Raw genomic sequence first — 144179 nt, 5'->3', positions numbered from 1 at the left:
ATAAGAAAGCCACTGATTTCTGTACATTGACTTTGTATCCTGCCACGTTACTGAATTGCTGTATGAGTTCTAGTAGTTTGGGGGTAGAGTCTTTTGGGTTTTCCATATAAAGAATCATGTCATCTGCGAAGAGAGAGAGTTTGACTTCTTCACTGCCAATTTGGATACCTTTTATTTCTCTTTGTTGTCTGATTGCTGTTGCTAGGACTTCTAATACTATGTTGAACAAGAGTGGTGAGAGTGGGCATCCTTGTCGTGTTCCTGATCTCAACAGGAAGGCTGCAAGCTTTTTCCCATTGAGGATGATATTTGCTGTGGGTCTTTCATAGATGGATTTTATGAAGTTCAGGGATGTTCCCTCTAGCCCTATACTTTGAAGCATTTTAATCAGGAACGGATGCTGGATTTTGTCAAATGCTTTTTCTGCATCAATTGAGAGGACCATGTGGTTCTTCTCTCTTCTCTTATTGATTTGTTCTATCACATTGCTTGATTTGCGAATGTTGAACCATCCTTGTAGCCCAGGGATGAATCCCACCTGGTCATGGTGGATAATCTTTTTAATGTGCTGTTGGATCCTGTTTGCTAGGATCTTGTTGAGAATCTTAGCATCCATATTCATCAGTGATAGTGGTCTGAAATTCTCCTTTCTGGTAGGGTCTTTGCCTGGTTTGGGGATCAGGGTAATGCTGGCTTCACAGAAAGAGTCTGGAAGTTTTCCTTCTGCTTCAATTTTTTGAAACAGCATCAGGAGAATAGGTGTTATTTCTTCTTTGAAAGTTTGGCAGAATTCCCCAGGGAATCCATCAGGTCCTGGGCTCTTGTTTTTTGGAATGTTTTTGATCACTGCTTCAATCTCGTTACTAGACATCGGTCTTTTCAGGTTGTCAATTTCTTCCTGGTTCAATTTTGGGAGTTTATAGTTTTCCAGGAATGCATCCATTTCATCTAGGTTGCTTAGCTTATTGGCATATAACTGTTGATAATAACTTCTGATGATTGTTTCTACTTCCTTGGTGTTAGTTGTGATCTCTCCCTTTTCATTCATAATTTTATTAATTTGGGCTTTCTCTCTTTTCTTTTGGATTAGTGTGGCCAATGGTTTATTGATCTTATTGATTCTTTCAAAAAACCAGCTTCTAGTTTCATTGATACGTTCTACTGTATCTCTGGTTTCTACCTCATTGATCTCTGCTCTAATCTTGATGATTTCCCTTCTTATGTGTGGAGTTGGTTTGATTTGTTGTTGATTCTCCAGTTCTTTAAGGTGTAGAGACAGCTGGTGTTCTGGATTTTTCAATTTTTTTGAGGGAGGCTTGGATGGCTATGTATTTCCCCCTTAGGACCACCTTTGCTGTATCCCATAGGTTTTGGACCAAAGTGTCTTCATTCTCATTAGTTTCCATGAATTGTTTCAGTTCTTCTTTGATCTCCTTGTTGATCCAAGCATTCTTAAGCAAGGTGGACTTTAGCTTCCAGGTGTTTGAGTTCCTTCAGAACTTTTCCTTGTGATTGTGCTCCAGTTTCAAAGCATTGTGATCTGAGAATATGCAGGGAATAATCTCAGTCTTTTGGTATTGGTTGAGTCCTGATTTGAGACCCAGAACGTGGTCTATTCTGGAGAAGGTTCCATGTGCACTTGAGAAGAATGAGTATTCTGTTGTTTTAGGGTGGAATGTTCTGTATATATCTATGAGGTCCATCTGGTCCAATGTGTCTTTCAATACTCTTGTTTCTTTATTGATTTTCTGCTTTGATGACCTGTCTATTTCTGAGAGAGGTGTGTTAAGATCTCCTACTATTAATGTATTCATATCAATATGACTCTTTATCTTGATTAACAGTTTTCTTATGTAATTGGCTGCTCCCATATTGGGGGCATAGATATTTACAATTGTTAGATCATCTTGGTGGATAGTCCCTTTAAGAATTATGTAGAGTCCTTCTGTATCTCTAACTACAGCCTTTAGTTTAAAATCTAATTTGTCTGATATGAGAATTGCTACCTCGGCCTTCTTTTGAGGCCCATTGGCATGAAAGATGCTTCTCCATCCCTTCACTTTAAGTCTGGGTGTATCTTTAGGTTCAAAATGGGTCTCTTGTAGTCAACATATGGATGGGTCCTGTCGTTTTATCCAGTCTGCAAACCTGTGTCATTTTATGGGCGCATTTAGGCCATTCACATTGAGAGTGATTATTGATAGATACGTTTTTATTGACATCGTGTTACCTTTGAAGTCTTTCTTTCTGTAGATTGTCTCTATATTTCTGTTCAATGCTATTCTTAAGATTTTTCCTCTTTTATAGTAACCCCCTTAATATTTCCTGCAGTGTTGGCTTGGTGGTTGCATAGTCTTTTAAGCCTTGCCGGTCTTGGAAACTCTTTTTCTCTCCATCCACAACCATTATAATTTAAAACAAAATTAAGCAGCTGTCATCTGCCTAATCCTTTGCCCCTTTCCTGTTTCCCAGAGGCAGCCACTTTTTGTTTGGTTATTTTAGTATTTACTTCCATATCTTGCAGTAACAAGATTATTTTGCCCCTTTTTGATTTAGGGAGGCTCTGATGTTAATGATTATAGTTATATGGAAACCGGGACCTTCATTGTTTTTCACCACCATCTCCTCTTTATTTGTGCCCCATTTTTTGAAAGTTACTCTAATTATGATTGAACCAGCATTTAGTGCTTACCTTAGTATGACCTTGTAAACACCATGCACAGCTGAGCCCGGTAGTACACTAACATTACTTTTACTTTCTTGCATATTGCATTTGTATTGTTTTCCTGAAGTTAAAAAATCATATTCTGTTTGGTTAGTTTCGTATGCACTTGGGAATTCATCGCCAAACTCCTTATGAGTCACCCAGAATCTTCTCTCAGTGTATGTAGACACCTCAGACATCTTGTCAATTTCATCTCCTTGGAAACCTCTCTCCTAGTTTTCTGCCATATTCATGTATGAAATATGGTCTTTATGTTCCACAGCTGTCACCTTGGGTTGCCCTTCACCACTGACCTGGGGACTCCTTTGACATTATCTTGAGTTTGACCTCATCCTTAAATCACACCTTTTTGTTTTTCTTGGCCTAGACTCTTGTTTTCCTGGGGCACATTCTCTAGCAGCTTCTTCATAAAGGGTACCGAGGGGTGGGGGGTAGACTTGCTGAGATCTTACACATAAGCTGTAGAGTCTGTCCTTCTACAATTACGGAGGCCTGGAGCTATTCTGGTTCTAAGTGTTGCTGTTGAGAAGTCCAAAGCCATTCTGAATCATTGTCCTCCGTGAAGGACGTGTCCTTAATCTCTGATGGTCTTTCATATCTTTTCTTTATCCCTCGTGTTCTTTAAATTTCACAGTATTGCATCTACATGTGCGGCTTCTCTTCCCCTGTTGATGCTCAGTGGGATCCTTTAATCTAAAAATTCATAGACATTAAACATTTGGTGATCATTTATTTACTTATCTCCTCCTTCTACTTTGTTTGTTCTCTCTTTCCATAATTTCTGTGATTTGGAAGTGGGACCTCCTGATTTAATTCTTTAACTTTCTTGTTTTAAAAATCCTTATTTTCCATCTTGCTCTTCTTTTTTTGCTCTACTTTTTGTAAGATTATCTTTTTTTTTTTCAGCTATATTGAGGTATAACTGACAAAATTGTAAGATACTGGAAGTACGCAATGTAATGATTTGATATATGTACACAAGTAATTCATCACCTCACATATTTACCTTTCTATTTATTTTTATTTATTTTTTTTTGTGAGAACATTTAAGTTCTGTTGTTTTAGAAAATGTCAGTTATACCACAAAGTATTCTCAAATACAGTCACTATGCACTACATAATTTTTTTCTATCATCCCTTACACTGAAGTATTCTTTGGTTGGTTGGTTCGGTTTTTTATTGCTATTTGTTTACTTTCCTCTACCATTGTTTCTAACTTATATGAGCTCTTTATTATTCATTAGAATTCTTTTTATTAATCTTGCTCTTGGTTCTCTTTTTCCTTTTTTTCTTTTTTGAAGTGTTCACGGTCATTCTCAGTATTAGTTTCTTCAAGATAGTCTTTCTAATTAAAAAAAAAAATGATTTCCTGAGATGTCTGGCTGTCTCTAGCCATCCATTCATATTTAAAAGTGACATTTTTTGGGGCGCCTGGGTGGCTCAGTGGGTTAAACCGCTGCCTTCGGCTCAGGTCATGATCTCAGAGTCCTGGGATCGAGCCCCGCATCGGGCTCTCTGCTCTCTAGGGGAGCCTGCTTCCTCCTCTCTCTCTGCCTGCTTGTGATCTCTCTGTCAAATAAATAAAATCTTTAAAAAAAAAAATAAAAAAAATAAAAGTGACATTTTTTATAAACCTAATAGGGTTTATTCCAGCAATGTGAAATTCCTGGTTTTGATAATACACTACAGTTATTTAAGTGTTTTAGCATTTGGAGAGGCTGAGTGATAGGTACACAGGACTTCTCTATACTGTATTTTGCAAGTGTTATGAGTTTATAATGATTTTAGAATAAAAAGTAAGAACAAATGCTAGTTGGAAATCCCAAGTGTCCAAAGAAGGGGCTTGTTGCCTTTGGTGTCACCGGGTGGTGCTCTGACTAGACAGTTTCACTAGGAACCTTAGTAGTACTATCTTTAGGGCTTAACACTGGGCTTCACAGAAGCACCAATCTCCTGCCTAGTGACCAAAGCCCTGGCTATTGGGGGAAGCGTGCTAATACATCTGATATAGATATTCACTTAATCTTTCCACTTTTGATATGGTCCCTTTCTCTAACCTATGCCTAAGGTGTCCCAATTGAAGGACTCTTTGTTACATGCTTTCCAAAAGATGAACTTCCTTCTCTTGAAGTAGGAGAGGGGTAGTTGCCTAACTATATGGGATGGGTTACAGGGTGTGACCTGCACAGCTAGTTCTTTCAGTTAGTCTCTTTTATTTTTGGTGTTACCCAAACCATCAATTCTTAAAGAGCCCATTGCCTCCAATTCCTAACACTTTAAGGAATTTTGTTTGTTTCCTGGCATTCTCCACTGCTGTGTCAATTACCATTCATTCTTCTGCTTTTGTATTTTGTTGTTACTGGGTTTTGTTTTGTTGTTTTTCTTCCTTTTTTGTGGGATTTTGCCATTTTTAAGAAATCTCTTTTATTTTGCTGAGGTTTTCCGGAGGAAGCAGAATAAATGCTTTCTGCCAAGCTAATCTTAAAGTAAAAGTCTGCCCATGCCACAATCTTCACCACAGTTCCGTGAGATATATAACAATAAGAGATGGATAGCAGGAGTTATACACTCCAAGAACTATCCTCACTGTGTGAATCCAGACCAGAATTTCAGACAAAGGCAGTTAACCTTCTACAGAGGAGGAATTTCCTTTGTTAAAACAATAAACAAAAATCCTTATACTACCTTTTATAATGAGCAATGGCTTATCTCAGAGAGCTCAATTTTGTCAAATAGCAGTCTATGACAAATACAGATTAAGAGAATTTAGCGCAGAGATGTTAATATCTGGTATGTATAATTACTGTGGTACAGTGGTAGATATTTCTGCATTCATCTACTCGTTCAACAAACATTCATTGAGCCCCTGCTATGTGCTAAGCACCATGTAGTCAATGATGCTGCCTAAAAGAAATGTGAAGGGGAAAATGGCAGAACTAATAATATCAACAATTACAGTCTCCTTTAAAGCACAGACACGAAGGATTTTAAATTAGGAAAAGACCATGCATATTATCCAGTGTTAAGTCCCGCATCAAACGTATGAAGTATTGTTATAAATAATAGTCGTGATCCCCTCTTCTGTCTGTTAAAATAAAGTGTAATTATAGTCCAGTATCCAAATAGTGGCAATTTATGACTTACATAGCCACACTAGAACAATAAAAAGAGTCCATTAAAAATATATATATATAATATGCATGTATGTGTGTATGGTACCAATAAGTATATAAATTATATACCATGTAATTGCCATGCCCTTATTTCTTTCCTCATTCTTGCAAAGCAACCTGGAATCCAAGATGCTGGTTCGATCTAGTGTTCCTGGAAGAAAAAAAAAAAAAGGAATCTGATGTCCTGGTACTAGACAGACTTCTAAAGTATTTGCACAATCCCCAGATTTGCTGGGTGAACTTTGATACTTTACGTGCAGCGGACTTCACAGAGTGCAGTATGGTGCTGCCGTGCTTGTTCGGCACTAGGCAGGGTATTCCTCAGTCACCCTCATAACTGTCACCTGCCTATAGCTTAGAATACTTCACTCAACCACCAGGAACCTCTTTCTGTATTTTCGAGAAAATTTAAGTCTTCCCTGTTTCCATAATTGGAATAACCTACCAGTTAAGAACACGCACTCTGGAGATAGATGATCTGAGATTAAATCTTGGCTCTACCATTTACTGACTCTGTGACAAAGAAGCCCTCTATGCTCCCCATGCCTCAGTTTCCCCATCTATAAAATAGGGACCATGGTAGCAGGATTAACATAAAATAATCCGTGTTAAGCTCTTTGAATAGGACCTGGCCCTTAGCATTATCGGTTTTGTTTCAGATACAAAACTCAGAGAAAAAAAAAAAACTTCTTTACTCTGTGGCATATGTTTGCCTTCCCTTTGGTTGTTAAAATTTATTTCCCAATAAAAATATGAAGCCTCTTACAAACTCTTTCTTTTTGTTATCTTATTTCCTTAATACCTTTACCAATTCCTTGCACTTTTACAGAGCTTCGATGGTTTGCAAGCCAGTTTCCCACTTTTTTCAGCCATCCAGTCAATGCCATGATGATTTTTGTCATCTCATATTCAAGAAAAAAAAACAGATTTAGATGATAGGTGACTTGCCCAAGGTGCACACTTAAATCCAGGTCCTATAATCACAAATCCCGTGTTCTTCCCATTACATCAAATGGCTTCCTTGTAACAAGAGACGGGAAATTATCAATGTCAATTTTTATACATTTCCTTTTACTGAAGTAACTTTGGCTCTTTGGTTTTGAAGGAGATACTCATAGCAATGACTTCATGTATCAGGAGGTAGCGCAAAAGAAGAATTCACCCAAAGCAATTTAAACCATGGAAATTAGAGGCTACAGCTCTTGGCAGTGGTCAGAAGCCTTGCTTAAGAGGAGAACAAGTAAATCCCTAACTGCCAATCCTAACATCATTCAAAGAAAGATATTAAGATGTGTATAGTTTTAAAATGTATGCCCATGCTTATTTTATGAACTTAAAGTACAAGTTTCAGAGAGGGATAAGATATTTTTTTAAGAGTTTGAAAACACTTGAAGGATACGAAAGACTGGTAAGTATTAAAAGGGAAAAAAATCCTTTTTATTAATTTTTTTGGCTTATAGACATAAAGGTGTGGCAACACCTGATTCCAGCATCTTTACCCGTTTTATAATTTTCTATCCTTATCCCTGGTAAGGAGAGCCCCTTGTAGCAGCAAAGGACATCAAACTGAGCCACTGAGCCGTGATCAGTGTTAGTGAAAGATAGGATTTTTGTCCCATAAGTGCTGAGATAAGTCTAGTATTAACCTGCCACACAAGAGGAAGATTCTCACCAGCCCTGACCAAAAGAGAAGGGAGCAAGAGAAGTTGGCAACACAGTATCCAAAGGATGAAGCATGGCAGAAGGAGGAAGGGACCCAAGAACAGACCCAGACACAACATTGGAGGGCAGATCTACTAATGACGTACCGTATGCTGGCTAACTGAACATAATTTTTAAAAAAGAAAGAAAAAAAGAAAAAAAAATTAAAAATCTATTTCTAAGTTGTGTTCCAAAAAACAAACAAACAAACAAACAACAACAACAACCAGTTGATCAATGGCAATTGGAAAACAGTGTTTTAAATGTTTCTGTCCATCTCGGTCATTCCAGTGTGTTCATGAGTGGCTACTACAAAGACTGATTTTTTTTATTCCTTGGAAAAGCTGGTGCCACTCCACCAAGGCTCCAGATACGATGGGACCAAACACAGGACAACAAAGGCATGGTTATTCCCAAGCATGAAATGAGAACTGTAAATATAATGGACTTCTCAAGAAGCTGAAGAACTGTGCAATCAGTTCACTAAATTTTCACATTCTTTTTTCTAAGTATAAATGAGCCAACTGGTCAAATCCCTGAATGTCAGAAAACGCTGCTTGAAGACAGGACATCAGGACATCAAGATAATGCTGCTAAGATCTTTCTGAGCCCTTGGCTTCTTTGTGCGATGAAAACCTTCCACTGTATCTAGAGCAGTCAAACATTGACACTATAGTTGAATAAATTGTTTCATTCTTCCATACCTAACACCTCTGCATAATGAGATCCTCACTCCTATATCTTCTGCTTTAAATACTTTATTTTAAATATAAACGTTCATAAAAAAACAAGAGATCTTAAAAGCAGACAGACATATTTTGTCTTTGTCCCTTTCACATCATCTAAGCTTATAAATCATATGTGAAACAAATCACTTTCTTAACTATTAAAATATGAACACCATGCACAAGTCTGAAGTTCAGGAGAGGACTCCGTCCCGTCATGCAGTGTGGCCAGAAAGACTTCAGTATCTTGTGTGACTGTGGAAGGGCTGGAGCCAGCTGGATGGAGCCAAGTGATGGAGAAGAAGCCCCACCCTTGGTGGTGGGCTGGCATATTCCAGAAGGGCTCATGCTGTGAGCTGGGATGGCATCCAGTGTCAATGCTGGGTGGTTTCCCACAGGCTCACTCTAACATGCAGACCCAATGAGCCAGAGAGAAAGGCCCCCCTCGGGCAGCTGCATCCCACCCCTGCTAGGAATCAGCCGCACTTGCTACCTCCTAGCACCTTCTCTGTGGGCATGGGATCCAAGCTACAGCTCCATGTTGGGCAGCTGCAGATATAAATAACCTCAGAAAGGCCGTGTCAGTCCATGGTGTTAGATGTCAGTGTTGTAGACTCTCATGGGAATCCGTGCAGAATGGACATTGGGCCCAGTTTCTTTGTCTTCAGTGAATCCGATTTTTCTCTCTCTCTTTCAAGAAACAGCAAAGTTAGGTCAGTGAGGAGCCAAAGGGAGTTGCTGCTGTATTAAGTCAGATATCAATGCAATTGATTGGCTTCCCCAGCACCCCAGGGATTCCTGGAACATGGATCAAGCTCTTCGTGTCCCCAAGGAGCAACTGGGACCAGGGGGTGGGTCTCTGTGGCAAATGGCTGACTCAGAAGAGCAGAACCACACACAGATAAAATTCGTAGTCGCCCTCTGAATGAGGTAGCCCTGGAGAAGGAGAGAAGAAACGAAGTCAGAAAAGGGTAGAAACAAGCTGCTCTTGTTGGCAACCCCCTGGGTCTCCAGGGCCAAGTGACACGTGGGCCAGAGGAAGGCGAGGCTGTGGGAGGAGAGTGTGGTCAACGCTCGGGCTTGCTACCTGAAGCTGAAATCACCCCTGTCTGTTTCCAAACGCAAGCCCTGCCATTCCTCAGTCATTCACTACCTTTGTCACCAACAGCAAATTACTTTTTATCAGGAACAAAGCGAAAGTTATAGTGATACCTGACATTAGAGAGCACTTGTGAGCATCAAAGGAAAAATGGTTTTGGGGACGTTGTTGGTTTTGGGGGTTTGTTTTACTTTATTTTAATTTTTTCAAATAGTGAACATAGTTTCATATTCGTTTCAGGTGTATAATTTGATGATTGCTCATCATGATAAATGTACTTTTAATCTCCATTACCTGTTTCCCCCATCCCTCCACCTACCTTCCCTCTGGTAACCATCTGTTCTCTATAGTTAAGAGTCTGTTTTTGGTCTCTTTTTTCCCTTTGTTCATTTGTTTTGTTTCTTAAATTCCACATATGAGTGAAATCATCTGTCTTTCTCTGACTGGCTTAGTTCACTTAACATTATACCCTCTAGCTCCATCCATGTCATTGCAAATGGCAAGATTTCATCCTTTTTATGGCTGAGTAATAGTCCATTGTATATGTATACCACATCTTCTTTATCCATTCACCTACTGAAGGACACTTGGGCTGCTTCCATAATTTGGCTATTATAAATAATGCTGCAGTAAAAGTAGGGCTGCATATATCTTTTCAAATTAGTCTTCTTGTATTCTTGTATACTTTGTATTCTTTTTATGCAGTAGTAAGTTACTGGATCATATGGCAATTCTATTTTCAATTTTTCTGAGGCACCTCCATACTGTTTTCCAAAGTGGCTACACCAGCTTGCTTTCCCACCAACAGCACACATGGGTTAAAGGAAATCATGTTTCGGTTTTTTGTTTTTGTTTTTTTTTTAATTTTTTTTTAAAGATTTTATTTATTTATTTGACAGACAGAGATCACAAGTAGACGGAGAGGCAGGCAGAGAGAGAGAGAGAGAGAGAGGGAAGCAGGCTCCCTGCTGAGCAGAGAGCCCGATGCGGGACTCGATCCCAGGACCCTGAGATCATGACCTGAGCCGAAGGCAGCGGCTTAACCCACTGAGCCACCCAGGCGCCCTCGGTTTTTTTTTTTTTTTTTAAGATTTTTTAATTTATTTGTCAGAGGAGGAGAGAGAGAGCACAAGCAGGCAGAGAGGCAGGCAGAGGCAGAGAGAGAAGCAGGCTCCCTGCCGAGTAGGGAGCCCGATGTGGGGCTCGATCCCAGAACACTAGGATCATGACCTGAGCTGAAGGCAGCCGTTTAACTGACTGAGCCACCCAGGCGTCCCAGGAAATCATGTTTTTTAAGGTATTTGTCACCACACCTAGCACACAGTGAGCACTCAGTAGGTGGCCAGTGGCAGTGGTGGTGTCGCAGCCATTGCCAAGGACAGGTAGAGTGTCCCTCCTCTCAGGGCCGTTGTAACTTTCCTTCTAAGGGCAGAGGAAGATCTCCAGAGGCAGACTTTCTATTACTCCAGGCCGTCAACCTTTCTGGCAGAGCAAGTAGTAATGGCAGAATAAAGCAAAGACAACAACTTAAGCTGGAGAAGCTAGGGGGGGAAGATTTATTTCAATGATCATGGAGTGTCTCAGCGAAATGCATTTGGGCCTCAGGAACCAGACAGTAGAGACCTAACTGCTTTGTGGTTTTGAGCGAGGTTCTCTTTCCTGGTTCCTGAAGCAGCACAGAGCCAGACCTGCAGAAAGTTAAGGGAGCGCCTACTACAGCCCAGGCCCTGCGTCTAGCCTCCTCTTCCTAGTTTGTTTCATTTTCCCTTTTGCTGGGCTCATGTCTCTGCAGGCACGTAACTGTGGAACCCAAGGAGTGGAAGACAATCTTGGATTTACATTTTACAGCCTAGGTACCCGGAGAGACTAACTTAACTTAACTAACTTAACTAACTTAATGGTTACAAACAATAAAGGAAAGGCAGCAGTCGTCCAGTGTAGGCAAGGAAGCCACCTTTAGACTTTGGCACAGCTTGGGTCAGGTGCCCAGGGCTGGATCAACCGCCATTGCCATGGGCCAGAATCATGTCAGATTGATGCAGGAGCGCACGTGTCAACCATGTAAATGGGGATGGAACGGACAGTCCCCAGGAGAAGTAGAGTTCTTGGCAGGCAGAGTTTAGGAGAACGCAGCCCAGAGCCCCTCTTGTGCTGAAAAGGTGATTCCTATTTCCATGACCCTGGATTCCTTGGGACTCTTGTGTTCTAACCTGCTTTTTCCAGAGAGGCAAAGTGAACTCTGTCATTAGGGTGAACTTTGAGTTCCTATAATCTTAGAAAGGAGGCAAAGGGTTGAAGGAACTTTGAAAAAAATAAAAAAGACATTTGCACCATTTGTTTGTTTGTTTGTTTTGAAATGAGTCTTTTAGAGTTGTCTTGCCCAATGCAAACTACTTGGGATTTACCTGAGCTCGACTGATGGATAAAATACAAACACTAAGATACGGGTACGGGTCTTGGCTGTGCCGCATAGTAATTGTATGACCCAGGGTAGATTACTAAGCCTTGATTTCTTCGTGTATACAAAGAGGATAACACAATGATACCATCTATGTATTGTTGGGAGAACAGAAGCACACTTAGTAGAGTGTAGATGACATAACTCCCAGGAAACATGAGCTATCATTGTTTATTCCTCTTAAACAATTTCTCATTTAACTGACTTACAATACACAACTTTAATTGTAGCTACTAGTGTCTTTCTCCTCCTTCGGAGACTACGTACGAACTCCATCAGGGCTGGGATCACTACTTTTTATATATATATTTTTAATTTTTTTATTATGTTATGTTAGTCACCATACAGTACATCATTAGTTTTTGATACAGTGTTCCATGACTCATTGTTTGTGTAATCCGTGCTCTCCTTAATACCCAACACCAGGCTCATCCAACCTCCCACCCCCCTCCCTTCTAAAACCCTCAGTTTGTTTCTCCGAGTCCACATCTCTCATGGTTCATCTCCCCCTCCGATTTCCCCTTCTTCATTTTTCCCTTCCTTCTCCTAATGTCCTCCAGGCTATTTCTTATGTTCCACGAGTAAGTGAAATTATATGATAATTGACTTTCTCTGTTTGACTTACTTCATTTAGCATAATCTCCTCCAGTTCCATCCACGTCAGCGCAAATGGTGGGTATTCATCCTTTCTGATGGCTGAGTAATCCAATGTGTATATGGACTACATCTTATTTATCCATTTGTCTGTTTTTTTTAAAGATTTTATTTATTTATTTGACAGAGATCACAAGTAGGCAGAGAAGCAGGCAGAGAGAGAGGAGGAAGCAGGCTCCCTGCTGAGCAGAGAGCCCGATGTGGGGCTTGATCCCAGGACCCTGGGATCATGACCTGAGCCGAAGGCAGAGGCTTTAACCCACTGAGCTACCCAGGTGCCCTCCATTTGTCTGTTGAAGGGCATCTTGGCTCTTTCCACAGTTTGGCTATTGTGGACATTGCTGCTATGAACATTGGGGTGCATATGGCCCTTCTTTTCACTACATCTTTGTCTGTATCTACCCAGTAATGCAATTGCAGGATCATAAGGTAGCTCTATTTTTAATTTTTTGAGGATCACTTCTTATTTGTCTTTATATCCCAGGCCTCCAATAGCAGAAGCTCACTGAATATTGACCAGGTAAATGTTGCCTGGGCCAGATGGCCCTCTGCACACTTTCCACTGTCTCTTGGGGGCTCTGCAAACGGGCAGTAGATGAAGGGATAGCCCACAGAACTGGGTCCCACATTGTGAGTTCGCATCTTTCCCAATCCCAGATGGATCAGTTCCATTTATTCTTTTGGTTTGTTCATTCACTTAACAAGTATTTATTGAATGTTTACTGATATTCCAGAAGTGAGCCCATTTCTGCTTCTCTGGGGATGAACAAGAAGCTCCTGCTTCCATTGAGTTGACAAGAAATATTCTATGCTCGTGTAGGGTTTGATGCTCCCATGTGCAAGTCCTTCAGCCCTGGATTATAACTTCTGTTTCATTCTCTGGCTGCCTCACTTGTTGGTAACCTCCTTGAGGACAGAAGTTACCTATTTTACTTTGTGCCTAGCTCAGTGATTTTTACATAACAGGATTCAATAAGTGGTGCACCAATGGACAGATGATTTCTTAGAATTATCCTGGAGAACCCTGATAACCTTTCCATATATTCATCTACATTGAATCTTTATGTCCTTTGAGGGTGATGGGAAAAGCAGTGCATTTTACAGGTTGGGTCTTTTGAGCTTTCCAAGTCTTGCATGAATGACTTGAGTGATAGATATGCCCGTGGTCTCTGAAGCAAACAAAACAGAGCAAAGCAAAACTTAACAGAAAATACAATTTGATTTCAAGAAAATGCCCCTTTCTCTAATCTTTCAGGGTTCTCTGTTCTTGGAGAAGAGATACACCTTCTGTCTCCAACCTTAGCTGTTTGCCCTTGAGCTCAAACTTATATTATTAATCATTCGAAGCAATTGTTTCCATGGAGATAGCCTAGCAACTTCTAGGCTCGGATTTAGCATTGAATAAGCCCTACCATTGATGGATATTACATTTTTAACTTTTTGATCCATGAAAGTTGAATATATTTAGTATCTAGTTCATTAGCAAGTTCTTTTCCCTCTGAATTCAGTAAAAACAAAACCAAACAGCTTATTCTTCTAAAGCCAGGAGTGATGCATAAAACTGCCCATGAAGTAAGATTTTCATCATTTGTGATTTATTTGTTTGGTGAACATTCAGAGACCCAGGCACCATTCTAACTGTTTTATAAATATTTAAATTTACTTCATTGTCATTATAAGGCACATACTATTATCTGCATTCTATAGATGAGAAAACCAGAGGCATTAAGAGGCTGCAGAAAAAGGAGAGCTGGCAAGTGGGTACATTTATGATACATTTCTGTTCCCTGGACAGTTGCTGGATCCTCTCGCCTTGGACACCTGCTACAGGTCCGGTTCTCACCCATTCTCTGCCCACCACCACTCTTTCTATTCCTCTACTGGCCCCAAGGATATACGCTGTTGTCTGTGACACTTTTTTTTTTTTAAAGGAAAGTTTGGAAATTATTGCATGGCTGTAGTTTATCTTACAATCCTTTGGCATTCTACAGACAAGCATGTTATCGTGCATGTTGTAGGCAGTGCAAAGTTCAGCTCTAGGGACAATCAGTTCCTTGAACTGAAAATGCATTCTGCGGGAGTGGTCAGCGAGGAAGGTATCAGAAAGGCCACGCTCAGGGGCAACTAGGACAACTGCCCTGTTCTCACTTTGCAGTTTTCCCTAGACACCAAAAACTTGGCTAGTTGACCTGGCTTTATTGTTAGTGAAAACAGTGCCTTGTCAGTTAACTTGAAAAATGTTCTCAAAATGGACCTTCAGTAATGGAATTACAGGGATTCAATGTATGTGGATTAGCTCAGGTATTTTAGAAATATGTCCTGTCTTTGCTTGAAGAGAATGTAAAACTATAACAAGCCTGATAGCTAATGCTCCTTGTCCCACATCCAGTTCCCAGCCAATTCCCAGAACGACTTCCGGGTGACTGACACCAACTATAAAGTGACCGAATCCTGCCTCTAGAATCTGGTCCTAAATATTTCTGGTGTCCCTTCCCGTGAAATGGTGCACAGGGCATGTGCCATGACAGAGAGCTGGGACTCCACTGAGCTTCAGGGACATGCGTAATCAACCTGCTGGACTTGGTTACTAACGCACATTGTTCAAAAATTGTCTGCTTATGGGGCAGAACGTGCTCTTGGACTTGTTCTCATTAGTAAGTTTTGACCTAGTTGTAGTAAGATTGTGGGGGGCAGGGAACTAACCCTCACCTACTTCAAACTTCTTTTGAGCCTACTGTTGTCTGTCAAAAAAGAAGCTAAGAGTTGTGCATGGTGAAATGACCTAAAGTCAGTTTACAGCGGGCATCACAGAAGGTGAGAAAGATTTCCTCCCTCCTGCTTCCTGACCTCTCCCTTCCACATTGGCCTGAAGTCCTTTCCTTAACATATTTTTCCATGGCGGGGTGTGGGGGGGATATCTTTGTTCTTCCTTAGTGATATAGCCACATCTCTAGTTTTCAAAGACTACATTTGTTTTCTTCTTTTGTTCTGCTAGTAGACGATTAACCCACAACCAGCCAAGGCAAATGCTTGAAGCCAGCCAGTTGTACCTTCAGAGCTCCAAGTGCCTTTCAGTGCTCTCATGACGAGATGCTCGTGGGTGTTCACTCCCTCCCTGTCCCAGACAGTTCTCAGGGAAGGGTTCCCACTGAGCTGCTCTTGATTGGCAAGAGAACAAAAGCAGGAAAACACAGCGTGGTGTTGCAGATACCCACATCCAGCGGATGCCTACTGAGCAACCCCTACCTCTTACTAGGTACCTGCTAGCAGGTGGCTGGAGAAAGATTCAAACGCAGAACCTGCCGGAGGCTGACGAGGGGCCACATCCTCACAGCCGTTTCCCCCTCTGCTCATGCCATCGCTATTAGCCCGCCAAAGCCAGCGCCCGAGTCAGGGCTAAAGGAAATTCCTAAAGAAGTGTGCCTTATATAAATTCTGGGAACAGAACACAGTTGGTTCTGTGCATGAAAACCTGCCTCCTAAATTATCTTCCTTCTAAGTCACTGCTGGGGAAAGTGGAGCCAAAAAAAAAAAAAAAAAAGATTTTTTTTTTTTTTATTCTAATTTCGCCCCCTAAAATCACACATGATAGCCCACCTGCAGGGTGCTGCCTCAACAGGCGGAGAGCACAATCTGCCCGGCTGATGAAGCTCTTCTCCCTCAGGCAGGCAGCCGGCCCAGCTGGAGGGTTCTGGCTCCCTACCTGATTGCAGTTAAGTGCTGACTGCAAAGTCTTCTGGGAATTGGCACCTCCTTGAACCTGCCCCATGTTTTGATTACAGAAGCCAAAAATAGGGAAGCAACTGTGGAGCTCCAGGTAGGAGGCCCTGCAGACAGGAGGCGGCTGCTTTTGCCCTGAGTCGAGACAGTCTTGAGAGATGCAAGTTCTGACGGGGACCCCATCCCAGCTTGGGATTTTGTGCTTGGCGGGGAGGTGGGGTGGGAGAGGAGATTTAGGGAGGAGCACCACGTGCCCATACCTTGCAGAGGGGCTTGGAGAGTAACAGCGGAGGGAAAGATCGTGAATTCGCCCTAAATGTGTAAATTATGTCTTGCTATTCAAATGTAAGATATCACTGTAGTGAGAATATGGAGGCACACCTTGAAACGTGCATTTGACACAGAGTTGTGCAGTTACAAACGATCGTTAAGTACCTCAGCCCCTCGCTTCTGTGCCTTCTTTCCTCAGGCAGGCCAGGTTGGATCCCCTGAGTATTTTCACTTGACTCTTCCACTTCTCAGCTCATGTAAGGTCTTCGGTTTATAGGAGCCATTCCTCGTCCTCCCTTTGCCATCACTCCCTGGGACTGGAAATTAAACATGGTCCACGTGACACCCGCAGGAGCCTCTTCATTCATCTTGTCCTCTCGTCTTTTTCTCTGCTGTTTTCCTTCCGCTCCTTTAAATAATGGGACAGTGACGAGACAGCAGAGAATGTGAAGTAGACGGTTTTGAATTCCAGCTAAATCTTTCCTAATCGGGTGATTTAAACACATTATCTAATTTCTCTGAAATTCAGACTTTTATCCAAAAAAAAAAAAAAAGATAATAATATATCTCTTGCTGATTATTGGGAAGCCTACAACATATGAATAGACTTTGGGGCGCTGCTTAGCCCAGAGTTGGTTTGGTGCTACTCCCTGCCCCCTCCATCTTTTTGCCCCCTTCTTTTATTTGGTAAAATTGACAGACAGCGTTGTATTAGTTTCAGGTGTATAACACAGTCATTTGATATTAGTACATATTGCACCAAGATCACCAAAATAAATCTAGTTAACATCTGTCACCATATATAATTAAAAAATTTTTCTTGAGATGAGAATTTTAAGATCTATTCTCTTAGCAACTTTCAAATATACAATACAGAATGGATAACTATAGTGGCCACGCTGTACATTACACTCCCAGAACTTATTTATAACTGGAAGTTTGTACCTTTTGACCCCTTCACCCTTTTGACCCCCTTCACCCATTTTGCCCACCCCCCCCCACGTCTGCCTCTCTAGCAACCACCAATCTGTTCTCTGTATCTATTTACTTGGTTTCTTTCTTTTCCTTTTCCTTTTTTTTTTTTTAAGCTCCACATGTAAGTAAGGTCACATGGTATTTGTTTTCTCTGACTTATTTCATTAGGCGTAAATGCCCTCATGTTCCATTTTTGTCGTCACAAACGGAAAGATTTCATTCTTTTCATGGCTCAGTAATTTCCATTGTGCATCTTCATCTTTATCCATTCATCCACTGATGACGCCTCAGTCGGTTCCATGTCTTGGCTATTGTAAATAATGCTGCAGTGAACATGAGTTAATGTTTTCATTTCCTTTGGTAAATACCCAGAAGTGGAATGCTGGATCATAGGGTAGCTCCATTTTTAATTGTTTGAAGAACTTCCATACTGTTTTCCACAGTGGCTGCACCAATTTACATTCCCCCCAAAAGTGCACAAGGGTTCCCTTTTCTCCACATCCTTGCCAGCACCTGTTATTTCTTGACTTTGATAATAACCATTCTAACAAGTGTGCGGTGATGTCTTGTGGTGGTTTTGATTTACATTTCCTGATGATTAGTGATGATGAGCACCGTTTCATGTCTCCGTTGGCTATCTCAGTCTTTTTTTTTTTTTTTTTAGAAAAAAATGTCCCCATATTCTCTGTCCATTTTTTTAATATGGATTTTTTTTTTTCTTATTTGCGTGATCTTGTTCTGTGAAAAAGATGCCTACCGTTTTAAGGGGCTCTGAGTTCTAGATCTGATCCCTTGATCCCAGATAAAGAATATCTCTTCCAAACCTCCTTTTCACAGGTGAGGGGTATCTATGTATGGTTGCCTTCCTTCAACTATGAGAACAAAAATACATCTCCAAAACCACGCTGGTTCTTTGATACCAGCTAGCTTCATGGTCCATGCCCAAGTTTCAACAACAGGCTCTTGTAATGATGAAATGAATGTTTCCTGTCTCATCATAAACATTCAATAAATGTACATTATTAGCAGTATTTATAGTAGTAGTGATAATTGTATTCACTGACGGCCAAACAACTTCCAATATAGTAAGTGTCCTATCTCTAACTTTCAGTGCTTCTTTAATAAAAACAAAAACTACTTTTCAGGATCCATAGTCTCTACCTACTTCCTATCATCTCCTCTCAAGGACTAAAGTGCTGAGAGATGGCAGGCAAGAGAAACCACAGTGGAAAGTTCATAAGGTTGAAAGTCAGGACAAGCAGTTTTTAATAAGGACTTGTCACAAACTAGCTGTGTGGCTCTGGGCGGCTAACTTGGCCTTTCTGGGTGTCTGAGTGACTTTCTCATTGCCTTATCAACTGTCTCTTGAAGGAAACTTCCAGTTTTAACACCTCAGGAAGCTTTGTTCTGCATCAATGACCACAGAGTGAGGGGAGGCATTTACAGAGCTCAGAGAGCCTTCCTCTTCCCGAGTGCTTCACATTTGGCTGACTTCCTCGAGCCTGACACTGGGAAAAGAAACTCAGAACATTTTAATTTATGGCCCAAACAAAAAGTACTCTTAATTAAAATTTAGAAGCCAATTCCACAGACGATGTCTGGAAGTGAGCCCGGAAGAAAAGAAAGATTATGACATAACCAAATAAACCTGAAAACGTTTAAAAAGTGGTTTGTGTATCTATCGATGTGTATCTATGCAAATCAAGATAAGGTCATCTGGGGATAAAAGAGGGTCCAATAAAATGACTTGGCCATTCGGTCTCGGCTCAGCCAAGTGGGCAAGTAATTATGGTTAATCAACGCGGTCTTTCACTTTACGCTTTGCCGAGTTATCTCTGGACAGGAACATACGTCAAAACATAGAGGAGTGCTTGTTTTTTTTTGAGAGCCTCCTATCAAGAAGAGCCATGAAGAAACTTTGAGGACAATAGATACGTTTGTTATTCTGATAGTGGTTTCATAGGTGTACATGTCAAAACATCAAATCGTAGACTGTAAATCATGCAGTTTGTCATATGTCAGCCAAACCTCAATAAAACTGTTAAAAATAATCTACTACAGACACTATAGTCACCTAATTCTTCTTGATCCTATTGGTATGTCCCATGAGGGGTCCGTGTGAGAGGATTAGCTCGGGAACATACCTGGAATGTCCTCAGGTTTCTGGCCAGACTCCGTCCTGCCAGCTCCCTAACTTCATCCCACATAATGGCAACAATGGTGGCTTTCATCTCTGCACAAGGTGATCCTTCTTTCCTGCTCTGTCCATGCCTCCTCCTGGCCCAGTGCAGCATCTTGGTGATTGCACAGGCCTCTGGTGACCCTGAGAACCATATTAAAAACAAAAGATCGACAGTGGAATCAGCCAGGACATAATGGACAGACCTTTAATAAATAGAAAGGCGTCCGAGGAAGTCATGGTGGGTTGTCTAAGCCTACACAGCCTCTGTTGGGCACAACTGACCATGAGAAACCCTGTCATGTGGAAGGTTGAGAATTCCATTTCCAAAGCTCTGCAGAGAGCGGCAGCAAGATAGGGGAACAAGATCATTTTATTTTCCATTTATATAGAACTGGCTGCAACCCAGGGTTGGTAGGGATCCTTGTTTAACGATTGCTTGAGAAGACTTGTAAATATGTATTAAGCATACGCTTTTTATTATAATGTGAAAGGAACTAATGAAATAATGCCCGTGAATGTGGTTTGTAAAGTATAAAGTGTGAACAGCACAAAGCACGAAGCGTCCTTAGTGCAGCTCAGAGGAACTAATGGTTATGGGCGGAGAGCATCCTCATGATGCAGGAGGTGGAGAAGCAGAATATAGACATCAAAAGAGGTTTGGATGTCTTTATAAGGTATATTTCTGAGATATTTAAAGAGAATCACAGGAACAAAAGAACTTCCAAGGAGTAAGATCTATTCACAGTCTTTGCATGAACTCTAAAACATTACACAAATGTTAATGTTGAATTTATATGTGTGTGTATCCATCTATTTATTTGAATATTTAGATATATATGCTTGTTTTCCTTATAAGCTTTACCATTTTGACTTATATAAGGCAGAAATTTGGTTCCATGGTGCAGCCTGAAGCTTAAAAATCAACCTACAGCAACTCTGAGCACCAAAGATAGTTTCATATTGGTCAAGTCAGAAGGCACGGATTGCATGGGGTGCTGGGTGTGGTGCATAAACAATGAACACTGAAAAAATATATAATTACAAATAATAAAATAAGTAAAAAAGAAGGCACCCTTCTGCAAAAGGGACTGTGTCATCTGCATATCGAAGAATTTAGAAGACCACATTGAAGAATCCCTGTATGAGAGTGGCCCTGGCTCATTGTATGCTCAGTGCATTAAAGATAAATTTAGCTTATACTTCTGTGCTCTCTTTGGGGAAATCTCCTCTCCCACTCTGCTGAGCGTGATGGTCTAGCCCTTGTTGATGAAGATACCATCTTGACCACAGTGGTTAGTTCAGGTATAAGCACACGACCCAGAAAGGGTCAATGAGGATCACACCTGAGAGCTTTTGATATAATTAATGAAAACAAGGTGATGTCTTTTCACTGGGGTTGCTAAGGTCATCAGTCTGAAGCTGCTGTGCCTACCCTAAACCTAAAAAGGAAGAATGTATTTCAGAATGTATCCAATATGTAGAAAGGAAAACCAGCCAAGAGATGAATAGGCAGTATTTTCATATCAATATTTGAGCCTCTGGATCCAATCATTCTTTTTATTTGCTCCAGTTTTATTGAAAAAATAATTGTCATACATCACTGTATAAGTTCAAGATGTACAGCGTGATGGTTTGATTTACCTGTGCTGGGAAATGACTATTTCAGTAAGTTCAGCTAACATCCATCTTCTCATCTAGATCCCATAAAAAGAAAAGAAAGAAAAACTTCTCCCTTTCATGAGAACTCAGGATTTACTCAACAGCTCACCTGTCTGTCACACAGCCGTGTCAGCTACAATCATTGTGTCACGCGTCACTTTTCTGGCACTTATTTATCTGATCACTGGAAATTGATGCCTTTTGAACGTCTTCTTCCAGTTCCCCTTCCCCACCTTCTGCCTCTGGTGACCACCAGTCTGATCTTTGCCTCTGTGGGTGTTAATGGTCTTGTGATAACGTTGTGTCCTGACAGATGTCTAGATCCAATCACTCTTGAAAGCATATGTGTCACTGCATTTTGCAGACATGTAAGTCAATAATCTCTGTATTTATTACAGGAATTTGAGTTGGTTTACTTCTCCTTGCAACCAACAAAGGCTTGCTAATATTCTGAGAAGGACTTAAAATGCAGGCCCCTCATAAGCAGCGCAGTCCTCCTCATCGAGCTCTCTTTCTACCCAACTCGCAAGGGAAAACTAGCTTTCAGCGTAGTACTGTTTACCCTTGGAAATCTTAAAGGTCTTGGCCAAGAATTTAGGTCTCAAGGAGCTTAAAACAGCCTCTCAAAGAGATAAACCTTGTAGAAATTCTGGTACAAGGCATATTCCAATACCTTCTTCTGGGCGGAAGTGAAATACAAGGTATTGTATATAGTTTAGGTGCTTTTCAGCTCTTTTTACTCAGTCTAGAAAATGAAGTTATTCATTTATATTGGCCAGGTCTATCATATCATATTGAAGGGAGAATGTTGCTTCTATTTTCCTCTATATTGTAAATACTCTAAAAATGTATAGATCAACCCGGTCATACTTGTATTCACCATAAAGAAGATTCCTTTATGTATTCACCATAAAGAAGACCAGGCTGGGGATCAGAAGCCCTAACTTCTGTGTGTATTGTCATAATTACAGTGAGAAGCAGATAATTCTTATATTTCTTTATTACACTAAGCAAGCCTTTAAAATAGTCAGTCACATAAGGCACCATATCATGTTACAGTAAAGTTTTTCATTCCTATGGAATAAATATCTAAAATGTAGAGTCCAGTAAACCTCTCATTTCAGAAAGTCTCCAAATAAGAAGAAACTGCTTTAAATCTGTTTGATAAGCCAGCTATGTATTAGCCGACAGGGAGCCCATACCCCTGTCGTACTTGATCAAGAAGAAGCATTCATGCTAATTTATGTTACAGAAATCTCATTGGTATAGATTTTACTGGAATCAATTCCTCAGAGAAGAAATTAAAATAGTTTTTACTAAATCAATATGAATTCTCAAGCCTGGAGCTTCCCTGAATTTAGAAACATAAACTAATCTTTGAATACAAATTGAATTCCTTGATGGTAGGCTGTGGAATGCTAACCTATAGTGCTTATGCGTACCTACAAAACACAAACACAGGCACACACACACACACACACACACACACACACACTTTTAAGAATAATTGACATCTACTTACATTTACTTATTCATAATTACCTCTGGGTCTTCATCAATTTTCTCTAATTGTTGTCTGTCCGTAGCACTAAAAACATAAGTACCTGCCTGCAGACAATTCTTCATATTCCCCTTATTCTGTTTATCTCAATCACTGCTTTTTGCTGCCAATATTAAATACTCAAATACAAAGCAATTTTCTGTATTATAGTATGAGTTACCCAGTTCCAGTGTTTAAATGTCCAAATACACTTGACAGTTATCCTAGTTAATTCAGCTTTAAAGATAACAAAACGCACCATCTCCTGAGTGACCAATAATTGCCATAAGTCTATTTCCAAATGTGTGAAATACACTGAATGCAGATCCAGCCTTGAATTTCTGCCATTAGAAATGCAGTTTAAAAGCTTTAGGGGAAAAAATGATGAGTTAGGAGCTAAGATATTCAAAGAGAAAAGGCGATTGAGTTTAGGTCAAGAGCTGATTACAAGGGGAGTTGGTAGATGGCCCGAGTCTCAGAGATGCTGGAATTTAGGAAGGAAGGAGAACAGGTCTGGGAGTGAAGGTGCGGGATAACAATGTATATTGAAGAAGTATGACTTACTAAGAACAGAGACAGGAGGGACAGCTCACTGTAACGCACAATGCTTGGCTGGATCCTGATTATTACTTAAGTGTACTGAGGTAGAGTTGACACACACTACATTAGTTTCAGACATACAGTACCATGATTTGACACCTCTGTACATTGTGCTGTGTTCACTACAAGTGTAGCTACTCTCTCTCGCCATACACTGCTATTACAAAACCATCAACTGCATTCCCTGTGCTATACCCTCACCCCATGCCTTATCCATTCCATCACTGGAAGCCTAGATCTCCCTCTTCCCTTCACCATTTTTGCCCATTCCCCCACCTTCTCTCCTCTGGCAACCACCAGTTTGTTCTCTGTGTTTATGGGTCTCTCTTTCTGCTTGTTTGTTTGCTCATTTGTTTTGTATCTTAGATTCCACATATAAGTGAAACCATATCGTATTTATCTTTCTCTGACTGGCTTGTTTCACTTACCCTAATGCCCTCTAGGTCCATCCATGTTGTCACAAATAGCAAGATTTCATTCCTTTTTTATGGCTAAGTAATATTCCGTTGTATGGAAAATAAAAAAATATATATGCCACATCTTTATCCATTCATCTATCAATGGACGTTTAAGTTACTTCCATATCTTGGCTATTATAAATAATGCTGCAATGAACATATGAGTGCACGTAACTTTTCAAGTTAGTGTTTTCATTTCTTTGGGTAAATACCAGAATTGCTGGATCATACGGTATTTCTTTTTTAATTTTTTGAGGAATCTCCATGGTGTTCTCCGCAATGGCTACACCAACTGACATTCCCACCAACTGTGCATGAGAACTCCATTTTCTCCATATCCTCTCCAAAACTTGTTTGGTGTTTTTTTGTTTGTTTTGGTACCAGCTATTCTGACAGGCGTGAGGGGATGTTGCGTTGTGGTTTTGACTTGCATTTCCCTGATAATTAATGATTATCATGACACATGAACATTTTTTCATGTGTCTGTTGACCATCTGTGTGTCTTCTTTGGAAAAATGTCTATTCGGGTCCTCTGCCTTCCCCCCCCCCAAAAAAAGGCAGAGGAGTACTATGTTGAATAAAAGTGGTGAGAGTGAGAATTTTTGTCTTGTTCCTTATCTTGGGGAGAAAGCTCTTAGTTTTTCACCAGTGAGTATGATGTTAGCTGTAGAACTGTCATACGTGGCCTTTATTATTTTGACATATATTCCCTCTAAACTCACTTTATTGTGAGTTCTTATCATGAATAAAAATTGCATTTTGTCAAGTGCTTTTTCTGCATTGTTGAGATGATCTGATGATTTTTATCCTTCATTTTGCTAATGTGATGCGGATATTGAAACATTTTTGCATCCCTGGAATAAAATCCACTTGATTGTGGAGAATGACCCTTTTAATGTATTGTCGAATGTAGTTTGCTAATATGTTGTTGAGGACTGTGATATCTCTGTTCATCAGGGATTTTGGGTTGTAGGTGTTTTGTTTTGTTTTGGTAGCTTCTTCGCCTGGTTTTGTTATCAGGGCAATGCTAACCTCATAGAATATATCTGGAAGCTTTTCTTCCTCTTCTGTGTTTTGGAGTCGTTTGAGGAGAGTAAGTACCAACTGTCCTTTAAATGTTTGGTAAAATTCACCTGTGAAGCCATCTGGTCCTTTGTTGGGAATTTTTTGACTACTGGTTCCATTTTATTTCCAAGAATCAGTCTATCCAGGGTCCCAAAATTTTCAAATAAGAAAAAGAAAAACAAAAGAAAGAAAAGGAAGACACAGCTAGAGGGAAAATTTAGGAGAAAACCAAAGATTTTTCCATATGAACTGTTTTTGATGATACTGTTATTTAGGCGGCATGTCCTGGGTGTGATAACAGCAATGATTATTTGGAAAATGTCCCTGCTCTTAAGTGAAATGGGTTGAAGTATTTAGTCATGACATCTGAAATATTCAAGTGATGTAGCAAAGATAAAAATGGAAGGAGGGGGAGATGAGAAAATAAAAGTGGCAAAATATTAAAAATAGAGGAATCCAGCTGAAGTCTATGTGGGCATCCATTGTACTAACTTTAAATTGTCTATAGATTTGACATTTTTCAAAACAAAGAAGTTAGGGAACAAAGCCTCCACTCATCTTATTGTTAAGTCTTATATTTCAGCTCAACTACAAAATGCTATGTGCCAGCACCCTTCACAAATCTCTTAAGTAGGTTTGGTGATTTCTCCTTAATTGGCCACGTTGTTTTAATAAACCCACAAGATTGTTTCTGCTAAATTACAGAGAAGAGTCACATAAAAGAAAAATGGCATTTGTGATCCAAAGGCAGGGGGAATCATCTGTTAAAATGTTAGTTTATTTCATGTCTTTGTTATGCTCAGCAAGTTATGTCATTTAGTTATTTTTAATCCCAGTTAGAGAGGTTTAAATTTATTTTGGAAGGACAAGTGAAACAGACCCCAGCAGGGTTTGTCCTTATCAATTTATATCTCTAGTCAAGCTGCATTTTGTTCTGTTTAAATGTGTTTGGAATTATTTTAGCCTGAGGATAAAAGTCTCTTGAAAAATTAGATGGTAAGTTGAAAGGCTGGGGAAGCTGTTGTTTTTTAAATATCCATGCTCATTTGGAACTTCTTGATTTTGCGATGGGAAAGAGGAAGGGAAGAAAGGGTGAAGTCGGAGTGATTCACATATGGCTTCTAGAAAACTCTCTCATTTCAATAGAAGGTGCCTTGAGTGTGTGTTGTGTCCACACCTTTTCTTCTTCCAGGTTTTAATTTCGCCACAAAGGGGAGAGCAGACTCAGGGGCTGGAATGTGTAGTTTTTAAGGAAAAATGGATCCCTTCATCAGCTAGAACTAAAGGTTTGGCCTTTGGGAGTTTCTTATGAAGACTTTGAATGCCAAGGTGCTCGCGAGTCCAGAAGGAGAGCAGAGGTGCAGCTGCGAGGAAGCCCACGGAGCCTGCAGCCTGGCTCCTTGCTTCTTCGGTGTGGACCGCAGCGTCAACACCACTTGTAACCGCCTCTGAGAAACGCAGGCTGTCAGGCATCATTTCAGAATTTTCCTACCAGAATCTGTGTTTGGGCAAGATTCCCAAATGACTCCTATACCTGGTAGAGTTTGGAAAACACATTTCTGGAAGAGCGGCCTCTCTGCATTTGCTACTATGCCATAGAATCAGCTAGGGGACTGAAACCACTGTTGCCTGGTGTGGTGGGCGATGGGTGGAATGGTGTCCCTCCCCCTGGCCCCACCAAAAAAAGACATGCATTGAGATCCTAGCCTGCACCACCTGTGAATGTGACCCACTCTGAAATAGGGTTTTTGCAAATGTCGTCCAGTTATGACAAGGTCATATTAGACATCCAGCTGGTGTCTTAGAGAGACACAGGGATCCAGAGACACAGAAGAGACACAGGGAAGGAGGCCACGTGACGATAGAGACAGAGACGGCCTGATGCGGCTACAAGTTAAAGAACCCCCCGGGGGTGCCGATAACTGCCAGAAACTAGGAAAAACGCAAGGATCATGCCCTTGAGAGAAAGCATGGCCCTGCCAGCACTTAGATTTCAGACAATACATTTCTGTTAAGTCACCAAGTTTGTGGTAATTTATTATGGCAAGCCCAGGAGATTAGTAAACCTGCGTCTCATGTCCAGAAATTCTGACTTAATTATTTGGGGTACATCCATGGCTTTGGAATTTTAAAAAGCTCTGTGGTTCTAACTTGCAGGCAAGGTTGGAGGTAACTACTGTAATTGTTCAGAGCACATACGAAGGCAGTTTTATACCGAACTCTGAGAAATAGTCGAGGAAGTTAGGAAATGGTTTAAAAAAAAATTGTTAAGTTAGTGAAAACGAAAGCTAACTCTTTCCAGCTATTTGCATATCTTAAAATTATGCTCAAAATAGTATGCATATGCATAATATATAAAACTTATATATGATAAGGTCCTTTATTTGCTTTGCTTTGAAGACTAATAAAGTATTTTAATACAACACATAATCATTCAGTGAAATCAGATTGACTCCTTTTATGATACCTGCAGGAAGATTTTTTATTGTGCTAGAAAGCCAGGCCCCACCGTCCCTCAACCAGCAGGAGAGTGTTTTAGAGGAAAGAAATAGTCTGTTATATTCTGATCTTACAAAGCCAAACCCCCAAAGTGACAGCGAATGTCCTAGCCACAGCTCTGATCTTTTCCACATTTGTGAAATTTAAACTTAATCTGAGAATTTAATTATAAACATTCTCAAGTACGATGTTTATTGTTTACAGGAATTTTATAGGAACATTGAAGAGAAACCATTACATGTGTTATAAACAACATATTATTAGAGGAGAAGGCATTTAAAAGCAGCTAACCTGATTCCTATCATACAGTGGCAAGTTGCTACTTTGCCTATGTGCTGAGAAATGTGTGAAAAATAGAGCTGCACCTCCCTTTTACCAAATCAGAATATTTGGCTGAGAATTTGACAATTCACATGTCATATTTAGTGGTCCGTCCTAATAACAGACATGTGAAGCTTCTACTCCCTGACCTGAATCAAACCGTAAAATTGTAAAAAAATATCTGTAAAGATTGTATGTACACCTAGTAAGATTATGAGTAGAATTTTCAAAATTCATACTTCATTTTGTTTACCCATGTTTCTTAGTTTTTCTACCATAAACAACTACAGCATTTTTAATTTAAAAAAAAGTTGCTGGTTTTCGTTGTTAATAAAAGGGCCAAGGTGACTCTCAGTAGAAAAGGCTAACAGACATCTTCAACCTGGGAAAGCACACCATCCCAGGTCCTGCTTATAGCCAGTAAGCTTTAGTCTTAGGAAAGTCATGTCTTAATCAGAGCTCCCAAGTGAATAAGCATGGGAGATAGAGATTCAATGATGCTGCTGGCCTTGAGTTCAACACAAAGACTAAGCACGACATGAGCAGGGCTTCACAAAAGGAACACATGAAAAGGTAAATATTCATCATGACTTTCTAAGTCATGCCACTAAACCTTAGAGTTGGCCGTATTAAAGACTCGGGAAAAATGCACCAGATGGTGATTTGTCCCCAACCATCAAAGGTTATTGACACTTCTCTGTGAGTTATAACTGTACAGTACCTTCTAAACTTTCCTAGAAAAAAAGCCAAAGAACATTAATGGTAAGTCAATAAAGTAATGCATCTAAATTCTGTCATTATGGTTCAATAGAGAGAGAAGCATGGAGGAGAAACACAACATATGTTGTGTATCAGTAGCTGAGAAAGGGAAGGAGGTTAAGCTTTAATGGACTCCTAGATCATGCCAGGCAACGTAATAGAAACTTTGTATATGAAAGCCCATTCAGGTGTTACAACTAACATACAGCCAGCCACGCTCAGAGAATCTTGATTCACCCCTGGTCACAAATTTAAGTGTCAGAGCTACATGATAATACTAAAACTTACTGACTTCTAATCCAGGAAGGACTTGACTTTTAAACTCACAATGCAATGATGAGCATGAAAGAGGAAGGGTGAAGTTTCCATCGGGCTCTGTTTAACGACACAAGTTTAACGGAAACCACGTTAAAAAGTGGGAGCATAAGAAAGAAAAAGACTAAGATAATGCATAAGCAGTTAAAATAATTAAAAAAAGAATTAAAGGCAAATTAAAAAGAAGTTACTGTAGTCTTTAATATGGCTGAGTCTTGAATATGGTTAACTCTCAGCTCACTGTATCCAGGTTTTGGGGCATGACTTAAAAACTCCTGGTGAATGTTTACCTTTTCATGTGGTCCCTCTGTAAAGCCCATGACTAAGTTAGTTTTGGAAAGCAGGAAGTTGGGTAAAACAGCAATATAGCAAGTCAGTACACTGTAGCAAAGAGGAAGAACAGAAGAGGGCCTACCCTTAGTGTGGGATGTGTGCGTTTACCGAAAGTAGTTCTAATTTTCTTTGATATTCCACAGTTCCACATAAACACTACCTGTTATTAATAGTGACTATGATAGGTGTGGCAGAGAAGTTCACAGCCTAAACTGCCTGAGGAAGAATGGACAGTTGAGCTCCATTCCACAGAACTCCAGAGGTTAATAGGATTTGGAATCACCAGGTATCAGAGAGAGCAGGAATGGGATGTGATGATAAAAACTCTTATCAAACTAGGGGGCACCTGGGTGGCTCAGTGGGTTAAAGCCTCTGCCTTCGGCTCAGGTCGTGATCTCAGGATCCTGGGATCGAGCCCCACATCGGGCTCTCTGCTCAGCAGGGAGCCTGCTTCCTCCCTCTCTCTCTGCCTGCCTCTCTCCATACTTGTGATCTCTCTCTGTGTCAAATAAATAAATAAAATTTAAAAAATAACTCTTATCAAACTAGGAATAGAAGGGAACTTCCTAAACCTGTTGAATGGGATCTATGAAAAATGTACAGCTATCATTATACATAATGATGGACAACTGAAAGCCTTCCTCCCAAGAACAAGAACAAGGCAAGGATGTCCGCTCTTACTGCCTCCATTTGACATGGTACTAGAGGCCCCAGTCAGGGCAATTAGTCAGGAAAGAGAAATAAGGAGCCTCTGAATTGCCAAGGAAGAAGCTAAACTCTCTCTCTCTGAGATGACATGAATCAATTTCTTGTACATAGGCAATCCTAAAGAACCCACCAAAAAACTACCAGAGCTAATAAACGATTTCATCAAGGTTGCAGGATACAAGATTAACATGCACAAATCAGTTGTGTTTCTATGCACGGGTGATAAAGTCCGAAGATGAACTTGGAAAAGCAGTTCCATTAAAATAGACATTGAAAAGTATAAAAAAGTATAAACTTATTTTATAAAAATAAAAGAAAAAAATCATGAAAGAAGAATAAGACTTGTACACTGAAGATTATAAAACACGACTGGAAAAAATTAAGGAAGACATAAATAAACAGAAAGCTATCCCTCTAGTAAATACTTGATCACAGGTCATCATCGTGAGGCTGGAGATAGAGATTTATCTTTGGGATTGAACAGCCTCAGAGCAAAGAAAACTCCTGGCATCTGAGATTGCACAATAGTAATGACCATCGCTTTATCCCAATAAAGTAAACCCTGCCAAGGAACACAACCCACAAGCGTGGACGTTGTCTTTCAAAAACTAAGCGTTGAGAAACACTTGAGGAACATCTCCAACATGAGAGACGTATGTTAAAATGGCATAATGGAGCTAACAGAGGAGAACTGAAATGATACAAAACTAAACAAAATTCTGTAAACTATAAAACAAGGGCAAACTTCTATTTAAAAAAAAATCAGAATAGGAGATCTCAGAGATAAATGAGCCTCTGCAAAGAGAATCAACAAAAGGATTAGAAAACCAACATTGAGGAAATCACCCAAAAACAAGAGTGAAAAGAAAGTGAGTTATGTGAAAAGAGATGTGAGAGTCACAGGAAATCAACCCAAGACACCCAGAACCCAGAAAGAGAAAAGTAACTCTGGGAAAGCCAGTGACAGCGAGTCCTGATGTGGGTTCAGAGCCTTTGGCATCAGCCACCCCAGCAGAAGAAGGTTTCCAGCTTCCAGGCTACCACTCCTTTCGTGTCTAAACACTAAACTCAAGGAGATCTCCCACAACGTAGGACAAAAAGTCAAAGATGGAGTTTGAGAGAAAACCATCACTAGAAAATCAATCCAGGAGACCAAATCCAGGAGCTCCAGTTAGACAACAGAGAAAATGGAGAGGAGGAAAGTATTGAGAAGTAATAGAGATAAATTTCCAGATCTGAGATCTAAAGGTTTCCAAAATGATTTTACCTTGTGTGTAACATATGCAAAATGCAGGCCTCTGTGTATAGATGCGGGTACACTTGTAAGAAACAAACACAGAAAGTCAAACTGAATGAGGAGACAGAGGGAATATGTTCCAAATGAAAAAAACAAGATAAAACCCCAGGAAAAAACCTATAAAAAGGAGAGAGAAATAATTTACCTGATGAAGAGCTGTATATATTTAATATATACACTTGTTTATTGGCATTATATTTATTCTTTTGGAAAGTGGTATGGCACATAATTTCAAGAGCCTTTAAAAAATCATATTTTTGACTCAAACACTAGCTTCTATGGATTTATCTTGAGTGAAGAATTAAAAATAAAAGTTCTGTTTAAGAATGTGTTTACTGGGGCACCTGGGTGGCTCAGTGCGTTGAGCCTCTGCCTTCGGCTCAGGTCGTGATCTCAGGATCCTGGGATCGAGCCCCGCATTGGGCTCTCTGCTCAGCAGGGAGCCTGCTTCCCCCTCTCTCTCTGCCTGCCTCTCTGCCTACTTGTAATCTCTATCAAATAAATAAATAAAATCTTAAAAAAAAAAAAGAATGTGTTTACTGCTGAGGCACCTATGAGGCTCAGCCAACTAAGCATCTGGCTTTGGTTCAGGTCATGATCTAGAGGTCCTGGGATCGAGCCCCGTGTCAGGCTCCCTGCTCAGTGGAGAGTCTGTTTGTCCCTCTGGCCCTCCCTCTTCAACTGCTTTCTCTCTCTTTCCCAAATAAATAAATAAAACCTTAAAAAAAAAAGAATATGTTTACCACCATTTTAGTTATTGTATTGACAAATTAAAACAATCTAAAAATATCCAACAACTATTAATCTATAATCATTAAAAATGAAAATGACTGTGGACACTCTACCGAACAAGGAACACATTTGGTACGATGTTTATTGAACAGAGGACACAAATTGTTCCCATTGTGACCATTAACGTGAAATATGTAATGGAAGTGAGAACTAACAGGGAATATACATGAATGAAAGTAATCTAATCGAATCTTGAGAGTAGGAGTAACAGTTTTTCTTCTATGAAAATGCGTCTCTTCAATTATCCTACGGAAAAAACAAATACTTTTTTTGACTTCTACCTTGGACTGACTCCATGTCAGAGATGGGTCTGTGAGTCACATGGGTTTCCTTGGGTTTCTTGTCCAGCCCCGAGTCTCCTCTTCTCCGGGTGCATCAGATATGCCACGTGTGAACTGGTCTTCGACTTGCCCTCTCTGTGTACCTTTGCTCTAATGATTCCTCTTCAGTCCACCATTCTCCCTGTCACACACACACACACACACACACACACACAACATGGACTGACCCCACCGGAAGGTTACTTCTATATTTCCATCAAGTCCTTGTACGCCGGGGGCTACAGCTTGTGTCCTTCTGACTTTGTATTCAGCAGTGCGCCCTCTCTCACAATGCATACACCCTCGCAATTTTTCCAAGTAGCACAATTCAGACTAATTATCTTTAGCTCTCTAAACCTGTGGTTGGGAGAAAAAATAACCGAGGGGGGGCTTTGACTCTCTTTCACCAGTTCTAGCTCATCCTACCTCATTAATGCTGCTGATGCATCCTCGCTGCCCCCAGACCCGCTGGCCAGGAAGCAGTGGCACGAGATGGTACCACGTGAAGAACCTACTGGCAGGAAAGCGCTTGGAAGAGGAGGGCGTCTTCTGAGACAGTCTGAGGTTACTGCTAAAAGAAAAGAGAAGACGGAGAAAAGATAGGACTTGCCTCAGCTGATATTAGCCGAGGGAAAGAGCCTGTGAAAGCTTCTTGCTGCTGTGGTAAATCATGACTGCTCAGTGTGTCTGTCCGCTTGGATTTAGTTCAAAGATGCTGTTAGAGCACGTGAAATGTAGGTGGACACATGCTAAGAACACTAGGACTCTGTCTGAAACACCCAGGTTAACATCGTCCCGTCGCCTTCGAGTTGCTGGAGCCACGGGAGTGAAATCCGTGGTCAGTGCAGAACCTGCCACAGACTCTAGATCTACCCCCGCAGTGAGGAAAGGACTGTCTCGGTAATCGGGAGATGCCTTCTGACTGCTCTCCGTCGAAAGAAGCCCGCTTTTTCTTGGGGCCTGAAAGCATTTCCATCATCTTATTTCAGGAATTCAGAGCTCATGCCCCTTTCACTGTGTGCTATGGTTAGTCCCAAGTGTAGGTCTGAGCTGGGTACACAGCCATGTTTTACAATGCCTCCAGCCAAGATTAGAGAGAAAAATAACGAGAATAGAGAGGGAAAAATTCATCCTTGTAAGATTTCCGGGCTAATGCATTTTTTATAGAGAAGCTGTGGATATGCCCATATAAATACCTCATACACGCATGAACACACACACACGCACACACCCCAACCAGAAATCCCAAGTAAAGTAACTTCTAGTAGCACTTGGCAGAAAGAAGTTCTATGCAAGCATGAACTAAGAAATGCTGATACATTTGATGCTGTGATTTGCAGTAACAAACACCGTCATGTCTGGAAATGTCTAGTCAGGTCCCTCCACGATTATCTGGACTCAGAATAATGAGTTTTACAAGTCTGTGTCCAATATAATTGTTCCAAAAAGAAATGTTCAAAGTGTGTCCAAAGCAAGAACCAGTCCGTGTTCCAACATAGTTGCATCTAAACCCAGGAGCTCAAATATTCGAGGATTTGTAATAAGGGAGGCTTTATTCATTTAAAAGTAAAATTCAAAACTGGAAAACCACAAAGAGTATTATCACTTTGTGACGCTGCTCCGTTCAGTATTTTAGCAGAGTCTAAGCCCTTAGGGAAGAAATCAGCTCTAACAAAGGTGCAGTCAAATCTCTTTCTGTTCTTGGATTTGTTTCTGTACTCATCAAACCATCAAACTATTTCCGTCCTATAAAAAGGAATAGGACACGGCTTCTGTTCAGCTGCTAATTAGCTCAGATACCAACCCAGTCTTGGACCACGCTGGTTAGTTTCTTTAACTAGTAACCGTACTCATCTCGTTAGAAATACCATGGCGATTAAGTTCACAGGCTTTGGAGTTATGGAGACCGAGAACCAGACTAAATCCACTTACTACGTTACCTCAGGCAAGGTAGTTAACCTCTCAGAAGGTTGCCATGAACACTAAGTAAGATAACGCACGGCAAGTATTCTTTTTTCTAGTTGTAGATTTTAATACACATCTCTCAGTAGCTAACAGAATAAGACACAAAATCAGCGAAAACAAAAAATTGAAGAGCATTATTAAAAACTGACCAACTTGGCATATCATAAGGATAGCTAGGCAATCTTTGGGTATTTAGAAATTAAACACAATTCTTCTACGTAACCCATAAATCAAAAAAGAAATCGCAATTACAATGCTAATTTTAAACAGAGCAGTACTGAAAATATATTTTATCAAAATTTGCAGCATCTGTAACAATTCATGCACCGACTATTCCATGCAGGTCCCAGCACATAGTGGGTGCTTGATTATACCTACTGGTACCATTTGTAATAGGACAGTATAGTGGGATTACAGTGACTTGCTGGATGTCTAATAATTTAGAATGATAAAACACCTTTGGAAATTAGAGAGATCATTCATGTGCTTATTTTATTTTACTTTACTTTTTTATTATAATTTTTTCATTATGTTAGTCACCATACAGTACATCATTAGTTCTTGATGTAGGGTTCCATGGTTTGTTGTTTGTGTATAACTCCCAGTGCTCCATGCAACCTATGCCTTCCTTAATACCCATCACCAGGCTCACCCTTACCCCTACCCAGAACCCTCAGTTTTGATTCCTGGAGTCCATAGTCTGCCATGATTTGTCTCCCCCTCTGTTTTCCCCCTTTCATCTTCCCTTTCCTTCTCCTAATGTCCTCCATGCTATTCCTTATGTTCCAAAAATAAGTGAAACCATATGATAATTGTCTTTCTTTCTTTGACTTATCATGTGCTTATTTTAGACATGACGTATTTGTCATGTGTACTTGGAATAAAAATGATTGTATTCTCTATCCCCTCTCTGGGCCCTTTGGCCATATTCAGCAGACAGGCATATTGTTGGGTGGTGGGAGAGGAAGGAACTAAAATATTTTCAGTCAAAAGGGGTGTGATTTAGGGGACCTGGGTAGCTCAGATGGTTAAGCGTCTGCCTTCAGCTCAGGTCATGATCTCAGGGTCCTGGGATCAAGGCCTGCGTTGGGCACCCTGTTCACTGGGGAGCCTGCTTCTCCCTCCATGCACCCCCACCCCTGACTTGCGCTCTCTCAAATAAATAAGTAAAACCTTTAAAAAAAAAAAAAAAAGGAAGAAAGAAAGAAAAAAAAAACAAACAAACATGATTTACTCCAGAGAAAAAATAAAAATAAGAAAGTCAGTTGGGGGGAAGCAGAGAAGGGCCTACATGGGATGAGGTAAGAGGCAGTTTTGACAGTGAAATTTGTGGGAGGGAGAGTCTTAGCAGAAGCTTTGGGGGGTGGAGGGGTGGAGGGGTAAGACACATAGGGAAATGGATTTTAAGAAAAATTAAATCTTGAGAAATTCCTTCTAAGGAAAACAAAATTACCTTTTTGAGTACTGTGTCAGTATTATGGACCAGCACACACGATGTTCTTTGAGAGAAGCAAGTCAAGATTGGACTTACTTTTACTACTTTTAGTACTTCTAAGGACCGCATTTCTTCTCACGTGACACTGTGACAAGTGCAGGCAACACAGGGCCCTAGACTCTATGTGGGTTACACAGACGCATACATTTGAGTGTGTGGTGAATGTTGACTAGATTTCAGAAAAGACACAAAGGAGACGTTGGAGGCCATCTCGGCTGACATATTCGTTCCTGCAGGTTACCTGACATTGGTCACTGTCTGAAGGTCTGACATCTTGTGGCTCAGCAAGCACTTTCTCGCCAAGATTTCCCCTCTGTTTATGCACCATTATGATGCCGGGGGGTGATCGGCTGAGGCGAACGCGGTAGCTGAGGCATGGACGTCTCTGGGGAAGAAAATCTTTAAGAGGGGCACCTGGGTGGCTCAGTTGGTTAAGCCTCTGCCTTCAGCTCAGGTCACGATCTCAGGGTCCTGGGATCGAGTTCTGCATCCGGCTCACTGCTCAGCAGGGAGTCTGCTTCTCCCTCGGCCCCTCTGCCTGCTCATGCTCTCTCTCTCTCTCAAATAAATAAATAAAATCTTTAAAAAAAATCTGTAGGAAATATTGTACCTTTAATTATTTAAAATAAAATAAAGTAGTTCATTCACATAAAAAGCAGAAAATGACATAATTCTACTAATTATGGTTAAGACCACTTTCTAGATACTGGGAATAATAATTAGATTAATTATAACAGTAGTTATCATGTATTGAGCCACTTAATAAATAAAAATACCAATGCTCAGAGAGGGTATGTAACCTGCTGAATGTCACAAAGCTAAAACGTTGTAAAACTGGTTCTCAAACTCAGGCAGGCCTTGCCTTCAAATCATCATAATGCACTTCTTTTCAAAACTGTGTTTACAGTGTATATTCAACAGTGAGAATCTGTAATGTTAAAAGAGAGAGAGATGCAAAGGGAAAAATAAAAATAACTTGTTCCTCCTACTCGCAGTTGTAACTACTGATAATATTTTGAAGTATTTTCTTCCCTTCCTCTTTCTTTGTATCTCTTTAATTCAAATTTAATTATTCTGTTTTGGTTCTCTCTCAGCATATTCTCAATCAAGTAGAACACGTCCCAGCATTTACATACCAAGAGAAACCACTTTGTTATTCCTTCCACATTTACCAACGACAACACAGAACCCTCAATCTACTTGTTCTGCCTTTTCTCTCCATCAGCCTGTTGCTTCTGTGATCTCCCTGAAACCACAAACCCCTGAGTTATTTGTCCCTTCTCAGCTTCTGAGTTGCCTTGTATCCTAACTAGAGTCTCTTCCCTTGGATATGACTAATGAACGCCTCGAGGCTCCCAGGAAAGTAGAGAACTCAACAGCTTGACGTTAGTAAAGCTTACAGAACCCTCACAGTCAAACATGACAAAACAGGGAGCGCACAATGTTTACAGGGTAATCCTAGTGAATTTATTTACAATTATCCTAATAAACGATGAACCCTAATTAATAGCCTAGACAATGGACACGAGTTTTCAGGCTTTAAAGAACTAGATGGATCTGAATTTTGATCCTGGCCCTACCACCCTCCAGCTGCAAAAATCACTTAATTTCTCTAAGCCTCAAATTTCATCATCTAGAAAATAAGAATAACTGCAAAATGGAGACAGATTTTCAGGGCTGCTATAGGATTAAATCATATATGTATGTAAAATACCTAGAAAGAGTCAAGGTTTAACAGAACTTAGTTCCTTCACCTCTTTAAGAATCATATAGTTGGGGACACCTGGGTAGCTCAGCTGGTTCAGCATCCAACTCTTGATCTCAGCTCAGGTCTTGATTTCATGGTTGTGAGTTCAAGCCCCACGTTGGGCTCCACACTAGGAATGGAGCATACTTAAAAAAAAAAAAATTACATGGCTAATTAAATGTATCATCTGTTTTTAAAAGTAAAATGTTTTAATGATATTGAAAATAAAAATATGTGTGTCAAGAGATATCGAAATATCATGGAGATGTAATGATGTATTGCTATATTTTGAAATAATTTACATTTTTATTATTAAAAGCAATTAGACATATGTAAAACTACAGAATGAACTTGACACTTTCCAGATTCATGGTGGTTGAATATCACTAACAGCTCATTCAGTATTTCATGCTCTAATTACAAAATGATTTTCATAGGGGCATAAATACTTAACCATCAAATATAACTTTGAACCACATGATTTTAGTTAATCACCATTAATTTGTCCTAACTATTCTTATAATGATGTGCCTCTAGCTATCTAACAGTTTATTTCCTAATTCTGGTCAAGAAAAACAGGGTAGGAAGTGAAAAGGTGGGACTGTATAAATTCTACTCAGTACGACAAAATAAGGTCCAAGACCTACTAGTCCTAGAAAATAAGAATGAAATAGTAAATATACATAAACACGGATGCTTTTTTTACAGGAAAAGTTGGAGAGGATAATAAAAATGTTACATATTCTTCTTGTTATACATAATGACCGGGGATTGGAAATCTTTAAAAAATGAGGTGTCATAGTAGTTGCTGGGGGTTACAGGATGAAGAGGGATAAATAGGCAGATTTTTAGGGCAGGGAAGATGCTCTATATGGTAATATGTACATACTGTATGTAGCGAACGGTGTCTTGTGAATACCTCTCATTACACAGAATAAACACACCTAGTGAACTGTGATGGCGCCATGGACTTGAGATGATTACAATGTATCAGTGTATGTTCATAAGTTGTAACAAATGGACCTCTCTAGTGGAGACTGCTGGTAGTGGGGAAGGCGATGCCTGTGGGTGGGGGCAGGGTACACCAGAAATCTCTCTACCTTCCTCTTCATTGTTCGGTGAACCTAAACATACTGTAAAATATAGGCCTTAAAAGAAAAAACAAAAAAACTGAGGCAACAAGTCAGTGAACCCAGCTACTGTGTTGCTGTCTGTATTTGGGAATTTGTTCTTCAGTAACAGTTGTAGGGAGAGAACAGTTACTTGAGATGGGTGGAACAGGGAGGCACAGAGAGTCAGAACAGATCCAAAGAAACCAAAGCTCAGCAAAAAATTCAAATTAAAAAATAATAAATAGAGGCAAATAGTCTGTGAGCACCAAAAACTTGAACCTCGTGGGTTTTTGTGGGGGTTTTTTGGCCAAGTTTGGCTTTGGTGCCAATGTGATCCACTTCAACAAACTTGCAAGAAGATTAGATAAGATCAGCTTCCTGAAAGACTACACCAAGACCCCCGGGGGAGTCACAGGGGACGTTCTCATGCTTTACTCGGGCAGACGCTCTGAGTAAAGCTCCCAGAGTAAATTTAAAGGCTCCTGGATCAAAGTTCCCCAGGAAATATCAATGACCCAAGGAAAAAGCTGGCAAGGCCCACCGCATGCATCTCAAAATGCTCTTTCCCTCCCCTGCCTTTGGCTAATGCACACCCCCACTTTGTGTTCTCTGTAATTCTAGTGTCTGCAAAGGTTATTTGCTCAGAAAGTGGCTCTGCGGCCTGATAGAGTCTGTGCCGTTCTTTGTGCCAGGGTCTAGGTGACAAACGGAGTAATTAAGAATGGAAGAAATGCCAACAGCAAGAACAGATTGGAATAAAAGACTGATTACCGGCCAAGCAGGTTGCTGGCCTTCCTAGAGCCTGGCCTGTTACCCAGTGTGAGCGGGAGGGACTATCAACAAATAAATGTCACCTTGGGGACAAATATACGATCCACATGGTTCATGATGAGGCACCGTCCAACCAGGCCTGGCATCCATGGGAATGGATGGCTTGTAGCAGAAGCTTAGCATCTGAGTCCAGATAACGGTCTGCAGGCTCCACAAAGGAACGTCTACTATGTGACTAGGGCCCTCAATGATCCTCCAGCAGCTTTTCTCCAAAGGCTCTGTGGTTCAGCACCCATGGCCAAGCACAAACCAAAATGAGGGAAATCAGAAAACAAAATCTGAAGAAAATGACCGCCCTCCTCTGCTGTGTTCCTGAAAACATCCAGCACTTCAAAGGAAAAGAAATCCTTGAAGGGTGTGGGAACTGCTTTTTCACTTGGGGGAAAAGAAAAAACATATATTCAACCTGAATATTGAAGTTCCAGGAAAGAAAGGACCAAAATTGTATTTTGTTTTCTTCCTATTCTCATCCTCTCCGAGCCTCAGTCTGAATCCAATGGTAGGAAAATTTACTACCTTTTAAACAGAATCTCTTTTCTCTGTCAAGTTGTAAATTGCTTCAAATAGCTTTCCATGATTTTTAATTTTACCAACATGAAATTGGTAATTATGTATGGCTTATCATGCTCGAGACAAGATTTCTGGAGATACAAGCTCATTTAGAAGTGAAGTAATTTCTTCTGAAATAAAGGTTTACTTCCTAATCATGAGAATATTTATTTTGGCTCTTTCTGGGTTTTGCATATAAAATGAAAGTCCTGAATGAGGCTTTCTCCATTCAAATTTTGATAAAACAGACGCATTCATAGTAAGGAGATCCTCTCTCTCTTGCTCTCAATAGATAGGTAGACAGATAGATACAGATATATTAGTTTGTTTATAAATCACAGGCAGACTGTATAAAACGTTGGTTTACTCTGAAAATGGACATACCTCACACATAGGAGCTGGGCTTGACATTGTCCCCAGGCAGGAGGATCAAAACCCTGGGCCTCTGGTACACTGTAGGTCATCTGTATTGTTTAAAAACAGTGATTAGTGTAAATTAAGGAAGAAATAAGCTACTAAACCTGAAATCTTATTTCTGGCAAGCAAGGTAGCTGAATCTCATTATAAAATTAGTTGTCACCATGGGCCCACGGTCACCACGGGTAACTGTTAGTGAATGTCAGTCAGGGCACTGTGACTCTCTGTGCTAGGCAAAGAGGACTGTCCCACAACAGGACTGTTAATAGAAAACTGAGACCCATGTAGGTCATTAAATGCACAGAATGGCAGCAACTTATTTCTAAGTATTCAGGTATTAAAGAACTTAAGGCTTACAAGGAAACGTCGTCCCAAAATATAGCAAATGAGACATGTATCCTTGCCCTCGGGTTTCTTCTTTGGGGTCAGAGAGGGTGGAAGAGGATTTAACTTCACTGTCCAGGATATTGTTCTTGGACTTGTGTCCATCTAAAAAGCTTTGGGCAAACCATTCCTTACCATCACAACTCCACAAGATCAGCAGGGTTGTCAGATCATGCAAACAACTGTAAGCGGGGGCAGAGATAGACTGTTTTTACTGAAAACATACAATATGTCAGGTGCTATGCTAACGGCTTCATCTCTTATTATGTCATTTAATCTTGAACCCATTTTAGCAATCCTATACAGTTAAGTTATTCTTTATTCTGCAGCTGAGAAACAGAAACCAGTTGAGTTATGTAGTTGTTAGGGAACATGGAAGTCAGCAGCATTAGGACTGGGATCCTAGCAGCCCTTCTGTAGAGCCCATACCCGGGATTACTGTGCACACCACTTCTACAAATTGATCCAATTCAGCTTATATAGATAGAAATAATCTGCTTATATCACTTGAATAACCCCTTTTAAGGAAACGCCTTCCTTCCTTTATATAAATCTGTACATATACCAAAAGAGATAAATTAATAAATCAGATGATGGTGATTTGTAATACTAAAACAAAAACAAAAACAAAAACAAAAACAAAAAACTCCACTTGACAAATTGACAAGTAAATGTGAGACTCTTAACTTGAGGCTCAGGGATAATATTTATGGTATTTAGGAATTTCGTGAACTACAAAAATTATGTGCAGAACTATGGGTCCACAGCTCTCTTTCTGTTCTCAGAGAAGCTTAGAATTCCACAACAGTAAATAGCCTCTGGCCAGGCACCTGGGAAATGCAGAAAAAGGACAGGGAAGAAAGTTTGAGTTATGTAATATAGTAGGTCCTAGAAGCTGCACTGGGTGACCTTTTAAGTGGTCAAACAGCAGGCCACTGCTGTAGGGAGATCCTGCTCAATAAGCCTGATTAAAGATTTAAGGGAGGTCACAATCCCAGATGGTGCTGGATGTGGGGAGAAGTATGTAAGGATAAGTGGGGAGGGGTGCTGTGGAAGTAAGAGCAGAGCTGAAGATATGTTCTCTCCCAGAGACCAGAAAGACTCCCTTGCAGTTGCATATTACTCCATCTGCTTTCACCAAGAGGCAGTTCTTGTAAAGTGAAAGTGTGAGTGGCCAGGGAAGTGTCGTACCTTATTGAAGGAGACTCACTATCAATAGGCAGCTCCTAGTATTAAAGCTGTTGCCCCTCAATCTGGAAGAAATGGACAAATTCCTAGAAACATACAAACCATCAACACTGAAACAGGAAGAAATAGAAAATTTGAACAGACCCATAACCACCAAGGAAAATGAATCAGCAATCAAAAATCTCCCCACAAACAAAATTCCAGATGCAGGTAGCTTCCTAGGGGAATTCTACCAGGCATCTAAATAGTTAATACCTATTCTTCTCAAACTGTTCCAAAAAAAAAAAATAGAAATGGAAGGAAGTCTTCCAAATTCAGCATTACCCTGATTCCAAAACCAAACAAAGACCCCACTTAAAAGGAGAATTATAGATCAATATCCCTGATGAACATGGATGCAAAAATTCTCATCAAGATACTAGCAAATCAAATTCAACAGCACATTAAAAGAATTATTCACCACGATCAAGTGGGATTATTCCTAGGCTGCTGGGCTGGTTCAGTATTCACAAATCAATCACTGTGATATACCACATTATTAAAAGAAAGGATAAAAACCATATGAACCTCTCAATAGATGCAGAAAAAGCATTTGACAAAATAAAGCATCCATTCCTGATAAAATCCCTCAAGAAAACAGAGATAGGTGGAACATAGTTCAACATCCTAAAGGCCATATACAAGACCCACAGCTAACATCATCCTCAGTGGGAAGAAACTGAGAGCCTTTCCCCTGTGGTCAGGAACAAGATAAGGATGTCCACTCTCACCATTATTAAACACAGTACTGGAAGTCTTTACCTCAGCAATCGGACAACAGAAAGAAATAAAAGGCATCCAGATCAACAAGGAAGAAATCAAACTTATTACTACCTGCAGATGACATAATACTCTATGTAGAAAACCTGAAAGACTTCATCAAAAAATTGCTAGAACTGGTACATGAATTCAACACAAAGTCACAGGATATAAAATCAATGTACAGAAGTCTGTTGCATTTCTTTTTTTAAAAAGATGTTTATTTGAGAGAGAGAGAGAGAGACAGCACAAGTTGGGGAGGGGCAGAGAGAGAGGGAGAGGCAGACTCCCAACTGAGCAAGGAGCCCATCTGTGGCATTACTATACACCAATAATGAAGTGGCAGAAAAAGAAATCAAGGAATCAATCCCATTTGCAATTGTGCCAAAAATCATACGATAAATAAATCTAACCAAAAAGGTAAAAGATCTGCACTCTGAAAACTGTAGAACACTTATGAAAGAAATTGAAGAGGACACAAAGAAATGGAAAAGCATTTCATCATGCTCATGGATTGGGAGAACAAACATTGTTAAAATGTCTATACTACCTAGACCAATCTACACATTTAATGCAATCCATATCCACCACCAGCATTTTTCTCAGAGCTAGAACAAACAATCCTAAACTTTGTATGAAACCATAAAAGACACCAAATCACCAAAGCAATCCTGAAAAAGAAATGCAAAGCTGGAGGCATCACAATTCCGGACCTTAAGCTTTATTACAAAGCTATAGTCCTCAACACACAAAAGCAGACACATAGATCAATGGGAGAGAATAGAAAACCCAGAAATGGACCCACGGCTATATGGTCAACTCATCTTTGTCAAAGCAGGAAATAATATCCAATGGAGAAAAGACTGTTTCCTCAACAAAGGTGTTGGGAAGTGGACAGCCACATGCAGAAGAATGAAATGGGAACACTTTCTTACACCATACACAAAAACAAAATGGATTGAAAGAACTAAACGTGAGACAGGAATCCATCAAAATCCTAGAGGATATCACAGGCAGTAACCTCTGTGATCTCGGCCGCAGTAACTTCTTGCTAGACATGTCTCCAAAGGCAAGGGGAAAAAAAAGCAAAAATGAACTATTAGGGCTTCATCAAGACAAAAAGCTTCTGCACAGCCAAGGAAACAGTCAGCAAAACTAAAAGGCAGCCAATGGAACGGGAGAAAAAAAAATTGCAAACAACATATCTGATAAAAGGTTGGAATCCAAAATCTATAAAGGACTTATCAGACTCAACACCCAAAAACCAAATATTCCAGTTAAGAATTGGGCAGAAGACATGAATAAATGCTTCTCCAAGAAGACATGCAAACGGCTAACAGACATATGAAAAGATGCTCAACATCGCTCATCCTCAGGGAACTGCAAATCAAAATGATGATGAGATGCCACCTCACCCCTGTCAGAATGGCTAAAATTAACAGCACAAGAAATGACTAATGTCGGCCAGGATGCCAAGAAAAGGGAGCCCTCTTGCTCTGTTGGTGGGAATGCAGGCTGGTGCAGCCACTCTGGAGAACCGTATGAAGGTGACTCAAAAAGTTAAAAACAGAGCTACCCCATGACCCAGCAATTGCACTCCTGGGTATTTACCCAAAGGGTACAAAAATACAAATTTGAAGGGGCACATGCACTCTGATATTTATGGCGGTATCGTCAACCATAGCCAAACTATGTATAGAGCCCAAATATCCATCAACTGATGAATGGATAAAGAAGATGTGTATATAATAGAATATTATTCAGCCACGAAAAAGAATGAAATCTTCCCATTTGCAGTGATGTGGATGGAGCTAGAGTATGTTATGCTGAGTGAAATGAGTTGATCAACGAAAGACAAATACCATATGATTTCACTCATTTGTGGAACTTAAGAAACAAAACAGCTGACTACATGGGAAAGGGGAAAAAAAGAAAAAGAGAGAGAGGCAAACAAGCCATTAGAGACTCTTTAACAGTAAAGAACAATCAGGATTGATGGAGGGGGTGGGTAGGGGATGGGCTGGATGGGTGATGGGTAGTAGGGAGGCATTTGTTGTGATGAGCACCAGGTGTTGTATATAAGTGATGAGCCCCTGAATTCTACTCCCAAAGGTAAGTAGAATTTAAATAAAAATTTAAAATTAGATAAAATGAAATAAAATATAGGCTAAAAATTTAAAAGGGAAAAAAATAAAAAATAAAGCTGTCATTATCATATGGTTTCACTTATTTGTGGAGCATAACAAATAGCATGGAGGACATGGGGAGTTAGGAGAAGGGAGTTGGGGGAAATTGGAAGGGGAGGTGAACCATGAGAGACTATGGACTCTGAAAAACAATCGGAAGGGTTTGAAGAGGTGCGGGGGTGGGAGGTTGGGGGAACCAGGTGGTGGGTATTAGAGAGGGCACGGACTGCATGGAGCACTGGGTGTGGTACAAAAACAATGAATACTGTTACGCTGAAAATAAATTTAAAAAATGATAAAAAAAAATATATACAAAAAAAAAATAAATAAATAAAGCTGCCTCCCCCAATTTCCTTAGCCAGGGGGAGGCTGTTGTCACTTCTTGTGAGTCTCTGTGCCACCGAAATGTTGTGACCTGCCCAAGGCCACGCAGTCAGCATGTGGACATGATGCTGAACTTGAGCGGAGATCTGTCTGTCTCCAAAATCCACATTGTGTCCATGAGCCAGCATTCAAGGGAGGTCTGACTGCTACTCAGGGTCAGAAGAGGAACTAGAAATATGCAATGCTGTCCTCCCCAAAATAGAATCATTATTGACCAGTATTGATTAGGCTCCGTGAGTCTTCAAGCCCCTGGGAGACTAATACAAGTGAGTCTGGGCCAAGCTTCCCTACATACATATCTCATTTTGATTGTTTCTTGACTATTTTCTTCAAGTTTTATTAAGCTACTTCCTTCTCCTTATTTCTGTTGTCAGTTATATCATTAAGCACAAAATCTCTGGTACTGAAGTTTCTGGTATAACCAGATTTCAGCTATGCAGGTACTACACAGATCTTAATGTAGCTATTGCAGAATAGACAGCTTTTTAATTTCTGGTACAAATGTTAAGGTAAATACAGTATTGGAAAAACTCAGTTCTTTTTTTTTTTTTTTTAAGATTTTATTTATTTATTTGACAGAGAGAGATCACAAGTAGACAGAGAGGCAGGCAGAGAGAGAGAGAGAGAGAGAGAGGGAAGCAGGCTCCCTGCAGAGCAGAGAGCCCGATGCGGGACTCGATCCCAGGACCCCGAGATCATGACCTGAGCCGAAGGCAGCGGCTTAACCCACTGAGCCACCCAGGCGCCCGGAAAAACTCAGTTCTTTCCCTGGAGAAGTGTTCTACAAATCGTCCTCTAGACACAGTTGCCCAGAGAGTCTTGGAACAGTTCTTCTGGCCAGTTTGAGAATTTATTACCTTCCGGGCTGCCCAGGTGGCTCAGTCAGTTAAGCCTCTGCCTTTGGCTCACGTCATGACCCTGGGGTCCTGGGATCGAACCCCACATTGGGCTCCCTGCTTGGTAGGAGGAAATCTGCTTCTCCTTCTCACACTATCCCTCTTATGTTCCCTCTCTCGCTGTCTCTCTCTCTGTCAAATAAATAAATAAAATCTTTAAAAAATAATAAAGATTTATTACCTTCCTTTTGGACTTGGTGTTCTATTGATAATGCTTTTCATGAAAGGTGACCTACAACTTCTATTTCTGTCACTTGTTTCTTCTTTGTTTCCTTCATTTCAAAAGTGCACTAGTAGAAACACACATTTATTAGCACATTTTAAAATAGTGGACAGTGGAGAACAGGAGGTCATCAGTAGTCCCACCTTCCTTCTGTGACCAGTGCTGTCAGGGGTGACTGCCTTCTTTTTCCTCTGCGTACTTTTTCAATTAGGTTGTAGCAACATTTGATATTTAATTTTTGCTTTTGTTTTTATCTGTTAATATTATAGTCCAAGTATTTTTTCATATAATCAGATAAACTTCAAAGACATTTTTTAAGGACTATAAAAAATATATCAAGTGAAATGTGTCATAATTACTTAGTAACTCCTCCACTTGGTACCAGTTAGGGTATTCTATTTTTATACTATAAATGTTACAAATATCTTCATCTTACAGATGATTTTTCCATATTTCAGTTTTGTTTCTTTAGACTATGAACCTAGAAATTGAAATACAGGGTTAAAAGGCAAAAACACTTTCATGCCTCTTGATATTATTGACAGATTTGGGGTGCCACAAAAAAACTTGGGATATGTAAAAGCGCGTCGAGATGAGGATAAATTGTCTGAAAGTGTGCTGTCATAGAAGAAATGCACTTGGTAATAGGAACACGGGGTGTTCACTGCTGTGTTGTACAGAAAGGCTGCATTGTGCCGAGCTGTCTTCTGCAATATGTTAAAGTTATAAATACTGCAAAAGGATTAAAGTCTTACATAAGAATCCTAACAGATACATAATACTAAATTGCTTTTCTTAAGTGTTCTACCAATTTATGACACCTCCAGAAATGAATAATGGTGACACTATTTCCGCAGCTTTGCAAGAATTACGTAGTATTGGTTTTTAAGCCTTTGATAATTTACTGCGGAAAAACTTTGTTCTCATTTGCACTGGTTCTATAGGTCAGCTGAACGTTTCACTCTACATTGTTTCAGGGATTCGTGTTTGCTGGTATTCTGCCATTGATGTTTCTCTAGGCACTTTCCCCTGGGAATCTACTTCCATCCAGACTCCCCCCGAACTGTAGAGCCCCTAATTCTATCTCTCAAGGGACTTCCAGGGTGATGTTTACATTTCATTTCCATTGTCACCTCCTCACAGCATGAATCTTTTCTCTGGTGTTTTATGTTTTGGAAACAACCAGATGACGCTTGTGATACTCTCTAAATAATAAATAATAAAAGTCCTGCCGTCCTCTGCCAGAGCCTTTGATCAAGGGCACCTTTCAACTGACTTCACATGAGTAGACATAAAGAAGAGAAAGAAGGAACTTTCTCCAGAGCTTGGCTATTTATCTGCAGTGATCATCTGGGTTGCTGATAGGGAAATGTCAGAAACACACCTGTACCTGCTCATGGAGAAACTTTGGTTTGTGGCGGACTCTCAGTGCAGAGCTCCGGATGCTCAGGTCTTCTGTGAGATGTCACTTAAGTGGGTTGCAAGGTGGGAAGATTCAGTACCCCTTAGTCTTTCCTTTTTCCGTGTGCGTGGATGCTCCTCTTCTCAGCTGTTGGAGGCAGAGAGGGAGCTGGAATAGTGTTTTGGTCTTAATGTCAACTTTTCCACGACAGAGTTGGAACCGCCCCATGAGCCACATATTATCTGAGCACTGTGTGCTAAGACTACACACGGTGACCACAGCTCCCGGGAACGCAGTTAATGCCCTGGTCTCAGAAGAACTCCCCTCTCACCGTGGGCAGTAGCTAGAATGGACTGAAGATCTTGTGCAAAGTGTTGTAGAGGCTGTTCTCTTTCAAAGTGGGAGGAAAGCATTCAACTTGCCTACTTTCCAAACAAAATCAAAAGCATAAAACTTTAATCCATCGTGTTCACCAGTTTAAAAAGAAAACAGTTTTTCAGTTCAGTGTCGTTGTCGTTTGTTAAAGGGATCAGGGCAGAAAAAGGAGCAGAGAAAGGAAAAGAGAATGGTGTGGAAGAAGAAAAGAGGAGAGAGAAGCAGGGAGGAGACAAGGTGGACATAACAGAGAACAAAAGAATATTCCCGAAGAGGGAAAGGGGAAAGGGCCCTTGAGAAGGAAGTGGGTACAGAACAGGATCCAGACAAGGTCAGAGAGACTCAGGAACTTTGGAGAGAACTGTGTGTCTGTGCTGGAGTGGTAATGATTTCATCTGCTACTTTTCTGAATATCTGTGTCGTTCACACTTAATCTTGCTGAACACCGAGTAATGCCCGGAAGTGTCGAATCCCTGTGTCATTCTCCTGAAACTAACATACCACCGTGTATTAACTACACTGGAATGGAAATAAAAAAACTTTTTAAAAAAAGGGAATTGAGATTGGGAAAATTTTCATGAAGAACTTGTTCCACTATATCTTCTAGACTTCTAGCAGCAATGGCCACGGTCACCAAACGGTGGAAAGAACCAAGATGCCCTTCAACGGACGAATGGATAAGGAAGATGTGGTCCATATACACTATGGAGTATTATGCCTCCATCAGAAAGGATGAATACCCAACTTTTGTAGCTACATGGACGGGACTGGAAGAGATTATGCTGAGTGAAATAAGTCAAGCAGAGAGAGTCAATTATCATATGGTTTCACTTATTTGTGGAGCATAACAAATAGCATGGAGGACAAGGGGAGATGGAGAGGAGAAGGGAGTTGAGGGAAATTGGAAGGGGAGGTGAACCATGAGAGACTATGGACTCTGAAAAACAACCTGAGGGTCTTGAAGGGGTGGGGGGTGGGAGGTTGGGGGAACCAGGTGGTGGGTATTAGAGGGCACGGATTGCATGGAGCACTGGGTGTGGTGCAAAAACAAGGAATACTGTTATGCTGAAAATTAAAAAAATAAAAATAAAAAAATAAAATTTAAAAAAAAAAGGGAATTGAACATGAGTATAGGCATTTTTAAGGTTTTTGAAGCGTTGACTGTCTTTCCTGATAGATTCTACCAGTATACGCTGAAATTTACAATCTGTAAGTGTGTACGATCTGTAAGTGTACCCGTATCACCATAACCTTGCAAGCATTGATGCTTTTTATAATACAATACCGTAGGATGTAGAAAGGATAGTATGGTGAAATTGGCAAAGCCGTGATTTAGCCCCAAAAGTTAGCAATATATGGCTTCATCTGGGTTCACCTCTATTCTTATGCACTCCCACAGTCATGCCTTGTTTTCCTGCAGACTCCAGACATAATACCATTTCAAATATTTCAGTATGAATTTCTAAAACATAATGTGTTTAGATACATGTATAAGCCCAATACCATTATCGCTTCTAGGGGCACCTGGGTAGCTCAGTGGGTTATGCCTCTGCCTTTGGCTCAAATCATGATCTCTTGGCTCATGGGATCGAGCCCCACATTGGGCTCTCTGCTCCGTGGGGAGCCTGCTTCCCCCCACCCCCTGCCGCCTGCCTCTCTGCCGACTTGTGATCTCTCTCTCTGTCAAATAAATAAATAAAATCTTTCAAAAAAAAAAAAGAAACCATTTTATCACTTTTTCAGTCATGTGCTGGGATAGTTCTAACAGAAATGATAGGATCAGCATCTAATTTTTTACCTAATTTGTCAGGTTTTGAAATGATGATTTAGTTCAATAACATCTCTCAACAGTGATCAATGAGAATGGTTTTTTTAAAAATATCATTATGAACTAACTCATGAATTGTATCAAAATTGACATATTTTATAGCTTTTTTAAAAAGACTTTATTTATTCATTTGATCGAGAGAAAGAGAGTACAAGGTGGCAGGCAGAGGGAGAGAGGGAAGCAGGATCCCTGCTGAGCAGAGAGCCCCATGCAGGGCTCAATCCCAGGACCCCAAGATCATGTGAGCCAAAAGCAGAGGCTTAACTGACTGAGCCACCCAGATGCCCCATAATTGATATGTTTCAATAATATGAGTTCTTATCCTTACGGATATTCAAACTTACCCCCTTTAGCGGGTAGAGACCTATTTAAGCTTCCTCCTCCTTTTCATATGACTTTACAGCCTTTGATATTTTTCTTGCTTTCTGGTAATGACAGGATGTTCAAGCTCATCTTGTGAATTTCTGTCCCAAACCAGAAATCTGTCAGTTCTCCAGGAAGCCTTGGTTTCTCCTGGTGGGAAATAGTATTTTAATACCACAGCGTGGGATTAGAGATATTATCATTACTGTGTACCCATTGTTTCAGGGCCTTTCCAGTAAACAGAGCTATAAAACAAGAGTTACTCACATGCAAGTTAAAATAAATCATGAGTTCATCTTCATACTTCTGATTAAATCAAGGATCACAATGATTTTACTTAATCTCTTATACCTTATGTTTACATCTCCTTCTTCCACACAAAGAATTTCAATTCTTGAAAACACTGGGAATGAGAGAAGCGGAACAGTACACAAGTGCTCATTTGTTTTATCCTGTAATAGACAAATGCCAATCTCAGAAAAGCAAAACCAACACTACCACCAAAACTACAATTACTGTAAACACTTGAGTCGTTTTTTTCCGTGTATTTCATCTTTAGGTTACATCCCAGTAGGAAATGCATGCAAATAATGTGCTACACGGTCACTTGGACTAGTTCTCTGTATGGCCATACCAACCTACTAAGGGCATATTTACTTTAAATTTTTAGAGATTGATTATTTCTAAAAATTTCATTTCCTCATTATGCAAAATATACTCATGATTTCAAGGTCAAATCTATAATACAATGTATTCAAGTAAGTGTAGCTTTTTACCCTGTTACTTGCCTGTTCCCTTTCCCCCTGTCAGGAACCTGCTTTTTATAGTTTATCCTTTCCTTTTAAAAAAAAAAAATGCATTCATATTCCATCTTCCATCAGATTGAACATTCATACAAGTATTTCATTTTTTTCCACTTAACCATCTATTCAGGAAGGTACTTGACAGCAGTATATAGGTTTTTCTAACTCTTTTCCAGCTGCATTGGACCCCATTAAGTGGATGTGCCCTAGCTGACTTGTCCAGCCCCCTGTGATCGACATTAATGCGGCTTCCTGTCTTTTGCTATTATAAATCGTTCTGCAATGAATAGCTTTGCTCATACATCTTTTCCTATTTTTGCCAGTACATCTTTGGAATGAAATTCTAGAAGTTTGGTTGCTGAGCTAGAAAGTAAGTGCATTAGTTATTTTGCTTGGTGTTGACGGATTGCCCTCCTGACAACGTGCACCATCTTCTGTCTCCCATGCAGTGCATGACAGTGTCTGTTTCCTCCGAGCCCTGCTGGAAGATTGTTGTCTGACTTCTAAATGGTAACCAATCTGATTGGTTTAGAGCTGCGATAAATGGTAGCTCAGTGTGGTTTTAATTTGTTTATCTCTTATGAGAAGTGTGGTTGATCATCCTTCATCTGGTTAAGAGAAATTTGTGTGTCTTTTTCTTCCAACTCTGTATTCATTTCGCTAGATTTTCATTTCTCTATCTTTAGAAACTCTTTTTTTTTTTCTGTGTGAGAGATTTTTCTCTACTTTTAGGAACTTTTTATTTTAAAGGTTTTCATTCTTTGTGATATACAGTTGCAAATATTTTCCCTGATTTGTCATTTGTCTTTTTCCTTTCTTTACGTTGTGTGTGTGTATGTGTGTGTGTGTGTGTGTGTGTGTTGCCATGCTAAATTTTTAATGTATAATTAAATTTATCTCTCTCTCTTGTTGCTGCTAGATCTGGAACTGTGGTAGAAATGTTTTCCCTTTTTCTGGGTTATAAAGGAATCCATTCATCTGTACTTCTGAATCCATACATCTAGTACTTATATAGATTCTATTTTTTTAATCTTAAATTCCAGGTCCTTTTGGAATTTTTCTTTTTTAATAATATGAGAGATGGATCCAAATTTATCTTTTTCCATATATGTATCCAGTTATCTTGACAGCATTATTAGATGCTCCATTTTTTCCCTTCTTTTTCCTAATTATATTTTTAGTTATGTAGGAGAGTTTGCATTTTTACCAAAGTTTAGTTTTATACTAATATTTTTTCATCATTTTAAGCTGGTTTTTTTTGTTATTTTCTAGTGATTCCCCACTATACATATATTGAAATTGGGCTATAACCTCTTCTTTTCTTTCTCCTCCTTTCCCAGCTTCTGGTTTGAAGCACTATCCTTTTACTGTTAATGGCCAACTGTAAAGCAACCAGCAGTCTTCTTCTACCTCTCATGTGCTTTCCCCATCATCCTTTCCCACCCCATTTTGGTAGTTGTTCTCCAGCTACATTGTGTCTCCTAGCATCTCTCTACCTTAATAGATGAATTTAGAGTAGTTCAAAAATGGGGCTACTTTGACGACCATTTTCCCAGGACTCTCCGCTGTTTATTCTTTCTTGACTAATATCTTTATTTCTTTCTCTTTCTTTCTTTCTTTCTTTCTTCCTTTCTTTCTTTCTTCCTTTCTTCCTTTCTTCCTCTTCCTCCCTCCCTCCCTCTCTTTCTTTTCTTTTTCCTTCCTTCCTTCCTTCCTTCCTTCCTTCCTTCCTTCTTCTCTAAATCAGAATTTCTCCAAGAGATCAGTGTGGGAATGCGTGGAGATGTTTCGGTTGTCACAGTTATTAAGGAGCCCGACAGGAGTTTAGCAGACCGAGGCCAGACTAGACGGTCTGTAAGGCTGAAAAGAACTGTCCCATGTCCCACATTTGTCCACTTCCATGACTTTTGAACGTCGTACTGGGTATTCATAGAAGTTAAAAAAATGATAATTTTTAAGCTTATAATCTAGCTCTGTATAATGTATAAATTCAAAGTATTTTCTGTACCATCTTATTTCAATATATACTGAATTTCCAGGAATGCAACTACCACATAACTTGAAAGAAGACTGTACTTTGTTGGGTTTGGAACTGTGCCGAGAGTGTTTCATCATTTGAGAAACTTGTGCTGCTGTGGCAATGCCACTCACGTTGTTTGTGCCGCCAGTGCAGCCAGCGTCAGTCAGCACGTTTGCGGCTCCTGCCCTCACAACACTTCTTCACGCAAATGCATCTGACTCCCTCGTTTTGTTTTCTGGTACGGTCATTTTTCCACATTTGCATATTGAAATATATATTATTTTATAGGAAAGTATTTTATTATATTTACTCTTATTTCTCCTTTTAGTTCTCTTTTAACTGGGGCATATTAATTTTTTTAAGATTTTATTTATTTTAGACAGAGAGAGCCTGCGAGCAGGTGGAGGAGCAAAGGGAAAGGGAGAGAGAGACTGAATGTGGAGCCCGATGTGGGGCTTGATCCCAGGACCCTGAGATTGTGAGCTGAGCCAAAATCAAGAGCTGGCCGCTTAACATTCTGAGCCACCCTGGCCTCCCAACTAGGACATTTATTGATTTTAAAAAAATGATGGGTGAATTTCCGTTTCAAGATAGTGAATATTACAAAAAATGTGCGTCCATGCACAGCAGGCAGGCAGTCTGATAGTATTGGGCACTAGGGATCTGGATGGTCCTAAAGCCAAAAAACAATAAGGAGATGGTGCCCTTGGACCACAGCATCAGCACTCACAGTTGTGATGACCCAAAGGTAGGGACTGCACAGGACCCTGAAGGGAAGCTTCCTGTCCCTCTTCTTGCCAGAGCCAAAACCCTTTAAAGAGTGATGCTCACAGGGAAACTGACTCTCCACCCACCGCCTATAGAGGAGTGAGGGAAAATGAAATAACAACATAGAAAATGTTAAGAAGCAGTTGGAAACCAGAGAAGTGTCAATTACCCACCAGCTGGACAATCACTGGTAGACTGATGTCGTGTCTTTAATGGGATGCCATAAACCAGACTTGGTTTACCCAGTAAAGCTAACAGTCTTTATCAAACCCCTGGTTGTACATGGCATGTGTTAGATACAAAAATGCCTACGAAAAATGAAATGGACAAAATTATCTTTGTACCAGCTCTTCAACGGCCACATTTCTGCATGGTTTGAATGCAGCCGTGCTTAGCTAATAATGTGACTGCTTTTTGCTCTGCAATTCTAGATTGTATGAGAGCAAGACTTAGCAATACCAAGCTAACCTCACGTCAGCTCCTTTTGTTGGCTTCCAGGCTGATGTTGCTCAGTGTCACTCATCCCCCTGGGGTCAAAGACAAAAAAAGAAATATTCAGCCAACCCAGTGACAGAGTGGGCGTGCTGGACTGAGTAAGACAAATGCTGCCAGATTGCAGTCACGAGTGGCTCATGAGTAGGGTGTGATGTTGTTGGTGAGTGGAGACATCGGTGATGGATTACCAGTTTGCACTTACTGTGCGATTCCAGTTGGCGGATCCCAGAGGACAGCCCATTTTCAATAGGATTTTGCCCTGGGTAGCAACACAGTCCATTCACTTTATGATCTCCTCATAGTTTTCTGACAGCTAAAATTTATAGGACACAAACTCCCTGAAATACATGCCTAACGTACATTCAGAAAAAACTTTCCAGTATTTCAGTGGTTTTTTTATAATGAAATAGTCCTCCCTTCTTGGAATGAAGTTTTTAATTATAATATGTGGGATAGCAGATACTGTGTGTGTGTGTGTGTGTGTGTGTGTATTGAGGACAATTAGCCTCTTGAGGAAAGGAGCTTGTATTTATTTCTGTATCCCCATCACTTGGCATTGTAGATGTTCAGTAAGTGTTTGTAGAATTGAATTAAATGTAGAATTAATTTGTAAATTGAAAGAGATAAAGTCTATAGAAAACATCAGCAACGTGGGCAGAGACAGTGCCTCGAGCCGATTGTCCATTTAACAAGTGTCTATGTAAGACGGGCTTCTGTCTTGTTTAGTTCACTTTCATCTGGAGGCTCTTGGTGGCAGCTGCCAAAATGTTTCCTAACTAATGCAGATTTCACATACCAAACATTCTGCTCATATGCATTAATTTTTTAGACCGTCAAAATTATCCAGTAACAAAAATTCGTGTATTATCCCCAAATTGCCTAGAAAGAGTAAGAGATTTACCTAAGTCTCTAGTGACATGGTGAACTTGGACAAATCCAGGCACTCCCCATTCCTTCCTTCCCTTGGAAAGAGAAATTTCTGCCTCCTATCAACCTCTCTCAGGCCACGATCCCTTGTCTTCTCAACTCTGCATCTAGATCTCTGCCTCACCCAGATACCTCGTCCTGCTGCCAGCCCCACCCTCTGCAGAGAAGAGGGGGTCCCAGAGAGTCATGTCTACCTCTTTGCAATACAAACTGAAAAGTCTAGTTAGAGCTTCCAACTCTTGATTTTGGCTCAGGTCATGACCTCAGGGTCCTGAGATCTAGCCCTGCATTAGACTCTGGGCTCAGCGTGGAGTCTGCTTGCCCTTCTCCCTCCCACTCTGCTCCTCCCCTGCATTCGGTCTTTCTCTCTCTAAAATAGATAAATACAATCTTTAAAAATAAATAAGTAAAAATAAATAAATAAAATGTCTGCTTTCAAAAGTCATCACTTTTTGGTCTTGGTAGAAGAACCAGCTATAAATACAATATCCAGTGAACCTGGTACTGTGTGAAATTCATGTCACCTACAGCTGAAGTATTTCTAGCCTTTTCGAGCCACCCTAACCTTTAATTGTAAAATGTAAATGGCTAAATCTCCCAGCTAACACTGAAATGGAGAACTAATGTCTGCCCTACCCCTTGCCCCAGTACTGATAGGAATGTGTGTTTCAAAGTGCCTTGGGCTCCCTTCACTTTACCTCACCCGTGACTCAGTCCTGTGTCACTCAGTCTGTGTCACAGACTCTTGCCTGCCTGCTGTGACTCAAATGTGGGCAAAGCTCCTTTGATTTCCCTAAATTTCACTACAACAAGGCAGATGTTCACAGAGGAATTCTACTGGGCTTTGGGGAAGCAAGAGGAATACAAGACCACATCTTTAAACTACCAGGCAGTAATGTTCTTAACTGTCCAGAGGCAGCCTTTCCTTTTTAATTTTTTTTTAAGATTTTATTTATTTATTTGACAGAAAGAGATAGCAAGATAGGGAACACAAGCAGGGGGAGCTGGAGAGGGAGAAGAAGGCTCCCTGCTGAGCAGGGAGCCCGATATGGGGCTCAATCCCAGAACCCCAGATCATGACCTGAGCCGAAGACAGACTATTAACTGACTGAGCCACCCAGGTACCCCAAGAGGCAGACTTTCTTAGTCACCTTACCATCCACATGGGGGCCTGATGCAAAAGGAAAATATAGGGTAATATCAATCCTGTCCTTATTTAAAATTTTGATATTTTGCTCTTCATGGACTTTTGTTTTTGCATTGATTTCAATTTTTTTTTAAAGATTTTCTTTATTTATTTGACAGGCAGAGATCACAAATAGGCAGAGAGGCAGGCAGAGAGAGAGAGGAGGAAACAGGCTCCCTGCTAAGCAGAGAGCCAGATGTGGGGCTCGATCCCAGGACCCTGGGATCATGACCTGAGCCGAAGGCAGAGGCTTTAACCCACTGAGCCACCCAGGTGCCCCTTGATTTCAATTTTTAAAAATATTCCACTAAAATTCTATTTATCTTGGTTACTGACCTTTTTGGTGATCCTTTAAGTTTCATACCTGAGGGGCAACTGGCTGGCTCAGTCAAAAGAGAGAGTGACTCTTGATCCCAGAGTTGTGAGTTCAAGCCCCATGTAGGGGATAGAGATGACTTAAAACAAACAAACATTATATTTCACATCTGTAGAAAGTTCCTCACTTGCCTCACCATCATTCTGGCCCTGCCAACCACCCATCATCTCAGCCCTTCAGTGCTCTCCTACACCAGCATGCTCAGATTTATGGTACATTGAAGGGGCATGGGAGACGGTATCAGGAATGACAGGAGGTCACTCAGTAGGTCTGAGGTGGGCCTTAGGCATCTGAATTTTTAATAATCATTATGGTGATTTGCATTGTTTCCTCCAACAAATTATGCTGATGTCCTAAACCCTGCTACCTATGAATGTAATCTCACCTGGAAATAGGGTCTTTGCAGGTGTATTCAAGGTATAAGTTAAAGTGAGGTCATACTGGAACAGGTGGGCCTATAATCCAGTATGATCAGTATTATCATAAGAAGAGGAGAGCCACAGACATAAACACACATGCACAGAAGAGAACAGCATGATCAGCCAGGGGTGAAGGCCACATGATATTGGAGGCAGAGACTGGAGTCATCAGCTGGAGGCCAAGGAACACCAAAGATTCTTGGTAACCACTGGAAGCTGGGAGAAAAAGCATGGTCCCACTGACACCTTCATGTCAGACTTCCCGCCTCCAGTCTGTGGGAAAATATATTTCTATTGTTTGAAGCCATTCAGGGTGCGGGACTTTGTTATGGGAGCCCTAGAAAAGGCATAAAATCACCTACCTCCATCGGTTATTCTGATGGAAGTGGTCCACAGACTAGAGTTTGACATGACTCAAAATGTTTGTCCTAGTCTGTCTCTGGAAATGCATCATTCTCATTTTATTAATTAAGCAGAGAAATTTAACACTCCTGTCTTATTTCTCTACCTGAGCATAACTGTGGTTCTGTGACTGTAGGTAAATCAGACCATAACCCAAGCCCTATTTTTCCCAACAAAATGAGTTCAGGAAAATCTATACATGAGCTGGGTTGAGAATTTTTTTTAAAGATTTCATTTACTCATTCGAGCCAGAAAGATACAGAGAGAGAAGAGAGCATGAGAAGGGGGAGAGGCAGAGGATGAGGGAGAAGCAGATTCCCCTGAGCAAGGAGCCTGACATGGGGCTGGATCCCAGGACTCTGGGATCAGGACCTGAGCCAAAGGCAGACGCGTAACCATCAGAGCCATCCAGGTGCCCTGGGCTGGATTGAGATTTGAACACCAGTCCTACCGTCTCTTTAATTTGTTTCCTTTCTGCCAGACTGTCTTGCTTTCCCTCTTCTGTATGAGAGACCTCCCTGAAGGCAAGCTAGAAGGATTTGTCCTGTTTAGAAATAATTTTCATAGTCTATTCTTAGCTTTCTGTAGTCTCCTTGTGTTGAATGGCAGCGAGGCAAGGAAATTTTGTTCCAATAGGAATAAAAACAGCCAAAGATTATCCCCTCTCAAAGTGCACACACATAATTTTATATATAGTTTTAGAGATTGTGACTGCTACCGTAAAATGCTCCATTTTAACCACACAATTAAATCTTTTTCTTTTCATAAATTTCTGGGAAATAAGGCATTCGCAGAGGTTGGTCAGTATCATGTAGGTAGATGGCTTTTTTTGCACGTTTTTGTAATCTGGTCTGCAGAGCTTTGGATGAAGCAGAAGTGAAGACACACTGGTACAGGACGTGGGTTGAGGTACAACTAATGAACACTGTCACTTGCGTCTCCACGTTCACATGCCGGGGATCAGGGAAGAGTTAAAGGCAGCGGGGAACGCAGCTTCTCTTAGCTCAGCACACCATACGAACTCACGTTCAGAGAAGGGTCAGGAAGATGGGCTCCTGCTTTTTCTCAGCCTTCCACAGAACACCAGGAAAACATGATACAGCATTCTCTTTTCCTCCTACGGAGGAATGAAGAAGAAAAATCATATTGACCTCAGGACCTTTGTCTTCAATGCCAAACCATTCATCCATCCCAGGATAATTGCTATAATTCAGGACCTGTAATGAGGATATAAAGATGAGAACATAAAGTCCCTTCTCTCATGTTTCTGACACCCAAGTGGGGGAAATAACCAGACACACAACTAGCAAAACTGATATTCATGGCCACAGAGGTGTGAGAAAAATGCAGTGAGAGGTAGCTTGGAGGGAGAAAGAGCGTCTCAAAAGGGGTGACTTTTGAATGAAAACCTGAAAATCAGTAAGAATCTGAAGGGCCCAGAAGTTGAAAGATGGGAGGAAATAGAGGTGCTTTAAAGCAGGACTGTCCAATAGAACTTTCTCTGATGAAATGTTCTTTGTTGGCACTCTTCAGTGCATACGAGCAGGGGACACTTGAAAATGTGGACATTGAGACCAAGGAGCTGCATGCTTCGTTTTATTAGTCTTAATTAGTTTGTAATTAACTTTAAATCACTGAACAGCACAGCTTTGGATAATAGAAACAGTGTTGCAAAGGCACAGAAATCCGAAAGCCTGGCTCATTTCCACAGAGGAGCAGGTGTTTCAGGGGATGGGTTCTTGGATTTCAATGGGAATGGTGGAAAGTGGGAGATGATGATGCTGGAAACATTGGCTGGGGCTGCATTACAAATGGCCTTACGTGCCAGTAACATGTCAAAGATGTTAGACTTTATCCTTCAGGTCACTGATATCCTAGAAACACTTTTGAACAGGAAAATGATATGGTCCAATCTCATTTTAAATCATGGCGCTGGCTTTGATCGGTACCTACATGTATTTACGGTTCGGAGTCCTACTGAGTGGCGTAGCCTAAGTGCGGTGGCGTTGTGGGCGTTTCTCACTACCCCTCCCCCAGTGACAGATCCGGGATTTCAAAAAGAATAGTGCAATCTACAAATAATATTTTTGTTCCCTGCTACTTCTCCCAGCATTCTTGTAGGCTCTTAAACAATGACAGTATGTGGTAAAAATCTTATTGAAGTGTTTTCTAGGATATAAATCCCTTAACAACATAGTGAGAATCGATTTCTTAGTCCTGGGAGCTGTTCTACCCTGGGTTTCATCTCGAACCCTTACACAACACCTGGCACCCAAGTACTCATGGTCTTAATACTAACTATAGGTTGTTTTGTGGATTATGGAAAGAATATTTTAAATTAAAGCATTAAATTAAACCATTTAAACCATTCTTCTCCCTTCCAAAGCTAGTCTCCTATTGGCCTTGGCTAGATTTTCTAGCTCTCTTCCCAGAAGAACGAATTATGGGCATAAAATGAAGTAGCAAATGTGACTTGGAATTAATTTGTCACCAATAAAAGTTGTATTGCGGTGCCCAGGTAGAGACTGGAGCCAGGCTGCTCCATACCGCTCTGGATCCCCGCCTGCCACCTCCAGGGACATTTTCTGCAGCCATCCTCTGCTCCAGCTTTCAGAGGTGGATGTAACAGTGCTCACACGGCTGTTCCAAGAATGATAGGAGTTAACACACCAAGAGTTAGTTTACTTCCTGATCCATGCTAAATGCTTAATACATGCTACCCATTGTTTTTATAAATTCAAGTTTTCTTTGGTGCCCTCTCTGATCATGGCTTCCAAGGTTCCTAAGAGAAACCCCAGGCTTGTCATTAAAATAAAAAACAAGGTCATTTGGGCCATCCTGTCTTTGTGTTACAGGCAAAGAACATGAGCGTAAAGCCCAGCAAACACACCTCAGATTAGGTTTAAAGGAAGAGCTTTCTGACAGTGATGATTTTTACATGTTGAAATTACTTTCTGAGAAACAACGCAATCACTACTTCCCACAACAAATTTTCAAAATGAAATGATACTGGGACGGCTGGGTGGCTCAGTTGGTTAAGCATCCAACTCTTGACTTTGGCTCAGGTCATGATCTCAGGGTCGTGAGATGGAGCCCCACATTGGGCTTCTCTCTGGGCATGGAGCATGATTAAGACTCTCTCTCCCCCTCTGCTGCTTCTCCCTCCCCAATCCCTACTTCAACCCTCCAGCCCCCCTCCCTGCACTCACACATGTGCGTTTTCTCTCTCTCTCAAAAAAAAAAAAAAAAAAAAAGATAAAGAAAAAGAAATATCACAGGTCAGAATATTCTGGAATCGAGTGCCATATGATCTCTTGGAGTTTTCTTTAGGGACAGGAAGGATTCCTGGTTGGTTGGTTTGTGTGTAGACAGAGGCTGTATGTGGTGAGAGGGGCACGTCCTGCGTCTGGGTTCCCGCTCTACTCCTGGTTGGATTTGACACCTCACCTAACAAGCAAGCAAAGCAAACTGAAATATTTTGGCAAATCCTTCAGAAAGTAAAATTAGTGAACTGATAATGGATTTCATGTGTTTTGAAGGTAAGGGGGATGAAAGAGTCAAAATTGAAACTGAGTTTTCTGCTGAGGCAACCATGTGGTATCATTCATGGAGATCAAACACACTTTATTCATTCTTGACAGAGAGTTCATGAGTGCCCGCTAACTTCCTGCCCCTGTTCTGATGAAGACAGAGCAGCAGTGAGTGTTTTAAAGACCTCACTGTCTTTAAGCTTGCAGGCAAGGTAGGAAAACCGATTGTAAATGAGCTCAGTTTGGGACATATCGAGGTACAGGTTTCTGTTCAGTCTCAACATGGAAAAGTCCAGATGGTGTAAAGTTAGAAGAGAGATCTGGGTTGTAGACAGAGATTGGGAACCGTCAGCACATAAACAGTTCCTGATGTGGTGGGAGAGAGATTCCCCATGGAGACAACAGAAGGCTAGAACCCTGAAGAAAACCAGTATGTAGAAGAAGAGGGACTTCCGAAGGAAATGAGGGAAGATAAAGCCAGAGAAGTTGATGTGAAGTCAGGAGTGCAGGGTACCTAAAGGTCTAGTGAAGAGAGGATTTTCAAAGAGACTAGCCAGTGGCATCAGATCCTAGCAAGAAGTCAAGGACAGGAGAATTATGGGCTTGCTCAGTTGGAAAGGCAGGAAGCCAGGCTGCACTGGGAGGAGAGATGGCTAGGAAGGAAGCTGGAGGGAACCGGACGTGTAGACATCTCTCCCAGAAAACACGGTTTTGAAGAGGAGAAAACCTAGGGCTGTACACGACAGTTAGATACACAAGAACATTTAAATGTCTGACAAGAATAAGTGAGAAGAGAGAAATGTCAGTACAGGATAGAAAAAGGAATCACTGATGGGCAAATATTCAGAGGAGGACAGGTTTCAGAGCAGAGAGTGAGGGAGCAGCCCCAGACGTGGCCAAAGAAATATGCTCATTGTAGGAGAAGAGGAGGAAGGATGTAGGTCTCACGTATGTCTGAGAACAAGAGACAAACCCAGAGAAGCAGGATGAGGACCATGTACTCCATGCTACAGTTCTCTCACAGGAGGTGCGGATCCTCCAAAGGTTTTCAAGCAGGGAGATGCTTGGGCAGATTTTTCTCTTCCTTGTAGTCATCTGGCAGCAGAATGAAGAATGAATTTGAGGGGATCGGGACTTGAAATGGGCTGACAAATTTGGGAAGTCTCTGCGGTAATCTGAGAGCTGCAAAGATTCTGAGCCGTGGTGGCACAGTAAGGGACAGCAACGTGCGTTCGGAGTCCAAGTGAAACTGGCCAGAGTCGATGATTAATAGGGTGTCTCGAATGGAAGAGAAGGAAATCAAGAATGATCCACAGATATCTGGCAGGTTCATGATCGAGTCATTCACAAATGACAGAGGTTTCATGAAGAGAAGATACAGGGTGACAGGGACTTGCATAGAGGACCCGGTGAATGATGTGTAGCCAGTGGAAATGTCCAGCGGACGGTTGGATGAAACCCACGTCAGGAGAGGGAACCGAGCTAGAGGCATGTTTGCTCACAGTAATACTTGCTGATATTTATTTAGATTTGATTCTGTGCAGGTGCTTCACTCTGTCTTATTCTTCCGTCAAGTCTGCAAGGCTGCTGTTGGAATTCCCATTGTATAGGTAAGGTAAGGCCTTTTTTCTTTAATCTCGGTGGTAGTAAGTGGCAGAATCATGATGCAAGACTGAGAGAAATTATCATCAGTGCCCAAGTGCTAAATGAAGCCACAGGCATGCAGAAGATTGCCCAAGGAGTGTGTGGGATGTGTGAAGAGGGCAAGTATTCCTGTGTGGCTAATAAATTTCAGAGCTAACGGAAGAAGAGACGAAGCCAGTAACCAAGAAAGATGGCCTATTGACTGGAATATGGCAGACAGTTTCATACCCCGCTCTGTTTGCTACCCAACCATCCAAACTCAAATTCCAAGGTACAGACACTGTGCACAGATCCACACTGCAGCCAAAGTAAATTTTACATGTTAATTAAACTTTGGTCACACAACTTGGAAGGTGACAAGGGACACCTTTGCCTCAGAGAATCTGTTGAGAACGAGAGCTCTTCTCTGCCTGCTTCTGGGCCTTGGAACGGTGGCATCTGGCTCCACAGATCCTGTGGCATCCCACTCCCAGGCTCCAGGCTCTGGGGGCCTCTCCCCATTCCAACGCTGCTGCCCCGGACTCCGAATTCCATCCATCGGGGTCTGTCACACCAGGAAAGACACCTGTCTTATAACTGCTCTCCTCCTGAGCACCTACAGTCACGAGGAACCACTCAGCCATTCTTTCCAGTGATTTCTGTCGCCAATGCATTAGTCTTTCCTTGTAATTAGGAAGGTTACTGCTGTTATGTCTCATGGTCTGTAAAAATATTCACTGCCATCCCTGAATTCTAATCGATTGTCAGAAACAGCGTCGTAAGCAGCCCTCCGCTGCCCTTGCCTCGTGAGAGAACCGCAGTGCACCAAGTGAATATGAATGAGTTAGAGCTCTAGTGCGTTTCCTCTGGGTAAATAGGGATTCATGCCAAATGACAATGCAAGAATTGCTGGGAATATGGCAGAATTAAAGTCTGGCCCTCCATGACCATTGTCGTCACCAAGCTGATTGATAATGTGACCGGCAAAGCAGCCCAGCAGTTTCACAAAACTTGTTCAAGACCCAGACAACACCAAACCTTGTGACTCTGAGTTCTGTGGACCTGGAATGGCTTCATAAATCAGACATGCTTGTTTCCAGTAGCTCCCAGCAAAGGAAAAAATGGGGAAATAAGACATAGTAAGCCTCTTGGCTGTGCTGTAAGTGTCTGAAAATGGTAGCAGTATCTTTTTGAAATGTACACTCTCATAGGCACGGACTGCCAAACATTAAAAAAAAGAAGACAGGGTTCTTTTCTTTTTTTTTTTATTCTTAAACAAGGTAAACTTTTTATTTCAGTGTTATCTGTCTTTTGTGATTAAGCACAGAAAAAGAGAATTTCTTAAGTTTCCTCCCACACGCTTAGCCCTGTGGCCTGCATGTAGTGGGTGTTCAAGCCATTGGGGCAGCAGAGCTCCAGAAAGGCACGTGGTGTGGTCCCCCTGGTGTGGGGCTGGCTGCAGCTGCGTGATTCAGCCACAGCTGAGGTGTCTGTGAAACGGCCAGCAGCCATCACTTAAATGGGGTTTAACTGATCGGCAAGTCGAAATCTTTTAGGACAGAGTGGATTTTTATGACAAGATCAGTATCCAATTGTACTTTTACTTTATTGGTACCTCAGATGAAATGCCACTAAGGCAAACATATTTAATTCAGGAAAACTCTGAAGAGCTTCTCTCCTCTCCTTATTGGTGTCAACTGAAACCTCTTAAAGGGAGAAAGATGGAAAAATTAGTCCAGACTGAGCATTTTACCCTGGACATCCCCTGCCTTTTCTCCTCAGAACATTCAAATGACCACCCCCATCAATCCCTTAGGGACCCATTTCTGAACTTTTAAATCTTAGTCTGTCTACCACCCTTTCTGAGTATCAAATATCTTAAGAAATTTAAATTTTCTTCCCCTGTGGTTTGTGTTTACTTGCATCAATGTACATAGTATTTTCAAGAGAAATTGTGTAGCAGGTTGTATAAATGGGCACATATTTATGTACAAAACCTAGGTAGGTATGTGTGTGTGCATATGTAGAATAAATACACATGGACTTACAGAGAAACCCATTTAATTTTAGAAGGCAGAGCTTACTGGTTCTGTTCATTGTGCCACTGGAAGGTTAGATTGGTAATGGTATCTTGAATTAGCTGATTGGAGGCTGCTTAGGCTATGACTGTGTGATACAAAAATAATCAATTCAGAAAGTAAAAATGTATGTATTATCTGGTTTATTTTTATTTTTTTTACCTTGCATTTATTTAGAACAAAAAAAATGTTTGATTCTACTTTTCACTTTTCAACTGTTCAGTATCTTAAAGTAATTTATTTTTTAAAAATTTTGTGTATTTATTCACGAGAGACAAAGAGAGAGAAAGAGGCAGAGAGAGATGCGGGACTTGATCCCAGGACCTGGGATCACGACATGAGCCAAAGGCAGATGCTTGACTGGCTGAGCCACCCAGGCACCCCCTTAAAGTAATTTAAAATAAAAATGAGTTATGTTGTAGTTCAGGGCTCAGTAAACTAAGGAGAATGGCAGTCCCCTGTGGACGTACACAAAGGGGCCAGTAACGCATCATGTAATTGTGCCCAAGTTGCTAACATATCCCTCCGAGAAATTGTGTCCCAGAAAGACTGTGAAAAGAGACAAAGGATGGGTTTATTTGGAATAATAAGGGCAGACATGTGTCCCCATGTGGAAGGGGGAAAAATCAAGCTAAACAATATTCTTCATTATTTAAGAATTATTGGTTGAGTTTCTCCTATAGGCCAGGCCGTGTAGAATACTGAGATAGACAAGACATGCCCCTGCCTTCCAGGAGCTCCTATGTGTGCACAACTAGTGGTGAACTAACTGGAAATAGGCAGGAGGCTGCCAGCCCCCCACCCAGGAGCTTGAACAAGGATTAATAATAGGAAAAGACCTGGAAAGATTTAGTGTCAGTGGCCACCAGCGTAGACCATAGGCACTAGAGCAGGTGTGGGGAGATGAGGAATAGAGCAGTGAGGAGGACCTCCCTGGACTCGGAGAGTGGGCGTCATGTGGACAGAGAAGAGAGGGAAGGTCGTTTGAAGTGAGAAAAAGCAGTGGCAAGGACACTGAGCCAGGAACGAGCGTTGTTTGGAGGACAGAGAGGAGGGGAATGGGGCTGAAATAGAGGACAGGAAGTCAGATGAGTTTGGATGAGCAGGTGGTATTGAAATTGAGGCCTCGAATCGGCCCAGGCATGCAGATGTGAACGTTGGCAGTGGGCAGCCCTCGGCTGGGATCCAAGCGGAGGCTCCATGACTGCTCTAGAGTCCTTCCTGCTTTGGGGAAGCTACACTGCTTTTGTACTTCTAAGTCATGGTTTCAAAACTAGAGAAGGCATCAAACCATTAAATGAACCATATTTACTTGCCTACAAGGGGGGACCTCTTACAACAAGGGCTCGTGGTGTGGATTTTAATGAAATTCTCCCTCCCTCATCTTCACGAATCCCTGTTTTTGTAAATAGGTGGGCCCAGCTCAGTCAGAGACCCATTATGAGCCTCTGTAGAAACAGTGGACAGGGCCATCTGGTTGCATTCCCAGCCCCTACAACCCTCCGGTCTTCTAATAATGGCTTCTGGGCTCCTCCACACAGGCCTGTCTCAGCACGGAAAGAAAGCAGAAATTAAGTAGTAGAGTTTGAACCGAGATTTGAGCTTCCTGAAAGGAACACTCCAGGCAAGTCCAAGAACGTGAATTTGACACTCTCTTTTATTATCCGAACTAATGGTGTGATTGTTTGGGAGGGAGGCATCTGGAGGGCGGGAGACGTCGCCTGATGGCTGGAAAAATAGTTACTTTTCCACTAGTGCATTTTTTGTGTTTTCTCATTTAATTCTGATACTTTACACACATTCTTTGGCTTAAAAAAATAAAAAGCTGCATTAAATTTGGTAGAATTTAATCTACCAATTTGGTAGAATTATGCCAATTTGCTTTGATTGTTGGTTGATAATAATGATGTTAACATTACTAATAGCTACTTTTTATTGAAAGTCTATCAAGCTCCAACTGCTCCAAGCACCTTAGAAGCATGATTTCATTTAACACTCACAGCCATGCTAGGAAACCATACTCTTTCATTTTACATACAGAGAACTGATGTCGAGAGAAGTTACAAATACAAGGTCACCACTCAGGACACTAGTTTGGGGCCAGGAAAACGACAATCTCAATAATCTTAAAAACCAATGGGGAACATTGCTATTGTTTTGTGACCTTTAAAAAAATTTCTCTCAAAAGATTGAGAACTCTATAACTGTTTTAAGTGTACAGGATAATGAAAAAGGGTAAAACTAATATTTTTTTTACTACACTAGAAGAGAATTAAAGTTTGTTATTTCTTCAGAAAAAAAAGTATCAAGACTAGTTTGAACAGCGATTATTCCCTTCCTGTCATATAACTTATGATACATACTCTTTTCATTTTTTTTTTTTTAAAGAGAGAGAGCGAGCGTGTGCAAGCATGTGGCAGGCGGTGGGATTGCGAGGCAGAGGCAGAGAGAGAATTTCAATCTTGTTGGAGCCCATCAAGAAGTCCAATATAGGGCTTGATCTCATGATCCTGAGATCATAACCCATGCTGAAATCAAGATTCAGAGGCCTAACTGACAGCCACCCAGGTGCCCCAATTTATACTCTTTTCTATGTTTGAGTGAACTCCCAACATCTCATCTTTTGCTCCTTTAATGATGTGAAATATCTCTGAATGTTCTTTAAATGTGAAGTTAATTGCTGACACCACTTCTTCTGGGACACCTTCATCCTCTTCATCACAACCACTTTCCTCGTTTCTGTCCATACGTTCACCTTCACTGGGTTCCTCAGGCTGTGTACCTGGAGCATTTTGGAAAGTGAGTGGTGGTATTCCCAAGGTCAGTTGCTTCTTCCACAAGCTCCATTTATGCTCACTTCCACTTTCACTTTCAGGAATATCGCTTTCATTTATTTGTTGCACTTTCATCTTTGTTGGTCAGTTTCTTCTTCTGATGATTCATTTTTGTAAAATTCATGTTAGCTTATCACTGGGGCACAAGAAGTCAACACAACTACATTCTTTGCTGCATGTTGTAAATGGAATAAGAGATGCGTAGTGACCAATCAATCCCCCACAGACTTTAAGAGAAGTGAGAGGATCCGTCATTGATCATGATGTCCGTTTGTTATCTATGATGTGATTTGTGGACTGAGAAACTAACGGGAAAGTTTGTTGATTTATACAATTACTCACAGTCAATATAGCATTAAATCTGAGCCATGTTATTAAAGGAGTAGGATTATTTAACTAAATTGTGGTAACTTAAATTCGTGCATGTCATAACTGGGCAACGTAAGGACTTCCTGCAATTGTTCATGTTGATATCGCTAATGGTGGTGAGAGAGCCAAGACTTGAATTCAAGTCTGCTTAGCTCCTAAGTCCACTTTGACTGACACCCTGCCATTGATTTAGGATGTATGTCTCCTAAGAGAGAGTAAAGATTTTGTCTCTGGAGGTGGCATGGGTGAAGAAGGGATGGAGGTAGGGAGAATAAAGGAAGAAAGAAGGAAGGGATCGGAAGGGAGAACAGCAAATGGGGAGGGAAAGAGAGCAAGGTGGGAAGAAAGAAAAAGGACAGCAAGGAAGAGAAGGAGAAAGCAAGCCAAAGAGGACACAAGAACAAGAGAACAGACAGAACAGGCAAAAGCAGCAGGGTGTGACAAAAAAGAAAAGAAATAGGAATGAGAAGAGAACAGAGTTCAGTTTCCCAGCACAGTGACTCAGTAGGTCAGTGTGAAATATCAGAATATCTGATTGCTATTTATGGACTGTTGCCTGCCCTCTTCTCTTGCCTAAACTCCAAGCTCCTTAATGACCAAAATGGCATCATTTTCATTTTTCATTTCCTTGTGACTAGGGCACTACCCAACTCAACAATGCATATTATCGAATGAGCTTCAAAAATACCCTCCTCCAACAGGGCATTCTAAATGATCCTGTCCTTATTTAATAACCAATCTGAGAATGAAAGTACATAATGTAAAATAATCAGCTTGTCCATTTACTAAAATAAAGTCTACATGATTAAAGAGGCAAATGTAAAATTCTAATCCAAGAAAACCAACAGACTATAGGATTAAAAAAATTATATCCATTTTTAAAAGAATGATAACTGTAAGAAGAAATAATTCAGTTGTGTAAGTACCTAAAGCTCAGGTACAATAAAGACTAATATAACTAAAATGCAAAAAATCCCAAAAGACTAAGAAAATATTCACAGCAAACATGAAGGCTTATAGAATTGTCAAGAAAATTATCTAGACCCAAAGGGGAAATAAACAAAGGATCTAAAAGGAGAGTTCACAGAAGAGGAAGAACAATTGCTAAACAAACATGGGAAATAGTCTCTGAAACCAATTGGCAGAAACAAGGTGATTTCCACGTGCTACGTTAACAAGCATTTTAAATGAAAATTCATAATCCTGATGGAAATATTTTTAAACTGGTACTATATTGCTGATATACTGCTGGGGACAATTTAAATTTGTTCAGCTCTCTTGAGAAGTAATTTGGAAATGTATTCTATGAGATTTTTTTAAAAGTTCATACAAGTTCACCTAGTAAAATTACTCATAGGAATATCTTAAAGAAAGAATAAAGTATATGAAAAATCCATAAGAATGAATATTTCCATTGTGATATTATTTACAAAATGAAAAGGGAAGTGACAGCTATATAATTGTATGAAATATTATGTAGCCATTATAAAGTTAATATAAGAACAAAATGTGATAAATGATAAAAGAATAAAACAAAATAGAAAAGTTCGTGAATGCCGTTCTAAATATGTATTCTAAATACATATGATATCCTGAATAGGTAGGCATGGAAATAAAAACCAGAAGACAATATGGCAAAATGAGAGCGGTTAGTTCGAGGTCAACTAAGTAGAGATTTTTTTTTTCTTTTAAAGCTCCATAATTTTCTTTTAAAGATTTGATTTATTGTTGAAAGTGGAGAGAGAGCACAAGTGGGATGAAGAGCAGAGGGAGAGGGAGAAGCAGATTCCATGCTGAGCAGAGAGCCCAACACGGGGCTCAATCCTAGGACCCCAAGATAATGACCTGAGCTGAAGGCAGACATTTGACTGACTGAGCCACACAGGCATCCCAACTCCCATAATTTTTATAATTATTTTGTGCAATGCCTTAAAAATGGTGTACTTTGACATCATACATCTTGGTGAGATCAGTCTGGCCAGAAGTTGACAATAACCTTTTCTTGAGTAAAATGAATTGAAAAACATGATCTAGCAAAAAATGTTGCTCAGATAAAAGTGTAGCCACAGAGTACAATGTATAATAAAAAATTCTCCTTTCCTTTGCCTTATCATAATAATCTGAATATCAAAAGACAAGGACCTGGGGTCCAACTTAGGAGACAAACAAAGGAGACTCTGCTTTTGAAACTTCCTAAGAGGATGCAATATTTAAAATACCCCAAAAGGACATCATTTTTAATGACCATATTTAAGCCTTTGAAGCTCCAACTCCATGCCTTTCATCAGTGAGTTAATCCTTTCCAACAGTTTCATATCATTTTTGTCTCAAATTAAAGTCTGTTGCTAACAACCAATCAAACTGTTTCCTCTGGATAATCATATAAGTGCCAAATAAAAATGGTTATATAGCTTGATGTTGTGATGCTCAAATCACCTACTTGCTGGCTTAGTAATTAATGGAAATGAAATGCATGGAACTACAACATAAAAATATTCTGAGACACGTTATGCTCACAATCAATTGTTTTATTATCCCCAGTGCCTTAGAGTTTCGTGTCATTAATACCAATATATTTTCATCAGTTGAATCAATAAGGACGTGCTATAATGAATGTTTCATGCTCAGTGTTGAGGATAATAGAAAAACTGACAGACTAAGAAACAACGGGAGTTCCTTCCACTCTAATCTAAGTGGTTATGGTAGCTGCAGGCTTGCATCCAGGCAGTACTTTGCTCCCTTCATAGCTCGATGGCATTTACTATCCCTGCAACTTTGCAGGCTCCCTCATGACAGTCAGTGTGGGGTGGTGGACTAGAGCCCCGCTTTTCCTGGGTGTTGGAAGGCTGGGCCGCATCAGGGGGTCCTATAAAGGTGATCTTGGACCACACAAGAAGGAGACCCTGAGGGCAGCTCTTCTTGTATGGAGAAGGTAATATAACGTCTCCTCCTAGCTGCAGAGAGGTGGAGATCTCATGGCCTGGCTGCTGGAGAAATGGCTCAGGGACAGGTTCAGCCAAGCACCAGGAAGCCTGGTTTGTGGGCTGTCCAGCTGGAGAAACAGAAAACTGCCATACAGTGTAGGGAGCTCCATGATAAGGAGGGTAAAGGGTGTCTTATGAGCACACAGAAACATTACTTAGCACTCTCCTAGAGAAGGCTTCCCAAAGGAAGGAAAAATAAATTGGGATATTAAGAGTAAGAAGGAGTTGGCCAGAAGAAAAATTGGAGAAAGGGAAGGTCCAGGGAGAGTTGAAACTGTACAAGTCATCCATACAGTGGTGGATAAAGTAGACAAATTCTTTACCCATACAGAGCTAGCCAAGGGCGACTCATATGTATATCTGTGCCTACCTATTCAGCATGCCATATATACTTAGAACACATATTTAGAATACAAATTTATATTATATATAGATAGATAGATACAAATTTATATATAAACATTTAAGAAATATATGTTATATATAAGAAATATACATATTTTTGATAAATGCTGTGATTAAAAAGAAAGCAGATACAGGGAAGAGAAGATGGGGACTGATATTTTAGGTAAAATTACCATGGAAGACAGCTTTGAGGAAGTGACATTTGAATGAAGCGAGGGGGTAAGACATGTGAATTGGCTTAGGAATTAATGGAAATGAAATGCATGGAAATACCACATTAAAATATTCTGGGTGAAGACTATTCCAAGATGAGAGAACAAGAAGTACTGTCCTGAGTCAGCAGCATGCTTGCCATGTTGGAGCAATGGCATGAAGACCAGTGGTTTTGATAGGGGTAGGAAAGGCAGGCTGGGTTTGGGTCTCAGAGACTTTGGTCTTACAGACTTTGGTAAAAACTTCTTTGAAAGCTAACTTTGGCTGCAGTATGAAGCAAAGTGTGGGGGCCGTATAAGAAAATGAGAAGGCAGGCTTAGAGGTGATCATCCAGCAGAGATGGTGGTGGTGTGGATCGAGGTGGCAGCAGGGAGGTCAGATTCTGGATGTGTTCTGAAGGTGCCGATGACAGGATTTTCTGGGAAAATGCAAGAGAAGGACGATGACATGCCAGCATTTGTACTCTGACTAACTGAGTGGACGGGGCTCTTGCTTGACTGAAATAAACACAGGAGAAGCAGGATTGGGAGCACTGGGAATCATGGGTTCAGTTCTATGAAAGTGGAGTTGGAGATGATGATTGGACCTCTAAGGTTCAGCTACTTTTTAGGATATACATTCTTGGAATTCAAGAGAAGAGTCGTTGAGTACACATCTGGAAGCTGTCAAAGTAAGAGAGTATTTAGAGAAATGGGTGTTATCACTTAGGAAGTAAGAGCAAAGAGAGACCAAAGGACTGATCCCCAGCCCAGGCAACCGCCCTGCAGGTTGGGAAGAGAGGATTACAACAAAGGAACATGGAAAGGAGTAAATACCAAAAAAGCGTGACCTAGAAACTGAACAAAGAAAAGTGTTTCTGAAAGGAGGAAATTTATCCATTGAGTCTCATGTCCCTACCATGGAGACTATCAGATTTAGCAACATGGAGGTCTTTACCGATCTTTGAACTTGAGGTGAGGGGGTGTGGGCAAAAGCTTGACTAGACCTTGGAAACTTGGGAGGAAAGGACATGGACACCCTAAATATAGACTATTTGGTAGGAATTTTTGCAACAAAGAAGAGAACTGATAGCTAGAGGGATACATTTGGTCCAGAAAAAAATGTGTTTTTTTTTAAGACAGGAAGTATCACAAAATATTTTATTGCTAATAGAAAAGAATAGGTAGTCAGGGGAAATTGATGGTCCAAAAGAGAGGTAGAGAGTTGAAGAAGCCAAGCCTTGACGAAGATGAAAGACAATGGGAGCGAGGCGCAGGCAGACAGGCTGAGCCAAGATCTGGGCAAGGCGCGTTCTTGCGTAGTCCCTGGGGAATAGTCAGCACCCATTGCGCATGCGCAGAGATGGGCGGAGCCCAAGGCGGAGCGCTGAAGGAACCGGAAGTAGTTCCCTTTGGGTGGAGCCGGGAGCGTAAAGAGGACAGTTGTGGAATAAATCCTGACACCTTCAGCTCGTCCGTCCAGGAGGAGTTGTGAGACACTGATTTTATCTAATCAGGACTTGGACTTGAAAGAACTGCTTGGACGGGTGCTTCCCAGGGTGCTTCATGACAGGGTAGTGGAACTGGGATAACTGTGCGCCCCCCAGCGTGCGCACACGAAATAGCGACGATAATGCAGAACATGAGCCGTGCGTCAGGCCGCCTCCAAGCGTGTTGGGTGTATCGGCCCACTTTACCCTTTATCCCCGTCGGGGAGGGGGGTGCTGTTCTTCGTCTGCAGATATCAAACTGAGACGCAAGAGGTCCGCTGACTTGCACTGGGTCACGAGCTGGCAAACTGGGTCACATGGCAGAGCAGGGACCTCAACCCAGAGGTTCTGAGGCAAGAGCCCAGGCTCTCGGCCGTTTGCTGGACAGCCCTCTGATCACAACCACTTCGAAGTCGAAGTTCGGTTAAATTCCTTTTTTTTTTTTTCTAAAGTCACGCTCCTTCACAGTCATGCCTTTACTGGGGAAACTGCACAAGGTTTGTGCTCAGTGTGACTGGGAGACGGGCAAGAGCAGCGTGACCTGGAGGAGTGCGCCTGTATGTGGGCGCTGCAGCTTCCCCTGGCGGGAGAAGAAGGGCCTGATCCAGCCGCTCTGTGTTCTGGCGCCTCCACAGCCCGTGCTCTTCCCACTGGGCCTCGCAGCTGCCCTGCTGTCTCCTTGAACAACCACGCTCGCTGCCGTTCGCTGCGGTGACCCAGACCAGGAGCTCACTGTCCCAGCGCCCCACCATCCCCAGGGCCAACCATGAGAGGATCCACCCAAGCCACAGGTACAGGGGCAAACCGGGGTGCTGTAAGCAGCTGTACTTATCCTGCAGTCCGTGTGCTCCCTTCTGCTTCCCAGATGTTCACACAGGGAAGGTGGGCCCAGGACAATGGATTTTGAGGAGAAGTGACAGTGGCATCAGTCAGTCCCAACCCAAGGCCATTGTCAGGAGTCCTTCTGCCTTCTCTGTGTGGCTCAGGACCTACCTGGGCAGCCACAGAGGTCCCTTGTACCAGATGCCTTAGCTCCTGGGTGGAGGGCGGCCTCCTAACCCATACCTGACTCAATGTGAATGAGAAATGTGCTTTTGGTGATATGAGCTACTAAGTTTTAGGAGACTTTCTGTTGCAGTTCTCACTAATGACCTTGATTAATAAGCGGGCAAGTAACTTGGTTACCAGTGTTGTCCCCAGGGGGCCAAGCTGCTGCATCCCCTGGAGAAGGTGATGGAAAGAAAGACAGAAGGAGGGCTGAGCCCAGAAAACACTTGGGCAGCCAGCGCAGAAGAAAGAAGAAAGGGGCTTCGGTTAAAGTCTGTCTTGTTGAAAGAAACAGATCATCTCTTGGTAACTTAAGTCAAATGTGATGTTATTTTTAAAGTAGTATTTCTCAGGACCAAACAAAGATGAAGCATCTTTGGGCCAGACAAGGACAGACTGAAGGCTCCATGTCCTCAGGAGTCTTGTGACTTCTCCCCTCCCTTCTCTCCAGCTCCCTTTCCTCTTTCCTTGTCTGGGTTCTGCTTCCCGCGATCCCACATGGGGACAGCAGTCCTGACATCAACCTGGTCTTTCAGGAGCACTTGCTGTCATCAGCTGGCTCAATCTCTCTTGAATTGCAAATGCCTCTGAGAGAGAATCGCAGTGGTTCATCCAACCTCCCCGTGTGTTCCCCTTAACTCCATGTGGCCACACTCTTCCCTTCAGTTAGCCCCGGGCCAGAAGCAGCTGTGGGGGGGGGCAATGTCAACCCAGGGCCTGAGCACAGACCTTAGGGGAGGTGGCCACAGAGGACAATTTCTGTGACCGAACTCCTAAAAAATCTAAGAGCTTATGGGAAGCATTATTAATTATGGAGAGGAAAAGACAAAGTCTACATGGAAAGAAAAAGAATGTCAGGCCAGAAGGAAGACAGAATGCAGATGTGAGCCCCAGGATGGAGTCAGAGCCAGATTCAAGAGGCAGGGTGGCCTCAGAGGGTGCCGACCTGTCATGAAGCCGGATAAAGCAGCATCGAAATGGATTGGAGGCATGGGGCCAGTTAACTCGGGCTTCTGTGTGTGCCATACCGCGGACTCGGGGAATGGAATTGGTTCCGCTGCTGCTGATCTAGGCAGTGTCCTTGAAGGAGGTTTAAAAAATAGTGTTCCTCACCAGGGCAGACGCGTCTCCGTGGAGCATTTGTGCAAGTTGCATAAAACAGCTACAACCCCGAGCGAGCCCGATAACGGTTGCCTGAGATCAACCCTCAGAAGCAGCGACATCTGAAAACTGTATCATGCGTGACATGGAACTATTTAGCAAAAACAAATGGTTTATTTTTATACACATTTCACATCTTTAGTATGTCTCCCAAGGAAGGCACATCTGCTTCAGGAAATCACAAATGAAAGCTGAAAAGAGAGCAGAACTATAGAAAAGTGGTTTGTTTTTTTTTTTTTGCAGAATTGTTTTCACAACATTGACTCTGTCTCTGCCTGGGGGAGATGATTTAGTAAGTGAATTTGTTTTGGGATAAAATACATGTTAATAGAAAATCAGTTTATCCTTACCTTTATTAAATGTTTAGAAAATATCAATTTTTAAAACTGCCAAATTACTGGCATGTCTGGGGATGTATCCTGGTGCAGCTCTGGCTGGGGCTGCGTGCAAACAGGGGATAGTCACTGTCTCGTGCTCGGCGCTCGTGCGGATAATGATGGGAAATCAGACTCCCCCAGGAGCTGGGGGGAGAAAACACGGCAAGATTGTAATCGCTACCCTGTATGGTATGAAATGTTGATCCTCAACTTGCCAGAAGATTCCTGCGAGGAAATAGGGGACACTGTTAGAGTTAATCATTTAATTTTGTAGTTATACTTATTTTAGGTTTTAGTCTTAAAGGCAAATTTTCTGAGTGAGGAAAGAATACCCACCCAAGAGACTCTCCTTATCCTCATATCAGAGCATGGTGAACACAGGTCCGGAAACTTCTCTGTACCATATAAGCAACCAACATCTGCACACATGTGACTGACCGTCTCTTCTCCACACAGTAAATTTAAATCTCCCACTCGTTTCTCTTTTTTTCTGACTCTTGGATACCCCTTACCTGGTGTTATCCTGAGGCAGTGAACACTAATTCAATTTGCTGGTTATTTGCTTAAGAAAATCAAGCTGTTTAGGGAGAATCTAATCTGGTGAGAGTGTATAGGCATTACAGAGACTATGAGGTCCAGCAAGAGTGTAGCACCTGTTAGAGAACATCAACTCTCAGTCGTGGCTGGGAGAGGAAGCAGGAGGAGTCACGATTTGGAATTAGATGCACACAGTGGGAGAGACCGACAGGCCAGCTCCAGAATGAATTCCAGTACAACAAGGAAACAGGACCCTAAGGAAGGCACGGGACAGCAGATCCTTTGCAGCCCCCAGATCAGGAAGGGGCAGCAGGATGACAAAACAGACCTCCCCAAGCAAGACAGAGGGAAGAGAGTGGAAAGGAATTCCAAAGCAGGTGAAGGTCAGACATTGGACATATCAGAAGCAAGGGCTAAAAAGTAGGAACCTACCATCAGGGTAGAGGCCAACAGTAACCCCAGGCAGGGATGCTGAGGCTGGAGTGGGGGGTACCTGTGCGCTAACCAGAGGAGAGAGTGTGTCCAGAGAAGTCCCAGAAGCCTGGGACAGAAAACTGGGGAATGCTATCCCAGTGTGAGGGAGTTATAAAGCAGAGGCCCTGACGAGGAGTGCAGAGGGCTGCAGTGTCACAAAAACGGACAGGAAGGGAGAGTTTTAGGGAGGCTGTGCTGGTCACCAGGAAGGGCAAGGAGATCAGAATGAGCTGCTGGGTGGGAGTGGGAGGGAGCTGGAGACCTGGAGAGCGCGCGGGGGACTGGCGGGAACTGGCTGAGCAGCTCTCTGTCCCCTGCTCGAGGACCCTGGCAGACTCACACGAAGGGCATCTTTATGGCAAACGCCACACTCATGGAAGATGAGTCACGTTTTCTTCTTGAGAGTCATCTCACTTGACTCCCAAATGGTACGAGTGTAAATCATTCTTAATTTCAACAGAAACTGGCGTTTGTTTCCAAACAGAACACGAATCTTTTTCTAACCTTGCTGTGGTAAGAGCTCAGTAACACTGAATTTAACTCCTTCCTGTGGTCAATTATTTTATGACAGGGAGATGTCCAAATTTCCATTTGGATCTACTATAGGAATAAGGCTTACAGAACAGGGACCATCAGCTGGGGCACATGTGTAGCCAGACACGGGGCTGTGGGCCAACAGCCGTGGTACAGGAGCCCCACCTGTGATGTCCTTCAGTGTCAGCTGTAGACCCTGTAGACACAGCTCAAGGACGGTCCATGGGCAAACAGTGAGGGACCAAGAGCACAGGAAGTCCCAGGACCCACCTGCGCATGTGATAATGAGTGAACGCACCCCTCCTTGGGCCTTTTGGTGTGGGAGTTAAAAGATATTTTATAAAGATTTCATGTATTTACTTAAGAATGTGCTCGGGGTGAGGGGGGGCAGAGCAGAGGGAAAGCAAGCGAGAGAATCCCAAGCAGACTCCTTGCTGAGCACAGAGCTCAGTCTTAGACATGGGGCTCCATATCTCGACCCTAAGATCATGACCTGAGCAGAAATCAAGAGTCAACTGACAGAGCCACCCAGGTGCCCCCAAAAGATGTTTTTTTAAAAGGCCAGTCTTTGTCAATCACACCTCATGACATACCTGTATTTTTTTAAAAGATTTTATTTATTTATTTGACAGACAGAGATCACAAGTAGTAGGCAGAGAGGCAGAGAGAGAGAGAGGAGGAAGCAGGCTCCCCGTGGAGCAGAGAGCCCGATGCGGGCCTCAATCCCAGGCCCCTGGGAACATGACCTGAGCCGAAGGCAGAGGCTTTTAACCCTCTGAGCCACCCAGGTGCCCCGTACCTGTATATTTTTTAAAAGTTAGAAGCTCTGGGGGAGCCTGGGTGGCTCAGTCAGTTAAGTGGCTGTCTTCTGCTCAGGTCATGATCTCAGGGGCCCAGGATCGAGCCCCACATCAGGCTTCCTGCTCAGAGGGGCGTCTGCTTCTCACTTTCCCTCTGCCCCTTCCCCAGCTCGAGTGTGCTCTTGCCTGCTCTCTCTCTCAGATAAACAAAACCTTAAAAAAAAAAAAAAAGTTAGAAGCTTTGAGTTTAAAACCTTGCCCTATTACTTTCTAACTATGTGATTTTAGGCGAATCTATTTACCACTTTGGTGAGCCTAAGGTTGCTCAGTTACCAACAGGGATAAGAAAATCTCATCTGGCGGTGATTGGGGGGTTGGCTTACAGCTCCTGCCTGTAAAGTGCTGGGCACCAGCACATGCTGGGTGAGTGGAAGCATTGCCATTTTATTAACAAGCAGATCTTTGTCCCTCCAGCCTTAGCAAATACAGCATTCCAATAAAGGACAGCACTATGGACTAATGAAAATGGGGAATTTCATGCTTGGCTGTATGATGCATTTTGTGCAAAGAGGAGTAAAGTGGGCAGAGAAAGAAGCTGGCAGCCGGGCTCATGGTACCACTCACAGAGAATGCCCAGGGAAGGTTACTGCCCAGGGATCCACCAGAATTTCAGGTCCCAAAGTGACAGTCCTTGTTTTGATACATCTTTCCTAGGAATTAGGAAGGGAGGGAGAGAGGAAGGGAAGATGGTAGGAAGAGAGAGAAAGAAAAAAAGGAAGGAAGGAAGGGAGGGAGGAAGAAAGAGAAAGAAAGAGGAAAAGAAAAAGAGAAGAAAAGGAAAGGAAAGGAAGAGAAAGAAAGGGAGAAAAGGAAAGGAAGGAAGGGAGGGAGGGAAGGAGGAATGAGGAAAGGGAAGGGAAGGGAAAGGAAGAAAAGGGAAGGAAGAGAGGGGACCTTAAACTACTAAACCATTAGAGAAGAACGGAGGGGAAAGAGGAATCACACATAAAAGCCAAAATTACAGAAGCCGTTAACTGTGAAATCCAACCAGCAGAAAGGAGAATGAACTCTACAGACACCTTTTAGGGTCCAACATGTCCAGCCAATTAAGGCGTGAATTATGTCACACATGTTCTGCTGCTCTTGCTAAAGTATGAGCTTCAGGGGCATAACTTGCTGAAAAAGTGAGAGAAAATTATGGTTTTTGGAAGCTGATCATACACCCAGTCTGTTGACATGAGATCTCATGTACCACGAGCTGAGAGCTCTGAGTATTTTTCACTGTAAATGCCTGAGTGGATGCACTGTGTCTTCTGACCTTGGAGGCCAGACAGTCCCCTTAAATTACTGAGGGATCCGATGGGAGCCAGGGTGGAGAAAGCGCTCAGCTGAATGTAAAAAGTCAAGCTTGGAGTTTATAATGCCTTTAGCCCTAAGGGATGTTGGCTAAAACAGCCCTGGGCGAAACTCCCAGGCCAGTGGAAGAGAAATCTGAGAAGAAAAACAAGTAGGAGAAAGGAAAAGTTAGAAGAGAATACAGAAGACATTAGTCACGTGATAGGGCTGCAGGTAAGGAAATCTCTCCGGGCTGGCCTGAGAATTCCTGTGCGGAGCGGAACAATGCCCGAAGTACCCCACAGTCACCGTCCATCAGGATGGACAGCATCACGGCAGGTGTTCTTGTACCTTCCTGCTGGATGGGACCACTGTCTGCACATTTCACTTCTGATGGGCCAAAGTCAGGTCAAGGATTGATCTGTCTAGGGAGCAGGGGAAAGGGAGAAGTTATGCTGAGAAGAAGCCTGGGTTATCAGGGACCTTCCCTGAGGGTAAGCAGTTCTCAGAGAACAGGGGTCAACCTGCTGCCCAGTGCTGACCCACCATGTAGAAGAAGGGAGAAGGATGGGCCAGAGAAAGAGGACTCCTCCACCGACACTTTCTCCAGCCACTGATGATTACTGACGGCAAAGACTTCATTTTAAACGGCATGTAAGAGACAAGGAAATTGGAAATGACCCAGATGCCCATCAAAACATGAATTCATCAATCAAATGTGGTATCTGCGTACAACAGAACATCATTCAGCCATAGAAAGGAAGAAATGCTCACACGTATTGCAACATGGATTAACCTTGGAAGCATTGCTGAGCAAACAAATAAGCCGGACACAAAAAGGACAATTATTGTAGGATTTACTCACATGCAGTACCTAGAGCAGTCAAATTTTAGAGACGGGAAGTAGGATGGCAGTTGCCGGAGACCGTGGAGAAAGACAACTGAGGAGGAGTTGATGTTTAGTGGATACAGAATTCCAGTTTGGAAAAATGCAAAAGTTCTAGGATTCTTGCAATGGTTGAACAACAGTATGAATGTTCTTAATGCCACTTGCCTGCATACCAAAAAATAGTTAAACCAGTAAATTTTATGTTATATATACCTTACCACAATTAAAAAGAGAGAGAGAAAAACAAGGAAACGAACATATATGTTATGGTGAAGGGAAATGTCAAATAGAGAACGACACCCAGAATATTTTATTAGAACTTTCTCTGTAAAGAGCAGGTGAATGTTCTTCCTGGGTCCACAGAAACCTGTGCCGCACGCTTCAGTCCCGACACCGGTCATTTAGAGATTGTATGTGCCGTTCTTTCCTTGTTTTCTTTTGCTTTCTTCCGTGCCCTGAAGAGACTACAAAACGCCCACAGTAGGCAGCACCTGCGCTCAGTGTCCTCCGCACATAAATCCCGAACACTAGATCTTCTCCCCAGTCACCGGCCCGAAGAATCCAGAAGCCACAGAGCCCTGGGGAAGGGGGCAGGCCAGGTTTCTAAAGACTGCGCAGACCTGGTCCAGAGAAGGTGCAGTGCTTCAAGCTTACATGAGAAATCGAGGTTTTGATGTAGGAAGTGGACTGGACTTCAGATGAGCCTGCTTGTCCGTGCCAGGAAGTGGCAAGAATAGCTAGAGAATGTGCCGGAACCATTACCGAGTAGAGGGAAAGGGAGTTTTAGCAGGCCAGATTGGAAAGGGAATGTTGCCGGAAGATAACGCTGCTTCCCACTTGCATCCTCCCAAATGCAGCTGGCTCAGTCGCTGACTTTAGCTCACATGTAATCTTTATTTTTTAAAAAAATTATTTATTTGCACGAGAGAGAGCTTGTGAGTGCAAACCAGGGGAGAGGGGGAGGGGGAGAAAGAGAGAGAGAATCTTCAAGCAGACTCCCTGCTGAGTGCAGAGACTGACGTGGGGCTCGATCCCATGACCCTGAGAACATGACGTGAGCTGAAATCAAGAGCTGGATTTTTAGCTGACTGAGTCACCCAGGCCCCCCTCACATTTAACCTTTACAGCAATCTTTAAGAGATAGAGATTGTTATACCTGTACATACAAGAAACCCCAGGTTCAAGGAAGTAAATTAATTTACCCAGGGTTGGTCCCATAAACGAGTTAAAGGGCCAGTGTCTAAAGCCTGTACCTTTCTATTTTGCCAGGCTACCTATATTCACGGACTCGGTGTTTAAAAAATACTCTTAAGGAGCTAGCAGAGGAGTATGCAAAGGACGGGAATGCTAGGACGCTGTCTGTGGCGATGTTTTCTGTGACGCCAGCTAGACAATGACTGTGGGCCGCACGGGGCTGCCAAGAGGATCGCTTTGGCCTCCCAAATGAGGTTTTCTGGAATGCAGGGCCTGAGGGGCTGTCACAATTATGCAGAGGCCCCCCCCCCCCCCCCCCGGCACCACATGTGTCGATAAGGTTTGTCTTTGAGTTCCGTCCTCACCCCTCAGGGAGGGAGTGGAGTACCGGTTGGCGCTTGCTGAGCCTGTGGGGCTCTGGTGATGGTGGCCCGACCTGGGGGTCTGCTCCTTGCCCTCAGTCACCCTGAGCGACATAGTTTCCAGGCTCAGCGCTGACCTGAGGTATTTTCAATAAGTGACAGGTTCCCCCCTTCTCCAGACTGCCATATTTATAGTCCTCGCCTCCCCAGAGCCTCCCTTTTCCTTCTTTCAGTGTCACTGATGGCTTCATCCTCCCCAGAAAACCACTGTCAGAGGAGGTGGTGAGAACATGAGGCCGTTATAGCTTTTTTTTTTTTTTTTTTTGTCCTTCAGCTGCCTCCTCTGTGTCCTTCTGCCTGTGCCGTGGGAGAGCATCCCCTCCTCCAGTTCTCTCGTTCGGTTCAGATTTCTGAAAGCCTGAGGTTCTGAACAGTCTGTGGGTGTTTCTTCCCCGCCGTGCGTGTCACCTGTCTCTTGGGAACTGTTCAGTTCTATTTCCTTCCCCCAACTGGCTCATGAAAGGGCCAAGAAGCAAGAAGTGCTTCGACGGACAAGCTCTCCCACCCACGTCAGCTCTCCTTAGCTCCCAGGACTTTGCCAAAGGTCGACATTCAGAATTCACGGTCTTGCACTCCTGCGGCAAGGGAGGTCGGGAGCTCTTGATGCTGACTAAGTGCTGGAATCACCCAGGGAAGTGCTAAAATGTACGGATGCCACCCCAGACTCACCGCCCTGGGATCTCTGGATGAGTTCCTTGAGCATTGGGTTACCGTAAGGCCTCCCCGGTGCTTCTGGCATTCAGCCGGCATTGCAACACATCTCAAGGCCATGGCTGTTCAAAAGTAGAGAGGCCAAGGCCGGTCCGTGAGCTTGTCACCCACATGAGACCAGACAAAGCTTACACCAGCCCCAAGCATGTCCTTACACCTTCGGTTCAGCCGGCATTGTCTCTGTGGCAAAATGGCCTCAGTGAAAGACAAGGTTCATTGATCAACCTTCAGGTTAAGTTTCCTCATCTCTAACGAAAATTTCGGAAGCTGATTTCTTTGAATAGCACTACTGTGGGCCTGTCCACCAAATCCAGAAATCTTTGGAATTCTCCCTTTTATGCAGCCTCTTTGGAGCCTGGGCACTTCATCTAAACACTTATTGTTGTAGGGCTGAGTACCGCGTGCCAAGCAGATTACACATGTCTATAGAACTAGCGTCACTGTGTTTGAACCCCATCTGCCATGAAAGTGCATATTTTTGTCAGATCATTAAAATGGGCAAATGACCAAATGCTGGATCCCTGGAGGCATGGGGGGTAGGGAAGGGCTTTGTAGTGACCCCAGCTCCGTGGCATAGGTGGGCTGTGCCTTCTCTTATTCTCTCCTCTCGTCTACCAGACAGTTGAGGAGTAGACAGGAATTCATTGACCAATATAGAAAAATATGGAGAATCTCAAGACAGAGAATTCCCTTCCCCTCCACCCCCAAGCCAGAGCCATTGCTTAAAATAATAATAATAATAATAATAATAATAATAATAATAATAATTCCTTCTGGATCATGAAAGCTTTGTTGGAGAGAAAGGGTTATGTTTCACATGTTTCAGGTAAGGCTGAAAGTATAACTAGAACGTGTGAACCTAATGAACCACGACTTATTTTATTTAAGATTTTATTTATTCATTTGAAAGTGAGAGAGAGAGAGGACATGTGGGGGAGTGGAGCAGAAGGAGAGGGAGAGTAGTCTCCACACTGAGCAAAGAGTCCGACACAAGACTCGATCCCAGAGCCCTGAGATCATGACCTGAGCCAAAGGCAGATGCTTAACCAGCTGAGCCACCCAGGTGCCCCTGAACCACCAATTTAAATAAAAGGTAGAAGAGAGTAAAAGACTGTAGGAACTGGAGTCAAGGTAAGCATTCAGTAGGGAAAGGAGAGACTGCACACAGGGCGCCCCTCAGTAGTGGCACAAGAAGAGGATCTCTGCATTTGGAACAGGACGTCATTTTGTGTCCTGGGTCTCTCTCTCTCCCTATTCATCTCGCAGTGTTTCTTAGTGTACCCGCGCCTTAGTGTCTGCGTTTGTAAATGGACCCCAGAGCATTTGCCGCCGGATTGTGGGGAGGTTTCAGTGAGATAATGTGCTCAAAAGCACTTAGCACAGGCACCTGACAGGCACCGTACCAAGTACCATGCCTGGTCGGGGGCATCACAGTGTGCCCTCATGCTGCCTAGAGTCATGTGGGGGAGACGGAGAAGAATCACTTTAGCGGAGGCATAAACGCATCAATTAATATTTCATTCCAAATGGACATGAGGAGAAGGAGCGAGCATAATAGTGAGGCCTTACCGTGTTTGGAGGATTTGGAAGCACTTCCCCACAGAAGTGATGTCAAAGCCAAGGGCTGAAGAAATCAACTTGGTGTGAGAGAGGGAGGAGGTAGGCCTGTAGAACAAAGACTAAGGTAAGAGGAAGAGCCCCTTGTGATGTCAACTCAATTTAAATCAGCCTAAATCAAAAAGGAGTAGACGGGCTCATGTAACTGGGAGGTCCGAGATCAGGCACTGGCTTCCAGCATCAACCCCAACAAACGCCACCACTCCCCTGTCTCTTCTTCATCTCCTGACTCACTTTCTTTCAGCCTGACCTACTTCCTCAAGCAGGCTTTCTTCACATGGTGGAAAAGGTCAGCCCTAGAGATGGGCTTCAAAGCTCTTATCTCAGGAGGCGAAAGACCCTCCTTCTCCTAGGATTCATATTAATTGCCAAAGTAGGGCTCTCCCTGACCCTGACCCCTGCCGTGGAGATAATGCCCAGCTCTGAGCCAGTCCCTGGAGTACTCTGATGTGCCTGGTGGGGACCCATGCTCTTCCCTGTAGGGAAGATGGAGCTAAGGGATCGGTAACCCACTGGACTGGGGAGAGGCATTTCTGAAAGAGGGGGCTGGGTGGGGGAGGCAGCAGATACCCACTGCAGGGAGATTCATGGTATAGTAAACACTTCGGTCTTCACCCTAAGAGCAGTGGAAACTACTTAAGGGTTTTAAACAATGCAGTGAGATCTGTACTTTGATACAAATCACCCTAAGTGCAACAAGGATAATAAACTGGAGGGGACACCGTAGATGTGGGGAGACGAGCTGGGCTCCTTCAGACCGGAGATGATGGTAACTTGGACTAGGTTTGCACAAGCGGAGCTGTAAATAAGGAGATGGGATGAAAATATTTAGAGGGTAGAATCAACAGTAGTTGGGGTAAGAAAGAGAAAGGGGTGGGAGAACCAACCTACAAGGAAGACCATGACTGAGATCTGGGGTATGCTGAGGTTGAGGTATCTTGGGAGACACCCAAGGGGAAGAGATGACCAGGAAGCTTGTATTCTGTGTGGGCCCTGGGTATAATTTTTGAAGACACTGATCGACTGCTGGTAGTCATAGCCATGAGTATAGATGAGATTCACTAGAAGAGTGGGAGGCCTGTGGTAGAAGGAACACAAACACTTAATACATATTTACATGGTTTGAGCTCGGGTCAGACTGGTCCTGCCCATTTACTCAGGTCCCCAGTTTTCTTTTTGTAGGGACACGTTTTCCCTTTCTTCTGTGCACTCACCCACAGCATGCTTCCTAATTTGACCCTTTTAATGGGGTTGTTTTCACAGATTATTTTAAATGACTACATGAACAACAAATTACAGAGATCGAATATACACGTAAAGAGGTTATTGTTGTAATCAAACAAAGCCCGCAACAGTTAATCAGGTGCATGTTTTAATGCTATGCATAGTTTTGATTACGCTGCATACAAATTAGTCTCAAGTGGTGAGCAGGTCACAGCAGTGACTGTCATCAGTACCACTGTGATAGCCCAACCGAATCATATTTTTAGTTTATCTCCGTTTTACCTGATTATCTGTAATCTTTGTTACTGTTGGCCTTGTTCCCTGTGAATCATTCTACCGCCCGTATGTGTACACACACACTCACACACACATGCAGAGTATCATTCATCAGCGGCCAGAGTTACCTATTCCTGACATTCTCTTATCATAGTAGAACAGGTCAGGCTAGGTTGAGGCAAGATGACAGACCCCAAATCATAGCGGCTTACAACAGGAGCTTATTCATTGATAATCAGGTAGAATAGATAAGATTGATAGATAAGATAGATGATAGATAAGGTAGATAGTAGGTAGGTACATAGATAGACCGACAGACAGAGATGGATCTACTGTGTAGCTGTGCTCCCCGCTCTCCACGCCCCCGGACCTAAGCCCATAGGGCAATCTGCACAGTGATCAGTCCAGTCATTGTGGTGAAGGGAACACATGGACTGTGACATGCCTGCCCCTAAGACTTCTCAGAAGTGACACCGAGACCTCACACTCCCTTCATCGGCTGCTGTGAGTTACGTGGCTAGGCAGTGGGGCAGGGGAGAGAATGCTTCCCCAGGGACGGAAGCAAAGACTTGAAACAATAGTCCTTCCATTTCAGCTCCCATTCTGTAACCACTGCTCTGAGCCCAACTCCGAGGGCGTTCTGCTCTCACACGTCCTGACACCGCGGCAGTCCTCTCCCGAAGCCTCATACCGGCGGCTTCTACAGCAGCCGTGCGCAGCCTAAGTCTGCGGGGTGTCCTGGCCATGGAGTGTTTGTGTGGCAGCTGTCCTGGGCCATGAGGCTGTGAGCTGGCTCTCCAGCAGTCACCGTAATGGTGACAGTGATAGCAGTGGTGAATCAGAGAGAGCAATACGGAGCAGTAAAAACATAGATAAGGGGAGAGAATCCACTGAGGTCCTGGTTAATGTTTGAGGTCAGTGCAAAGTATCAACAGTGAAATTATTCCTTTGGATAGCCTAAGATGACTAAAATATTAATTTTTAGGACGTCTCTAGGTATAAGATGAATTTAGGCACCAGCACAAGATTTCCCTTATTCATTAGATTTTAGCAAGCTTTAGAAGTAGTATTCAAACCCACATTAGTTTACACTGCATAACCTTGGCTCCCCATCCCTACCCCTACCCATCCATCTCCCCACTCCTTCCTGTGCCTGCTGGAGTCATGCCTCACCTGGCAGACTCTTCTGTACTGTGCTGCTTTTCCCAATGCCTCCCTTCCCCAGCAGGAGATCCGCTTCTTCGGTTGTGGCGCTCCTAGATGTCTCTGATGGCCCGTAGATGACCATCCCATGGGGTAAAGCATCCTTCACAAAGAAAGGTGTGTCGAGTATGAGGGTGGTTTACAGCTCTTCTCATACTGATGAGTGAGTTTCTATCAATGGATAATGGTGATGTAGGCTTGCTTTTCTTGGGAGAAGACTCAGAAAGCAATGAGGTCTTGGAACCCAAGACGGGAAGAGAATGCTTATGAAGATCAAGAGTCAGAAAGGGAGGCTAAGGAAACAATTATCTTGCTAACAGAACCATTTTTCCGCCATTTTCCTGGCCAAAGCTGGTTTTTGTTGGGGGATGGGTGGCGCACAGTGGGAATGTTCTGTGAGGGTGAGGGGGGACGGTGTTGCATGTAGTAGGCTGGGATGCAGAGCAGAAGCTATGACCCTTACGGACGGGGGTTAGCAAGATCCTGCCCACTGGACTGGCCACAAAGTGTCCGATATTTTGGTCTTTGGCCAGTTTTTTGTGGGCTTGTCAGGTGCAACTTCTGACTGACCTTGGCAGACTCTGTTCATGCCCGTAGCTTACTTGGAGTCCTTGCCTGACCCCAGTAGGATTTCTTTTTCCCCCAGGGATTTCTCCTTTCTGTAGATCCTGGTATGTTTGGTGTACACAGGATAATTATCGAAGGGCACTGGCTTTTGACAGCCCAATTTGTGGCTTCTGTATGATGCAGGCAATTCTCAGACTTGTCTGGTATTTCTGTCTAAAGCTGTTAGACCCCTGACCAATTAATTGACTTTTTTCATTTGCATAGTAAGATAGCCTGAATTTCCATGTAATTGGATCCCTGAGACAGTGAAATTTTGTAGATCAGTTTTAGACGTTTGTTGGACATGTCTCCTCTCGAGATTAGTTTATAAAAATACTATTTAGTTTAAAAAAAATACAATTCAGCCCCTTTCAAATTAGAAAACGTTGGAATTCCTGTGTCAGAACACTCCCATCCACGAGAGCCACTTCCATCAATACCAAGTCATTTCTTGTCGTTTCTGTAATATTGTTCAATTAAGAACAATGTGAAACAAGAAGTGCTCAGAGATGCTGATTCTAATTCTCATCAGCAGTAAAGGTCAGCACTCATTCCATCTAATTCCCCTTCTCTGGGTCTGAGGCCTCATGTTGCTATGCATTTGGGTGATCCAGTTATACAACAAAGTTCCTTGGCCATAAACATCTAAAATGATCGATGGTAGGTTTCACATTAATTTTTCAAGTGCTTTGGTTGCTCTCCGTTATTAGAACATTGGGTCAAGTCATCTTTCTTGAGACAGACATTACCCTTCTAATTTCCCATCGATTTCTAGTCTGTCGATCAGCTGATCTGTTTGGCTTATTTTAGAAAACCACTCGGTAGAGCAGAGCATCTCGCAATTAAATATCTGTCAATTTTATGTCATATGGCTATTGCAACGGTCCAACTCATGTCTCCTTCTGCGTCTGACTGGAGGCTGGTCTGTTTTCAGAGGTGCTCGTGAGGTTCCCTGAAGAGCTGAATGAGGAAGGTCACCTTCAAAATCATCCAGGTGCCATCCTGAAGAAAGTTTGCCCCAAATAATTAGACTGTGGTGTTTGATATTGTCAGAAAACTGAGAACAAGACAGTGGGACTCTGGTTAGAGCGTACGCAACTATTTCTCCTGGAGGGTTGGTGAGGGGGTGCTTAAGGCTTAAACAGGAGACACATACTGTCTCACAGTTCTGGGGGCGGGGAGTCTGACGTCAAGGTGTTGGCAGGGCTGGTTCCTCAGAAGGCTTGGAAGAGAGGTCTGCTCCTGCCTCCTCTCTCCTTCCCTGACTCGTAGATGCCTCACCCCAGTCTCTGCCTTCAAGTCCACACAGAGTTCTCCCCGGGTGAGTCTGTTTCTTCCTGTGGCTGCTTTTCCTTTGTGTGTCCTGTTCCTGCTTTTCTAAGGACACCAGTCATGGGATTCGGATCCACCCTACTCTGATATGATCTCATCTTAACTAATTATCTTTCCAAATTCGTACAGATTTACATGCTTTGCATAATCATACAGATTATGTCATTTCACGTTTCCACTCCAAGTTCACCTCCTCAGAGAGGCCTTCCTTGGCAGCGACTTTTAAAAATAGCCCACTCTCCTCTCCTACTGGGTCCCCTCGCTCTGATCCATTTTCTTGATAGTGTTTCTCCTGCTCTGGAACTACCTGACATATGGATGTTTGTTCCTCGTTTCTCACTTATCCTAAGGACTAAAAAGTCACTGCATGAGAGCGGCGACTTGGTGGATTTGGGTCACCGCACATCCCTGGCACCTGTTAGAGAATAAGCATTAAACAACTCTTTATTTAAGAAATGAATGAACAGCCCTTCAGTCCATACAGGAGAGATTCATGACTATGTCAATTGAAAAAGCCAGATCATGACTCACTACCTCGCTTTGACTGTGGCCAGAGTTGACTAGGCGGTCATACAACTTAAAGACAGGTAGTAAACCTCAATCATAAATGGAATGCAGGCTGTTTTTAATTATTCTTATAAATAAATATTAGAGGGGCGCAGGCGTGGCTTAGTCAGTTACATGTCTGCCTTCGGCTCAGGTCCTGATCCCAGCGTCTTGGGATTGAGCCCCATGTCAGATTCCCTGCTCAGTGGGGAGCCTGCCTCTCCCTCTCTCCCCTAATCGTGCTCTATCTCTCGCCCTCTCTCTCAAATAAATAAATAAAATCTTGAAAAAAAATAAAAATAAATAAATATTAGAAAGTATCGCAATGGTCTCTTTCCCAGTTTATCCTTCCTTACTGGAGAAACCCTGGTGATGAAATTAATTAAATTAGCTTTTCTTTACTCCTTACCTGGCATAAGTCATCATCTGCTACCGGCCAGTAGAAACCTGGCCCCTTTGCAGGATGCATTAAATTCTGGCTCATCTGTTCAAGTGAGTAAGAATAAACATATATATTTATTCTATGGAATACCAAGATGTGCCATTTCTTGGAGTCCACATTGATCTCTACTTCTCTTGACTCAACTTCCTTCTCCCCAGTCAGTGTACTTAGAAAGTTTTCTCCCCAGGCTCCAATATTGGCTTTCACTGGGAGTCAAAATTAAGAACTATGGCTCTGTCTTCTCCTGGCTTCTGGACAGTATAAGGAAATGCATCCTGTCGAGGTAGAAGCCCCTACCCCGGAGGAAGGCGCCGCCCCGGCCTGGACATGTGGGAAAGCAGGGAGCCCCAGTCACAGACGCACAAGTCCTTCTTCTTTGTGGGCATTCACTTCTTTACGTAAATTGTCTTCATCTGCTCAAAAAATGTGTAAGTCATTGTCCATGTCATGCACAGTTAATCATGGCAATTGGAGAGCAGCAGCAGATGACATACACAACAGAAATTGTAACCATTATGGCTAAAGACACAACATGAGGTTAATTTCCCAATGTTGCAAAACAGCCAGCAAATCTGTAAATCGGGGCTGTGGCTGCACATCTTCTGGGAACAATCTATGATCGATGTAAGTGAGGCACATACGCGATAGGGTGTCCGTGTATAAGTGAGGGCTAAGTCAGTTCTCTGTTTTGGTTATATAATCTCATTTACTCACCATAGTTACTTCGATCTAGGTGGAAAGTTTGGAGCTGGAACAACCAATTGGCGATAGTCATCAGAAACACAATGTGCAACAACTGACATTGCTCCCTGAAGAACAGGAGGAGAGAAGATGGTTCCATGAAGCATAGTTAATCCCACACGTTAACCCCAGAACCACCGCATCCAGGAATTTGGAAGATAACATACACCAAGGGGAAGAAAGTAGCAACCTTCAGAACCACCTTTGTGTTCGTTTGCGGAGATACCAAATAGGCTGCAAGGAGTTCGGAGGGTTTATTTATGGACACATGGACGTATATCCACACCTTCCAAGCCTTGCTGGAAAAAAAATCTCCATTAAAGGGATCTTTACTCTGGGGAAAAGACTTACAGAGTTTTACTTGGCTGTCAGCTTAGGAATTCATTCTAGGATGGGCTGATATTCACAAATGTTTCTGAAGCAATTATTTAAACTGTTTATTGACGAATTGAATATTCGAGTCCAGAAAAGTGAAGGAAGGGGGAATTGTCTGTATTCCCACGTCGGCCGTTAGGAATGTACAGAGGCAGGAAGAATTTCAATTGTTTTGCTGGTGAGAGTGAAGTCAAAATGTGTCAAAGCTGCTGCCTCCTTCTGTGGCCCATGTGGAGACTTGTCCCTGAGGAGGAGAGTGTCACTTCACACTTCCAAGATGTGCCATTTCTTGGAGTCCACATTGATCTCTACTTCTCTTGACTCAACTTCCTTCTCCCCAGTCAGTGTACTTAGAAAGTTTTCTCCATCAGAGACTCCATCTGAGAGGACATTTGTCCTGAAAGATGGTCACTAGAACAGCTCTGTGTCATCATCGAGAGGCACCGCTGGGCAGGACCACCTTCTCCTTCATCTCGAGGCAGGAAATAGGATCTGCGGAGCCTTCTGCGGCCAGCACCTGAGTTCCCCCATCTCCCCCTGCCGGGCTGCTGCAAAAGGTAAGTGTGTGTTACGTTGTGTTTATGGCTAAAATGCTCTACAGCCCCCACCAAAGTATCGGGGTCTGGAGGTGATGGGAGTGTTCCCTGCTGTGAAACCAGAGAGGACACTGCTCTTGTCAGCCCCTGCCCCTTACTCTTTGGCTTCTGGAGAGCTCTAGGAGGTGAGCTCCCCTCGAAGCGACGGGGGCTGGTCTGGGGAAATAAGAGCCCTCGTGCCTCCACAGAGGACACCCATGCATGCGTTTAGACTCCAGAATCCTCGGGCCTCAGGCCTGTTCCTAGGGAATCTCTCCGGAGACAGAAACATACCCTCCCAGTGATGGGACAGACAAGAGCAGAATGACGGGGTTCACATTAGAAGATCCTTGTGACCCTTTTTTAGAATCCCTAAAATACCCAGGAGAGAAGGAACTCATCAAGTCAACTGCACATGTCCCAGGGTCAAATCAACCTCACCAGACCCCGCATGAGCCAGGGCACCCAGCGTTGCGTGTCACCCTCTGCCTCTGACACTCCCCAAAGAGATAAGCACAGTCTGTCCCGTGAAAAAGGTGGGGACTCAGAATTTTAGACGCACTCTCTTCCCTTGCCACATCTAGGAGGCTCAAAAGGACAGAGAGATCGAGCATATAAATCAGTTAGAAAGATACATTTTTTCCTTCTGTATGCAGTGAAGGCAACAGGAGAGGGTAAGAGGCAGTGATTCCGTATTTTCATTGTCTGGAACAGAGAACCAGTGGAAACTCTAAAATCAGACTTGAAATGGGAGGGCTGCACCTGAATTTCCTGGTTGATTATAGTCATGCAGGGGCTGTGGACAGAGGCAGAGAGAGGTATGGGAGCGGTTTGCCCGACAGCACCCTGCTTTTCCCCTTCCCAGCCCTACACACCCCTAGAGACACCTAATTTACTATTTGAGATACTTTATCTTCCCTTCCTAAGCATAAGCACTGTGACAGCAGTATGTGTTCTGCTCCTTAAAGTATATTTTATCCCCTCACCCCAAATTTTACAACTTATTATGAGTATAGCTTTGTAAGAACCATCATTGGAGTTAGAAAACCACACTCTACTGCCTGCTAGCTGTGTGGGCTTGAGTGAGTTGTTCAACCTCTCTGAGCCTCAGTTTCCTAATAAGTACAATGGGGATAATAGTGCCTGGTACAGTAAAAATGGAACGAGGTGGAGCCCACAGGGACCTTAGCACAGTGCCTGAAACATCAGAAGCCCTAGGGAAGTGGGTGCTCTTATTTAATGTTAATTATTCTAATATTACGACGGCGAGACTCTACTATTCACCACACCAAACCCAGAGAAATACGGAGCTTGAGTGCCTACGTACAACCATAGAGTCACTGTTGTTCAAAGAGCCAAAGGCCCAAAATGGAGTCGCTGGTGCTAATCCCCACACCAGGAAACCAAGACAATAGCTAATTGCAATGTCCGCTTGTCCCGGGACTGGAACCATCACCAAGGAATCTCTAATTACCTGGTCTGCACTACTAATGAGGCAATGCTCTCTACAGATGCCTTCTGCCCCCCAGCCGAGGGACAGAAGCAATCCACTCTCCTCATTCCTGCCTGTAGAGGCCGCCCGTGTCATACAGCTCCTCAGGGCTCCTTACCTGCTGCTTGCCAGACAGGATGCTGCCCAGCTCATGAGTTATTGAATTAAGCCAATAAGACCTTTACGTTTTTCTCAGTTGAATTTCATTCTTTAACAACATACACAGAACATTCTTCCCCACACTCCCTGTCACCTCTTCCTTCTCCTTCAGTAACGCTTTCACTGCATCAGGCCAGAATCTTCCCACTGAATTTGGATGATTTTTTCTTTGCAAATACAACTTATTTCTCCAGCACGCTCTCCTCCCAGTGACAAGACCGGTGGAGGTCATCTGAGTGGGCGGCTCTCAGAGCCCATTAGCAACCCCACAGCCCCAAGGCCACCCTGGCTTGTGATTTCCATGGTGGAGGCGGAAGGCAGGGACTGCCACCCAGGAGAATGGCCTACGGCAGCAGAGCTTGGAGCAGAGCCGGGACCTCAGTTCCTGACCCTCAGACCAGATCTCGCCTCCGTGCAGCATTCCCTCCCCAGCCACTGCGGCTCTGCCTCTCAGGCCCCAGGCTGCCCTGGGATGGGCAGAGTCGGCAGCCTCCCCTCCCCCGAACCCCGCTCCTCTGCAGAACACATTTGCCACGGGCAGCCTCAGAGTGAACACGTTCCTTTTTCCATCTGACTCGCCACGCCCAGTGGCAGTATTTTCGGCAGGGACCTGGCTGCCCTGCCTGCTGTGCGGTGCTTTTCATTACCGGTGAAGATTTCCCGAGAAGATTCATTAAATATTGAGCTGGAGGTCTGCTATCAATTTGGTGCCCCAGGAATACAAACAAGGAGAATTTCTAGGCTGATTTGATTATTCATGGTCTGAAAACATATGTAATTGCGCACACTTACCTAGCACACACGGCGGGGGCTGGGCCACGTAGCCGTTCATCCTGCATTATTCGGGATAGGCTTTCTGAAGCACAGTTGCTTCTTTATCACGTCTCTGATTGGGAATCTGCCACACTCTCGCTGCAAAAGATTACTGGGGGATGAATATTTTAACTATTTAATTGAACAGAGCACAAATCCTGTCCTAAGGGTATAGCATTTTTCAGCGCAGCTTTTGAGACTGTCAAGGCATTGAATCTAAGCCTCCTGAAATACAAAGTAGTAGGTGTCAATCACTAGATCACTTTTATTTTCCTTTAGAACCTCCTCTTTGGAAAACGGTCATGACTCAGCTTTTATGTCATGCCTATGACTAACTAGAAACATGAATCAGCCACATGCATGAAGGATTTCCTGAAAAAACTCAAAACTGGGATATTATTCTCATTTTACACATGAAGAAAGTACAAGGAGGGAAACCTTCCTAATCTTGACTAGATTAGTAGAATCCCAACCATTTTCACCATGCTAATTTGTGTGACTTTTGTCACCAGCTCCAAACTGTAATTATGCCTAAAGGGCCCTGAAGTAGCCTTTTCCAAAGAGGTTTCTGCAAAACATTTGTCTAAAATGTACCCCTGCTCCCTCCTCAGCCGAATAGTCCAGACAAAAAGGGCTTCTTACTTAAAGAAGCTTTGAGGATGCCATGGTTTACAGGCTGTGCCCGCATAACCAGAATGTATGTCACTGAAGACTGTGAGGTCCTTTCAGGAAGGGACATGTTTCATTTTCGATGGTCCAGATTGATTTGACAAGAAACCTTTTATTGAGTTACACTTGTTCCGTACTACAAAACCAGCTTTAGAGAAAGTTCTTTTAGGACATAGGCTCCTCATTTCCTTTAATATGAAATAATCATCTTTCTTCTCAACAATCATGGGAAACACTCGGAGCATCTCTGAGCCATTAACGCAAACATCAACAAACGAGCCCTTCATCTTTCTTTGACAAAAGAGTAGAGAATGAAGGTGGTTTTTCTGTTTTTTGGTGGTTTTTGTTCTTATCGCAGTCTTCTGTGGTGAAGATGAAGTATCCACGCCCGCATTGTCTGCGTAGACCTCGAGAACCGTCCGCTGGGCTTGCTGGTCACCCCTTCCCTCCTCACCCCTTTCCCCAGGCGATGTGTGGTCCCAGCCGACTTCTTGGTGCAGGCGTCTCGTCACCAGCTGCTCCTCAGCGAGGCCAGCACGAACGCACCTGGGGCTGTGCTAAGGCTCCAGGGCCAGCCCCCTAGATCACAAATGTCTTCGATGGCTCTCCCCTTCCCGTGGTATAATTGGGTCCATTGCTCATCTGTCATGACCAAAGTAGAAACAGGCAACAGGCCATCTGTTCCACTTTCCCAAGATCTTCCTCGGCGAGGCCGCATCTCTGCGGTTCATTGTTACCATGGTGAGGCGCGCCCATGGTAACGGTGCACTGTGTGGCCTCGGAGCTGCCCGCTTCGCCGCCCGAGGGACACTGATTCAGCATCACGTCCTTCAGTCACTCAACGGGCTCGTCTTCCCCAGATCTGGGAAGAGCTCGTGCAAGTGCCTCGTGTTTCCCGGAGGCTCCTGCCTTGTGTTCCTTTAATGCGTTTTATGGCCCGTATGTCCCCTGCAAATGGCCGGATGTGTTGTGCCCAAGTGTGAAGAGTAATTAAGATCATTCCAAGTCAAATGAAGTGTTGAAACACATTGTCGGAGGACCGTGAGCGTTGTAAACGTCTCGTTACCTCTGACACTCCAGAATGGGGTGTGTTGTCGCTCTGCTCCTCTTCTCCGAAATGTCCCTGTGGGGCTCTCCCTCCCACCCTACCTCCACTTCTCTGTGTGTCACGAAGCTGCCGCACACCCGCGACCAAGTGTCACAGAGTGTCCCAGGCCGATACAAGAGAGACTAGAGCTTGGGGGACGCTCCGCAGCCTTGCAGCACCCTCTGCTCGGCGGTGCCCGGGGCCGAGGGGAGGCCAGCAGCTGTTGAGAGGACGCGCCCTCCCCAGTGGCGGCACACGTGGCAGCGTGTCTCTCCCACCCCAGGCTTCGTGCCTCTTCCTCCACGTGGTAACCCGTGGTCTGCGGGGCGGGCCGAGCCCCCTTTCTCCCCCTCCTCCTCTGTCTCCTCCCGGGGAGCCCTTGGCAGCTCCTAAGCAGCAGAATGAGCCCTCTCCCCGTAGCTGAAACCAACCGATTCTGACTTGAAAATTGTCATTCTAAATATGTGTGAGCTGACAGTTCATGAGCACATGAGAGTCTCCGGGCGCTCCATTAATGCCTGCCGCATATGGTCAGCGTTTATCCTCACGTTAACTCATGCAGGAGGCTGCTCTCATCCCACTGTATATTGGGGGAAATTCAGGCTTAGAGACCTTCAATGACCCCCAAGCCAACAGCCTTTGGCTGGTAAAGCTGAAATGCAAATCTGCGTGCCCCCAAGGGACCATGTTAGTGACCTCTTCATGACCAGCAGGCTTCTGCGCTGCCTTGTCCCCACGGTCTCCGGAGGTCCAGGTGCCCCAGCACACAGTGCTCTGCCCCTGGAGTCTGTGTTCTGTCTGCCCAAACCTCCTGACTTACGCCCTCTCAGCGGCAGCTTCCCCATCCTTGTGGACAGATCCTTTCTCCAGGCCCTCGGCCCCTTGTCTCGGCCCCAGCCTGCTCCTATCAACCAGATCACATCCAGGCAAACCCAAACCCTTGACACCCCCATTTACCAAAAATCTATGCTTGAGACAAAAACACAGGACGCATGAGAAGCTAGACACACGATGCCGCGGGCCGGGCCATACGAGCAGCCAGCGATGCTTATTTCTGTGTCACACTTCACAGAGGACAAAGCTGTTTAACTTATTCCCTCATTTAAAATGAATGAACAGTTCAAGATGCAAATAGCAAAATGGCAGCAGGAGAACCAGTCCGTGTTACAAACTGGCGCTTGGGACCCTCTCCAGTCAGGAAGGGAAGCGTGTGCACTGCTGACAAAGTGCATTTAACTACATCTGCAGAAGGAGTTAGTAGTTAGCAGTCTCTTCTTTTAATTCAAAGTTTATTTTTATTCATTGATCGATTACATAGAGACTTATACAAATTCAGATATGCAGTAGGAACGGTTGGCAAACTCATTAAACTTGAGGATATTTCTACTTCTCTTTCCCAAAAGTAAACCAATTATTTGAGAAAACAGTGGCGATAATTACTGCCAGTTGTTAACTGCAAACACGCTGGCACTTTCACAAACATGGTGTGTTTGCCTCTCACATGTCTTCTGTTTTATGTCCTGGATCAAGTCTCCATTAACATTTGTTTTTAACGGAATGATTAGAAAAGACAGTGGTTTAGCAAATAAGCAAATAATTACCTTGGGTTAAAAGTCCTCGTTTAGGCCCAATTTGAAGATGTACTGTTATTCTTTCCTACCCTGAATGTTCACCTCCAAATAACCTTCAGTTATGCCATCAATACACTATGCAGATTGATTGTTTATCCAGGTCTACATTATTGTACAGCTAAGTGTCCGCTCAAGTCCTAGACCGTCCACGGGTCCCGTCAGGCTGTCCTCACGCGCTTGCCCCCACTCACAGCATCTTTCCAGCTTCCTGTTTCCCTGATGGCCATTTTCAAAGATTCATCTATGGAATTATTTCGAATGCCTCTTCTTGCTACTTGGAAGGTTTGTTGAGGGTCCCCAAGACCACCTTCAAGTTCAGTGATTCGCTTAAACGACTCTCAGAACTCCAAGAAGCTGTTATAGACTCACATTTATGATTTACTACAGTGAAAGGATGCACACTAAAGTCACCAATAGCAAAGGCACATAGAGCGGAATCCAGAAGAACCCAGCATGGGTTTCCTGGTGCTCTTGGCCAAGAGAATCCCAGGACACTGCTTCATCTTCTCAGTATGCTGAGTTAACTCTTTACTGCACTTCTTGATCAAAAAATATGTTAAAATATCTGTTTAAACTTCTCTAGTAAGTTTTATGCTGATTATTTTCATCAATCCAAGAAAGCAGTGGGCCTGTAGCAACTCTAGAACCTGTAGATTAAAAGATGATAAAAATGTGGTAGTGGGGGAAGGGGATACTAGGGAATTCTTACTGGATGGTGATTAAATAATAGAACAGGGGAATACATTTATCATAGAGAGCTCTCATTGCTTTACAACCAAGATTACTTTCTGTAAAGAGAAACTTATGTCAATAAAAACTGCTAAGATTTGGGGCTGTTGCCACAACAGGCATCAAAGTTAACCTCTCCCTGTGGATATGTATCTTCAGTCTCCATCCCCACCCCCAGTGTTCATAAAGGGCAAGCAGCGTTTGAAAGCAGCCTGTTGTCCATTCTCACCCCAACCTTCTGAAACCCAACAGAATCCTGCCAGAAATTTGGTAGTTGGTTTTATCCCTGATGAGTAGTTTTGACACCTCTGTTCTAAAGATCTGAAGTCCTCAAGGGCTTTTTTATGCATCAAGCCATGAGACCCTCATTCCTACATTATTTTCAGAGATCTTGGTTTATCTCTCATCCCCAAATCCTTACCCTTAAGATGGGACCCTAGACTTGGACCCTATCCTGTTGGCGTCCCATTGCCGCATGCCCCTTGGTGTGGATTTCCTGGGGCTGCTGCAGCAACTCTCCACAGACTGAGTGGCTTAAAGGCAGAAATGTATTGTCTCAGTTCTGGAGGCCAGAAGTCCAAGATTGAGGTGTTGGCAGGATTGATTCTCCTGTGAGGGAGAGTCTGTTCTCCTAGCTTGTGGTGATTTGCCAACAATCTTTGGCATTCCTTGGCTTGTTGAGGTAACACCCTGATCTCTGCCTTAATGTTCACAAGGCATTCTCCCGCTATGCTTGGCTCTGTGTCCAAATTTCCCCTTTTAATAAGCACGCCAGTCATAATGGGATTAGAGGTCTACCCTACTTCAGTGTGATCTCCTGTTAACTGATTGTATCTGCAGTGACCTTATTTCTACATAGTCACATTCTGAGTTATTGGGGGTTAGGATTTTAACATATGTTTCTTTTTTTTTTTTTTTTTTTTTTGGTAGTGGAGGGAAGATACAATTCAACCCATAATACCCACTGTTCCGTCGTAGATCTACCGGGAACATGTTTTCTTGAATGACCCAGCTCCGTATCTGGGAATCTTGTCACTACAAGATTTTCCAAAGTCATTTCCATTTCCAAAGTCATTCCTTCAGCCTACTCCCAGATTTATATTCTTCCTTGGATCTTGCCTCTTGCTCAAGTTAGATTATTTTATAATTTACAATAAAGTTTAACATACTTGATCACAGAATTGATTTTTTTATCCAACAAACTTTTATTTTCATGCCTAGTTTTATCTATTAGGAATTGAATGCATTTCCTGTTCCTTAGAAGCTCACAATTTAAGTGGGGAGCAAAATCTCTGTATAGTTAGGAACAAGACTTTCCCATAGTACATTTCATGTGACCCTCCACAGCCCTGTGGGAAGGTCATTATCACTATTAAACAAATGAGGAAAGGGTCATTCAGTGGGAAGTCCTGAGATATAATTGCAATTCTGTCAGGAAGCAAGAATTCCTGTCCCTTTCAAGGTCCTTCTAGCCAGACTAAGAATCGAATGGATAGGAGACAGATTAACAGGATAAAATAAAATTTAATTTTGTGCACACAAGGAATCCACAGGACAGAAATTCCGAGGATGTTCAAGCAAAATGAGATATATTTATCATCCTGAGCTAAGGAGAAGGGTTTAGGGGTCTAGGACTTCAAGGGAAGCCATGCAGTTTTCAGAAAGATGAAAAAGAGTAAATGTTTGGTAAACAAATATTTTCTAGGCCATTCAGAAACAATAGGGCTTGGAAAGGAATTTTAAGGAACGGAATGCTGAATTCCTCCCAGTCTACCCCCGCTTAGTTCATAGTATACTGTCGTTACCCATGGGGATAGCTCTCTTCCTGGAGCAGGTCCTCTGTTTAAATTCTTTTTAGGCAGTTGTTGGGGGGTGGGGCAGGGAGGTAAAGAGCTTTTCCTGAATCTGCTGGGTCTTGATTGCTTTTAACTCAAAATAATCTTTATGCCAAAGTGACTCCTTGTGGGGCAGCCTGCCCTTGGTATCCATAATAAAGACAAAAAAAGTCAGAAAGCGCAAAAGAAAGTCTTAGAAAGTAAATGAAGACACAGAAAAGGTAAAAATCCAAGCTTGACCATATACCAGTTGGAAAAATGGAGGAAGAATTTAGTACCAAAAATATTCTGTCAGAAATGCAGTCCCCAGTTTATAGCACTATCTCTATTGAAAAAAAAAGAAATCAACCTTAAGACATTCTGGTGATATCCTGATGATGATAAAGTTCTAGAACATAGGTGAGGTTCGGTAGGGCGAGGTCTGGAGCCGATGACCAAGAAAGAATTCTTAAGACATCTTTGGTGCAAAATGGTGGTTTATTAAAGCACAGGGACAGGACCCATGGGCAGGAAGAGATGCTGCCCCTGGGATGTGAGGGGTGGTCTATTATATACCTGTAAATTAGGGAGGGGATTAGGGATGATGTAAGTCTCTAAGGAATTTTGGAAGCAAGGTTTCTAGGACCTTGAGGGGCTAACTATTGTCTGGGGGAAAGATTATTCATTACCAGTAATAAAACCTTCTCGTGAGACCCTTTAGATGTATATCAGTGGGCCATATGCTTGGGAATGATTGTCCACACTATCTTGGAGGTTTAGAGATAAAGTTTCCAAAGGAATTGTTGAAGTAGACTTACAGGATCCTGGTTGGGGGGAGGGGTCAGTCAGGCTAGGATTGTCCTTTGCCCTTAGCAAAGCCTCAAGGTGAGGATAGTTGAGTCCCTAGAGGAGGGTCACTCTGCCTGTTCCAAGGGCTTGTCAGTAAGTAAGGAAATTTAATAATTTTCTTCTGCCTCTGTTTCCCACATCAACGATTTCCAGAAACACAGCATGGTCTATAACTTGCAATCATTTCTTTAGCCAGTGCCAGTGAAAGAAAAACCTCCCCATAAGAATGCTTATTTCTAAGATAAAAGTAAATCAACTAATGAACCATCTTCATTTTGTATGGTAGTTATGCACTGAATTATGTCCTTTCTAGAAACGTCGTATGTTGAAGTCCTAATGCCCAATATCTCAGAATGTGACCACACTCGGAGACAGGGTTTTTACAGAGATAATGAAGGTAAAATGACATCATTAGGGGAACCCCTAATCCAATATGACTGGTGTCCCTATAAGAAGAGGAAATTGAGACACAGATACACACAGAAGGAAAATGAGATGAAGACAGGAAGAGAAGAGAGCCAACTAGAAGCTGAGGCCAGGGGCCTGAAAACTAGGTCCTTCCTTCATGGCCTCCAACAAAATCAACCCTGGTAACACCTTCCTATCTGACTTCCAGCCTCCAGAACTGTGAAGAAACAGATTTCTGTTGTTTCAGCCCCCCAGTCTGTGTTATTTTCTTATGGCAGTCCTAGAAAATGAATCCATATGACTGATTCTTTTTAATTAAAAAAAAAAGTAACAATAATAAGAGATTAGAATTTAAAGGCAATGCAAAAAACACTCCCCTTCTTTTTTCTTTTTAAAGAAAATTTCCACTAATAGTTTCATATCCTCTCTCTCTCTCTCTCTCAATCTCTCTCTCTCTCTCTCTCACACACACACACACACACACATGATAGCATATAGTAAAAAATAATAGATATGTAATTTATAGTAAATTTATGTTTGGTCTTCATCCTGGTTCCTGGCACCCTTGGTATTTTGTAAGTGTTGAGAAAGATAAAGTAGCTTCTGTTATGTTAATGAGGTGACCTTTGGAAAGCCTAACCAAAGGTTGGGAGCTAGTTGCCAGGGGAACCAACACTGTGACTAGGGGTTGGAACTTTCATCCCCTCTTCCCACCAACCAGATCTCCAGGGAGTGGAGAGGAACCAGAGATGAGTTCAATCACCAATGGCCAAAGATTTAATCAGTAAGGCCCGTGTAATGAAGCCTCCATAGATACCCAAAAGGACTGGGTTCGGAGAGTTTCCAGCTTGGTGAACAAGAGTGCATGCATGTACCTCTGAGCAGGGCCCCAAACTCATCAGAGACAGAAGCTCTTGTGCTCGGGACTTGTCCTGTGTATCTCCTCATCTGGCTGTTGATTCATATCCTTTAATATCTTTTGTAATAAACTGGTAATCTAGTGAATAAACAGATTTTCTGAATCCTGGGAGCTGCTCTCGACAATTCCTCGAACCCAAGAAGAAGGTTGTGAGAAGCTCTGATGTGTAGCCAGGCTGTCCATAGGACAGTTAACACACGAGGCGTGGGACTGGCATCTGAAGCGGGAATGGTCTTATGGGAGCGAGTCCTCAACCTTTGGGATCCGATGCTCTCTCCAGATGAATAGTGTCGAAACTGAGTTGAACTGTAGGACACCCAGCTGATGTAGAAGAACTGCTTGCTGTGGAGAAAGAACCCACACATCAAAACTGGTGTCACAATCGGTCTAAATGTTATTGATGTAATTGACACACACTCCCAGGGGTAGAAGAGTGATCCCTAAAGAGGTAAATGTGTTGCTTCTTTTCTAGGAAGAAGGTTAACTTATGCTACAGCATGTTAGCCATAGGCAGACACATTGAGAGAACGAAAAGAAATAGGTGAGAAAATACAAAGAAGGCAGAACTTGAGGAGCCATGAGGAAAGCAAGCGATCGCCTGGAAGCTAAAGGAACTTCAAAGGCCGGAATACGAAGACGGCATCTATCACTGTCATGAAGGGCCTTGGCCTCTCCACGGCACGGACTGAGGTATTTTTAGGGAATGGAAATATTCTGCAGTGTTTATATGCCATGCTGGTTTGTCTTGCTATCTTGTGAAATTTTAATGAAACTATTACAGAGGTGATCGTTAATCTTAATTTCAGTGATAAGGTAACAGGCTAACATCATAAAATCACAAGGATGCAGAGGGGTTTGGTCATCAAAAACTGGTGGTTACAGACAGGGAATTGATGGATTGTCTGGGTTGAAATCCTAACTCCGTATCTCCCTAGCTATGTGACCTTGACCAAATTATTTAACCTTCCCGTGCCTCAGTTTCTTCATCTGCAGAATAAAGTGACAATATTACCTCATCCATAGGGTTGTTAAGCTCAATGAGTTAATAAAGCAGGAGGCTCTGAGAACAGGACCCAGAATACAGCGAGTACCATGTAAATGTTTATCATCGTCATCGCCAATGTGAATTGCAAAGAAATTGTAACCATTAGACAATTGCCATGTGTGTCTTTTCTTTTGGGGATGTTAACCCCAGGTTTTTTAATGCCCAGAGCTCTTAAGGGGAGCAGATAGTGTGGGGAGAGAGGGCTTTTTATTAAATTCAAAGATGAAATTGAAAGAAGAGTGCAACTGAAGGAAAGCTTCAAAAGAAAGATCAGCAGAATGAAGTTAGCAAATAATAGAATGAATGACCAGGCAAACATACCAGCCCACAGTCTGAAATACCTCCTTTAGAAACACTTTTTTCCTTTCTAATTCTTCTTCAGTATTTTCAATGGGAAGCATTCATTATGAGCCTGGGTTTCAAAAAGGAGGAAACGAGTGCTCATTTTTTAGCCTACAATCCACTTTCCATTTGAAACACTTTTTCCCCTGTCCTGGAATTACATTACAAATATCACAGAGATTTTACCCATTTTGAGCAACAAGCCCAAGTACTGAAGCCTTTGTTCTTGGAGAGGTCCAAGTGCTACTCAGGGCATGGGCTCAGCAGGAAGCAGGCGTTTGTGGGATGATGATGGTGTGATATCTACAGGCAAGCTTGGGCATCCGTTTGCTGTGGACCTTTCGAGACACACAGGCTAACATAAACCACAAAGAACAGCAAATGCCAGGTGGGAGTGCTCCTAAGTGCAGAAAGATACTTAACAGAAAGGGAGGTAGAGCCTTATCTCTAGGCTTTGTCTGCTGAGTGTGCTGGGGACTAGGGAAGATCCAGTCTTGGGAGAAATATTTTTTCGTTGTTCTCCAAGGTTTTCACAATAATAACTAAAAATGGAGTTTTTCTATGTGCCAACCAAACAGAAAGTGAACTCATTAACATTCATTATCTCACGTATGCCTCACAGAAATGCCACAAGCTAAGTAGTAGTTCCACCGTTGTTTGAAGGAATGTGTTAGAGAAGTTGAGTAAATTTTCCAAAGTGATATAAATAGTAAAGGGGCAGAGGCAAGAGTTGAAGCCATGTCAGTCTGACCCCAAAGCCTGAGCTCTTCACCATGGGGCGACCCTACCCTTCCTCTGCTGCGTCACCACCGTATTTCCCCTGGACTGTCCCTCCTCTACCCTGTGGCCGTCTTTGTCCTAACTAACATCTAACTCCGATCATGTTATTCGTCTACATCAGACATTTTGATGGCCACCTATTGCCTCCCAAAATCCTGAGCCTAGCTATGAAACCATTCTGATGTCCCTCTCTATAGCCATCTGATGAACACTGGTTCCAAGCAAAGCACGCTGCCGCTCTCAACTGTAATACGCCATCGCCCACCTCTCTGCCTTGTCCTCACCTCCCTCTCTGCCTGAACTCTGCTCTATTCTCACCCCTTCCTGGGACACCTGCCACACGCTGGCCGCCTTTTCTTGAGCCCTTCCTCTGTACTAACTTGGTGGGATCTTCCTTCTACCCTGTGAGGTGGATACTATTAGTATTTCACTTTTGTAAATGGGGAAATTCAGGCTCAGCCATGCCAGGTCCCAAGTCCCACAGCAAGTAAGTCAACGGAAGAGGACATGAACGCTCTTGTCTGGTAACAGAATCTGACTTCCCACCCACTGTGCTGCACGGGTGACCATGGCCATCCCCAGCCTTTGGAGCCTTGCGCACGTGCAAACCACTTTGCTTCCCAATCCTGTAGCAGGGAACAGCCATTAGCTCCTATCTCCCACAGGGGCTCACACTGTGGGTCTCTGTTACAAAAATGACTCCACTCTGTTTCAGTTTGGCTGTGCCTTCCCCCATAAGATGTGCTCTGCGTGAGGCCATGCCGTTCATTTGGGTCCTTCATGCGCCTACTGCCGTATCTGAGGCCCAGCAGGCTCATACTTGATGAGTGCTGCGCTCATTCAATGGCTGATTATTGAACTCCTGCAGAAATTCTCTCTCCCCTGCCACGCGCTCCCTGCTACAATCATCTTCATCCTTTTTTGGCACACATCCCCCCTTGGAGATACTGATAGAAGCCATGCGTCTTTACAGCAGAGAAATGCAACCACCCATAAAATTTTACATCCTTCTTTAGGTAGGTCCTGAATTCTGGGTTCAGAGTCTAATTGATTTGAATTCAATTATTAGTGAATTGAATTGTTCTTGTTATTTCCTTTTTTCCCATTATAGAAACCCAATAAGCTGGCTTAGACAAACGGAGGGTTGTTTTGGTTTTATTTTGCCTAAAAAGTCCAGCAAATGGTTACATTAGGGGAACAGAAAGTGTGAGCTTGGCTTCTGGAATAAATGGGATCAGAGACGCTGATGTTACGAGGATGTGCTACTCTTTGCAGGTCAGGGTTAGTGTCTCAAATCCACTTCCTCCATAAACTGGAAAATAAGCTTACTAGCAGGTCCCATGCCTCACATCTTACTGCCAGAGAGGTGGACGATCTCTCTCTTAGTCATTTAAAAAAGAGGAAAAAAATCAAGGAATTATTCAGAATGGCCAACTTAAGTGACGTGTCAGCTCCTAGACCGTTGGTCAATCCTGGAAGAAAAGCTCCATGTAACAGTGTTCTCAGAGAGTACAAAGTAGAGAGTCCCCAGCTTTCTCACCAGCAACTCCTGGGCACATGCTTGTCCCTCAGAGCACCCCCATTCTCGACACTCTTCCAGACAGTGCTCTAAGTCCCCAGTTCTTTGTTGTCCCACCTTCATTCCAGCACCGTCAGAATGTGCCTGCTCTGTGCCCCATCCTGACCCAGCTCTTTGCTTTTTAAGGAAACAGCTAACTAATCCAGTAGAGTGATCTCAGCCAGACTCTGAAAGGGAAAGCACAAAACAAAGCAGAAACCATCACAGGACCCCTTCTCCCCCCTAGATAAGCTGTTTTATCAGTGGCCATCTCTAATAATCACTTTAATCAACAATGGTTCTAATAAAGACAATTTTGCCTAATTTTATAATTCCCAGCCTTAAACCCCACTGACTTTTAGAAGTAGGGGAGTCCCTTGAAATCGTCTTATTCGAATGGCAACTAGAATTGATGAGTCATTTTCTTCCATTACGCAGCAACCTGGCATCAGGCCCTAAGTGAGAGCTTCTGCCCCTAGGTCCCAGTACAGTTACCTTCTTGCTTCACCATGATGCATCAAGGAAAAGATTTGCTTTGCCACAAGCCTGGGGGGCTTACCAGTCGCCAAACACCTGTTGCTTCCTCACTGAGACAAGGGTTGATTTCATTACGTACGTAAAAGCAGGTAGAATTAGTTGGGTTTTATGGAGGCGTACACTCTAGGTGTTTGGAGCCAGGCTTCTTGTGCTCACACGTACATGCTTGGGCATGTTAGTTAACATTACTGTGCCTCTGGGTCCTTATCTAGAAAATGGGTCCTACAGTTCTTCTAAAACAATAGCCTCACTTAGTGTTTGTTGTTTCTTATGGGTTATGTCACTCTGTATCAGCAGCTCATACCAAATAGACAGCCAGTAGCAACACCAGCCACCACCCTAGGTTTTAGAAGAATAAGTTAATTCATGAAAATCACATAGAACAGTGTCTAATGCAATGTAAGCATTCCACAAATGTAACAACTATAATTAAAGGGAAGTTGTCAGGAAAAGAAGGGAGTATTTTAAGGGCAAAGTCAACAAAATACAATTTTCTGGAAATCGAGTAATTCAAACCCCTGATTAGCTTGACTTTTTTCTGCCCCACCTTTTCATAAGAACAACACTAAAAAAAAAAAAAGTCTGTTACCAGGAATTTAGTTTAAGAATACTAAGGTAATTGAGTATAAATAAACCTAAGAGAGTCCTAGACTCAGCCAATCAGTAAGTAAACAGGCTATCTGGGTCAGCTGCCCTTTGCAATCAAAACTGACATTCAGAATAATGATCTATGTGTCCTTAAATCCTGAGTCCTCGAGTTGATTATAATAATTGTGCTCCTTTGAGAACTGCTTGCCAAGCAGGCATTGTGTTAAGTGCTTAACGTACATTATATACCGTGTACACACACATACACATTTAATCTTCTTAACGACTTTGGGAGTGTAGGTTTATTCCAGGTTTACAGTTCTAAGGGCATTGTACTGATAAGGAATTTGTAGCTTGGAGAAGTAACCTTCCAAGTATGTACGGTTGTTAAGTATAGCTAAGATGTGAACGCAGCCTTGTGACTTCAGTTACCAAGCAGAGAGGATCGTGATTCTTTTTCTGTCACACCACAACAAAGGTTTGCGCTTAGCTCTTAATTAACTAGAAATGGCAGCAACTTAGAGAACTTCATCCTTGGTCTGAGAATCCACTCACAGAGTACCTGTTTCCCAGTGTTTTCAATTATCCTTCCCTCTGCCATCAACAAGGAACCACAGGAATCGACTGTAGAACATGGATTTTTAACTCCATAAACACAGGATTGCATTTTAATCATTTCTGTTTCCTCAACAGAACCAAAAACAATAACTTCATGTTGACAAAGAATAAATGTTTATTGAACATGGTGACAGATGTTAACTAGATTACTATAGTCATCATTTTGCAATAGATACAAATATTGGATCATGTCATATTCCTGAAATTAATGCACCATTATATATCAATTATATCTCAATAAAAATACACAAAGAAAGAAAAGAAATTTAGCTATAATAATGCAAGACTAACTGAGGAAATACAAGCATTCCAAGGAAAAAAGAAAACAATAAAATGTAGGGGGGGAAGTCCCAAGGAAATGGATAGGTCAGATGAACAGGTGAGAGGTAAATCAAAGCCATATAGCAGGGTCATTCCTATGGGCTCAAACCAGTCAACAGGAAGTCACTGATAGAAAAGTGGAAAGATTCTATAAGATAAACTAGTTTTAAAGTACATATTCAGAGAGAGGGAGGAGCAAGACTTCAGAGGAGTAGAAGACCAAAATTTTGTCTGGTCCCAGGAATTCAGCTAGATAGTTATCAAACCATTCTGAACACCTACAAACTCAATAGGAGATCGAAGAAAAGAATAACAGCAATTCTATGAATGCAAAAGCAGCCACCTTCTGGAAGGTAGAATGTGTGGAGAAGTAAATCCAAGGTGATATACAGGAAAAGAGACCGTGGACAGAGTGAGACTCTGACAGCCAGCCCCCAGGAAGTGACAGTGCAGTGGAGCATGAAATCAAAACTATTAGAAGTCTACTCCATGGAGAGACTGCGCTCCAGTGGCTAAGCGAGTGGGTGGAATCCTTGCTGGGAAAGTGTGGTCTCAGCACCCTCAAGGTCACAGAAACATCAGGGTGCCTGACTGTGGCAGAGCTCCCAGGTATTGGAGCAGGGAAGACAGCTGCAAAGACAGAGCCAAGGAGTAGGCTCTCTGCTTGGGGTTCCATAAACCGTGATCCATGGCACATTCAGGCCACTACTCTTCAAGCAAGGACCCTACAAGTGGCAGATCTGGGGAGACTCCCCTTCCTCCCCAGGGAGGAGCAGCATGGGAGCACACTACAGGAATCTGCTGAGGTTGGAGATTCCAAACAGGGCCATGTGCCAGAGATTGAAACACTCACAGTCCAGGTGAGCAGACAGTGTGGCCAGAGACCAGCAAGATGGGAGTGATTGACTGATTTTCTCTGAGGGCACACTGAAGAGTGGGGCCTCAAGCTCTCGGCTCCTCTGGGGCCAGAGATTGGGAGGCCACCATCTTCATTCTCCTCCTCCAAAGTGATGCAGAGAGCATTCAGGGAACCAAAGCTACTGAGAGCAAAACTGAGCAGATTAGTTAGCCTGATGTCTGGCAAGGGCAGTGCAATTCTGCCTCAGGCAAAGACATTTGAGAATCTCTGCAACATGCCCCTCCCCCAGAAGATCAGCAAGAACATCCAGCCAAGATCAAGTGCATCAATCAATGAGAACAGCAAAACTCCAGCACTAGGGGAATGAAGGACATACAATCCATGGCTTCTTCCCCATGAGTCTTTAGTCTTTAAAAGTGAGTTTATAAAATTTTCTTTATTTTTTTTCTATTTTTTAAAATTTTTCTTTTCCTTTTTCAACCAACATCTTATGAATTCCTTTTTTAAAATCTTTTTTAATTTTCATTTTTACAATCATATTCTATCCCTTCATCGTATTTAACCTTATTTTTGTGTATATATATGTATGTATGTGTGTGTTTGTGTGTGTGTGTGTGTGTGTGTGTGTGTGTGTGTATGTATATATATATTTTTTTCTTTCTTTAAAACTTTGGGAGGCAGTTCTTCTAACAGACCAAATGACCCTAAAATCTTAATGGGGGCTTTGTTCTATTCACAAACCTGATCATATTCTTTTTTTTTTCTCTTCCCTTTCTTTTCTCCCTGGTTTCAGGTCTCTTCTGATTTGCTTAGTGTATATTTTCTGGGGTCGATTTTATCCTTTAAGCATTTTGTTCTCTCATTCATCTATTCATCTCTGGACAAAATGAAAAAAAAAAAAAAAAAACAGAAAAGAAAGAACAAGAGGCAGTACCAACTGCTAGGGACCTAATCAATACAGACATTAGTAAGATGTCAGAACTAGAGTTCAGAATCATGATTATAAAGATACTAGCTGGTCTTGAAAAAAGCATAGAAGATACTAGATAATCTTTTTTTTTTTTAAGATTTTATTTATTTATTTGTCAGAGAGAGAGAGAGGGAGAGAGAGCAAGCACAGGCAGAAAGAATGGCAGGCAGAGGCAAAGGGAGAAACAGGCTCCCCGATGAGCAAGGAGCCCGATATGGGACTCGATCCCAGGACGCTGGGATCATGACCTGAGCCGAAGGCAGCTGCTCAACCAACTGAGCCACCCAGGCGTCCCGATACTAGATAATCTTTCTGGAGAAATAAAATCCCTTTCTGGAGAAATAAAAGGACTAAAATCTAACCAAGTTGAAATCAAAAAGGCTAATAATGAGGTGCAATAAAAAAGGGAGGCTCTTACTGCTAGGATGAATGAGTCAGAAGAGAGAAACAGTGATATAGAAGACCAAATGATGGAGAATAAAGAAGCTGAGAAAAAGAGAGATAAACATCTACTGGATCACAAGGGGAGAATACAAGAGATAAGTGATAGCATAAGACAAAACAATATTAGAATAATTGGGATCCCAGAAGAAGAAAAATGGGGGGGGGGGGGCAGAAGGTATATTGGAGCAAATTATAGCAGAGAACTTCTTTAATCTGGGGAAGAAAACAGGCATCAAAATCTATGAGGCACAGAGAACCCCCCCAAAATCAATAAAAATAGGTCAACACCCCATAATCTCATAATAAAACTTACAAGTCTCAGAGACAAAGAGAAAATCCTGAAAGCAGCTCAGGACAAGAGGTCTGTAACCTACAGTGGTAGAAACATTTGATTGGCAGCAGACCTATCCACAGAGACCTGGTAGGAAAAAGGACTGGTATGATATATTCAGAGTATTAAGTGGAAAAATATGTAGCCAAGAATACTATATCCAGCTAGGCTGTCATTGAAAATAGAAGGAGAAATAAAAAGCTTCCAGGTCAAACAAAAACTAAACGAATTTGCAAACACCAAAACAGCCCTATGGGAAATATTGAAAGGGGTCCTCTAAGCAAAGAGAGAGCCTAAAAGTAACATAGACCAGAAAGGAACAGAGACAATATACAGTAACAGTCATCTCACAGGCAATACAATGGCACTATATTCATATCTTTCAAGAGGTACCCTGAATGTAAATGGGCTAAATGCCCTAAAGAAAAGACACAGGGTATCAGATTGGATTAAAAAAGAAGCCCCATCAATGTGCTATCTACAAGAGACTCATTTTAGACCCAAAGACACCTCCAGATTTAAAGTGAGGGAGTAGAAACCGATTTACCATGCTAATGGACATCAAAAGAAAGCTGGGTGGCAATCTTTATATTAGAAAAATTAGATTTTAAACCAAAGATGATAATAAAAGATGACAAAGGACACTATATCATACTTAAAGGACCTATCCAACAAGAAGATCTAACAGTTTTAAATATCTATGCCCCTAACATGGGAGCAGCCAACTATATAAACCAATTAATAACAAAATCAAAGGAACACATCAACAGTAATACAATAATAGTAGGGGACTTTGACACCCCTCCTCACTAAAATGGACAGATCATCTAAGCAAAAGATTAATAAGGAAATAAAGTCTTTAAATGACATACTGGAACAGATGGACATCACAGATATATTCAGAGCATCCATCCCAAAGCAACAGAATACACATTCTTCTCTAATGCACATGGAACATTCTCCAGAAAAGATCACATCCTGGATCACAAATCAGATCTCAACCAGTACCAGAAGATTGGGATCATTCCCTGCATATTTTCAGACCATAATGCTTTGATACTAGAACTCAACTACAAGAGGAAAGTTGGAAAGAACTCAAATACATGGAGGCTAAAGAGCATCCTACTGAAGAATGAATGGGTCAACCAGGAAATTAAAGAAGAATTTAAAAAATTCATGGAGACATATGAAAATGAAAACTGTTCAAGATCTTTGGGATGCAGCAAAGATGGTCCTAAGAGGAAAGTATATGGGAATACAAGCCTTTCACAAGAAACAAGAAAGGTCTCAAAAACACAACCTAACCCTACACGTAAAGGAGCTGGAGAAAGAACAGCAAAGAAAACCTAAACTCAGCAAGAGAAAAGAAATAATAAAGATCAGAGCAGAAATCAATGAAATAGAAACCAAAAGAACAGTAGAGCAGATCAACGAAACTAGGAGTTGGTTCTTTGAAAGAATTAATAAGATTGATAAACCCCTGGCCAGACTTATCAAAAAGAAAAGAGAAAGGACCGAAATTAATAAAATCATGAATGAAAGAGGAGAGATCACAACCAACACCAAAGAAATACAAACAATTATAAGAACGTATTACAAGCAAGGATACACCAGCAAATTTGACAATTGGGAAGATATGGATGCATTCCTATAGAAGTATAAACTACCAAAACTGAACCAGGAAGAAATAGGAAACCTGAACAGACCCATTACCAGTAAGGAAATTGAAGCAGTCATCAAAAATCTCCCAAGAAACAAGAGCCCTGGGCCAGATGGCTTCCCAGGGGAATTCTACCAAACGTTTAAAGAAGAATTAATACCTATTCTCCTGAAACTATTCCAAAAAATGGAAATGGAAGGAAAACTTCCAAACTCATTTTAGGAGGCCGGCATTACCTTGATCCCCAAATCAGACAAAGACCCCATCAAAAAGGAGAATTACAGACCAATATCCTTGATGAACACAGCTCAAAAATTCTCACCAAAATACTAGCCAAGAGGATCCAATGGTACATTAAAAGGATTATTCACCATGACCAAGTGGGATTTATTTCTGGGCTGCAAGGTTGGTTCATCATCTGCAAATCAAACAATGTGATACAATACATTAATAAAAGAATGAACAAGAACTATATGATACTCTCAATAGATGCTGAAAACACATTTGACAAAGTACAGCATACTTTCTTGATCAAAACTCTTCACAGTAGGCATAGAGGGTACATACCTCAATATCATCAAAGCCATCTATGAAAAACCCACAGCGAATATCATTCTCAATGGGGAAAAACTGAGAGCTTTCCCCCTAGGGTCAGGAACATGGCAGGGATGTCCACCATCACCACTGCTATTCAACATAGTATTAGAAGTCCTAGCCTCAGCAATCAGACAACAAAAAGAAATAAAAGGCATCTGAATCAGCAAAGAAAAAGTCAAACTCTCACTCTTTGCAGATGATATGATATTTTATGTGGAAAACCCAAAGGACTCCACTCCAAAACTTCTAGAACTCATACAGGAATTCAGTAAAGTGTCAGGATATAAAATCAATGCACAGAAATCTATTGCATTTCTCTACACCAACAGCAAGACAGAAGAAAGAGAAATTAAGGAGTTGATCCCATTTACAATTGCACTCAAAACTATAAAATACCTAGGAATAAATCTAACCAAAGAGGCAAAGTATCTATACTCAGAGAACTATAGAGTACTCATGAAAGAAATTGAGGAAGATGCAAAGAAATGGAAAAATGTTCCATGCTCATGGATCAAAGAAATAAGTGTTGTGAAAATGTCTATGTTACCCAGAACAATATACACATTTAATGTAATCCCTATCAAACAAAATGGAATACTATGCAGCCATTAAAAAACCTGAAATTTTGCCATTTGCAAGATGGACGGAACTAAAGGGTATTACACTAAGTGAAATAAGTCAATCAGAGAAAAGACACTTATCATATGATCTCACTGATATGAGGAATCTTAGAAGTGGGGCAAGGGGTCGTGGAGGAAGGGAGGGAAAAATGAAACAAGATAGGACCAGGAAGGGAGACAAACCATAAAAGACTCTTAATCTCACAAAACAAACTGAGGGTTGCTGGGGGTTGAGGGGGTGTATGGAGAGGGTAGTCAAGTTATGGACATTGGGGAGGGTATGTGCTGTGGTGAATGCTGTGAAATATGTAAGCCTGACGATTCACAGACGTATACCCCTGGGGCTAATAATCCATTACATGTTCATAATAAATAATAATAACTAAAATGAAGCACTTAAGCACAATGCTTGACAAATAGTAAAATTCTCAATAAATAGCAAAAAAAAAAAAAAAAAAGTACACATTCATTGTGTTAGACCTGGCCTTCAAGGGACCTACGTTCTAAGCAGCATGACAGCTTATTGAATAAAGCATAGGCCTATCTTAAAAAAATTCAAAAAAATCTTTTAAAAGCAACAAAAAATTAACTGTTTCTTTAGAGGCAGGGGTGTTTTGTTCTATTAGACTTCAAATTTTCCTACCAAATTCTCAAAAAAAACAAACCAAAGAAACAAACAAAAAAATTTTAAAAACTTCATAAAATCCTTCAAATAAAAATTCAACAAAGCAAAAAAAAAAGTTTATTGAACAAACAAATGAGTAAATAAATATGTGTCTCAGCCTCTCCATCAGGGAGCTATATTTGAAAGAAAAAACATGTTCTGTCTGGAAAGACAGATTATAAATGCGAGCAGCATAAACTCCAGTACTTACTAGCTACGTGATCTTAAGCAAGTTAAATTAACTCTGATTTGGAAGTGGAGGGATTGCTTATCATTTTATTCCCAAGAATGGACAAATTACATGTGTGAAAAATTCTAAAATGCCTGATACATAGTGACAATTCAAAGATTTATTTCATTTTCACTCCTTCCTTATTTTTTTCATTTCCACCATCAGCCAACTGTTTGTAGTCTCCAAGTCTAAGTCCTCAGACTTTTACCATTGATAAATAAAATCCAGCCCATGCAAAACCCTTTGCAGTTTGCAAAGAATATCACGTTATGTTTTCTGAACATCACAGTAACTCTGACAGATAAGAGGACACAAAAAGCTGATTTCATCTCAAGTGACAGGATACAAAACCTGTTCTGTTCTTGTTTATAAAGTGAGTAAATAGTAGTGCCAAGATTCAAATCTGGATCTGCTGGCATTCATCCTGGGCTCTTCTCAATACTTCAAATGGCTTTCGAAGAAAGTGAGACGAATCGTACATCTTTCATATGAACTAATATGTATGTTCCGAATGTGGAGTTATGTGAAATCATAATAATCATAAAATCATGTCTTCTTCAGGTTTAACCTATACTACCCTTCCTTAGAGAAATAACTTCATTTGGTTCAGGTAACTGATTATGGAAGTTTTTTACAAGGCATTGCTCTAAATGTTAACACTTGATAATGGCAGGACCACAGCTTGTACTAATAGCCCTAAATAAGATGCAGAGTTCATTGACTCCAGGTAAAGCCTCCAGCTTTTGTTGTGTGGAGTAATCAGATCAGATATATACAATTAATCAGGACTGCTATTTTTTTTTTAGAGGTGGGAGAGCAGTAGAGGGACAGAGAGAGCCTGATGCGGGGCTCGATTTCATGACCCTGAGATCATGACCTGAGTCAAAATCAAGGATTGGACTGAACCACCCGGGAACCCTATGATCAGGACTGCTTTTATTAAAATTCTAGTTTTTATATGCTGTTCAAAAGAATTTTACTTTTCCTTCTGACCTTTGAGATTACAAGAAAAAAATAGGGGGAAAATGACTATAAGCTAAAGTTTATTTTCACCTGAAAGGTTATTTTTATGTTTTTGCCATTTTTATGCACTTTGTCAAAGTGCAAAATATTTTTGTGCAATTATTAAATTATTCACCACTGTGCTTCTTTCTGGGGTGCCATTGTACCACCAAATCCATGTGTCTGTGCAGAAAGAAAAATAAGTGAATTCTGAGTCACTTCAGGAAACCAAGCATTTTCAATAACAGCATACTACCATTATTTGCCATCTATTAAACATCAAGAGATGCTTCAGAGTCTTTCATTTACTGAGACTTTCAAAGAACACCGTGTTACGCTAATCCCAGTTTAAAGAAAATTCAGGATCTAAATCTGGCTGAAGAGGACAGAAACTGGGAGAGAATGACAAGGCTTGAGGGCAGAGCGGCAGTGTCGGCCGCCATCTTCTTGGCTCTGGTGTCCAGTGTGCGGACCCTCCACCCTCATGGAGTGCTTCTCTTTCAACTTTATTCCTCATAAGAGAAAGTCCCCTCTCAGGATGAGACACTGAGGTGTGGAGTCCTAGGAATCTGACTGGAGGGGTACCAGTCACCTGAGGGACTGGCTCAGGGGGAAAGTCAGTTCCCCTGAGATGAGGTCAGCTCTCCCACGTTCTTCCTACCCCGTCCCAGCCCGAGTCCCAGAAGGAATTCACATGGACAAAGCCCTATGACCTACGCAGACCAAATCAGGTTTTCCTCTCCCCTTCAGAATCCCAGGGCATCCTCATGGTCCTTCTCTTGTCGGTTCAAAACAATTATTATGGGGCCGCAAGTGTTCAGGCAAATGTCCGTGAGCGTAAAAGCTGAGGTGACTTGTCATTAATTTTTGCCACCGGTTCCTGGTGTGAGTAGAATTATGGCAATTTTGTGTATCAGAGAAGTTATTTTTCCACATAAATGGAGTCAGACCACCCTCCCTCGTCTCTCTGTGGGCCACAGGACGCTGGAGCCGCTGTCCTGAGACTTTGCCAGCAATGGCTGCTCAGTGCTGAGAGCTTACCTCACGTGATGAACACGGGCTGCCAAGTCATCTGCCCAAGCCGATGAGCAGGAAAATGGAAGCTGATGGAGGGAGTTCGCAGTCGTATTTCCTGACAAATTACACCAGATCTCATTCATTAGGGCATGAATCCACAACCACCAGCAGAGATTTATATCAACCTCATTTAGCGTCAGACCTGGCTCATGGGAATAATAAAGCTAATAGAAAAGATACTGCTGTGGGTACAGGCAAGATGCTTGAATTGTAAGCAGGATGAGTTGTCACCCAAGTGCTATGACTAGAGGCTTCTTCTGACCGCAAACATCGCTCTAAATAAGCCGGGTGGCATTGTGCCTGAAATTCCTTGATTTGGGGCTTATTTCTCTGGTTTAGACATTGTGTCCACAGACACCATTCTCTTTTCCAATGCAAGAGCCCCCAGAGGTAGGGGCGCCTGGGTGGCTCAGTGGGTTAAGCCTCTGCCTTCAGCTCAGGTCATGATCTCCCGGTCCTGGGATCGAGCCCCGCATCAGGCTCTCTGCTCAGCAGGGAGCCTGCTTCCCCCTCTCTCTCTCTCTCTGCTGCCTCTCTGCCTGCTTGTGATCTCTGCCTGTCAAATAAATAAATAAAACCTTAAAAAAAAAAAAAGAGCCCCCAGAGGTAGAGAGCATGAAGTCAGTAGGACACCAGTGTGAAAGAATGCAAGAAACCATTCTGTCTGTTGATAGAGGAACTGGAACAAGCCCCAGAACTGGACACTGTGGAGATGAGAGGACCCGAGAGGGACGAGGGAGAGAAACACAAAAGTACAAAAGTCTGGTGGATGTTGACATGACACATCAGAGGATGCCCATTTTTCTAACTCTCGACAGATTCCAAAAGGTGAGCTTAGCAATAAATAGTAGAGATATTTATACACGAATATTAAGGTATTTGTTTGCTAAAAATATCAAGAAACATGGCTGTGTTTACAAATAATGTATTACATCAATATGGAAATGCTCCTCCCTGTGGCATTTTTGTGGCAGAAGAAATACATACTCTTCCCGTATAGATGGCAGCAACTTTAAAAATAAACCTTTCCGTTATTTTACCAGCAAAAACAGGCTTATTCAGGAATAAGAGATTATTACAATTTGGGACATAGAAGCTATGATAAAGTCAGAGGCTAGTCTGGAGAAGAGAGGAGAGGAGTGCTATTTTATAGTGAAAGGGGGAGTTGGACGGGGCTGTTAGAAACAGAAGGTCGATTGGAGGAAGCCCAGAGTTGGAGACGTAGTGGCTTTTCATTGGCTGAGCTGTGTAATCCCTCGCGGGCTGGGCTAGTCCCGCAAGAAGAAACTCTTTCTTCCTTCCGCTGCGGCAATGAGACACAGGTTTCTCCCTGTGGGAATGCCAGGGAGTGCACGGCAGCCTCTTCCTGCTGGGGTCTGCCGCGGATGGTGCCATAGGTTCAGGAGAGCCCCCACTTCTGGCCTCCAAACTCCACTTTAATGAGGTTTTCTTTATTCCAAGTCACAGAGATGCTGTTACAGCATTCTTTTTGGAATCCTATTTTTGTAGACAAAAAAATAATGGCATTGTTGCAAATTCTCAAATTTTGCCTTCTGTAAAAAAAAAGTTCTAATCTTACTTTATAATTCCACTTAAAAGCATTGGAAAAAACGTCTGACAGTCTCCCACAGACCCCTTTGGAATCATCCATTCCCATTTGTTCTTGTTCTTGTGGCGTTCGTTGGTAGTGCTTCAGGGCCCGCCGGGTTGTGGCTGCGTGCAGCTTATGTCGCCTCGTCCCCTCAGACTTCCCCACCTCCGAGATGCGGCTCCTGTCCTTGCCAAGTTCAGAGATGGCTCCAAGTGTGCTTCCCCAGCAGCCTGTCCGAGGGGGACCGGGGATGAGCCATCCGCGCGGTGTCTGTGTCAGCCTCTTCGCTACCAACTTATCAGATGAACGAGATCAAACTGTTGAGCTGCCTCTTTAGTCCTGAACGCGGAGCATCTGGTGTTTGATTGTGTATTGCCGCGAAACAATAATCCTCAAACATTTTGATCACGAGTACATTTGTGTGTGAAGAAAAATGTCTCCGTGCTGGTAAATGTCTTCTTAGCGTTGATAAAAAGGTGTGGAAGACATCACGCAGCATCTCAAATTGCCAAGGAAAGCAGAGACTCATAGACCGCTTTGGAGTTTGGGGAAGCCTGCAAGATCGTTTAACTCCATTCCCGATCTAAGTTGCCTCTATAAATGTAGAAGTGAAGAAGTTGGTGCCTGAAGGGAAAGTGAGTGTCCCCGATCACTGCCTTCGTTAGCAAAGGGTGGTGGCAGGGCCCAAATCAAAATTCGGATGCCAGTTGGTGGGAGGACGGGAGTGGCCTTGCCTCCGGCTCCAGCGGAGGCAGAGCCTAGAATGCCCACACAGGCCAATGTGCAGGTGTGGGACAGCGCAGAATGAAGGGCGATTGGGACTGATTCCTGTCTGAGGGCACCACCATTTGGTCTGACTCCAACATTCCCCTGGACTGGTGAGTTGGCCTTTGAGATGGGAACTCTGCGTTAGCTCACTTTATTCTTTAAATCAGCCTGGCCAGTCTGAAATAATAAGAAACAAAGGGAGATGAGAATTTTGAAAATGATTCAAGCGGGAGAAGCAATGCTAATTAAAAGTCAGGTGGGGCGGGGCGCTTGGGTGGCTCAGTGGGTTGAGCCTCTGCTTCGGCTCAGGTCATGGTCTCAGGGTCCTGGGATCGAGCCCTGCATCGGGCTCTCTGCTCGGCAGGGAGCCTGCTTCCTCCCTCTCTCTGCCTGTCTCTGCCTACTTGTGATCTCTCTGTCAAATAAATGAATAAAATCTATAAAAAAAAAAAGTCAGGTGGGGAAACTTCAGAAGGATGACGTAGTCCCTGAGTTGTTGACTAGTTTTTTTTTGTTTGTTTTTTGTTTTTCCCAAAGACCCAGCCCTAATTAGCAGGGATAGCATCTCCTAATGCAAACTGAGGGACGCAGCTGCAGGCTTCCTGTTTAAGAATGTCCTCCCAGGAGCCAGCCACAAACTCTCAACCGCTGAGCATTCTCACATCCTCTGAAAGCACGTGGTTGGACCTTGGCGTGGTTGGACTGGACAATGTGTCCGTCCTTGAGTAGCTAACTCTCACCAACAAAAGTTCCGAGGGAATTGAATGGGGGGAAAGTAAGATGTGGTGATATTGAGTGTACACGATGAGGAGAAAGAAAAAAAATATTGTATATTAATCACATAGTAGGTGCCAGCCACCACGCAAAGGGCTCCACAGACAACATTTTTTTAAATCCCACAATAACCTTATGAAGTGGTATTAGTGCTGTTTTCTGACTGAGGAAAATGAGACTCGTGGAGGTCAATTAATTGCACAAATTCACAGAGCTAATGAACGCAAGAGTCACAGAGATAGTTAACTGTTCATTAACACTTATGCTTTCCAATGTAAAAAGGTAGAGCTGCTCCAGAAAGCCATATGCCAGTTCCTCAAAAATTTAAAAATAGAATTACTGTATGATGCAGCAATTCTCCCTCTGGGTATATATGCAAAAGAATTTGAATGTAAGTAACCCAAGAGATATTTGTGTATCTGTGTTCCTAGTACCATTAATAACAACAGCCAAAAGATGAAAGTAACCCAAGTGTCCATTGTCAGACGAGTAGATGAATAAAATGTGGTGTATCCATACAATGGAATATTCTTTAGCCTTAGAAAGGAATGAAAATCTGACACATGGCACAACACAGATAAACCTTGAAAACATGCTAAGTAAAATAAGCCAGACACAAAAGGAAATTATCACATTATTCTACTTGTATGGAGTGCCTAAAGTAGTCAAATTCGTAGACACAGAGAGCAAAATGGTGGTTGCCAGGGTCTCTGTGGGGGTAGGGAGAATGGGGAATTGTTTACTGGGAGCAGAGTTTCCGTTTCAGAAGATGAAAAGGTTCTGAAGATGGGTGGCAGGGTTGGTTGCTTAGTGCCACTGAACTCTACACTGAAAACTGGTTAAAGTGGTTACTTTTATAATATGTATATTTTGTTACAATAAAAAAGTATGTTCCCCCTTACATAGTATAGCATTATTTGGGGAATGGGTCCCCAGCCAGTCACTACCTTCCCTAGCGCCCCTTGCATCCCGGTGGGCTTTATGAATAGTTCTCACCAATGGAATGTGTGTGGAAGGAATGCATATTGCTTCTGGACCAAGACAGTTAAGCAGATGTGCCTTCTTCACCCTCTCTTTCACAATCTGCTGGCTATACTGCAAGTAAGTTGGGACTCTGAGGAAGGGAGGGGCCATATAGTGGGAGGAGCCTGGCTCCCTGAATCACCATATGGTAGAGAATTGCATGGGACTTAGGAGAGTGAGAAATAGAATTTTATTGTAAGTTACTATAATTTTGGAGTTCATTATTACAGTGGCTAGCATTTCCCTAAACAATACATAGAGGGATTTGGTAATAGAAGGTAGACCCAAAAAGCTGGAGCACTTCTAATGTAGACAACGCCAAGGAACATGGCCACAAGAGGCCTAGAATTAACATGAGCACCGGCAACCAGTAGACACAAGGATGGTCACGGAGGTTGGATTTTGAACTGGAGTAAGGGGCAATCTAACCCACTTTGATGTGACAGACCTTGTCCAATAAAGATGGGACCATGGTAAAAATTGGTAAGGACTTAAATGACCTAGAGGAAATGCTAAAAATTAGCTTCTGAATTACAAGAAAGTATGTGATTGGTGACCCCGACCTAGGAGATAAGTTTCTAAAAATGAATTTTATAATCATCAATGCTACCATAAAAGCAACCAGCAACATTGTTGTGACTGTGATCTTCACTTAGTTCTGTAGAACTTTAGCTTACTTAGAAGATGCCTCCTGGTTCAGAATAAGTTCCATGAGTTAGGCCACAGGGAGTTCGGGAACACAAAAGAATTGGTGAGCAGTGCATTTCACACGATCATCAGAAGTCAGAGTTTATGCTGCAGTTCTCACGGAATATCATAGCTGACCCTGAGGCTAGGAAGCAAGGCCACTGTACTTATTGACCGCAAAGCTTCTGCCAATGGGCGATAGAGTTATTCGTTTATCTGTGAGCCAGATATGGAAAGTACATTTCTTCTGAAAGAGCTTGTGTTTTTAGCTTAAACTACCAAATAGAGCCTTTAAGTAAAGCAGAATCCAAGAAAGGAGTGCTTGGATTAAAGCACAGAGCATAAGGCATGGGTGGGCACTACCATGCCTCCAAGAAGGTTCTAGTGTTGTTTTTCCCAGGGTCTATCTCCAGTGGTCCCTGGGGAGGAAGCTAACAGAGTAGAAAAGAATCGAGGGGGCCCGTTGAAGGCAGTAAACCAGAGGAGCTTAAAGATGGAAATTATGAAATAGATGATTCTTCCAGGACTGCTTACCCCAGAACATAACATAGGGAACAGTAGGTCCGAGATAAAGGAGACGACAGCCTCCGAGTAAGGGTTCTTTTTTCAGCTTAGAGTAGAGTCATCAGGGACCCAATGTAGAACTAGGTTCTTCTGATCCCGTGTCGCATGCGGAGTTGCACCTGAAGCAAGTCGCAGTCAGCACCTCCGTTGGGTAATGCTCGAGGTGCTGAGTGTTCAGTGAGTACAGGTGTCCGGGGGAGTCACAGCCCAGGCTCGATGACGTCAGCGTTTGCGGTTGGAGAGACTCACTCCGTGGATGTGCGGCCGCATCACAGGGCACCCCACTGGTAAAAACAGCATGAGCCCCATCCATAATAAAGGCTTATGCTTATATATACACACATGTAATAGCTTTGGAGAATTAACGAGAAGGATCCAACTTTGCAGAAGAAACAGTACGCCTCAGAATGGGTAACTCCAGGCGGAAGACCCTGGTCAGGGATCATGGCTGAGAAGAAAGGCAGCCACGGTTCTACAAGTAGTGTGAAGTGGTCCTTGAACGTGCTTGTATCCACCTTTCTAGGAAACGCCCGGGCATCCTGGGGAGGAGAGAGCCGGAAGAACCCTGCTCCTCAGTGACCAAGCAGCCACCTAGGGACATCCCACCTAAAAACAGTCTCCACAGAACATGAGAAGAAGAGGAACTTCCCTCCCCGTCAGCAGGCAGCAAGCACAAAGGTAAGAGGTTAAGAGGTAGTGCCTCAAGGAATGTTTGAGGCTGTCACTGGATCAGGACACCGCATGGATGCCTAGAGCTAATCCAACCCAGAGTCCGTTCTGGATGGGAGTCACAGGTCACAGGAAAAATGAAGAACCACAGAATGATCTAGGTCAGCAATTCACATACTTTGAGGTCTCAGGGCCCCTTTGCCATCTTAAAATCTTTCAGGCGCCCCAAAGAAAGTTTGGTTATGTTGGTTCCATATTGACATTTACTATGTTAGAAACTAAAGTGGATCATTTAAAAATATTTATTCACTTAAAATAGTAATTAGATGCATTACATGTTAACATTTTTAGAAAATAGCTATATTTGAGAAAAGTAATGTTACATTACATTTTTGCACATCTCTTTAATAGCTGACATAAAAGAAGATATCTACATTCTCAAACCTGCTTCTATAATTAGTTTCTCAGGATTTATTGCTTTAGTTGAAAGATAGGATGAAAACCTGTCTTACATAGTTATATAGTTTGAAAATGGAGTAGTATTTCAATAGTCTTTCCAAAGAACTATAGATAATCTTCTTTGATACTATACCAAAGCCTAAAAGTAGTGGTTTCTTACAGCAGCAAGTTAATTGCAGTGTGGGTTCTGAAAACATATCACATATATACTCCATTCTAAAAAAATCTATTGGTTTATCTTGCACATTGAATGAGTCTTTTGTATGTGCATGATTTTTTAATATCATGTATTGATCGTTTAGAAGATGTTGGTTCACTGAGTTACACCAGTCTTCCAAATGTTGACTACATATCATTATCTACTGTCAAAAAAAATTACATTTTAAATACCTCCCCTTACCCTTAAAGAAAAGTCTTTGAGTGAATAGTAGCAGCATAGCTCACAGCAGCTGATGCAAGTTTTCTACAATTTTAATTTTCATATAAAAGCTGAAATTTTATCAGTGGCAACAAACACACAAAGTTGTAAATTGTTTTCCTTTGTAGGTAAAGACTTACTTTGTCCATTTTTGAGGAAATGACTACCAAATATCCAAGTCTAAATAACATGCTGTGCCTGGTAGTCATACTTTGAAGTAAAAAATGCTGTTCCACAAAAATAAATAAATTAATTAAAAAGCTCTACTTTAGCTTGCAACTCAAACAATTACACAAATGCTCTTTCAAGACAAGCACTCAAGCATTCTACTTCAGTATGCAGAAGTAATTTACGCATACACTCTATTTCATTACCCAGAATATTAAAATAATGCATACTCAAGATTCAAGATTTAATAAAATTAATACTTTAAACTGCTTCATTGAAAATATTCTTAAGCAAAACTGATTTTTTTTTGATGTGAGTGTGCGACAGTGAAACTAAATCTCTACAAAATTTGGTGCCACTGCCTTGATTCATACTAAGACATCGATGCATTTACCCGCCATTGATTTTGTACCATCATAACAAATGTCAACGTAGTGGAAAAAAAACAAACTACTGTTTTAATATTATTATGAAAGTAGTTTGTACCTCACGGACCCCCTATGGAGACCTTCCTGGGGTCTGTGGCCTCGCTGAGAACTGCTGATCTAGGTCAGCGCTTCTCAAACTTGACCACTTGCTAAAATGCTTGAGATGATTTTTTAAATCCTGGTGCCAAGCCGTAGCTTTGGCTAATTAAATCAGATTTTGGGGTGGTAGAACCCAGTCATCAGTATTTTTTAAAACTCTTTTGTGCTTTCAGCATACAGCCAAATTTGAGAACCACTACTTAAGTTCACTCTTGTTCAGTTCCTATTAAATGAAAGAGGTGCGAGAGCTCTGAGCCTCCAGGAGGTACCAGCAAACTCAGGCACCTACCAGACATTGTGATATAGGGTGGTGTATGCATACGAAATCCCAGAAAATACTCTGTGATAACTGATTCCCAGACTCTGACCTATGTATTGTCGCCATCGCTAAATACATGATGGGCAAGAATGCAGACCGTACTGGCTAAGGATTCCAGACTAGTATTAGTAGTAGAAGCAGTATTCCAGAATACTACTACTAGTAGTAGTAGTATTCCAGACAAGTAGTAGTAGTAGTAGTAGTATTCCAGACTAGTATTAGTAGTAGTAGCAGTATACCAGACTAGTAGTAGTAGTAGCAGTAGTATTCCAGACTAGTATTAAGTCTCTGATACTTATTTCCTTTGTGTTGTGGCCAGAATACTTAGCATCTTTGTTTCCTTGCATGTAAAATGGTGATGACCATAATATGTGTCTAAGTGGGTTGATGAGAGAATTAAATGAGCAAATACGTGGTAACTCTTAGAACAGTTCCTGGCACATTAGAAGCACTATTTTAAGTGTTGGCTATTAATATTCTATGCTAAAATGTTTTGTTTCTCTCTTTTTGTTCACTCAAAATGTCCAATAGGTAATATTTCTTGAATAAATCAATCTAGAGGCAGTGCATTAGAATATAAGAAATGCGGTCGTTCCTGGTGTTAGCTTGCAAGGGTTACGCAGGCTTTCAAAGTCCAAGCCTTAACTATAATGTATGGATTGTGCATTCAAGACATATGCATGTAAAGTACTTGGTACAAAGGAGATGATCACTAAATTGTAGCTTTTAGAATTTGTTTTTAATCATCTTGTGTAAGTCATGATCCTATTTGGGTTTTACATTCCAAACTGGAAAGTGGGCATAATGGCTTACATTAAGCCAATTTCATGTGCTAGATATGCTAATCAGATCATTCAACACATGAGAAAATCTCTAATGTCATGACACAGAAATGAGAGGGCACATGTTCTGTATATGTTCAGTGTCCTAGAGACCTTTCTCTCCCACAAAGCCTAACACTCTCACCCTTTAAGACATCTTTCCACCTAAAAGAAATGTGTTTCTGGAAGGTCCCTGTTAAAATGTGCATGGAAAGAATGGTATATACACTTTGGCTTTTAGTAACCACAGTAAATACCTAATAAACGGGTGGTTTAGTGAATTCCATGAAGTCTAGAATTCAGATTTTAGAAGTTCTTGGTATTTCCCAATTGAATGGCCAGAGATGGAAAACTATAGTAAAAAGAAGGAAGAGAAGACGAGAAAACCTGCTAATCTGCTGTCTCAGTTTCTCACTGGTCTCCAATGCAGCATTAACTACTATTAGTTCCATTTCACAGATGAGGAAGTAGAGGCTTAGAAGAGTCATGTGACCTGCCTAAAGTTTATAGATAAGTGACGAGAACTAAGATTCAAATCGGATCCAATTCCAACAACATGCTCTTAAGGGCTACAGCCTATTATTAAAAATAAAAATAAAAATAAGGTAGAGGACAAGAGGCAGAGTGAGTGTTGAGGGAGGCACGAGAGCCCCTAACCATAGGACTGACAAGACCAGGATGTTAGAGATTGAATGTGTGCCCCCAAAATTCATATGTGGAAACCTAATCCCAGTGCAGTGGCATTAAGACATATTAGGGCGCTTTGGGAGGTGCCTAAGTCATGAGGATTAGCCCCTCATAAATGGGACTGGTGTCCTTGTAGAAGAGACGCCAGAGAGCTCCCTCACCCCTTCCTCCATGGAGGACACAATGAAAACACAGTGGTCTGCGAACCAGGAAGCAGACCCTCACCAGATGCTGAATTTGCCAGCACCCAGCTCTTACACTTCCAGCCTTCAGAACTGTGAGGAATACATTTCTGTTTATAAGCCCCGCCTCCACTACTACGTTCTGTTATAGCAGCCCAAATGGGCTAAGAAGAAAGAGAGAAAAATGATAATAACGAGAGACTTGCTCAATACTTTGACAAGAAAACCCCACTAACGGTATAGGAATTCTGCTTTAAAATAACCCAGAACAGGGGGCATGTGGGTGGCTCAGTTGGTTAAGCGTCTGCCTTCAGCGCAGGTCATGATCCCAGGATCCTGGGATTGAGCTCCCATCGGGCCCCCTGCTCAGTGAAGAGTCTGCTTCTCCCTCTGTCCTCCCCGCCAACTCATGCTCTCTCTCTCTCTCAATAAGTGAATTAATTAATTACCCCCAAATACGTTAACACAATCACATGTACATGCTGTGGCTAGTGTAGATTTTAGAAAATACTTGGGTTCTGAGTTTTCTATGCCATTTCATCCTCTGTCACTAACCAGCACCAGCCCACCAAATAACACCTTCCTTTCTTATCCATATTGCCCACTCTGCCTAAAATACTGTCCTTTCTCTCTCCCTACCCAGCGTCTGTGTCTCCTCTCAAGGCTCAAATCTGGTCTTACCTCCTCTGGAAAAACTCCCATGGCTTTTCCTCTCTTCCCAACTCATGTTGCTCTACATCTCTTGACGGACAGTGTTTGTTTATACACAGTGTTGTCTTCCATTCTTCATTGATTGCATTTGCTCTTAACTGGATTTTCCTAGGGTGTGTATTCTCTTAATTATTTTTTTCAGAATGAAAAATCTTTTTTTTGTTATAATTATTTGCAGCTTTTATTTTTAAAATTTTATTTTATTTTATTTTTTTCAGTGTTCCAGAATTCATTGTTTATGCAGCACACCCAGTGCTCCACGCAATACGTGCCCTCTTTGATACCCACCACCAGGCTCACCCAACCCCCAACCCTCCTCCTCTCTAAAACCCTCAGTTTGTTTCTCAGAGTCCACAGTCTCTCATTGCTTGTCTCCCCCTCCATTTCCCCCAGCTCACTTCTCCTCTCCTTCTCCTAATGTCCTCCGTGTTATTCCTTATGCTCCACAACTAAATGAAACCACATGATAATTGACTCTCTCTGCTTGACTTTTTCACTCAGCATAATCTCCTCCAGTCCCGTCCATGTTGCTACAAAAGTTGGGTGTTCATCCTTTCTGATGGAGGCATAATACCATTGCATATATGGACCATATCTTCTTTATCCATTCGTCTGTTGAAGGGCATCTTGGTTCTTTCCACAGTTTGGTGACTGTGGCCATTGCTGCTATGAACATTGGGATACAGATGGCCCTTCTTTTTCACTACATCTGTATCTTTGGGGTAAATATCCAGTAGTGCAATTGCAGTGTCATAGGGAAGCTCTATATTTAATTTCTTAAGGAATCTCCACACAGTTTTCCAAAGTGGCTGCACCAACTTGCACTCCTACCAACAGTGTAAAAGTGTTCCCCTTTCTCCACATCCTCTCCACCACTTGTTTACTATCTTGTTAATTTTGGCCGTTCTAACTGGTGCAAGGTGGTATCTCAATGTGGTTTTGATTTGAATCTCCCTGATGGCTAATGATGATGAACATTTTTTCACACATCTGTTAGTCATTTGTATGTCTTCTTTGGAGAATTATCTGTTCATGTCTTCTGCCCATTTTTTGACGTGATTATCTGTTTGGTGTGTGTTGAGTTCGAGGAGTTCTTTATAGATCTTGGATATCAGACCTTTGTCTGTAGTGGCATTTTAGAATATCTTCTCCCATTCCATGGGTTGCCTCTTTGTTTTGTTGTCTGTTTCCTTTCCTGTGCAGAAGCTTTTGATCTTTTTTTTTCTGTCTTATTTGGCATAAAAAGTCTTACCGTACAATTTGTAGTAAAATTTGTAAAGAAAATAAACTATGAAGAAGGAAGTAAATACATACAGAGTCCCATCAACCAGGGAAATATCCATACTAACCTTTTGATCAATAAGCTTGTAGGCAATCCACATGTTGTGTGTGTGTGCACATGCACACACACACACATACATATGTGCATACACAAACTTACATAAAATTTTTAAAAAATTAAAAGCTGCTATAACTTTCTTTGCATTTACTAACTCTTTATGGATATCTTTTATATTGATAAATATAGAATATCGTCTTATAATGACTACAACATTTCTAGTTGTATGGGTGGATATGCAATGATGTGTGTAGCCTTTCTTCAGTCGATGGGCATTAAGTTGCTTCTCACTTTTGTTATTATAAATGGCACCCAGACAAACAACTTTGAACAAATTTCTTTTCGTACTTTTCTAATAATCTCATTAGAATAGGTTCCTAGAATCATAATTGCCTAATGGGATTATTTTGTTTTCTTCATTTCTATTCCCTGTAACATTTGATATAGAACTGTGTGCAAAGAAAATATAAGCCAGGTAGCCTCGGGATAATTCAGCCTGACAGATAAAGGAAGTCTCCAACATACGAACACTGAATAATACAAAGAAATGTGGATACATTTCTCTGAGAAGAATGTACCCAGCCTAAATCCAAACACGCTGTGTCTTCCCCAGAAAATATCTTTTGTTTTTTACTCGGGAGAAAGTTTTTAAGGTTGATGAAGAGACAGAGTAAGTTAACGGTTTATCGGCAAGGGAAAAAAATACGTGGATGGAACTCCTGTCAACTAAAATAGCTGTCAGAAGCATGACAGAAACCAAGAAAGGCAGATGATTTCTTTGCATTGTAATTCAGAACCCGAATATATTTTCTTCCCAGTAGCACCAATGACTGGTTCAAATATCATTTTACAAAAGCACATTTAACTTAAAATGTACCTGACTGTGTTCATAATATAGTGTCAGCAACATAGAGCCAAGCCCACTGCATTATTTCTATGGAAAATATATCGTGCATCACAACTACCTAAATTAAAATGTTACATGTTAATATAACCAGATCATAAGCTGGGGGCCTGCTGGTAGAAGTCTGTTGCATTTTACTCTGGCCAAATGTCAGTGGTGCTTCGTGTTGAAGACTCCCCTCAGCCTGAGCCTCAGTGTCCTCATCATAAAACGAAGTGGCCAAAAATAAACTAAAATGAACCTTCCAGAAGTGAAATTCTATGATCCTATCAATCCTTGAGAAGCAGATTTCCTGGAGAGAACTATTCATTAGAGAATATTTACTTTTCGTTGTGACCCAATCAGACTAAGTGAAAATAAATTTAAAATAACTTGGGAGGAACCCTGTGTAACACTAATCGCTAATTACAGTTTTATGCTAATCATAGTTATTAGAATGTAGAAGGGAAGAATTACTTATCCATAATGAAATTGAGATTGAAAAGACAATGTTTGTAAATATTTTCCAAAATAAAATGATTTGACAAGATTCCCACTAACAACCAGAAAGAAAAGCAAGGACTAGGCTTACCCCACCCCAAGAAATAATTTAAAAACTGAAATAAATATATGAAAAGACCGTTTTCAACATGTCAGATATCAGAAAACAAAGGATAGTGATCTTCGAGAGTCAGGAAACCAAAGTCTGTGATTACACCAGTTTACTACCTGAAGAGAATTCACACACAATAGCACAGGGAAGAGGAAATTAGAAGATTCCATTAAGTCTGCGTTGTAAAGATAGAGCCAGGACAATGGGAAAACAAAGGAGGCTGGACATCACAAAATTGTGTACTGGAGAGCAGAGAGCTGCACAGAGAGAGAGCTTCTAGAGAGATCTACAGAGAATCTTCTTTGAGTCTTTAGCTGAGAGTACTTCCCAGATCATGTGTGAGAAGACACTCCCTAAAGCGAGGCACTAAAACGTCCAGAGATTTATTATAGGAACTGGCTCATGCAATCATGGAGACTGAAAAGTCCCATGATGTTTAGTTTGCAAGATGGAGAACAAGGAAAGCCAGTGATGTAATTTATTCCAAGTCTAAAGGCTGGAGAATTAAGGGGCCAATGGTGTAAGTCACAGTCCAGGTCTCATGGTCCAAGAACCAGGAGCACTGGTTGGATGTCTCAGCTCAAGCAAGAAAGAAAATTCATCCTTCTTCCACAGTTTCATTCTGTTCAGGCTCTCAACAGAATGGATGAGACCCACCCACATTGTTGAAAGTTATCTTTACTCAGTCTACCAAGGCAAATGATTATCTCTTTCAGAAATCCCCTCATAGACACACCCAGAAATAGTGTTTTATCAGTTGTCTGGGCATCCCCTAGTCTAGTCAAGTTGATTAATAATATTTACCAACACAGAAAGAGTAAGCAAAAAAAGATTTTGCATCATTAGCACTAGAAGATTCACCCTAGATGAAACGTTTTCTGCTCGGGGGCACCTGGGTAGCTCAGTCAGTTAAGCATATGACTCTTGATTTCAGCTCAGAGCGTGATCTTAAGGTCATGAGATTGAGCCGGTGTCTAGCCCTGCTTCAGGCTCCATGCTTAGCAGGGAGTCTGCTCGAGATCCTCTCTCTGCCTGGGCCTCTGCCCCCTCCACCCCCATCAGGTGGTGCTCTTGCACGCTCTCTCTCCAAAATAGATAAATAAATCTATTTTTAAAAATGTGTTCTGCTGTGGCTGATATCGAAGAGATTACTGCCTATGTTGTCCTCTAGGATTCTGATGGGTTCTTGTCTCACGTTGAGGTCTTTTATCCATTTTGAGTTTATCTTTGTGTATGGTGTAAGAGAATGGTCGAGTTTCATTCTTCTGCATATAGCTGTCCAGTTTTCCCAGCACCATTTATTGAAGAGACTGTCTTTTTCCCACTGTATATTTTTTCCTGTTTTGTCGAAGATTATTTGACCATAGAGTTGAGGGTCCATATCTGGGCTCTCTACTCTGTTCCACTGGTCTATGTGTCTGTTTTTATGCCAGTACCATGCTGTCTTGGTGATCACAGCTTTGTAGTAAAGCTTGAAATCAGGTAATGTGATGCCCCCAGTTTTATTTTTGTTTTTCAACATTTCCTTAGTGATTCGGAGTCTCCTCTGGTTCCATACAAATTTCTGGATTATCTCCAAAGGCAAAGGAAACAAAAGCAAAAATAAACTTTTGGGACTTCATCAAAATCAAAAGCTTCTGCACAGCAAAGGAAACAGTCAAGAAAACAAAGAGGCAACCCACGGAATGGGAGAAGATGTTTGCAAATGACAGTACAGACAAAAGGTTGATATCCAGGATCGATAAAGAACTCCTGAAACTCAACACACACAAAACAGACAATCATATCAAAAAATGGGCAGAAGATATGAACAGAAACTTCTCCAATGAAGACATACAAATGGCTATCAGACACCTGAAAAAATGTTCATCATCACTAGCCATTCAAATTAAAACCACATTGAGATACCACCTTACACCAGTTAGAATGGCCAAAATTAGCAAGACAGGAAACAACATGTGTTGGAGAGGATGTGGAGAAAGGGGAACCCTCTTCCACTGTTGGTGGGAATGCAAGTTGGTGCAGCCACTTTGAAGAACAGTGTGGAGATTCCTCAAGAAATTAAAAATAGAGCTTCCCTATGACCCTGCCATTGCACTACTGGGTATTTACCCCAAAGATACAGATGGAGTGAAAAGAAGGGCCATCTGTACCCCAATGTTTATAGCAGCAATGGCCACGGTCACCAAACTGTGGATAGAACCAAGATGCCCTTCAACGGAAGAATGGATAAGGAAGATGTGGTCCATATACACTATGGAGTATTATGACTCCATCAGAAAGGATGAATACCCAACTTTTGTAGCAACATGGATGGGACTGGAAGAGATTATGCTGAGTGAAATAAGTCAAGCAGAGAGAGTCGATTATCATATGGTTTCACTTATTTGTGGAGCCTAACAAATAGCATGGAGGACAAGGGGAGTTAGAGAGGAGAAGGGAGTTGAGGGAAATTGGAAGGGGAGGTGAACCATGAGAGACTATGGACTCTGAAAAACAATCTGAGGGGTTTGAAGGGAAGGGGGCTGGGTGGTTGGGGAACCAGGTGGTGGGTATTGGAGAGGGATTGCATGGAGCACTGGGTGTGGTGCAAAAACAAGGAATACTGTTATGCTGAAAAAAATATTATTAAAAAAATGTGTTCTGCCCCACCCAACAAGTTTATAACCCCAGAAAGAACTAAACCATTTCAAGGAAAATTAACCATATCACTGAGCTACAACAAGAATATTTATAGGAATAACTTCAAGTGACCTAATAGGGTACAATTGGCATCTCTGTAGGAGGGGAAACAAATAAGCATTTATTAAATCAGTCTTGAAAATATGCATGACAGGACATAGTCTTTAAAATACCTGTTATTGAATAACATTTTCAGTATTAATTGAAAAAAGTTTTAAAAAGAAATATGTAGCATTTTCAGATGTGGATGAAATACAGATTATGCCATACCACCTTTCCTATCCAAGAAAGAAACAATCCAGACAATTTGGGGGAAAAAATTCATATTTTTAAAGACATTTAAGAGCCATAGCAGCAAAGAACATTCAATAAACTAAAATTCCAGAGATGGAAGCGTCCTTATAATGAGAACAATCTTCGGTCAGTCATTTCTTTCCTAGGATGTATTTGCTGATTCTGTTACAGGATTTCTTTTCCTTCAGTGCCCACGATTCTTGGTCATGCAGAAGAGTGAAGAGGTAGATCAGACAAAGAGTGGTGGGCAGCAAGGCAGAGTTTGTTGAGTGATAGCACAAAGCTCCTGGAAAGGCTGGAGACCAAAGAGGGTTGCCACCAGAGTCTAGGGGCCTCTATGGGCTTGTTGCTGGCTGTTTTAATCTGATTAACCCTCCATGAATCTGTCACCCAATCAGATTTTTGTCATCTACCTATCACATGGAAAAGGGGGAAAGGCTCCTTCCAGGGTGCTGTAAAATTCCTTTAAGGATTTTTTTTTAAAGATTTTATTTATTTGACAGACAGAGATCACAAGTAGGCAGAGAGGCAGGCAGAGAGAGAGGAAGGGAAGCAGGCTACCTACGGAGCAGAGAGCCTGATGCAGGTTTGGATCCCAGGACCCCAGAATCATGACCCGAGCCGAAGGCAGAGGCTTTAACCCACTGAGCCATCCAGGTGCTCCCCCTTTAGGGATTTTTTAAGGGTGGTTTCCTCTTAGGTCCATTAGGTCCTAAGACCTTGTCCCTGCCTGCCTTTCTTCTATCTGTCCTTCATCAATTCTAGGTAGAAGCTGAGAATCAGCTTTAGAAAGGAGACAAATGAGTCAGCAAATCTCTTAGTCATCATGGATTTAGAAGCTTCAGGAACCCTAAATACCCAACTTGTTTCTCTAGAATATGTTAACTAAATTTTGAGTCTATTTGGAGAGTTTTCAGGATCTGTAAGGAATATTCAAATCTCCTACAGTCACACATTCTTTAGGAAACAAAGTTACACTTAAGGAAGGATTCCTGCTTTAAACACAGAGCTCTCTGGTCCTCAAGACTGTCCTTGAAGCTGCAGGTGGCATTGGGCGGGGGGCCACAGAGCCAAGATGAAATCCTCTGAAAGGCAGACAGTCTCTCCCGCTGCTCTCAGGTCTACGGAGATAGAGAATGACCGGGTTCTCAACCAAAAGCAAAAGAGGGACATTTTGGGGGTAAAGAGAAGAACCAGAGATAGAGTTAGTCTTTTTCAACCTGCAAGCTAGAGCTCAGTCACTGACTAGATGAATGAATCAGCATCTAACTCCTACTCCACGATGAAGGAAAGCGTCCACTGTCCTGATGGGAAATGCCACCTGGCATCCCTGTAGTTACTTTCTATACGAAGTACAGTGTACAGATTGATAGTCACAAGACACAATGAAGGAAAATGTAGTCAATATTCATGAGGAAAAAAATTAGCAGACTCACAACTACTTCTGATAATAAAGTTACTTGATAAGGACTTCAAAGTGGGTGTAGCTCATATCTTAAAGAAACTTGAAGAAAATATGGACAAATTTGATGAAAATATGAAGAACTTCAACAGAAAATGGAACCCACAGAAAGGATGGAATGGATATTCTCAAGCAGCAAAAGAAAATCTTAAATGGAAACTCATTAGATACATTTATAAGCAGTATTTTTAATGCATGAACTTAGGTCAATCCAAACTGAAGCACAGAGAAGGAAAAATGGGAATAAAGAGTACAACATAAGAGATATACAAAATACCACGGGTAAATAACGTGATGTAAGTAAAGGAAGTCCCTGAAGGACAGTAGAGAAAATTGAGAGAGAGTGGGTGAGCAGTGTTTGCGTGGATAATGGTAATTTTTTCCCCCAAAATGAAAGAAAAAGCTTCAGCCCACGAATTTAAGAATCTCAGGGAATTTCAAGTTAAATAAAAGCAAGGAGAAGCATACCTAAGCACATGGTAGTCATGCTGCTACATTCAAAGGAAAGATAAAATGTTTAAAGAAGACAGAGGAAAAGAAAACAACCAACAATCTTCAGAAAAACAACAATCACATTTATCATTTGAAACAGAAATCATGAAATCCAGGAGATAATTGTATAACAACTTTGAAGTGCTAAAAGAGAAAACAAAACAAAACAAAAAACTGCCTCTCTAGAATTCTATACCAAGTGAATATCTTTAAAAATGAGGGAAAAAATCAAGATATTTTCAGATGAACAAAAACTGAAAGAATTTATTGTGTATCCACATTTTAAGGAGTACTGTGGGAAGTTCTTCACATTGAAGAAAAAGTAAAGTTCAGGAAGCTCTGAGCTACAGGAAAAAATTAAGAGCAGTAGAAAAGGTTAATATGTAGATAGTTATAAAATAATGTTGGTTTTTTTATAACAAAAAATATTTAAACATTATAACACAAAAAGAAGAGGGAAAATAGAGTTAAATTGTAAGATTGTTGGATTGCTCAGGAAATGATAGAAGTACTAATTTAAGGTAGATAGTAAAAAATTAAAAATCTGTGTTATAACTTCTAGGACAGCTATCAAAAGAATTTGTTATTAAGGTGCTAATAATAAGTAATAAAAGATTTGATTAGTCAATAAAATACAAAAAAAAGTTCATAAGAAGAAAGAAAAATGGGACAAACAGAAAATACATAGCAAGATGGTGGACTTAAATTCAATTATATTAATCATTACATTAAATGTAGACCAACTACCCATTTTAATTAAAAGACAATTGTTGGGGGCGCCTGGGTGGCTCAGTGGGTTAAGCCGCTGCCTTCGGCTCAGGTCGTGATCTCAGGGTCATGGGATCGAGTCCCTCATCGGGCTCTCTGCTCAGCAGGGAGCCTGCTTCCCTTCCTCTCTCTCTGCCTGCCTCTCTGCCTATTTGTGATCTCTCTCTCTCAAATAAATAAATAAAATCTTAAAAAAAAAAAAAGACAATCGTTGGATTAGAATAAAAATATACAACCATATGCTAATCACAGTATGTACACCTTAAGTGTAAGGACATGCAAAAAAATTAAAAATGAAAGAATGTAAAAAGATATACCATGCAAACACTAGCTAAAGGAAGGGTGGTGTAGGTATATTAATATCAAACAGACTCTAAGTTAAAAAGTATTATGCACGATAAGCATTATGCTTCTTAATTAGTAATCAATTTATTAGCTATAGATAGCATTAATAAATTTGCACTTTCCTGATAATGTAGTTTCAAGATTTATAAAGCAAAGTTGACAGCATAAAAGAGGAAATACAAAAATACATAATCATTTTTGTGAGTTTTACCATAGTTCTCTGTTATTGATAAAAAAGGAAAACAAAAAAAAAATCAGTAAGGATATAGAAGGTCTGAAGAGCTCAGCTAAGTAAAATAACAGTCTTTTCAAATAATAAACATTTATCAAAATGTTCATATGTTAAGACATGAAGCAAGTTTCTGGGTTTTTTTTAAGATTTTATTTATTTATTTGAGAAAGAGAATGAGAAAGCAAGAGAGGGAGAACATGAGATGGGGGAGGGTCAGAGGAGAAGCAGACTCCCCGCCAAGCAGGGAGCCTGATGCAGGACTCGATCCTGGGACTCCAGGATCATGACCTGAGCCAAAGGCAGCCGCCCAACCTACTGAGCCATGCAGGCACGCCTTGAAACAAGTTTTGACTATAGGTCTAAAACTATAAACTATAAAATTTTTAGAATAAGAGAAAATTTTCAGACTATAGGACTTGGGTAAGAATTCTTAGACTTGACTTCAAAAACACAGTTCATAAATGCAGGAGTCAACAAGTTACACCTCATTAAAATCAGGGTTTTTTTTTCCTCTGAAAAATACTCAGTTATGTGGAAGAAAAAATGGGCTTTAGACAGTGAAGAAATATTTGCAAGCTGTATATCGGACAAAGGACTTGTGTCCAGAATATATCAAGAACTATCAAAGTTCAACCGTATAAAACAAACAATTAGAAAATCATAAAGACATGAACAGACATCTCAATGGAGGGAATATGCCAGTGGAAAATAAACACATTAAAAGATACCCAACATCATTAATCATTAAAGAACTACCAATTAAAATCATGAGATACCACTGCAAAACTGTCATAACGGCTAAAACAAAAAACTAGTTGTAACACTAAATGCTGGTGAGCATACGGAAAACCTGGATCACTGATACATTACTGGTGGAAATACAAAGACAAATGATTTTTACAGCTACTTTGGAAAATAATTTGCCAGAATTTTCACTCTGGTCTTTTATCCCAGTAAAACAGAAACTTAGGTTCATACTAAAACCTAAAAATGAATGCTTAGAGCAACTCTATTCATAATAACCAAAAACTGAACACAACCTAAATGGCCCTCGGTGGCTTGACTGGTTGTGGTACTCCATATCATGGATTATTACTCAACAGCAAAAAGGAACGAACTATTGATACATAAAACTTAGGAGGAACTCAAGGAAGTTATACCTAATGAAAAAAAAAAGCCATTCTCAAATGTTTATATACTGCATGATTCCATTTATTTAATACTCTTGAAATAACATAATTATAGAGAGGGAAGGGAGATCAGTGGTTGCCACCCAGGTGTTAGGGGTTAGGAGGGAGAGGGTAGTCTGGCTATAAAGGAGGAGGACCAGGGAGCCCTGTGGTGGCTCCATGGTCCACTACCTCAATTGTGGAAGTAGTTACACAAAGCCACACATGGGATATCATTACCTAGGACCCAGAAAAACGTAAGAACAGAGACCCATACTAAGTAAGGGACACTAGGAGATGTGAAGTTTTTGAAACATGTTTGATAATTATTTGATACCCTTTCCCTCCAAAATACGCAATCTAATTTCCTTCCCCCTTGAATATGGGCCAAAATAACAATTTGCATCTAACAGGATCTAGTGGAGATGGTGCTGCCTGACATAAGCACTGTATACCTGCATGTGTGTATATATGCCATATATAGACTCACCTAAGAATTTTACGTGTGTGTGTAACTTACAACAGATTAGAAAATGTGATAAGACTCCCACAGGGTGTGGTGCTTCTCTCTCCCTTTCTCCATATCACCTATTACTGTCCCTTGGGAAAGACGATTGGTGCTTCTTCAACAATGAACTGGTGATAAATCACAGCTGTTTATATGATCAGAATTGTTCACAACTTTAGTTTTAGTTGATTAGAAATGGGAATTCATTTTCTTTGGCTGCATTAACAAATTACTACAAACTTAGCACCTTGAAATAATACCTATTTGTTATCTTAAAATATCTGTAAGTCAAAAGTCCAGGCACAGCATGACAAGGTTCTCGGCTCAGGGTCTCACATGGCTGAAATCAAGGGGTCACATGGGCTAAATACCCATCCAGAGATAATAGTCTTCTTCCAAATTCAGTTGTGCTTTTTGGAAGAATTCATTTCCTTGTAATTTTAGGACTATTTTCTTGATGACTACTAGCTGGGGGTTGCTTTCAACAGCTAGAGAACACTCTCAGGTGCTCCCCACATGGCCCTTGTGATAAGCCATTTGCAATATGACTGTTGGATTTCTTCCCTGATGCTAGCAGGACACTCTGACACTTCTGCTTTATTTTAAAAGGTTCACCCAAGTAGGTCAGGGCCACCCAGATAACCCCACTTTGGATGAACCAAAAGTCAATGGATTATAGAACTAATCATGAGAAATCTCATCACTTTCACAGATTCCACTTACTCAGATGAGGAAATTATCAGGGCATGTTTTTCGGGGGGAATCTTAGCTATCTTGGAATTCTACCTACCACAATTCTCCTGTCTCTAAATGCAGGGTTCGCTATTGTTAATGGAAACATTGATGTGTGCCTAAAGGCTGATAAGTTGTCTTTTGTGGCTAGTATATTCATTTATGTGTTTATTTAGGAATTGATTTTTAGGACTTCAAAAATTATTTAAGATAGATTATAATGAGATTAGAAACACTAAAAATGAAAAGATAAAAAGCACATGACAAAAGAAAGACAGTATTAGGAAAGTTCTCCTTTGAACATAACACTTAGCTCTAAACTCCTTAGCTTCTAAAACAGAGATGGAAATCTGATGAAGTCTTATTTATATATATCTTACTTACTAGAGAAGGAAACCTGGCAATTCGTAGGAAAGACAAACTTTTTTTTTTTTATGTAGAGATCTGAAAGGTTTTTTTCTAACATTCTTCACAAAAGGAAATTTGAATAAAAATGTCCTCAGTAGCAGTTTCTGTCTTATAAAAATTTAGATTTTTCAAATATAGCTTTCAACCCTCCTTGAAAGCCTAGAGAGTGGGGAACAGCAGTCCCATAAGTGTAAATCTGTTTCAGGCATTGTAAGCATTTGTGTGAATGAACTCATTTAACCTTCACAATAACCATATGATGTGGGTATTACTATAGTTATTCTTATTATAGAAGAAGAACCTGAGTCTCGGAGTGGTTAGGTAGCTTATCCATGGATTAATTGGATAATGGGATACATTTTGAAAAACAATGAAGAGCTAATAGTTAATCAGTCTCTTGGACATTGTCAAATATTACCTGCCTCCATCAGGCTTTTGACGAGAGCCGAATGTCAGTCAGTTCGTAACTGACACAGGATTGCTCGAAGAGCCGATGGTCTCTGCTGGTGCTTGACTGGAAAGGCCTGGGTTCTGTCATCTAGAGGTAAGACAGGAGGCAAGACACATGGCGAAGATGAGGTATAAGTGGGGACATTGAAAAGTAGACTTTTATTGTTGCCTTATTGGAAGGCAACCCCGTTTCCAGAAGGAAGTCAGGGAACGAGGGAACTGCTAAGTGAGAACAGAAGGAGGAGAAAGTTTCTGAATGTTTGTGCGCAGTGAGGGGTGGGCGAAGCCCAGGGGTAACCCCAGGCCTCTTTTCAGAAGAAGGACATGATAAGAAAGGAAGAGAACAGACACTCCTAAGGCGGAAACAAAGTAAACCCATCAAAATTGGGGTGCTGCTTTGTGTCACTGGACTAGGAGACAGATATTCAGGTCCTGACTTAGTTGCTAAGGGGTCCCTGGAGCAGACACGTCCACCCTGCCCGACCTTCATGTTCCCCTTCACTAAAACGGAGATTCCCGTAACCCTGCTGCTACTTCACAGAGTTTTAATAGTACCATTCATTCATTAATCAAACCTTACCTCATAGATTTTGTGTATCAGGAGTTGTTCTAAGTAGTGCGGATAAAAGACAAAAGACCCACCGTTTACTCTCACGGCCTTAAATCCCTCTCAGAAGAATGCAGGTGTGGGGAGAGAAAGGTCAGAAAAATGATATGTGTATATGGACTGTCTCCGTCCCCAAGATAGTCACACTCTTGGAGGGTAACAGAGGAGGTAACGAAAGCCTTTTAAAGGCGTTTAGAGACACATAAAATAGATCATGACATGCTGAGTGTGAATTCAAAAAGGATGTCTTGGAGAGACTTCTCCCAGCTTCAGTACTGGGAGTGGGTAGGAACTGACGGTTCGCAAGCAGAGAAGTAGGAGGCAGAGTGGCTGGGTGCGGGTGTAGAGAAAAGCCTGGAACAGTAGTGAAAAGAGCAAAGCTTGGAGATTGCTAAGCCCTGGATCTGAATGTCGGGTATATTGCTTACTGCCCGAGTATGACAGAGTCTTTGCAGGAGTACCGTGAGGATTACAGAAAATACATGGAAAACAGAAAAAAGCTCAGTCCGTGATCGTTGGTATAATGTTGCTTATTCCAGTTAGCGAGAAATGCACAAAGGCATGAGGTCGTGAGAAAGTGTCAGCATGGATGGGAGAGGTGGGCCTAGAGGTGACATTGTCAGGATTCCACGTAAGAAAGGTTGAAGGCTCGCCTTAGGCTGTGGCAGTAAGATTGGTGACATGTGGGGGGCGACAGGAAAGGGCAGACTGTCTTGGTGGGGGTGGGGGCCTGATCAAGGTGACATCTGCTTGGGTATGGCCTCCTGGTTGCGCGCCAGTGCTCCCCCTAGAGGTGGGAAATAAGGCGAAAGAAGCAGGTCTGCCCGCGAGGCATGGTGAGGAGGACGGAGCGAGGGAGAGAAGTGGAGAGTTTGCATTTGTACCTGTTGAATTTGAGGTGTCTCTGGGACATCCACGAGGAGACATTTGGGAATGAGCATCTGCACTAGGGACTTAGTGTTGAGCGCTCCCGCACATGGATAGTCCCCAGTGTGAATAAGGCGCACTGGGAGAGAGTTGAGGATCAAGGACAGAGCCCTCAATGACAGCAGTGTGCATTGAGAAAGAGAATTTTCCCCAGGAAGAAAGCACAGTGTGCACGTTTGCCCCTGAGAGCTGAGGCTTGGCTCTTCCTCTTCCCCTTCCCTAGGCTCCTGTCTCCTATCTTAGCCTCTCAGCCTTTCTGGGTTGTTCTAGGACGTTACTTCCAAGGGCACATCTCATTTACCAACCATCCCTTCTCACTCCCATTCCCACCCCCCACCCACACACACAGGTTTTAGCTTATCTAAATCCCAAGAAAACCCCAAAGGAACATAACCAGGAGTGTCACATAGGCAGGCACCCGACATAAGTGGGCCGGTAGTCATCTGTGCTCAGCAGACTGCCCTCCCCAGGATGCCTCAAATCTCATCATTTAGTTTTCCCATATGTGTCCCCAGACCTTGATAAAGGAGCATGAGAAGGCAGAGATGACAAGAACAGAAAGCAGCAAACGGAATATAAAATAGCGCTACAACCCCCATCCCACCCCCTCTTCCAGCAGGAGGAAAGAACCTGAGGAGAAATTGAGGAGGTGGGAAGACACTTTCAGGCAGAAGATGATTCCTACAGATGCAGGGAGGCTGGTAGTCCCTTGTTCCTACCTGGTGCACAGTGCCATCCTGTTTTTCCTGCAGAGCAGTCAGATTTAAAATATATATACGTACATATAATCACCAGCATGACCTACCAAGCCATATGGATGCGTGGGGCACTCAGGACTCTCAGGTAGAACCACACTGATCTGAAACACATCTAAATATTCATAAGTACCAGGATTTGAGAAGTCGACTCCAGAATGCACCAGGTGTTCTGGCTACTGAATCAGAAAGTTTGTTCAGTGTCTTATTCTGAAAATATAGGAACGGAGAGTCATCACCAGAATCCTCAGGAGATGGCTTGCCCTCCCACTCAAATGGGGCTAGTAATCTTTCTTGCAGTAATCTTTCCTTATGTTCTTGAAGACTGGTATGAGAGACAGAAAGAGAGAGAGAGAGAGAGAAGACTGAACTTACAGCCAGCACTGTGCGCATGTGACCTTTGGTCTACTTCATCTATGGCCCTCTGTTACCTACAGCCGCTTCTCATCTGCTGGTCCGCTTGTGAATATGATTTCAGATCACTGCCTGGGGGAGGTAATTGTGTGGATTCTTCTTTCTCCAAATGCTTCCCTATACTTCTGAGCCTCCGGGTGTCTATCGGGAAGCTGGCTCAGTGCCAGCACGTACCGCGCACTTGGTAGATGGTAACTGTCATCACACACTGCTGTGGCATATACTGCACACACAGGATCCTCTTTTTCCTTGAACTCATTTCAGAAACCTTGCCTACATGTAGGACATATAGATTCTCGATATTCTACATGGACTCTTGAGATGTGCCAGCCCCACCAGGTGTGATGTTTGAACTTGACCAAAGCTTGCTGGTGGTCGTTGCCTCTTCCAATCATAGGGATCCTGGCTCCCACTTGTGGAGGCTGCTGCTGGAACTGTCACCAAAACAACTGGGTATCTGCTCTAAGAAGGAGCAACCCTAAGACCACAGAAACATTGGCACACATCTCATCCAGATTCCACTCATTCAGGGGGGAGCAAGCTGGATTGCACATGGTTGGAAAACTGGGAATGGGAAGAGATTATCAACAACTTAGTACCTTCCTAGAAGTCTTCCTCCCTTCCCCTTTCCTTTCCTTTCCTTTCCTTTCCTTTCCTTTCCTTTCCTTTCCTTCCTCCCCTCCTTCTCCCTTCCTCCCTCCCCCCTCCTCCCTCCCTCCCTCTCTCCCTCTCTTCCTTCCTTCCTTTCTTCCCTCTTTCTTTTCACATTCCACAACGTGCCTAATATGGCACCAGGCTCTCGCTATTCTAGGTATTGGGGATATAAGAGTGAAGGACACAAACCAGACCCTGCTCTCAAGGAACTTACATTCTGAGGTAGGGGGAGATAACAACAAATAATTGTACCAGTAAAAAGTTAATTTAGCATGGCAGTGCGGTGAAAACAAAGAACAGGTAAGGAGGCAGAAGGCAGCTAGAGTAGACAGGGTGGGAGGAAGAGCTTCCCTGAGGACCTGGATAACAAGTCGGAGCTCGCTCATTGTGGTGGGAAGGGACCATACTGCTAGCTGGCATTGGCAAGAACTTTGGATTTCATCCTAATGAGAAGCCACTGAAGGCTCTTAAGGAAAGGAGTGATATAATCTCATCTACATTGTTTAAGGTAAATGCTTGCAAGTGGATGGAGAATGGAGCGAAATAAACCAGTCTCGTCACTTCATAATCACTCCTGTTGTTGGATTTAAAAGTGACTCAGTGGAACCTCCAGTTGCTACTTGACTGTTGCCAAAGCTCATGGTCAGCTGCAAAGCATGGTGTTTGGTCCCTGCAGCAGAGGCTTGAGAGAATGTGAAGTAGGTCCTAAGACAATGCCAGGAGAGATTTGATGGTGCACATTCTGGCACGTGATTTTTTCAAGTTCTCCTTTGTGGCCTCACCTCCACGTTAACTCCCATGATGCAGACAGTCTCAGCCCTTGTATCTCCGTATGCCACTCAGTCCTGGCTGTAAGCTAGAATTGCCCAGGGAGCCTCCAAAGGCAGATGCCCAGGCTCAGGTGTTTTGTAAAGTCTCCCTGGCGGGGTTCTCCTGGGCAGGAAAGGCAACCACTGCCTCACAGGGACAAGCCTTTGAGAACATCTGTTGGTGATGACAAGTGGCATGAGACCCCAGGAAATGTGCACTCCTGCTCTGTCCCTGGAAGCCCTGAGAAGGAGGCAACGACAAGCTTCTAGCTGCTGGACGAGCATCCTGAAGCCTGATGATTGTGCACGAGCTCATGCAGGGGCCCCTGTGCAGTCCGCGGCACGTAGCTCTGCAGTGGTACCCGCATTGGCAAGTGAGCCTAGAGGACATGCTGCCTCTTTAGAAGGAACTTTGGGGACCTTGACAAATGCTATTTAAAAATAATAACTGAAACAAAGGATGATTTCATCCCACTAGGGTGCCTGTGCAAGTAGCCCCATAAAGATAGGCACCACCCCTGCTCTGAAGTGCCTGACATCCTACAGAGCTCAAAATGTAAGAGCTAACACCTCTCATCAAGCTCCAAAATAAGGGAGGCAGCTTTCCCACTTTCCTCTTTGACTTTTCTACATTTGTTATGCTT

Source organism: Enhydra lutris, unplaced genomic scaffold (assembly GCF_002288905.1).
Source record: "Enhydra lutris kenyoni isolate GAN:26980312 unplaced genomic scaffold, ASM228890v2 scaffoldscaffold34, whole genome shotgun sequence".
NCBI lineage: Eukaryota > Metazoa > Chordata > Mammalia > Carnivora > Mustelidae > Enhydra > Enhydra lutris.
Note: the sequence above shows the minus strand (reverse complement) of the source record.